The sequence below is a fragment of the Bacillus rossius genome, chromosome 1 (assembly GCF_032445375.1).
Source record: "Bacillus rossius redtenbacheri isolate Brsri chromosome 1, Brsri_v3, whole genome shotgun sequence".
Lineage (NCBI taxonomy): Eukaryota > Metazoa > Arthropoda > Insecta > Phasmatodea > Bacillidae > Bacillus > Bacillus rossius.
In genome coordinates this window covers 7,043,155-7,163,194 of record NC_086330.1, presented here as the reverse complement: position 1 = coordinate 7,163,194, position 120,040 = coordinate 7,043,155, and the positions used below count along the sequence as shown (strand labels likewise).

Sequence of the window (120,040 nt, the reverse complement as noted above, 5' to 3'; positions counted from 1 at the left end):
AAATTCTATCCATCTGACAGTCAAAAGCTTGGTAACTTTTTCACGTCCGCCATTTTTTTTTTTTGCCTGACTTTCTTAGTTTGAATACTTGAAGTGTTATTTAACCTTGGGCATGATTACTAATCCGCCTTCCTTAAAAAATTAAATCTAATCTTCAAGCTTATATTGTTTAGAACACCGGTTTAAACTTAATGTAAGGTTAAAAATGTTTATATAAAATTTAGTGGAATGCGAATTGTTGATCGACATGAAGTGCCAAAATTTACAACATTTATTATTCCGTATAATTGTGGAGTACTTTGGTTACCTTCGGAATTTTTCGGTGTGAAAGCTTCCTTCCCCGTTTAATATAATGCATTTATTTAATTTTAGTATAGGCAATCGACAACAAAGTCGTTCGTTAAATAAAAAACCTACTTCCGCTTTTTAGTACTCAAGTTTGCTCACTCTGCGTTGTGCGCTATCTGTGCGTTTGTTTTGGAAACTAGTGTAGCAGAAAGCTATGAGCTGATGTTCTAAAAATGAACGTTAGTGGGTTAGTTCTGTGTTTGTTGGTTGTAGACGTGTCTTGCACTATTTCCGCGAGTGACAAGAAACCCAGACAGAAGAACAAATCAAAGAAGCCAGCGTTGAGCTCGGTGGTGGACAGGAAGCTGGTGGTTGAAGCCGCAGCGGCGGCCGACATAGTGACGGAGAACGAGCGCTACTTCAAGAACACCCAGGTGAAGCACTTCCCGGGGCCGGTGCTGGGGTACGTGACGCCTTGGAACAGCCACGGGTACAGCGTGGCCAAGACGTTCTGCGCCAAGTTGTCGCACGTGTCGCCGGTGTGGCTGCAGGTGCGGCCGCAGGGGGACAGGTACGAGGTGACGGGTACTCACGACGTGGACCGCGACTGGCTGGACTCTGTGCGGCGGTGCGGCAATGCCTCCGTGGCCATTGTGCCGCGCGTGCTGTTCGACGGCTGGTCGCGGGGGGCTCTCGCGCGCCTGGGGGCGGAGCCCGGGGAGGTGAAGAGGCTGGCGCAGACGCTGCTCAAGGCGGCGCGGCAGTGGGGGTTCGACGGCGTGGTGCTGGAGGTGTGGACGCAGGCGCTAGGGGCTCTGGGCGCGAGGGGGCTGGCGGACGTGGTGGGGTCCCTGGCGCGCAGGCTGCGGTCCCACGGGCTGCTCGTGGTGCTGGTCGTGCCGCCCGCCAGGGGCCACTCTCCGGAGCTGTTCAACAGGGAGGACTTCCGGGCGCTGGCGGATGACGTGGACGCCTTCTCGCTCATGACGTACGACCACGCGTCACCCCAGCGACCGGGCGCCAACAGCCCGCTGCCCTGGGCCCGCGGCTGCGTGGAGAGACTGGCGGAGGCCGGGGACCCGCGCAGGGCCAAGATCCTGCTGGGGCTCAACTTCTACGGCTACGACTACACCAGCTCCGGGGGGGGCCCCATCGTGAACCACCAGTACGTGTCGCTGCTGAGGCGGCACGGGGGCCTGCTCAAGTGGGACGACTCGTCCCAGGAGCACTACTTCGAGGTGAAGGACGGCACGGGCCGGCACCTGGTCTTCTACCCCACCCTGTACTCCCTGCACAAGAGGCTGCAGCTGGCCGAGAGTTTGGGCGTGGGGCTGAGCATCTGGGAGCTGGGCCAGGGCCTCGACTACTTCTACGACTTGTTCTGAGGCACTCATAGCTGTCCTACTAACACTACCAGTGATACCGCTCCGCCAACACTTACTTGCTCAGCAAGTTGGCCAACTTGTTACGTTCTCTGTACCTAGCCGATTTCAACCTTTTTGTTGTATAATTGCTCACATCTTTCTTGGTTTCTTAAACAAGCAGTTCCAATAAAATTCTGTATCTCGTGTCCAAGATTATCCCTACATTCTGATGGCATGATCCTGTATACATTGATCCTGTGGTACATGATACTTGCGGTATTAATTTGGTATGATAAAAGGTCCTGGACATAACAGAAACTTGTGATTAGCAATGAGTTATGATTGCAAAGTATATATTTTATAAATATCCTTAAGACTTGGCATAATTGGTTTGTATTGTTTATTATGTCCTGGAGTTTTCGACCTAAATGAAAACAGCATCTTGTACAACTGGATCAAGGGACAAACTTGGATGCATGATGCAGAATAATCACTGCATTTCCATTTGGGGCATTCCATATCAAATCAACCAATAAAATGATTATTTTAAACCTTGAGGTTTTGAAAATGTATCATGTTTGGTGATTATGTTCTGCTCATCAGTATGACCAAAAATACAAAGTTTAAATTTTTTTTTGGCCTTTCATTTTTGATCTAAAAATTTTTGAAAAATTTAAAAAATGATAGTTTGTAGAAACATTTTGAAATATTTAAAACCATGTAACTCTAAAACCGTTTGTCCTAGAAAGCACAAAAATGTATCATTCTCTTTAGACTTAACTTGAATGTATCACTTCACTTTATATTTTTTTCCAAAGAACTCAAAAAAACTTTTTTTGTATAAAAAAACCAAAATTGGAATTTTAAATTTTAGTGAAAAAATAAATATTTTATACCAAACCTTTTTAGTAGGGCCTAAGTCATTTAAAATGTTTCATGATGGTATTCAAATGGTATCATATTGAAATAATTTTTTATGAAAATTGACACATGTGATAATTATGCTAATTCATGACTTGTTTGTTACATCATAAAAAAACTTATATACCTAACTTTTTTATTTATATTTGTCTTAATAATTGATTCTCCATTATACCTTAAAAATAAACGTAAGAAAAGTTAGGTATAAAAAGGGTGATAATAGTTTCTTTGGTAAGTATAACAACTGGACCTAACGGTAGTTTCTCAAGCAGTGACATGTTTCTTTCCTGTCTCAACTTGCAACCCTTAGCTTCCTCTTACTAGAGCTCTTGTCTTCTGTCATTGTGTTGTGAGTTGTCTCTGAGTGAACAAGTGCTTTGTGCATGTTCATAAGAGACAAATGGATAAACCGTGGGGTAAATATTGTTGCAATCCTTTAAATAAAGACAGGCATTGGGTAACTAAAAACCCTAAGGAATGTCACACCAAGAATGACAAAGCTAAATTATTGATGATGGAATGAGAATTTGCACTTCTTGCTGGTTAGAGTTAAATGAGAAACAATCATACTCAAGTTCTGAAAGTGTAACAAATATTCATAATGAACCATTGGCTGAAAATGTAAATACAAAACCGGGCTGCAGCAAAGATGATCCTGAGTGTATGGATATAGAATCAGGTATAGAGTCATTCCGTGTGAAATCACCAAGTTGAGGTTGCTCGACTATTTTTAAAAAAATTAATATTTTTACCACATATAACCTTATCAATGGGTAGTTCAAAACCATATTCATTTTATTTTTGTGTGCCACCATTTTCAGTAGAGGCTTGTATATCTTCCCAAGTGCGTGCTCTAACAGTGGTTTGCAGTGGTTTCAATAAAAGGTCATTGTTGACATTGTATTAAAGATAGAAGGTTCTGGTCTTCACTGAAGTAAAGTAAACATTGTATGGTTACCAAAAATGTCTAGAAATAAAGATATAATTTTGTTTAACCTTATGTGAAATGACCTTGAAATTTGTCAAAAATGTTATAAAAATTCCATTTTGAACATTTTTTTAAAGTGACTTGGAGTTGGAACCACAGGGCAAATATTTTTTTGCAATAAGTATGGATGGCAGACTTTCCAGAAAAAATGAGATAATGTGTGGGTTTAAACTCCTTCCTGGTTTTCTGTTGCATTAAACTTCTAAAATTTTCATTTTTTTGAGTTTTTCAAGGTCAAATATCTCAAAAGGGGGACCAGGTAAAATTTTTCTGTTTCCACTATTTAGTACACCTACTGGTACTTAACAAATTCTGCAAGTTTCATTTTGTGGTTCAAACAGGTGTAGAAGTTACAGGCTTTGAAACTTGGGTAAAAAGTTGCATTTTACGTAGAAAATAAAAATTAACAGTGGCTCATGTTCACATAGTCTTTTAGTGATTTTACCTTTAAGTTAAAACAATTTGTAGTGCTAATAATAAAAAACATAAAACTCACCCTATTACATTATCCAGATTTGCAAACCACAAAAAAAAATGTCAGCTGCAACAGATTTATTTTACAAGTTTGACCCGCAGTTTCTGAGAGAGTTCTATATTTTTCTCTTCAGTTATATTAAATGTTCTACCTGTTATAGTAGTGAACTCTGTAGGTTTCAAAATGTCTAGAACATTCTTCATCTCCACCCATAAAACATCATCTTTTGTTTTACTGAAGCTTGTAGATGGACCACCTGGTGTGTAGAAGACCACCTTGATATCACTGTTTTCTTGAGAAACCTCACAAACTCTACCAATATACCATCTGTTATCATAAACACACACAACAATGTCGTTTACTGAGATGTCACTAATGTTAAAAACACCAGTAGTGCCATCAATTGGATATTCTTTGTGTTTCGTATCAAACGATGCTGAAATGATGCTGTATTGTATTGTTGATGTGTTCTTCGGTTTAAAACAATGTTGATCTCTAGTGCTTAAAATTCTTTTAGCATTATCAAACCTGCTTTTTAAGTGAAGATCTGCCTCCTGAACTTCTCTTTCTCCCACAAACACAAAATTTATTCCTTTTATGTTTTCCACACAAAATTGAAACATACTCATTGGTGTTATGATATGGCCTTCTTTCGGTCGCTGTAAACTTGTCTTAGCCACCAGTCGCTTGACAGTTCCACCAATACCATCACAAGGCCCCTTTCCATGACTTGTTGCAAAGAAATGCCACTCTGCTTCTAATCCAAAATCTTCTTTATGCTTGCACAAGTTAGAAAAATTGAACCTGTTCTTGTATTGAGCAGCCGATCCATCAGAAAAATAGGCAACTCGATTCAAATTAGGAATAAGGGACTTAACAAAGTGTATCAACTTTGTTTGGAATGTGTACACAGCAACTGTGTTATGATTCATACAGTCACTTATAACACAAAGGCTCTTAGTACACAAATTCTTAGCATCATCTCTGTAGTACACACAGAAGGGATGAATTGTGGCCTGAGAATTCATCCAATGATAACTCTGGATCTCATCTTGGATGATAAATGTATAGTTTTCTGAGAAATCCAGAATTATTACACATTCATCACTTTGTAGATTCTCTTTCTTACTTTTCAGAAATTGTGATTGACTCTGCGAGATGAAATGGTGTTTCTTCAATGCCATTAGTTTACTAACAAATTTCTCTTTGAATTCAGCATGTGGTTCTACTATCGTTACAAGGTTGCAATGGTCTGCTACTATCCACTGACTGTATGTGATATCGTCATCATCACTGACACCCTGCAATAGTTCATCTACTTTCAGGTTTCCTACTTCAGGACAATTTGGGCACTCTCCAAACATACAATCTTCACTATTTAAATCACACACAATATTTTCAAGAAGGACCTTCCAGTCATCTGTTTTTACTGCCATAGTCATTAGTTTGAAATTTTGGTGAATTGAACATACACAAACAGAATGAGTGCCACTAGCTCCTGCAAGGATGCACCACTTGGGACGCAGAATACAGAATGTAGAAAACCCAACCTTTACAGATTGATGCTCTTCTCTAAACTTTTGGTATAGTTCTTTTAAATTACACAGAATTAAACGTTTTTGCTTTAGTTCTTTCTTCCCATCATCAAGACGAACCGATTTTGTATCCTTCATTCCAGGACAGATTCTACTAACTTCATCGTTTTCATAAAATTGAACAACGAGATCTCTAGTTTCTTGAGGCAATTCTTTCCCTTTTTTCTTAGATGTGAGCTGTGGAATAACACCACGTTCCTTAACAATTTCACGTGTTCTTCTAACCAGATATTCGCTTACATCTAACTCATGTGCAGTTCTTTTCATTGACCAGCTTTTTGGCACTACACTAATGACTTGTATTTTCTCATTGTTGGATGTACAGGTCTTAATTCTTTTCTTGAGATTTTCAATATGAATTTCCATGTCTTTTATTGCAGTATCAGCTATTTCTTCATCATCCTCATCTTGAGACTCACAGGTGATGGTAAAAGTGTCGCTTAATTTTTTCTTAATTGCACAAGAAAATTTGCTCACAGTTCGTCTAACTTCTAGATTTTTTTTGTATCACTAAGTTTAATAATTTTAGTTGGGGAAACTCCTAAAGCAGAGCCAGCTTGATTGATAGACTCTACAACAATTTCAGGTGCGGTGAATAGTTCTTCGTTATCACAGTTGCTAGTACTAGTACCTAAATTCCCCTCAACATTACTTGAAAGTTTTTTATGACAAGAGCAACAAACAGATTTGCCAGGAATCAGTGATGGCCATCTTTCAGACAACTCTACAGTTATTTCCCTTAACTGTTTTTTGATAACTTTTTTATGGTATGAAAATGGATCGCAACACGAATTTCCAAAAAGATGATTATACTTGTCCAGATATTTTTTTTCGTGGAAAGTACACACATTAACAATGTTATGTAACTTACTTCTTTTCTTAAGAAGGTCAATTTGCGATTTAGTGAAGTCTGATAATAATTTTAGGTAATACTTGCCATATGAATCATTTTCACAATCTTCATGTGTAAAAGTACCCAAAGAACACTCCATACTTCTGGTAGATAGTTCTACGTAGTCACTTTGAGACAGAAACTGCAGGTAACAACTAAGTAGCTCACTTCAATGCAGAATTGTAACACATACCAGCAATACTTGTGTGGAGCCAAATAAACAATATTAGAGTAGACAGCACATACAAAACCACAGAACACAAACACATCTTTACTCCTTGGCAGCAGACACAAGACTAAAGTGGTTGGCTGCAATGCACATATATTCAACTTGTCACAACTTGCTCTTTGGATGGTTACATCAGGTTTGCTTGTCACAACTTGTCCATTCATGCCTCCTTACAAAATGATTTATTTTTAACTTTCCATATGTTACAACTCAAAGCCTTATATTATATTTGCACTTCATAAGAAATAAAATAAACATTAATAACTGTTACACAATTTGATTACAGTCAAGTAATTAGAGCTAAAATATTACAACTTTTTACCTAAGTTTCAAAGCCTTTAACTTCTACACCTGTTTGAACCACAAAATGAAACTTGCAGAATTTGTTAAGTACCAGTAGGTGTACTAAATAGTGGAAACAGAAAAATTTTACCTGGTCCCCCTTTTGAGATATTTGACCTTGAAAAACTCAAAAAATGAAAATTTTAGAAGTTTAATGCAACAGAAAACCAGGAAGGAGTTTAAACCCACACATTATCTCATTTTTTCTGGAAAGTCTGCCATCCATACTTATTGCAAAAAAATATTTGCCCTGTGGTTCCAACTCCAAGTCACTTTAAAAAAATGTTCAAAATGAAATTTTTATAAAAATTTTGACAAATTTCAAGGTCATTTCACATAAGGTTAAAAAAAATTATATCTTTATTTCTAGACATTTTTGGTAACCATACAATGTTTACTTTACTTCAGTGAAGACCAGAACCTTCTATCTTTAATACAATGTCAACAATGACCTTTTATTGAAACCACTGCAAACCACTGTTAGAGCACGCACTTGGGAAGATAAACAAGCCTCTACTGAAAATGGTGGCACACAAAAATAAAATGAATATGGTTTTGAACTACCCATTGATAAGGTTATATGTGGTAAAAAAATTATTTTTTTAAAAAATAGTCGAGCAACTATTTAATTAAACATTTGGTGATTTCACACGGAATGACCCTATAGATTTTTTGAATGCCTCATTGATATCAATAGGAGAATCAACTGTTGTTAAAATAAAATGTAAATCAAATAAGAAATACTGTTATGAAAAACTTGACAAAATTAAATTAATATTTAATGAAACTTTTTTCCAAGCTGGCAGCATAGAAAAGGATAACAAGAATCCACCAGACAACTCGCAGACAGAAATTCTTAATCAGCTAAAAGAAAAATTTGCAACAGCAAGCAAGAGTGAAAAACTTCGGATTTTAGCAATTTTACCAACCAGTTAGTCTTGTGCAAGAATGGAATGTGAACTATACGGCGAGGAAAGCAAAAAAAAAACTCGTTGAAGAGAAGGGTGTGCTATTGACACCTGATCCAAAACATGTGCAAAAGACCTTGCGAAACAGGTGTCTTGGTAACATAATATTATAATGATGAAGTGAGAAGGCAAATGTCGGGGGAAAAAAGATTATGTCTCCATGGGTAAGGACACTGAAAATAAGCCAATCCATGTTCAAAAGAAGGTTGATTTTGGGAAATTTGTGTGAGATTTACAATATTTTCTAATCAAAATTCCCTTATTTAAAAATTGGCTCTTCATAGTTTGCAGAACTGAGGCCCAAGAACTGCATTATTGCTATGGCTATTCTGTCTATTTTTTCACTGCACACCAGAATATAGAACTCATGTTTTCAGGAGGTAGGTTAAATAAATTGACACTTCCTGGCTCTGAGAGTTCTCTATCGATTTACAAGGAATGTATGGCTAAAGTTATGTGCAATCCACCATCCACCATTACAGGCATGGATTACTGTTGACTGATGCAATTTTGAAACAGTTAACTACCAAACCATTTGATGAGTGTGTTCAAGAACTTGGCAATCAATTGAGAAATCTTAAAACACATGACTTTTGCTAAACAACAATCAAGGTTTTTCTCTGAAAAAAAGTTGGAAGTAAGTAAAGCTGTAGTCACATTTGTTTTTTGCCGAAAATCATTTGTTTGTTCTACAAGATGAAGCTCAATGTGCTGCCTTTTTGATGATGGTGCTTCCAAAATGTGCTGCCTTTTTGATGATGGTGCTTTCAAAATGTGCTGCCTTTTTGATGGTGGTGCTTCCAAAATGTGCTGCCTTTTTGATGATGGTGCTTCCAAAATGTGCTGCCTTTTGTTGATGGTGCTTCCAAAATGTGCTGCATTTTTGATGATGGTGTTTCCAAAATGTGCTGCCTTTTTGTTGATGGTACTTCCAAAATGTGCTACATTTTTGATTATGCTTCCATTGGGTTTCATTGGAACAATTCTATGGCTTCTGTGCACCCTTTTTTCATATATTTCAAGGAAGCAATCACGAAACAGGAAAACAAGAGCTAGCGCACCAGAGTTTTGTATTTATATCAGACTGCCTAACACTCAATACTGTCATTGTTTATGCTTTACAGAAAAAGTTAATCCTATTCCTGAGAAATTATATTATTATTATTATTATTATTATTATTATTTGAAAAAGCTGTACTATTTTTCAGATGGTTCTGCTGCACAGATCACAAATTGTAAGAATTTTCTGAACTTTTGCTATCACAAGAGGACTTTAATGGACTTGAGGCTGAGTGGCACTTCTATGCTACATCACATGGGAAGGGAGTTTGGGATGAAGTGGGGGGAGGGGGGGGGGGTTATGGTAAACGTCTTGCTGCCAAAGCCAGCCCTCAAAATCCATTAAAAAGCCATTTTCTAACACCTTTTCAGCTTTTTCAGCGGGATGTAAAAATTTTTTCATCCATTAAATTTTTTTATGTAACCAATGAAGAGTATAAAAGTGAAGAAAAGATTCTAAAACCAAGGTTTAAAAAAGCTGTGGCAGTCCCTAGGACCCAGAAATTCCATGCCTTCATCCCTCTAGATCTAAATAGGGTCAAATCCCAAATTTAAATAATATCCTGATGATTCAGAAACGCATAAGGTACAGATCAGCTCTGGTGATGAAGACATTCCACATGAAGAAATTTTGGGGGTTTTGACGCTTTTGCTTACGATAAGGAGTGGTGTTTGGCGCAAGTTGACTCAAAAGGTGATGTTGAAAAACAAGTTTGTGTTTCCTTTCTTCGCCCAAAAAGGACCCGTCACCATCATTCACATATCATAGGAGAGCAGATACCTTAGCACTGCCAATAAACTATATTTTTGTGGAAATTACATCCAACCACAGCAACAGGTAGAACCTGCCAAGAACTAGCAGATGAGATGGCCGAAGCAGCTCAAGTTTTGACAAAGAAGATAACTCAACCTTTACTAATTTTAAAAACTGTTCCTTGAGTGTAAAGTAAGTTGAATTTTTTGTTTAGAAATAAATGGGTAAAATGAAATTTAAATTTAAATAAAATTAAGGGTTGTTTAAAAGATTAATTTTTATTTAGGCTAACAAGTAATGAATTAACAGAATTTCCATATGCATTAATTTACATTAAAAAATCATTTCGATATGATACCATTGGAATACCATCATATGTACACAACTTAAGAGGTTTGGTATAAAAAATATTTTTTTTTCATCAAAATAATAATTCAAATTTTTGCTTTTTATAAAAAAGTTTTTTTGAGTTTTTTTGGAAAAAATATAAAGTGATGTGATGCACTCAAGTTGTGTATCAAATTAAAGTCCTTGGCATGCTAAAGAGAATGGCACAAATTTGAGCTTTCTAGAACAAACAGTTTTAGAGTTAGTTGATTTTAAATAAATCAAAACATTCCTACAAACGAGTTTTTTAATTTTTCAAAAATTTATATCTCAAAAACCAAATTTCAGTATTTTATTTATCTGTGAAGCTAATGTTTTGACCTTTGGTTGATTTGGTGTGGAATGACCCACCCATTCTTTAAAATAGTCAGTTGATTCCATTAGCTAATTTTTTATCATAATTTTGTATGCTTTTGGTTCCATGGACAAGCTACTTCTTTTGAATCAAAATACTTCGTGAGGTGATAAGCTACCATATTTAGTTGGAAAATAATATATATGGCATATTACAATGTTAAAACACAACAAAGTTTTCTGAGGAAGTGGATAGTAATATATAGAGACCGGAAAAATTCGCGAATTCATTTCGCGATAGGCTAAAATACAAATAGTTATACCTCAGTGCTGCCTCTGCTATTGGCTCACAATTCGCCTGGATGACTCTGAGCCAATGAGAAACACCCAACCAGAGCTGTATCGAATCACAGGCTGCTACGTTGGGACGTCTCACAAGACAGCAGCCAATGAGTGGGTGACTTTTGACCGAGTGTACGTAGAACTATGGAGTTCATCCCACAGGTCATTGAACCCGCGAATTTTTCCGGTCCCTAGTAATAGAAATAGTCAGTAAAACACACAGTCATTGTAGCAAGGCGTTGCGACAGCGGGTGTGGTTTGCAATGCTGGTTGCTTCTGACGTAGCGACTCGACGCGTGCCCGAGCCTGCTAGGTACTCCGTGCCGGCCCAACCAGACCTCGGGGAATCCTTGCCACGTGGTTGTGTTCAGGCGTGACTTGCGATTCGTCCAAGGCAGTCCACATGCCACTGCGTGTTGCTTAATGCTGGGTGATATGCACATTTTTTTGGGATCAAAGGTTGCAATGTTTAAAAGGCTGTGAAATCAGTGTTGAAAGTGAAGTCTTGGTGTTAATAGGAGGAATGAGACCAAATACTAAATAAAGAAAATCTGTCAAAATTAGGATTTGTTTCCCTCTTTTAACGATGTGTTATGTTCAGTTATTACTAGAGAATATATTTTATGGTTTTAAATTTAATCCTATTTAATTTTTAGAACAGTGTGTGTTATTGTTCGTGTTATTGTTTTTTATTTTTATAAATACTCTTTTGTAATACTTACTCCACTAAACTAGAGTATAATGCTGCATTTTTATGATAAAAGAATTTGTAATAAATTGGTCCAAAACAGACAACTACAGACATCGATTGGGAGAGCGTTTGTGGTTTGAAAGTGATAATGGGTGCACAATAAAAGAAATTAAATTAGTTTTTTTATGATCCATGAACATTTGTACATTTTTTTTTGTCCTGGAAATAATGACATTCCTTGAATTTCAAAAATTAAAAGTTTTTTTTTTTTTTTTTTTTTTTTTGTGATTTAAATTAAGTTTTGGTTACATGCTGCTTAATTCCATGATATAACTTGCTTTTTTGTGCTCTTGTGTATTAATTTGCATTTTGGTGTTGTGCTTTTCTGTGTTATTTTGGTTTTATCACAAATGGCCATATAATCTTGTTCCTAGTTATTGCATATATACAACAGGGGCGTAGGAACCGGGGGGGACAGGGGGGGACGTGTCCCCCTGAACTTTTTGGTTGGGGGGGACTGTCCCCGCCAACTTTCTAGACTGTGATATTTTTATTTTATAATATTATTTTGCCCAACTTTATTTGTAATTTCTTCACTCATCAAATTTTATCTTAAGGAAACAATAATAATTTTAACATCGATGATTCCAATGGTTAGATACAAAAACTGCTTAAAAAGCGCTATTTTGCACTTTTAAAATCAAAATTTTCCTGTGGAGGACCCCCGGCCCCTTCATCTTAGTAAGAAGGGAATGGGTTTACATGACATCAAAATCATTATTTGTCCCCCCCCCCCCCCCCCCCCCCAACTTTATGAACACAGCTACGCCAATGATATACAATACTTGTGAAAAGATGTTAGATATCACATAATTTATTTATTAATTTTTAAAAGTCTTATTTTAGCTTCATTTGGCACAGTTAGGCATGTTTTGTGTTCACTTATGACACATTAACAGCACAAAATAATAAGAATAAAATATAAAATTACACGATAACATAATATAACTTCTATTATTGATATATCATTAATGGCTACCTACCTAATAATATCCAAATTTCATACTATCATAAACTGTAAAAAATTTTTGACTATTTATAAACTGATATTAAAATATTAAAATTCTTATTTATATTGCCATTCACTCTTTCACTCACACTTGTCTTGGTTAGGAATCTGCAAATATAAGGTGGCAGTTTTTCAGTAAGTGAAGGAGGTTGACATATATTAAAATAAAATAATTTTGTTTCAGTTTCTAGAAGCAGTGTGCATAGTCCATTCCAGCTAGACTGAGCATTTTGATATCAGCTTCTGACAGTAATGTGTGTCAACTGACACACAAAATTCTACATAATCATAGTCTATCTTGGTTTACACTTGAAACAGAATAATTTGCTTTTGTTGTGCAAACCATTTTAAGTAGTGAAATTTGTAGTAGGTATTGATTTTACTGATTTCTAAAACAATTTTACATTGCACCTAGATTTATGTTAATTCCCCAATTAAAAAAAGTTTTCTTTTTTATTAAGATTGTTCATACAAACGTGAAAAATAATTAAAAATTTAGATTGATGGATATGCATTTACCCTATCAAAATATTGAAATACAAACATGATGACACTTATACTAGAATCCCAAATACCTGACGTCGTCCGGGCCTGCGGCCCCTTTGAGCCCGATATGACACCGCCCAACCACCGTCTCTATTCAAACCTCCCGCTCGTGCGTGCGTGTGTGCGTGTGTTTCCAGCCCAGCAAGAGGGCGCTTAGATGCAGTGCGCCGCACCCCTAAATGTGTAATTAATATTGTAACCCTTTTTCTTTCATTCTTTTGCCCCAGTGTTTTGTAATCATGTGTTTCTTCAATTTAAATATTATGTTAATGATAAAACTATAGACGTTGCCCGGGCGGACCCGAATAGGCACGGACTTGGACGAGGGTAGAAATGTTTTATAATAATTCTCAATAACTACGTAAACATTAATGTATTTTAAATTGCCAGTAATTTTTATATATTTATTAATGTAATCTATTATTTACTTAACTTTCGCCGGGGCACGGAATCGCAGGATGTTGTAACGGTAATTGTGTTCGGCGCGAAGGGCGCCATGTTGCCACCTGCAAACCATGATCTTATCCCAGTCGTTCTCTCCCGCCAGCCGAGGGCGGTCGTGTCGCTGCCTTGAGGCGACCACGTGCGTGCTCAGCCTCCTCTAAGCCGATTCGTGCCCCGGGCATTTTTATCAGTTGTACCAGTGAAGGAACGTGTACGGAAATAAATCGTGAGTACAATAAACTAATTAACTGTGTTACGTGTCTTTGTGTTCGGGGGACCACGTGGGACCCCAACCTGGTCGGCGGCGTGTGGGATGCCCTGAGAGCCCACTGCGTGTTAGAAGCGTGCCCGACGCTGAGAGCGGGCTTAGGTAGGGTCGAGAGTAGCGCATTTAATATCTAGAGGGCCAAGTATCTCGCCACACACGGGCCACGTAACGCCCTGGGTTAGAGTCGCCGGGTCCACGTGCCCACTCACGTGGTGGCGCCCACTATTGAGTACCGATAATTTCTCCATAACACCGTACGCCCTCATACCTCCCCTTACCAGCATTCGCATACAAAGGACGTTTGTTTGCATTCTGCTCCAGCCATCTTAATTTTTTATTTTCCATATTTTTTCCCCCAAAAAATCATACCAGGCAATTGCTTGGATGGTTTCTTGCAACAATCCAAGGTCAGTTTCCAGCCCCCAACTTATCTGCGTTGTGTTTGACGATTGTGTCAGCCTCTAATGGCCTCGCTGTAGACAAGATCGAAGGTTTCGCTTGTCCTGGCGAGAGGTAGGCACCAGGCGGTTATTGTCAGGTGTAAGCATCTGCTGGACATCAAGGCATTTTGCCATGAGGAGGCGTCTCTGTGCAACAATTTTCCAAAAAAAATTGCTGCATCAAAAAGTTGTACATGTCATTTCTCTGAATTTAATTTCCTTCCCCCCCCCCTCCCCGCCCCTTCAAGACGGTTTCTTTGCCACATTCAGGGTATATGCATTCTCATTCATTTAACTAAAAAAAAAAAAAAAAATAACAGTTAAACATGAAAAATTGATTTATCTATGATATGCAACGTGAAATTGTAAAACGGTCCTTAAAACATTTAGCTGCAGTGCGCACGAGTTGTTCCTCGTGACACAACATATCCCCCCTAGACATTGTGCGTGCAAACACAGCAGCGTAGAGCGATCTTGCAGAGCGCCTGCGCTGGCCGCTACGACACGGAGACGTTGTTCTCCACGCCCTCGTCCACCTCCATCAGCGCCTGCTTGTCGAAGCCCCGGCCGAACAGCAGCGTGGCGCCGTCTGTGGACAGGCATGACGCCTCGTGGGTTCACAAATCTCGCGATACGCAGTGGCTTGTAAAACAAGCAAGTGGCAATGGCAAGACTTCATAAACGACTGTAATACTGTGCTAAAAAATAATTATTTATTGGGGTATTGTGATTCTTTTCATAATTAATGTTAAACAATTTGATTTAAAACTGTGATTTGCTTTCACTGTGAAGTAGTTGAATTTAGTGGAAATGTGATAATTTGTGATAACAAGAACGTCACAGCCATCTACATTTATAGACAGTGAGTCTTAAATCTTAAAAGTATTTGACTTTAAAAAGGAGTGTAAACAGAATTTAATTTAGTGGATGTGTTAGGGAGAAGGAAGAGAACCACTTGCACATGCAGTATATAGTGTGAAAGAGAACTGGAGCAGCCCGCAGAGCAGCGCGGCAGTGCGGGCAGCCTACTCACACTCGGGCAGGGGCTAGCTGTGGGGCTACAGCGAGCAGCCCGCAGAGCAGCGCGGGAGTGCGGGCAGCCTACTCACACTCGGGCAGGGGCTAGCTGTGGGGCTAAAGCGAGCAGCCCGCAGAGCAGCGCGAGAGTGCGGGCGGCCTACTCACACTCGGGAAGGGGCAGCTGTGGGGCTACAGCGAGCAGCCCGCAGAGCAGCGCGGGATTGCGGGCGGCCTACTCACATTCGGGCAGGGGCTAGCTGTGGGGCTACAGCGAGCAGCCCGCAAAGCAGCGCGGGAGTGCGGGCGGCCTACTCACACTCGGGCAGGGGCTAGCTGTGGGGCTACAGCGAGCTTCCCGCAGAGCACCGTGGGAGTGCAGGCGGCCTACTCACACTAGGTCAGGTGCTAGCTGCGGGGCACGGCGAGCAGCCCGCAGAGCAGCGCGGGAGTGCGGGCGGCCTACTAACACTCGGGCAGGGGCTAGCTGTGGGGCTACAGCGAGCAGCCCGCAGAGCAGCGCGGCAGTGCGGGCGGCCTACTCACACTTGGGCAGGGGCTAGCTGTGGGGCACGGCGAGCAGCCCGCAGAGCAGCGCGGCAGTGCGGGCGCCCTACTCACACTCGGGCAGGGGCTAACTGTGGGGCACGGCGAGCAGCCCGAAGAGCAGCGCGGCAGTGCGGGCGGCCTACTCACACTCGGGCAGGGGCTAGCTGTGGGGCACAGCAAGCAGCCCGCAGAGCAGCGCGGCAGTGCGGGCGGCCTACTCACATTCGGGCAGGGGCTAGCTGCGGGGCACAGCGAGTAGCCCGCAGAGCGGCGCGGCAGTGCGGGCGGCCTACTCACACATGGGCATGGGCTAGCAGTAGGGCACAGCCAGCAGCCCGCAGAGCAGCGCGGCAGTGCGGGCGGCCTACTCACACTCGGGCAGGGGCTAGCTGTGGGAGATCATGGAGCAGCCCGCAGAGCAGCGCGGCAGTGCGGGCGGCATACTCACACTCGGGCAGGGGCTAGCTGCCAGGCACAGCAAGCAGCCCGCAGAGCAGTGCGGCAGTGCGGGTAGCCTACTCACACTCGGGCAGGGGCAGGCTGTGGGGCTACAGCAAGCAGCCCGCAATGCAGCGCGGCAGTGCGGGCAGCCTACTCACACTTGGGCAGAGGCTAGCTGTGGGGCTACGCGAGCAGCCCGCAGAGCAGCACGGCAGTGCGGGCGGCCTACTCACACTCGGGCAGGGGCTAGCTGCCAGGCACAGCGAGTAGCCCGCAGAGCAGCGCGGCAGTGCGGGCGGCCTACTCACACTCGGGCAGGGGCTAGCTGCAGCGCACAGCGAGCAGCCCGCAGAGCGGCGCGGCAGTGCGGGCGGCCTACTCACACTCGGGCAGGGGCTAGCAGTAAGGCTCAGCCAGCAGCCTGCAGAGCAGCGTGGCAGTGCGGGCGGCCTACTCACACTCGGGCAGGGGCTAGCTGTGAAAGATCATGTAGCAGCCCGCAGAGCAGCGCGGCAGTGAGGGCAGCCTACTCACACTCGGGCGGGGCTAGCTGTGGGGCACGGCGAGCAGCCCGCAGAGTAGCGCGGCAGTGCGGGCAGCCTACTTACACTCAGGTAGGGCCTAGCTGTGGGGCACGGCGAGCAGCCCGCAGAGCAGCGCGGCAGTGCGGGCGGCCTACTCTCAATTCGGGCAGGGGCTAGCTGTGGGGCACGGCGAGCAGCCCGCAGAGCAGCGCGGCAGTGCGGGCGGCCTACTCACACTCGGGCAGGGGCTAGCTGTGGGGCTACAGCGAGCTTCCCGCAGAGCACCGTGGGAGTGCAGGCGGCCTACTCACACTAGGTCAGGTGCTAGCTGCGGGGCACGGCGAGCAGCCCGCAGAGCAGCGCGGGAGTGCGGGCGGCCTACTAACACTCGGGCAGGGGCTAGCTGTGGGGCTACAGCGAGCAGCCCGCAGAGCAGCGCGGCAGTGCGGGCGGCCTACTCACACTTGGGCAGGGGCTAGCTGTGGGGCACGGCGAGCAGCCCGCAGAGCAGCGCGGCAGTGCGGGCGCCCTACTCACACTCGGGCAGGGGCTAGCTGTGGGGCACGGCGAGCAGCCCGAAGAGCAGCGCGGCAGTGCGGGCGGCCTACTCACACTCGGGCAGGGGCTAGCTGTGGGGCACAGCAAGCAGCCCGCAGAGCAGCGCGGCAGTGCGGGCGGCCTACTCACAATCGGGCAGGGTCTAGCTGCAGCGCACAGCGAGCAGCCCGCAGAGCGGCGCGGCAGTGCGGGCGGCCTACTCACACTTGGGCAGGGGCTAGCAGTAAGGCACAGCCAGCAGCCTGCAGAGCAGCGTGGAAGTGCGGGCGGCCTACTCACACTCGGGCAGGGGCTAGCTGTGGGAGATCATGTAGCAGCCCGCAGAGCAGCGCGGCAGTGCGGGCAGCCTACTCACACTCGGGCGGGGCTAGCTGTGGGGCACGGCGAGCAGCCCGCAGAGCAGCGCGGCAGTGCGGGCAGCCTACTTACACTCAGGTAGGGCCTAGATGTGGGGCACGGCGAGCAGCCCGCAGAGCAGCGCGGCAGTGCGGGCGGCCTACTCACACTCGGGCAGGGGCTAGCTGTGGGGCACGGCGAGCAGCCCGCAGAGCAGCGCGGCAGTGTGGGCGGCCTACTCACACTCGGCCAGGGTCTAGCTGTGGGGCACGGCGAGCAGCCCGCAGAGCAGCGCGGCAGTGCGGGCGGCCTACTCACACTCGGACAGGGGCTAGCTGTGGGGCACGGTGAGCAGCCCGCAGAGCGGCGCGGCAGTGCGGGCGGCCTACTCACACTCGGGCAGGGGCTAGCTGCGGGGCACAGCGAGCAGCCAGCAGAGCGGCGTGGCAGTGCGGGCGGCTTACTCACACTCGGGAATGGGCTAGCTGTGGGGCACGGCGAGCAGCCCGCGGAGCAGCGCGGCAGTGCGGACGGCCTACTCACACTCGGGCAGGGGCTAGCTGTGGGGCGCGAAGAGCAGCCCGCAGAGCAGCGCGGCAGTGCGGGCGGCCTACTCACACTCGGGCAGGGGCTAGCTGCGGGGCACGGCGAGCAGCCCGCAGAGCAACGCGGCAGTGCTGGCGGCCTACTCACACTCGGGCAGGCGTAAGCTGTGGGAGATCATGGAGCAGCCCGCAGAGCAGCGCGGCAGTGCGGGCGGCTTACTCACACTCGGGCAGGGGCTAGCTGTGTGAATTCATGGAGCAGCCCGCAGAGCAGCGCGGCAGTGCGGACAGCCTACTCACACTCGGGCAGGGGCTAGCTGTGGGGCACAGCCAGCAGCGCGGCAGTGCGGGCGGCCTACTCACACTCGGGCAGGGGTTAGATGCGGGGCACGGTGAGCAGCCCGCAGAGCAGCGCGGCAGTGCGGGCGGCCTACTCACACTCGGGCAGGGGCTAGCTGTGGGGCACAGAGAGCCGCCCGCAGAGGAGCGCGGCAGTGCGGGCGGAATACTCACACTCGGGCAGGGGCTAGAGGTGGGGCTACAGCCAGCAGCCCGCAGAGCAGCACCTGCAGTGCGGGCGGCCTACTCACACTCGGGCAGGGGCTACTGTGAGGCTACAGCGAGCAGCCCGCAGAGCAGCGCGGCAGTGCGGGCGGACTACTCACATTCGGGCAAAGGGTTAGCTGTGGGGCTACAGCGAGCAGCCCGCAGAGCAGCGCGGCAGTGCGGGCGGCCTACTTACACTCGGGCAGGGGCTAGCTGTGGGGCACGGCGAGCAGCCCTTAGAGCAGCGCGGCAGTGCGGGCGGCCTACTCACACTCGGGCAGGGGCTAGCTGTGGGGCACGGCGAGCAGCCCGCAGAGCAGCGCTGTAGTGCGGGCGGCCTACTCACACTCGGGCAGGGGCTAGCTGCGGGGCACAGCGAGCAGCCAGCAGAGCAGCGCGGCAGTGCGGGCGGCCTACTCACACTCGGGCAGGGGCTAGCTGTGGGGCACGGCGAGCAGCCCGCGGAGCAGCGCGGCAGGGCGGGCGGCCTACTCACACTCGGGCAGGGGCTAGCTGTGGGGCACGAAGAGCAGCCCGCAGAGCAGCGCGGCATTGCGGGCGGCCTACTCACACTCGGGCAGGGGCTAGCTGCGGGGCACGGCGAGCAGCCCGCAGAGCAACGCGGCAGTGCGAACGGCCTACTCACACTCGGGCAGGGGTAAGCTGTGGGAGATCATGGAGCAGCCCGCAGAACAGCGCGGCAGTGCGGGCGGCCTACTCACACTCGGGCAGGGGCTAGCTGTGGGAATTCAAAGAGCAGCCCGCAGAGCAGCGCGGCAGTGCGGACAGCCTACTCACACTCGGGCAGGGGCTAGCTGTGGGGCACAGCCAGCAGCGCGGCAGTGCGGGCGGCCTACTCACACTCGGGCAGGGGCTAGCTGCGGGGCACGCGGAGCAGCCCGCAGAGCAGCGCGGCAGTGCGGGCGGCCTACTCACACTCGGGCAGGGGCTAGCTGTGGGGCTACAGCGAGCAGCCCGCAGAGCAGCGCGAGAGTGCGGGCGGCCTAGTCACACTCGGGCAGGGGCTAGCTGTGGGGCACGGCGAGCAGCCCGCAGAGCAGCGCTGTAGTGCGAACGGCCTACTCACACTCGGGCAGGGGCTAGCTGTGGGGCTACAGCGAGCAGCCCGCAGAGCAGCGCGAGAGTGCGGGCGGCCTACTCACACTCGGGCAGGGGCTAGCTGTGGGGCACGGCGAGCAGCCCGCGGAGCAGCGCGGCAGTGCGGGCGGCCTACTCACACTCGGGCAGGGGTAAGCTGTGGGAGATCATGGAGCAGCCCGCAGAGCAGCGCGGCAGTGCGGGCGGCCTACTTACACTCGGGCAGGGGCTAGCTGTGGGAATTCATGGAGCAGCCCGCAGAGCAGCGCGGCAGTGCGGACAGCCTACTCACACTCGGGCAGGGGCTAGCTGTGGGGCACAGCGAGCAGCGCGGCATTGCGGGCGGCCTACTCACACTCGGTCAGGGGCTACTGTGAGGCTACAGCGAGCAGCCCGCAGAGCAGCGCGGCAGTGCGGGCGGCCTACTCACACACAGGCAGGGGCTAGCTGTGGGGCTACAGCGAGCAGCCCGCAGAGCAGCGCGAGAGTGCGGGCGGCCTACTCACACTCGGGCAGGGGCTAGCTGTGGGGCACGGCAAGCAGCCCGCAGAGCAGCGCGGCAGTGCGGGTGGCCTACTCACACTAGGGCAGGGGCTAGCTGTGGGTCTACAGCCAGAAGCCCACAGAGCAGCGCGGCAGTGCGGGCGGCCTACTCACACTCGGGCAGGGGTAAGCTGTGGGAGATCATGGAGCAGCCCGCAAGGCAGCGCGGCTGTGCGGGCGGCCTACTCACACTCGGGCAGGGGCTAGCTGTGGGGCTACAGCGAGCAGCCTGCAGAGCAGCGCGGCAGTGCGGGCGGCCTACTCACACTCGGGCAGGGGCTAGCTGTGGGGCTACAGCGAGCAGCCCGCAGAGCAGCGCGAGAGTGCGGGCGGCCTACTCACACTCGGGCAGGGGCTAGCTGTGGGGCACGGCGAGCAGCCCGCAGAGCAGCGCTGTAGTGCGAACGGCCTACTCACACTCGGGCAGGGGCTAGCTGTGGGGCTACAGCGAGCAGCCCGCAGAGCAGCGCGAGAGTGCGGGCGGCCTACTCACACTCGGGCAGGGGCTAGCTGTGGGGCACGGCGAGCAGCCAGCGGAGCAGCGTGGCAGTGCGGGCGGCCTACTCACACTCGGGCAGGGGTAAGCTGTGGGAGATCATGGAGCAGCCCGCAGAGCAGCGCGGCAGTGCGGACAGCCTACTCACACTCGGACAGGGGCTAGCTGTGGGGCACAGCGAGCAGCGCGGCAGTGCGGGCGGCCTACTTACACTCGGTCAGGGGCTACTGTGAGGCTACAGCGAGCAGCCCGCAGAGCAGCGCGGCAGTGCGGGCGGCCTACTCACACTCGGGCAGGGGCTAGCTGTGGGGCTACAGCGAGCAGCCCGCAGAGCAGCGCGAGAGTGCGGGCGGCCTACTCACACTCGGGCAGGGGCTAGCTGTGGGGCACGGCGAGCATCCCGCAGAGCAGCGCGGCAGTGCGGGTGGCCTACTCACACTAGGGCAGGGGCTAGCTGTGGGTCTACAGCCAGCAGCCCACAGAGCAGCGCGGCAGTGCGGGCGGCCTACTCACACTCGGGCAGGGGTAAGATGTGGGAGATCATAGAGCAGCCCGCAGAGCAGCGCGGCTGTGCGGGCGGCCTACTCACACTCGGGCAGGGGCTAGCTGTGGGGCTACAGCGAGCAGCCCGCAGAGCAGCGCGGCAGTGCGGGCGGCCTACTCACACTCGGGCAGGGGTTAGCTGAGGGCACGGCGAGCAGCCCGCAGAGCAGCGCGGGAGTGCAGGCGGCCTACTCACACCCGGGCAGGGGCTAGCTGCCAGGCACATTGAGCAGCCCGCAGAGCAGCGCGGCTGTGCGGGCGGCCTACAAACACTTGAGCAGGGGCTTGCTGTGGGGCTACAGCGAGCAGCCCGCAGAGCAGCGCGGCAGTGCGGGTGGCCTACTCACACTCGGGCAGGGGTTAGCTGCCAGGCAAAGCGAGCAGCCCGCAGAGCAGCGCGGCTGTGCGGGTGGCCTACTCACACTCGGGCAGGGGCTAGCTGTGGGGCTACAGCGAGCAGCCCGCAGAGCAACGCGGCTGTGCGGGTGGCCTACTCACACTCAGGCAGGGGCTAGCTGTGGGGCTACAGCGAGCAGCCCGCAGAGCAGCGCGGCTGTGCGGGCGGCCTACTCACACTCGGGCAGGGGCTAGCTGCCAGGCAAAGCGAGCAGCCCGCAGAGCAGCGCGGCTGTGCGGGTGGCCTACTCACATTCGGGCAGGGGCTAGCTGTCGGACTACAGCGAGCAGCTCGCATTGCAGCGTGGCAGTGCGGGCGGCCTACTCACACTCGGGCAGGGGCTAGCTGTGGGGCTACAGCGAGCAGCCCGCAGAGCAGCGCGGCTGTGCGGGTGGTCTACTCACACTCGGGCAGGGGCTAGCTGTAGGGCTACAGCGAGCAGCCCGCAGAGCAGCGCGGCTGTGCGGGCGGCCTACTCACACTCGGGCAGGGGCTAGCTGTGGGGCACGGCGAGCAGCCCGCAGAGCAGCGCGGGAGTGCAGGCGGCCTACTCACACTCGGGCATAGGCTTGCTGTGGTGCTACAGCGAGCAACCCGCAGAGCAGCGTGGCAGTGCGGGCGGCCTACTCACACCCGGGCAGGGACTAGCTGCCAGGCACAGCGAGCAGCCCGCAGAGCAGCGCGGCTGTGCGGGCGGCCTACAAACACTCGAGCAGGGGCTTGCTGTGGGGCTACAGCGAGCAGCCCGCAGAGCAGCGCGGCAGTGCGGGTGGCCTACTCACACTCGGGCAGGGGCTAGCTGCCAGGCAAAGCGAGCAGACCGCAGAGCAGCGCGGCTGTGCGGGTGGCCTACTCACACTTGGGCAGGGGCTAGCTGTGGGGCAACAGCGAGCAGCCCGCAGAGCAGCGCGGCTGTGCGGGCGGCCTACTCACACTCGGGCAGGGGCTAACTGCCAGGCAAAGCGAGCAGCCCGCAGAGCAGCGCGGCTGTGCGGGTGGCCTACTCACATTCGGGCAGGGGCTAGCTGTCGGGCTACAGCGAGCAGCTCGCATTGCAGCGTGGCAGTGCGGGCGGCCTACTCACACTCGGGCAGGGGCTAGCTGCGGTGCACGGCGAGCAGCCCGCAGAGCAGCGCGGCAGTGCGGGCGGCCTACTCACACTCGGGAAGGGGCTAGCTGTGAGGCTACAGCGAGCAGCCCGCAGAGCAGCGCGGGAGAGCGGGCGGCCTACTCACTCTCGGGCAGGGGCTAGCTGTGGGGTTACAGCGAGCAGCCCGCAGAGCAGCGCGGCAGTGCGGGAGGCCTACTCACACTCGGGCAGGGGCTAGCTGCCAGGCACAGCGAGCAGGTAGAGCAGCGCGGCTGTGCGGGCGGCCTACTCACACTCGAACAGGGGCTAGCTGTCGGGCTACAGCGAGCAGCCCGCAGAGCAGCGTGGCAGTGCGGGCGGCCTACTCACACATTTGGGCAGGGGCTGGCTGTGGGAGTACAGCGAGCAGCCCGCAGAGCAGTGCGGCAGTGCGGGCGGCCTACTCACACTCGGGCAGGGGCTTGCTGTGGGAGTACAGCGAGCAGCCCGCAGAGCAGCGCGGCAGTGCGGGCGGCCTACTCACACTCGGGCAGGGGCTAGCTGTGGGCACAGCGAGCAGCCCGCGGATAAGCGCGGCTGTGCGGGCGGCCTACTCACACTCGGGCAGGGGCTAGCTGTGGGGCACAGAGAGCAACCCGCAGAGCAGCGTGGCAGTGCGGGCGGCCTACTCACACCCGGGCAGGGACTAGCTGCCAGGCACAGCGAGCAGCCCGCAGAGCAGCGCGGCAGTGCGGGCGGCCTACTCACACTACGGGCAGGGGATAGCTGTCGGGCTACAGCGAGCAGCCCGCAGAGCAGCGCGGCAGTGCGGGCGTCCTACTCACACTCGGGCAGGGGCTAGCTGTGGGGCACAGAGAGCAACCCGCAGAGCAGCGCGGCAGTGCGGGTGTCCTACTCACACTCGGGCTGGGGCTTGTTGTGGGGCACGGCGAGCAGCCCGCAGAGCAGCGCGGCAGTGTGGGCGGCCTACTCACACTCGGGCAGGGGCTAGCTGCCAGGCAAAGCGAGCAGCCCGCAGAGCAGCGCGGCAGTGCGGGCGGCCTACTCACACTACGGGCAGGGGATAGCTGTCGGGCTACAGCGAGCAGCCCGCAGAGCAGCGCGGCAGTGCGGGCGGCCTACTCACACTCGGGCTGGGGCTATCTGTGGGGCTACAACGAGCAGCCCGCAGAGCAGCGCGGCAGTGCGGGCGGCCTACTCACACTCGGGCTGGGGCTAGCTGTGGGTCTACAACGAGCAGCCCGCAGAGCAGCGCGGCAGTGCGGGCGGCCTACTCACACTCGGGCAGGGGCTAGCTGCGGGGACAGATTATCTTGTAGCTTTATAGAAAATAATCATATTATAGATTATGTATGTTTACTTAAAGACTACTCTGGATATAATCCTTTTTATAAGGTTTGCAAGAGTAGTTTATTTATATTTATTGCACACATGATTATATTTTTAACACACACATATATATATATATATATATTATATAATATAATACAGTTTATGTTATATAATAATTTATATCCTTTTAGCTTGCTTATACAGGTTTCCAGGGCGTTATTCTGTCATAATTTTTATTCTTATTTTCAAAGAGAGATCTGGTGTATATTTTTAATTCTCTTATTCTTAATTAATTCTTTTTAGTTCATTTATCTAATTTGATATAATATTCCGGCTGTTCGATTACACTATACACAAGAAGAACAGCCAAAGAAACTTGTGTGGGAGATTCAAAGAGTTATTTTATTTTTCTGTAATAAGTTATTCCGTATCGGAAAGCAGATCTTCCATCAGAGATTGTTCGTGCATCCAACTATCGAAACGCTCCAGTCTCTTGGATACTTCAAAGGTGAAATTTCGCCATATGTCATAAGTCTTCTTATCTCTCACAATTTGATTAATATCCTTAATATCAACATCCTCCATAGCCATCTTCCTTGTGTACTTGTTTCGTATGTCTTCTATTTTAACGCAATCATTTAGAACATTCTCTACTGTGTCTTCTTCCATGCACACAGGGCACATAGGGCTTTCCACTAAGTTAAAAGAGTTTAATTTGTGTTTAAAATTCCCGTGACCTGTTAGGAATTGTGAAGTGTAGTGGTCAGTACTTATCCATGAAAATTTCATCCATTCTTCTATTGAAGGGAATATATTGTGTGTATGCCTTCCCTTGTCAGAGTTTCGCCACCTTTCTTGCCAGATTTCAATATTTTCTATGTGAATTCTGCGATATTTTGAAGCAGTGTATTCCTTGTTCATCTTTAATATCACAACTTTTGCTCTTTCTTGTATTAGTAGGTCTATAGGTAAGGCTCCAGCGATAACCTGCAGTGCTTCTAAAGACGTAGTTCTGTAGCTTTTTGTTACAGCAATTAGAGCTGTTCGTTGGGATGAGTTTAACCTTCTTCTTACATGTGAATTGCGTAGTAGTTCATACCAGACTGAGCAAGCATAGGTAAGTATGCCCAGGTATACTCCATTGTACAGTGTTGTCATAGTATTAGTGCTCAATCCTACATTTGTAGGTTTATGACTCCTTATTTTTTGCATTAACAGTAGGGCCTTTTGTGATGCTTCTTGTATGTGTTCTTGGTATCCTGTTCCCGTTGTGATTTGTACCCCTAGATACTTAACTTTTTGTTTTATCTTCACTATTCGTTCTTGAAATCTTATTAAAGGTGGTCTGTCTTTATGTAATTTTCCCTTTAGTAATACGCCTTCAGTTTTTTCAGATGATATAAGAAGTCGGACACTGCTTGCCCAGGTGTTGATAGAGCGTAGAATAATTTCTGCTGTCTGCTCTAATTCGTAGCGTGAAGTAGCGGGTATAATGAGCAAGCCATCATCTGCATAGCCATATATAATGTTATTTACTGGTAACTCAATTTTCAGAAGCTCATCAAATATTATATTCCATAGCAGCGGACCAAGGACTGAACCCTGAGGACAGCCCATGGAGAGCTTCTTTTCCACAACTATGTGGCCCAATCGACATTCACACTTTCTATCTTGCAGAAAGCCCCTTATGGCGGCATACAGGTTCTTAGGTGTGTTAAGATTCTTTAAGCGCCATAATACTTGAGGCCACCAAGCGTGGTCGAATGCTCCTGCTATATCTATCGTCACTCCAAGCACATATTTTTCTTGTAGGTTTTTAATATATTGATTTACATCGTATAGCGCTTTTTCTGTACTATACCCTCTTCTGAAGCCATACTGCTGTTTATCTATTCCCTGTATTACTTCCAAATAAGCTGTTAGTCTTGCATTAATGAGCCGCTCATAAATTTTTCCCATGTTAGGCAGCATAGTTAAAGGCCGGTATGACTTAGTTAATTTCGGGTCCTTAGCATTTCCCTTGTATATGATTTTGAGAACTCCTTCCTTCCATATTTTTGGAAATGTTCCTGAAGATAAGCATAAATTATACAGATGTAACAGTACTTCCTTGATTCGAGGGTAAGCTCGTCAAATTAACTCAGTTGTTATATTATCTTTACCTGGTGCTTTTCGTGGTTTTTAACTCTTTAATGATCTTGTCAAGCTCTTGGATGGTGAAAGAAACTGTGTCTTCTGTATCAGGCAGTTCTTTCATCGCTTCTCTCTTCATCTTTTGAATATTCGTATCTTCATCTGGGTTGTCATTAGGTAGTAAATCATGTAGAATAGTTTCCAAATTTTCTGTAATGTCAGTAATTTGTCTATTTGCCATCATCATCCCAGGGATTTCAAAAGAACTTCGTACTTTGCCAGCCATCACCTTGTACACATATCCCCAAGGGTCCATATTCCCCTTGTTAAGGACAAGTTTTTCCCAGTATACCTTCTTCTTCAATAAAATATCTTTCTTATATTTCTTTCTCCTTATTCTGTACTGTTGTAAAATTAAAAGTTTTTAAAATCCATTTGCCGCTCTCTTCATGATTCTTCTTAGTCTTTCCAGATCTCTTCTAGTTTCTTCTAATTCAACATCCCACCAGGGATTTCCAGGAATAATTTTCGTTTGTTTCCTAAAGCATTTCTCACAGATATTCTGTAATATAATTGTTAATCTCATGGCGAGTGCTTCTGCGGAGTTATATACATCTTCTTCATGTGATAATTCATTTATTTTGCTTGTTATTAATTCATCAAACTTCTTCCAATCCGCGTTCTTATGTATGTACCGTGGACTTATTATTATGGGAGGCATCTCAGTTCTTTGCAATTGGATTTCATAAGTCATCAATCTGTGGTCACTTGAACTGTCCAGATGAATCTTCCATTCATTGACTCTTTCTTTCATGTTGTTATCAGTCAATGTCACATCAATGAAAGTCTCAGTATTAGTTGCTGGTGATAGATATGTTCCTGTTAATGGATCATCATTAATAACATATAGATCTCTTTCCATGATAAAATCGTTCATGATCTCACCTTTTTCGTCATTCACTGGTGAATTCCAAAAAGAAGATTTTGCATTTGTGTCTGCACCAATTATTATATTTTCATGTCCAATTGTATCCAATATTGAATTAAGCTTATCAATATGTACTTCAATAGGATCTGAGAATTGAAAATAGGATGAGATAACGTATATTTTCATCATCCTCATCTGCATGATCATGCAAACATGATGTTCATTAGAAATGCCGGAGAGTAACATCGTAGTTAGAGTTTCATTTCTAATCCAAATTGCCGATTTCGGATTATCTCCTATTGCATATATTAAACCATGGATTCCTGCAACTTGTCCACGTAATACATAGGGTTCTTGTAATAAGATCACATCAAGCTTCATTTTTTCTGCAATCTTATTTAATTCAGCACTGACAACAGCTGAACGTTGTGCGTTTAGTTGCCCTATTTTTATGTTATTTTCATATTTCACCATAATTAGTTCTTTCTATTTCTCTTTCGTAAGCTCTCTTATAGGCAGGGCAATCAGTGCTATCTACCCTATGCTCGTGTGGTTTATTCTCTCGTCTGCAATTTGCACACTTATTTCCTTCATTTTTATTACTACATTCTGTATACTTATGCCCATCAAGTCCACATATAGAGCAGATAGTTTTGCTTTTACATTTATGTGCGGGGTGTCCGTAATTCTGACAGTTGAAATATCTAGTTATTGACACAAAATCCCTAATTTTACATGCAGAAAAACCAATATACATATGTGTTCTGCTTAACAAGATATTCCTTATTTTAGGTGTGCATTCAATGACAAGGTGCACTGTTTCTTTATTATCCTTTCTGCCGCGTCTTGTTCGCACCATAAAACCAGCTCTGAACTCCTCCAGTGAGACTTCATCTGCGCTCAGATTCTGAGCAAATATTGTGCCAGCTATATCAGGGTTATCGAACTCCCTAGGAACGTCGTACATAATAACTTTCGGGCCCTGCTTTGTAGGGCGCTCAGTACGTAGTCCTAGTTTAGATATTATCTCGTCTTTTTGCAGTTTTTCAATCGTGCTGGAGTCTTGTGCTTCGATTATAATTCCTCCTTTCGAAATTTTCCTTATTCCTTTGAATTTCAGCCCATTCTTTATTGGATCAATGTTCTTTAAGATCTCTCTTTTGGTGGTGTCACTTGTTTGAGTTTCGTCACTTGGCAGGACAATCAGCAACTCCTTCTTCTGTTTAGGTATGATCTGTTGACGAGTAGTCCCTCCAATTTCAGCTGCACTTGTTACTTCCGCATACGTCTTCCTTATCACAGGGCCTTTACTTAATTCTATCCCCTTTATCACTCCGTTAAGCCGGGAATTGTCTATCAGAACCTTATCTAATAGGCCTTTTAGCTGTGTTACTCTGGGCAGAATATAGTTTGTAGATGCTTTGTTAACCTTAGATATCTCTGTGTTCGTGTAGGTGGTTAGCTCAATTATTAATTTTTCAGCACATGAAAGCACCTCCTGTTCATCCCATTTAGGGTTTATCACAAACTCCTCAGTCGATTCTTCCTTCTCAGCCGTAGTTTTGTCTTTCCTGAAGATTTCCCTTATCATCATTTTAACTATAGTAGGGTCTTGTTCACATATTATGGGACCAACAGATAGCAGCCATTTTCTTTCAGTTAAATTTGGTACTGGTTCCTTAGCCCAGTTTACTTTCTTATCCAGCAATTTGTCAACCAGTATGGTCACTCTCTTCAAGTCCAATCCTCTGTCCTTAGTGTAATCCGTCAAAAGGGTTTTCCTTTCGGACCAGTCTCCTTCTATTGGATGTTTAACTGCCTCTTGCAAATCTTCATGCCACTGCTTTCGATCCATCGTTGAACCAGCGGGTTCACACTGTCTAATCAGTACTATTGACTGTCTGGCATGCGTTAAAGCGGGGGGCTATCACCCCAAGCCAGCTGCCCTCTTAGCCGCTGTTGGTCTTATAGCAGCACACAGAAAAAACCCGGCTGACTGATAGCCAACAGTCGTTGCCACCCACGGACCAACTTTGAGGTGGGGCAATGCCCGATACCCTTTAACCTCTCTCCAAGAAAATTAAAATTCCAATTCCAATTCAATGCTCCCATTCACACCAAATCAGCAAAACAGAACGCAGTTGATTATGCAAACCTTTGCGTAAACAACTACGAACGCCCACTCATGACAAGGTGCAAAATGGGGGGTTTAGCTCGAGGTATAAAGTATGAGCCCAGTGGGAGATACCCCGAGAAAACCAGCGAGCAGCCCGCTGAGCAGCGCGGCAGTGCGGGCGGCCTACTCACACTTGGGCAGGGGTTAGCTGTGGGGCACGGCGAGCAGCCCGCAGAGCAGCGCGGCAGTGCGGGCGGCCTACCCTCACTCGGGCAGGGGCTAGCTGCGGGGCACAGCGAGCAGCCCGCTGAGCAGCGCGGCAGTGCGGGCGGCCTACTCACACTCGGGCAGGGGTTAGCTGTGGGGCACGGCGAGCAGCCCGCAGAGCAGCGCGGCAGTGTGAGCGGCCTACTCACACTCGGGCAGGGGCTAGCTGCGGGGCACAGCGAGCAGCCCGCTGAGCAGCGCGGCAGTGCGGGTGGCCTACTCACACTTGGGCAGGGGTTAGCTGAAGGGCACGGCGAGCAGCCCGCAGAGCAGCGCGGCAGTGCGGGCGGCCTACTCACACTCGGGCAGGGGCTAGCTGTGGGGATACAGAGAGCAGCCCGCAGAGCAGCGCGGAAGTGCGGGCGGCCTACTCACACTCGGGCAGGGGATAGCTGTGGGGATACAGCGAGCAGCCCGCAGAGCAGATCGGCAGTGCGGGCGGCCTACTCACACTCGGGCAGGGGCTAGCTGTGGGGATACTGCGAGCAGCCCGCGGAGCAGCGCGGCAGTGCGGGCGGCCTACTCACACTCGGGCAGGGGCTAGTTGTGGGGCTACAGCGAGCAGCCCGCAGGGCAGCGCGGCTGTGCGGGTGGCCTACTCACACTCGGGCAGGGGCTAGCTGTGGGGCACAGCGAGCAGCCCGCAGAGCAGCGCGTCAGTGCGGGCGGCCTACTCACTCTCGGGCAGGGGCTAGCTGTGGGGCACGGCGAGCAGCCCGCAGAGCAGCGCGGCAGTGCGGGCGGCCTACTCACACTCGGGCAGGGGCTAGCTGTGGGGATACAGAGAGCAGCCCGCAGAGCAGCGCGGCAGTGCGGGCGTCCTACTCACACTCGGGCAGGGGCTAGCTGTGGGGCACGGCGAAAAGCCCGCAGAGCAGCGCGGCAGTGCGGGCGGCCTACTCACACTCGGGCAGGGGCTAGCTGTGGGGATACAGAGAGCAGCCCGCAGAGCAGCGCGGCAGTGCGGGCGGCCTACTCACACTCGGGCAGGTGCTAGATGTGGGGCTACAGAGAGCAGCCCGCAGAGCAGCGCGGCAGTGCGGGCGGCCTACTCACACTCGGGCAGGAGTTAGTTGTGGGGCTACAGCGAGCAGCCCGCAGAGCAGAGCGGCAGTGCGGGCGGCCTACTCACACTCGGGCAGGGGCTAGCTGTGAGGCACGGCGAGCAGCCCGCAGAGCAGCGCGGCAGTGCGAGCGGCCTACTCACACTCGGGCAGGGGCTAGCTGTGGGGCTACAGCGAGCAGGTAGAGCAGCGCGGCTGTGCGGGCGGCCTACTCACACTCAGGCAGGGGCTAGATGTGGGGCTACAGCGAGCAGCCCGCAGAGTAGCGCGGCAGTGCGGGCGGCCTACTTACACTCGGGCAGGGGCTAGCTGTGGGGCACGGCGAGCAGCCCGCAGAGCAGCGCGGCAGTGCGGGCGGCCTACTCACACTCGAGCAGGGGCTAGCTGTGGGGCTACAGCGAGCAGCCCGCAGAGCAGCGCGGCAGTGCGGGCGGCCTACTCACACTCGGGCAGGAGCTAGTTGTCGGGCTACAGCGAGCAGCCCGCAGAGCAGAGCGGCAGTGCGGGCGGCCTACTCACACTCGGGCAGGGGCTAGCTGTGGGGATACAGAGAGCAGCCCGCAGAGCAGCGCGGCAGTGCGGGCGGCCTACTCACACTCGGGCAGGGGCTAGCTGTGGGGTATACAGCGAGCAGCCCGCAGAGCAGCGCGGCAGTGCGGGCGGCCTACTCACACTCGGACAGGGGCTAGTTGTGGGGCTACAGCGAGCAGCCCGCAGAGCAGCGCGGCAGTGCGGGCGGCCTACTCACACTCGGGCAGGGGCTAGCTTTTGGGATACAGAGAGCAGCCCGCAGAGCAGCGCGGCAGTGCGGGCGGCCTACTCACACTCGGGCAGGGGCTAGCTGTGGGGATACAGAGAGCAGCCCGCAGAGCAGCGCGGCAGTGCGGGCGGCCTACTCACACTCGGACAGGGGCTAGCTGTGGGGCTACAGCGAGCAGCCCGCAGAGCAGCGCGGCAGTGCGGGCGGCCTACTCACACTCGGGCAGGGGCAATTGTGGGAATACAGAGAGCACCCCGCAGAGCAGTGCGGCAGTGCGGGCGGCCTACTCACACTCGGGCAGGGGCTAGCTGTGGGGATACAGAGAGCAGCCCGCAGAGCAGCGCGGCAGTGCGGGCGGCCTACTCACACTCGGGCAGGGGCTAGCTGTGGGGCTACAGCAAGCAGCCCGCAGAGCAGCGCGGCAGTGCGGGCGTCCTACTCACACTCGGGCAGGGGCTAGCTGTGGGGATACAGAGAGCAGCCCGCAGAGCAGCGCGGCAGTGTGGGCGGCCTACTCACACTCGGGCAGGGGCTAGCTGTGGGGCTACAGCGAGCAGCCCGCAGAGCAGCGCGGCAGTGCGGGCGGCCTACTCACACTCGGGCAGGGGCTAGCTGTGGGGCTACAGCGAGCAGCCCGCAGAACAGCGCGGCAGTGCGGGCGGCCTACTCACACTCGGGCAGGGGCTAGCTGTGGGGATACAGCGAGCAGCCCGCAGAGCAGCGCGGCAGTGCGGGCGGCCTACTCACACTCTGGCAGGGGCTAGTTGTGGGGCTACAGCGAGCAGCCCGCAGAGCAGCGCGGCAGTGCGGGCGGCCTACGCACACTCGGGCAGGGGCTAGCTGTTTGGCTACAGCGAGCAGCCCGCAGAGCAGCGCGGCAGTGCGGGCGGCCTACTCACACTCGGGCAGGGGCTAGCTGTGGGGCACGGCGAGCAGCCCGCAGAGCAGCGCGGCAGTGCGGGCGGCCTACTCACACTCGGGCAGGGGCTAGCTGTGGGGATACAGAGAGCAGCCCGCAGAGCAGCGCGGCAGTGCGGGCGGCCTACTCACACTCGGGCAGGAGTTAGTTGTGGGGCTACAGCGAGCAGCCCGCAGAGCAGAGCGGCAGTGCGGGCGGCCTACTCACACTCGGGCAGGGGCTAGCTGTGAGGCACGGCGAGCAGCCCGCAGAGCAGCGCGGCAGTGCGAGCGGCCTACTCACACTCGGGCAGGGGCTAGCTGTGGGGCTACAGCGAGCAGGTAGAGCAGCGCGGCTGTGCGGGCGGCCTACTCACACTCAGGCAGGGGCTAGATGTGGGGCTACAGCGAGCAGCCCGCAGAGTAGCGCGGCAGTGCGGGCGGCCTACTTACACTCGGGCAGGGGCTAGCTGTGGGGCACGGCGAGCAGCCCGCAGAGCAACGCGGCAGTGCGGGCGGCCTACTCACACTCGGGCAGGGGCTAGCTGTGGGGCTACAGCGAGCAGCCCGCAGAGCAGCGCGGCAGTGCGGGCGGCCTACTCACACTCGGGCAGGAGCTAGTTGTGGGGCTACAGCGAGCAGCCCGCAGAGCAGAGCGGCAGTGCGGGCGGCCTACTCACACTCGGGCAGGGGCTAGCTGTGGGGATACAGAGAGCAGCCCGCAGAGCAGCGCGGCAGTGCGGGCGGCCTACTCACACTCGGGCAGGGGCTAGCTGTGGGGTATACAGCGAGCAGCCCGCAGAGCAGCGCGGCAGTGCGGGCGGCCTACTCACACTCGGACAGGGGCTAGTTGTGGGGCTACAGCGAGCAGCCCGCAGAGCAGCGCGGCAGTGCGGGCGGCCTACTCACACTCGGGCAGGGGCTAGCTTTTGGGATACAGAGAGCAGCCCGCAGAGCAGCGCGGCAGTGCGGGCGGCCTACTCACACTCGGGCAGGGGCTAGCTGTGGGGATACAGAGAGCAGCCCGCAGAGCAGCGCGGCAGTGCGGGCGGCCTACTCACACTCGGACAGGGGCTAGCTGTGGGGCTACAGCGAGCAGCCCGCAGAGCAGCGCGGCAGTGCGGGCGGCCTACTCACACTCGGGCAGGGGCAATTGTGGGAATACAGAGAGCACCCCGCAGAGCAGTGCGGCAGTGCGGGCGGCCTACTCACACTCGGGCAGGGGCTAGCTGTGGGGATACAGAGAGCAGCCCGCAGAGCAGCGCGGCAGTGCGGGCGGCCTACTCACACTCGGGCAGGGGCTAGCTGTGGGGCTACAGCAAGCAGCCCGCAGAGCAGCGCGGCAGTGCGGGCGTCCTACTCACACTCGGGCAGGGGCTAGCTGTGGGGATACAGAGAGCAGCCCGCAGAGCAGCGCGGCAGTGTGGGCGGCCTACTCACACTCGGGCAGGGGCTAGCTGTGGGGCTACAGCGAGCAGCCCGCAGAGCAGCGCGGCAGTGCGGGCGGCCTACTCACACTCGGGCAGGGGCTAGCTGTGGGGCTACAGCGAGCAGCCCGCAGAACAGCGCGGCAGTGCGGGCGGCCTACTCACACTCGGGCAGGGGCTAGCTGTGGGGATACAGCGAGCAGCCCGCAGAGCAGCGCGGCAGTGCGGGCGGCCTACTCACACTCTGGCAGGGGCTAGTTGTGGGGCTACAGCGAGCAGCCCGCAGAGCAGCGCGGCAGTGCGGGCGGCCTACTCACACTCGGGCAGGGGCTAGATGTGGGGCACGGCGAGCAGCCCGCAGAGCAGCGCGGCAGTGCGGGCGGCCTACTCACACTCGGGCAGGGGCTAGCTGAGGGATACAGCGAGCAGCCCGCAGAGCAGCGCGGCAGTGCGGGCGGCCTACTCACACTCGGGCAGGTGCTAGATGTGGGGCTACATAGAGCAGCCCGCAGAGCAGCGCGGCAGTGCGGGCGGCCTACTCACACTCGGGCAGGGGCTAGCTGTGGGGATACAGCGAGCAGCCCGCAGAGCAGCGCGGCAGTGCGGGCGGCCTACTCACACTCGGGCAGGGGCTAGCTGTGGGGCTACAGCGAGCAGCCCGCAGAGCAGCGCGGCAGTGCGGGCGGCCTACTCACACTCGGGCATGGGCTAGCTGTGGGGATACAACGAGCAGCCCGCAGAGCAGCGCGGCAGTGCGGGCGGCCTACTCACACTCGGGCAGGGGCTAGCTGTCGGGCACGGCGAGCAACCCGCAGAGCAGCGCGGCTGTGCGGGCGGCCTACTCACACTCGGGCAGGGGCTAGCTGTGGTGCACAGAGAGCAGCCCGCAGAGCAGCGCGGCAGTGCGGGCGGCCTACTCACACTCGGGCAGGGGCTAGTTGTGGGGCTACAGCTAGCAGCCCGCAGAGCAGCGCGGCAGTGCGGGCGGCCTACTCACACTCGGGCAGGGGCTAGCTGTGGGGCACGGCGTGCAGCCCGCAGTGCAGCGCGGCAGTGCGGGTGGTCTACTCACACTCGGGCAGGGGCTAGCTGTGGGGATACAGCGAGCAGCCCGCAGAGCAGCGCGGCAGTGCGGGCGGCCTACTCACACTCGGGCAGGGGCTAGCTGTGGGGCACGGCGAGCAGCCCGCAGAGCAGCGCGGCAGTGCGGGCGGCCTACTCACACTCGGGCAGGGGCTAGCTGTGGGGATACAGCGAGCAGCCCGCAGAGCAGCGCGGCAGTGCGGGCGGCCTACTCACACTCGGGCAGGGGCTAGCTGTGGGGCTACAGCGAGCAGCCCGCAGAGCAGCGCGGCAGTGCGGGCGGCCTACTCACACTCGGGCAGGGGCTAGCTGTGGGGCTACAGCGAGCAGCCCGCAGAGCAGCGCGGCAGTGCGGGCGGCCTACTCACACTCGGGCAGGGGCTAGCTGTGGGGATACAGCGAGCAGCCCGCAGAGCAGCGCGGTTGTGCGGGCGGCCTACTCACACTCGGGCAGGGGCTAGCTGTGGTGCACAGAGAGCAGCCCGCAGAGCAGCGCGGCAGTGCGGGCGGCCTACTCACACTCGGGCAGGGGCTAGCTGTGGGGCTACAGCGAGCAGCCCGCAGAGCAGCGCGGCAGTGCGGGCGGCCTACTCACACTCGGGCAGGGGCTAGCTGTGGGGATACAGCGAGCAGCCCGCAGAGCAGCGCGGCAGTGCGGGCGGCCTACTCACACTCGGGCAGGGGCTAGCTGTGGTGCACAGAGAGCAGCCCGCAGAGCAGCGTGGCAGTGCGGGCGGCCTACTCACACTCGGGCAGGGGCTAGCTGTGGGGCTACAGCGAGCAGCCCGCAGAGCAGCGCGGCAGTGCGGGCGGCCTACTCACACTCGGGCAGGGGCTAGCTGTGGGGCTACAGCGAGCAGCCCGCAGAGCAGCGCGGCAGTGCGGGCGGCCTACTCACACTCGGGCAGGGGCTAGCTGTGGGGCTACAGCGAGCAGCCCGCAGAGCAGCGCGGCAGTGCGGGCGGCCTACTCACACTCGGGCAGGGGCTAGCTTTGGGGATACAGCGAGCAGCCCGCAGAGCAGCGCGGCAGTGCGGGCGGCCTACTCACACTCGGGCAGGGGCTAGCTGTGGGGCACGGCGAGCAGCCCGCAGAGCAGCGCGGCAGTGCGGGCGGCCTACTCACACTCGGGCAGGGGCTAGCTGTGGGGATACAGCGAGCAGCCGCAGAGCAGCGCGGCAGTGCGGGCGGCCTACTCACACTCGGGCAGGGGCTAGCTGTGGGGCACGGCGAGCAGCCCGCAGAGCAGCGCGGCAGTGCGGGCGGCCTACTCACACTCGGGCAGGGGCTAGCTGTGGGGATACAGCGAGCAGCCCGCAGAGCAGCGCGGCAGTGCGGGCGGCCTACTCACACTCGGGCAGGGGCTTGCTGTCGGGCACCGGCACGTGGGGTCGCGCCGCAGGAGACACGCCCCCGGCCAGCGGGGCTCGCAGGTGCATGCTGTCCGGCTCGAACTCGCGCACGCCGCTGGCGGCTGTGATGGGCAGCTGCTGGTGCGGCAGGTTGTCCAGCCACGACTGCTCGCTGAGGTTCGCCCGCGAGTCCGCGGTGCTGTCTTGCCGCCTGCCAACACGTCGGCCCTCAGGTGTATAGTGCGGGCCGAGCGTCTGGCGGGAGGGCGCGGCCAAGGAGGTTCAAACATACCCTTGTGTCTTGATGTTAGCTTTTGCACATACGCCAAGTACATGTATGTCTAGAAGAAAACTACAAAAAACCTAAAATAAATAAACACATATGAAGCAAAAAAAAATTGCTGTTGTCATCAGGATATAAACACCACACAATATTCCATAACAGGAATATTGTCAACAAACAAAGAAAAACAAAGAAAAATGTTCTAAGAGAACGAAAAAAAAAAAAACACCACAAATTATGACAGCACAAAAATATTGAACCCAACACAAAAATTCAGCACAACATTTGAAACGAGACAAAAACACGAAAAAACGTAAAGACGAAACAGACACAATAGTTTTCCAAAACAGAAACAAGCTACTTTTCGGGCACTGCTATCTGCTCCCGTCTTCAGGCAGAGACGCACATGGTACGAAAACACAGGTGCGGCATTGTTCTCTAAGAGTGCCCCTATATAAATATATATATATACACACACCAGCGTCATACAATTATTAATTATTTTAGAACAGTAGTGTAACCGGGCCTCTTCGATACGGCAGTGTTTGGTTCCGTAGGGCTGCGCCCGTTCCAAACAACGCGGTTCCGGTTCTCAAGACTTCAGATCTGCACTATACACTACACAGTTAGTGGTCCTTAAAACCCGAGCACCTATATTCTACCCTTAACTCTTTTGATATTTATTACATTTCGAATCAAATTCAAATATTTCTCAACTTTTATAAATAATAATAAAGAGAATATTGATATGTGAATATATAATCAATATGGCAAATTAACGTTATAAAAATGTATAGAATGAATTAAGATAACATTGCATATTACAATAAGAACTGCTATACATAAGGTGTAGTTTGAAGGGAAATGACTCTCTCATATAATCTAAATTTAATCTTCTTTTTTCCAATTATTTGGCCAATATATTTTTTAATTGCTACTTATTTCCAAATATGGGTGAAATGTTAGGAACTCATTATTTTACAAACTTAAAAGTAAAATTATAACAATAATAAAAAATTATTACACTAATTTCACATAAATGATAACGAAATATGAACTCTTCTTTAAATTACACACATAAAAATAATACAGCAAACTAATGATATGAATTAATTTAGCAGCAGACAGGGCGGGGCAAACACCATTGCCAAAGCCTAATGTTGATTCCTTATGAGAGCTATTTTTTTATTGCCAACTGTTGCACAGTGCGTGTGGAAAGCTGGCAAGCTTGTTAGTGAAGAGACATGGCAGAGAGAAGGCGACGGGAAGCCTATGATGTACATTCTATATCGCACAGACCCGAATACTCACGTTGGCAAGCCTTCTTTTCACAGGCGAGAGAGCCGAGAGCCAAACCCGAAGTTCATGCTCGCTTTTTTCCCCCCCGTTCTATCTCATTGTATAAACCGGTGTGGCATTAAATTTTGCGGTCGACTAGGATAGGTTAGCTACATTATAAATACTTCAAAACATTGTGGAAGGTTGGTTATATTAGGCAAGTATAGCTACATTAAAAATACTGTAAAATCATTTTATGGTTGCTTAGCAAATAACTTTTTAATATGTAGCTATCCAGGGCTAGGAAACCGTTTACATGATTTCACAGTATCTTTAATGTAGCTATCCTAACCAAATCAACCGTCCACAATGTTTTAAAGTATGTATAATGTAGCCAGTGGCGTAGCCAGGATTTGTGTATGGGGGGTGTTAAGAAGCATGCCCCCCCCCCTGCTTTAATCCGGGGGGGAGGGGGGGGCTTCTTCCCCGGGAAAATTTGGATTTTAAGGTGTAAAATAGTGCTATTTTAGCAGTTTTCGGTTCTTAAATTTAAATATTGTAATGGTAAAAATTTTATTAATTATAATATGAAATTTGTTTGAGTGATGAATAAGAAATTAATTAAATATTTCGTGCTAAGAGGGGGGGGGGGCTGAACCCCTAACCCCCCCCCCCTGGCTTCGCCCCTGAATGTAGCTAACCTAACATTATTGACCATTAGTTATCATGAGTTGTATATTTATTTACAATGAACAAAAAAAACTCGAAGATGCACGATCGAGCGTTTGGCTCTCTCGTGTGTGAAAAGAAAGGCTTGCCAACGTGAGTATTCGGGTCTGTGCGATATAGAATGTACATCCTAGGCTTCCCGAAGGCGACACGTACGAGCGAGACCTGCTGTTGAGGAGCCTCCAGGCGACCAGCAGGGAGGCGGTGAAGACCAGAGTGACGCCCAGGGCAACGCCCAGCCACACCAGCATGGACACCTGGGCGTCAGGGGCGTCGTACACCTGCAGGCCCAGCTGCGCCAGGCGGGCGCTGCCCCGCGCCTGCTCCTCCCACATGGCGCAGATGCTGCTCGCGGTCAGCTGGTAGCCCGAGGGCGTGTCCACCGGCACCGCCAGCTGCAGCCTGGTGCACAGCTGGCTGTCGGGCCAGCTGAGGGCGCATCTCTCCACCAGCCGGAACACCACGTTCTGCTCCCTGCGACACGTCAGCACTCCTCACACGTCCGGCGGCGAGCCTTTCCCAGCCTTCCCTCTACCTTCCTCCAACCTTTACCCCTCCTTCCCCCAGCCTTCACCCAGCCTTCCCCCATCCTTCCCCCAGCCTTCCTCCATCATTCCCCCAGCTATCCCCTTGCCAGTGGCGTGCCCAGGATTTTGCTCTGGGGGGGGGGGGGGGTCAGGCAGAAAGCTAGGGCCTTTCCGGGGGGCCTCGGGGGTATGGAATACCCCCCAGCTAGACGGGTGGTCCGGGGGTCCTCCCCCGGGAAAATTTTGAAAAATACGTGTTCAATATTGCTGATTTAGGCTATCTAAAAATACTGGCCGTAACTTCATAAAAGTCATTTCGGGTGAGTCCATTATTTATGAGCTTGTCGGGAGGAATGCTTCGTATATATCCGTTTACAGTAGTTTAGTTACGCTAAAAATGAAAAGTGAACTAAGTTTAATTAAACATTTATGCTTGTGTCTGAATTTTTTTTAATATCATACAAAATATTTTTTTTTTCATTTTATGATTTTAATATTAAAATATTTTTAGCCCTGGGGGGGGGGGGGGTCCGGTCCCGCTCGTCGTCCCCCCTAGGCGCGCCCCTGCCCCCTGCCATCCCCCCGTCTTTCCCCTCCGAGCGTCTGTTCACGAGAAGTATTCCACACCACGTTGAGTTCGGGACTGTGGTTCTGTTTCCGTGCTTGATCTTTAAACTTTTTCAAGTTTTACTTCTCTAGGGGGTTATGAAAAAAATTACGAGAGTGAATTTTCACAAGGACCGCGCACGATACAACAAAATTTTCACAGGATAAAAAAAAGGCTACATACAAAAAAAATGATATATGTGCTTTTAAATCTTATACTTTTTTGATTGATATTGAATACTAGTCTATATAATTAAAAAAATATTTATTGTGAATATTAGTGATATAAATTGTGTTTATAAACTTTTTAAAGTTATTTTGTTATGAGTGAGGTTATGTTCCCGTATGTTTAATTTATTTGCATTATAATTCATTACATTAATATTATTTTAATAAATAATAAAAATTACTAAATTATAATAAACATTCAGCATATTTATTGCTTTTCTTTTTTAATTATAATTTGTCTGGATTACAATACTAAATTAAATGATAAATATTATTCACGAGTTTAAATTAATATTGAATACTTAATTTTAATTTATTTTATTTTATTGAATTCATACTTTACCAACTGTATTTATAATATCACTCCAGTCCTTTTATCATATTAATTATATTAATTATTTGCATACATGATTAAAATTAGGTTTTTTTTATTACACCAAGTAAGTAGGATATAACTTTTAACGCACGTACATAGGCATACACGCACTTTTTTTTTAGTGAGAGTGAAAATTGCTAAATGCAGATGCATTTATAATAAATGTTTCCAACGATTCTTCCTGTAGAGAATTTTAAAAGTGCAATAGGTACATTATAATCATTTGAATATTAAGGTCACCATTTAAATTCTCGTTGTTGCCCTCTGCATTAAGATATGATTGAACGACAATGTATTTATTTTATTTATTTATTTAGCAACGTGCCTACATTTCGGCCAAGCGCAGGTTTTTTAAAGAGAGCATGTTTATTTCGTACACGTGTATTTTAAAGTTTCAATCGCAATAATTAATATTTTAAATTATAATTAAAAATAGAAATGTTTTAACTAACTGAAGCTACATAACCATAGTTATCCAACGTACTCTCAAAGGCTATTTTGTTTGGACTCAAGTTTTTGATGTGAAACATCTTAGCTCTGTAAACTGCATTTGGTAGGGGTAATTTCGTCAATGCGACAGAAGTTAAAATGTGCTGTCATTATTGGCAAATGGCGCGAACCAAAGTTCACAAAGACAAAGGGATACTTTATATTATCAACCGTTTAGTGATTTTTAACAAGATGAGCAGTTTTTTAAATAAAATGCCTTGGAGAAAATCAGATTTAAAACCAGGGTTTATATTTCGCTTTTATCGGAGTCGTTTCATTATAATAGTTTAAAAATTTCGCTCCGCAAATCGGATGATTCTATAGTCGACTTATCTGCTCCGGCAACGAATTCTGGCGGTGGGTGAAGAAACTATACGTTTGATTCGCGTCCAGAAACGTAGTTTAAAACACTTTTTTTTTGTGTATATTAATCAGGCTCGGCATCATTTTGAAGAATGCTGACGCTAATGTTTATGTTCGAGTTTCATATTACTAGAGACCGGAAAATTTCGCGAGTTCATTTCGCGATAGGCTAAAATACAAATAGTTATACCTCAGTGCTGCCTCTGCCATTGGCTCACGACTCACCTGGATGACTCTGGGCCAATGAGAAACACCCAACCTAAGGCTTTATCGAATCACAGGCTGCCACGTTGGGACGTCTCACAAGACAGCAGCCAATGAGTGGGTGGCATTTGACCAAGAGTACGCAGAATTATGGAGTTCGTCCTGCAGGTTTTTCCGGTCCCTGGTTATTACAGGTGTATTGGCGACACGAGAGAACACTGGAAGACGGCCTCGGACGCAGGAGGTCGCGACCTTGAGGACACTCACGTGATGTCCTGCAGGACGCTGATGTTGTGCTCCCGGCAGTACGCCTGCGCCATCTCCTTCACCGAGGTGCGCAGCTCCGCGCTGTACTGCAGGAACTGCGCAGACAACCCTCTCCAGCGTACCTCTCCCCCGAGAGATCGTCTTTTTTTTTTTTTTTTTGACGTGATAACGTCTTATGAATCGACGAACGCCGGTCTGCACGCACGGAAAAAATTGTAACGTTCCCGCCTTGAGCCGAGCGTGCAAGAACCGGCCAACCACCGTGCGAGAAAATCTTCCATAGTTTCAAACAGGTTAAGGCGGGCCTTTTTAACTAATTGTTCGTGATTATATTTGAACAAATTATTTAAATTAAATTTGCAAAAAAAAATACTGTAAATAATATTTGAATATTAAAAAGTATGCAATTTTTCATCAATGTTTTCTTTTGACGTTATCACGTAAAATTATCGTCCGTAAAACGTCTTTACAGGTAACCCCCCCCCCCCATTTTTTTTATTAGGCACGGTTACTCGTGTTACTTACTGCTTAACGGCTTTAGGCAAACAAGTGTATTATGAAACTAAATAAATTGAAACCTAATGTATAGCAAAACAAAATTAATTGTAACAATAGAAATAAAGTAAAGGTAGGTACCTAAATGTACCTAAAGGTAGGTACCTGTTAAGGCACGTCGACATTCTTCACTCGTCAGGCACAAACAGACGGGGAAACAGATGTCAGTTCCCGAAACGTCACAACTGTTTTTATCTTTGCTGTCGTCGCGGTTTTGTCCACGTTGTCTGTTTGTTTCTGTGGTACACAAGGCCTTTTATTTGTTTGGTCTTTAATTAATGTTCTTGTTGAAACTGTATCGTCTGTGTCCATCTGCGCTGTGATATTTTTCTGAATAATTTCTTCCACGGAATTTTCTTTGCTGTCTAAGTGTTTATAACTTTTACATCGGCTGATTTTGGCTTTTGTGTGTGTTTGCATATTATTTTTTGTACATTATTGAGTTTTTGACGTGACAACGTCTAATAAATCGATGAACGCCGGCTGCACGCACGAAAAAGGATGACTCATCGTCCCGTTACGCTCATTGTACGCTTGCGCCGTATCTATCTCTCTTCCACTCGATTGGAAAAACCATCGATTTGACTTTTTCGAGGCACATTAAACTTGAAACACTCCCATTCGTTTACTAATTTTCCTATCATCGTCCTATCCTTAACAGAATAACACAGATAGGAAGAAGTTCAATAGCAAACATGTATAAAATTTATAGTTAATATAATCCCTTCGTTAAAGTAATAAACATATTTTAATTAATGAGTGCAAATAAAAGTAAATTTATCGATTAAATTGTAGATTTCATTTCACTCCTTCTTTGTATCCATACAAAATAGTGATAATTCAATAAACATGATTCAATTTTATTCATAAAAGTATGCAATCATTTCATCAATGTTTTGTTATGACGTTGTCACGTTAAACTATCGTCCGTAAACCGACTTTACAGACAACCAATTTTTTTTGTACATTATTTTTTTTGTAGATATTCAGTGTAACCAGCAATGACGTACCTATGCCGTAAATTAACTCAAACCGGGCAAAAAGTTTAGGAAGGACGCTATGGCTTCATATCATTAATGTATCTTCACAAATTGAGAGAAATCTTCGCAAAGTTATGGGAACTGAGTTAATTTACTTTTTACACGAACTCGCAAGAATTATTCTGTAGTATTTATAAAATATTAAAAAAAATACTTTTTTTAAGTCTGCAGCAAAAACACCGTTCTTCGTTACACGCCTAAATTCAAAAATATCGCAAAGAAACAATTTATTGAGGAAGATATCAGCAACATAATCACCTATACCAGTGCGTGCCTTTTAATAAATAAACAATTTCTCGAGAGTTGATTACATTGAATAATTTATTAAGTATATGTACAGTACAAAATGAATGAATAATAGATAGGTTATTTAGAAGTATTGTTTTACAAAATTATAGCATCTTCGAAGAGACCAACTCCTTCACCGTTGTGTGGCTACTGAAGCAAAACGAATGCATTTTCTACAATTGAAATAATCCGTAAATTTGCTCCTTTCGTGAAGTCCTTGTGTTCTTGCGCAGATCGCTAGAGCGTGCTAGCTAGGAAAGCTCTTCCGCCGAGCCAACATAATGCCCCTGCGTTGCCAACGGTAGCACACGCGATGTGGGTACACTAACCTCAACATTCGAATACTTTTGAGTACCTACGAGAAGTTCTCAGTTGGGGTGTCATTCATGCACACACACATACAAAGTATGAACACGAAAATATTGCTGCCTTCTTTAAAACAAATATCCTATACACTGTTCTGTCAAATCTCATAATAGCGTGACATAAAATTTTATAGTATAAATGCAATATTGAAATGGAATTTTCAGGTTAAAGGTTCGTGTAAAATCACTGTAAATATTACTTTAATATAAATATGGCTACTTAAATTAGTGTTGTGCTTTAATAATGTAGCCGAAACTTTTTTTTTTTTTCACGAGGGAAAGTCTGACTGTATGTCCCCACGCTACTATTAAGCTGCAACTTGTTCCTGTGGTTCTCCAGAGATCCTTAGTAATGTAGCGTATAAATGCGGGGATGTTTAATGTAAATGTGTTACAGCCAGGGAAAAGACTGTTTTCCACCCAAGAGAACGTTGTTCAATGTTTATATGTTACGTATGCTCTAGCACTACGTACATGATGACTTCTTCGTGGCGCCTAACCGCGCAGCCGATGCTACCCGGCCAACATGGATTCTCGCACGCCGCACACCAATTTTGGTAGCAGAGCGTGGTTTCGATCCACGGACCTCGGGGTTATGGGCCCTGGTGTAGTGCGAGAGCATACGTAACATATTCCCTGAATGCGGGCACATCTGGCAACACTGCGCGCACATCTGGCAACACTGCGCGCACATCTGGCAACGCTGCGGGCACTCACGTCTGCGGGGCTCCTGCCGCGCAGGAAGACGGTGCAGGTGTCGGCCACGGAGGGCGGCGCGCTGGGCAGGGTGGAGGGGGGCGGCGTGGGCGGCTGCGTGGTCGTCAGCGGGCCTGCGCATGCGGGGAACACCACATAACTTAGAAAGTCACAACTTAGAACTGTCATAACTTAGAAACACGTAACTTAGAAACACGCAACGCAGAACCACACAACTTAAAAACGTCATAATGTAGAAAGTCACAACTTAGAACTATCACAACTTAGAAACACACTACTTAGAACTGCCATAACTTAGAAACACGCAACGCAGAACCACACAACTTAGAAACGTCATAACGTAGAAAGTCACAACTTTGAACTATCACATCTTAGAAACACACTACTTAGAACTGGCATAACTTAGAAACGCGTAACTTAGAAACACGCAACGCAGAACCACACAACTTAGAAACTTCATAAAGTAGAAAGTCATAACTTAGAACTGTCATAACTTAGAAAATTCTAAGTTGTGTGTTTCTAAGTTGTGTGTTTCTAAGTTATGACATGTTTTCCGGAACATGTCCGGCTTTCCGCACCTCCTCCCTCCCTGTACCTGCACCTCAAAGGTAGAATCAGGGAACAGCTGATAGACGTGTTAGAATAGGCCTATCAAAGCTTCGACACAAACTTGTTGCCTATCTCAAGGATCCGTGTTGCTTGAAAGCACGCCCCTCCACCTGCCCAGCTGACGCCAGACAGGTTTCTCAGGTACACATGGACAATCTAGGTTGCCCATGACAGATTATCTTGTAGCTTTATAGAAAATAATCATATTATAGATTATGTATGTTTACTTAAAGACTACTCTGGATATAATCCTTTTTATAAGGTTTGCAAGAGTAGTTTATTTATATTTATTGCACACATGATTATATTTTTAACACACATATATATATATATTATATAATATAATACAGTTTATATTATATAATAATTCATATCCTTTTAGCTTGCTTATACAGGTTTCCAGGGCGTTATTCTGTCATAATTCTTATTCTTATTTTCAAAGAGAGATCTGGTGTATATTTTTAATTCTCTTATTCTTAATTAATTCTTTTCAGTTCATTTATCTAATTTGATATAATATTCCGGCTGTTCGATTACACTATACACAAGAAGAACAGCCAAAGAAACTTGTGTAGGAGATTCAAAGAGTTATTTTATTTTTCTGTAGTAAGTTATTCCGTATCGGAAAGCAGATCTTCCATCAGAGATTGTTCGTGCATCCAACTATCGAAACGCTCCAGTCTCTTGGATACTTCAAAGGTGTAATTTCTCCATATGTCATAAGTCTTCTTATCTCTCACAATTTGATTAATATCCTTAATATCAACATCCTCCATAGCCATCTTCCTTGTGTACTTGTTTCGTATGTCTTCTATTTTAACGCAATCATTTAGAACATGCTCTACTGTGTCTTCTTCCATGCACACAGGGCACATAGGGCTTTCCACTAAGTTAAAAGAGTTTAATTTGTGTTTAAAATTCCCGTGACCTGTTAGGAATTGTGAAGTGTAGTGGTCAGTACTTATCCATGAAAATTTCATCCGTTCTTCTATTGAAGGGAATATATTGTATGTATGCCTTCCCTTGTCAGAGTTTCGCCACCTTTCTTGCCAGATTTCAATATTTTCTATGTGAATTCTGCGATATTTTGAAGCAGTGTATTCCTTGTTCATCTTTAATATCACAACTTTTGCTCTTTCTTGTATTAGTAGGTCTATAGGTAAGGCTCCAGCGATAACCTGCAGTGCTTCTAAAGACGTAGTTCTGTAGCTTTTTGTTACAGCAATTAGAGCTGTTCGTTGGGATGAGTTTAACCTTCTTCTTACATGTGAATTGCGTAGTAGTTCATACCAGACTGAGCAAGCATAGGTAAGTATGCCCAGGTATACTCCATTGTACAGTGTTGTCATAGTATTAGTGCTCAATCCTACATTTGTAGGTTTATGACTCCTTATTTTTTGCATTAACAGTAGGGCCTTTTGTGATGCTTCTTGTATGTGTTCTTGGTATCCTGTTCCCGTTGTGATTTGTACCCCTAGATACTTAACTTTTGGTTTTATCTTCACTATTCGTTCTTGAAATCTTATTAAAGGTGGTCTGTCTTTATGTAATTTTCCCTTTAGTAATACGCCTTCAGTTTTTTCAGATGATATAAGAAGTCGGACACTGCTTGCCCAGGTGTTGATAGAGCGTAGAATAATTTCTGCTGTCTGCTCTAATTCGTAGCGTGAAGTAGCGGGTATAATGAGCAAGCCATCATCTGCATAGCCATATATAATGTTATTTACTGGTAACTCAATTTTCAGAAGCTCATCAAATATTATATTCCATAGTAGCGGACCAAGGACTGAACCCTGAGGACAGCCCATGGAGAGCTTCTTTTCCACAACTATGTGGCCCAATCGACATTCACACTTTCTATCTTGCAGAAAGCCCCTTATGGCGGCATACAGGTTCTTAGGTGTGTTAAGATTCTTTAAGCGCCATAATACTTGAGGCCACCAAGCGTGGTCGAATGCTCCTGCTATATCTATCGTCACTCCAAGCACATATTTTTCTTGTAGGTTTTTAATATATTGATTTACATCGTATAGCGCTTTTTCTGTACTATACCCTCTTCTGAAGCCATACTGCTGTTTATCTATTCCCTGTATTACTTCCAAATAAGCTGTTAGTCTTGCATTAATGAGCCGCTCATAAATTTTTCCCATGTTAGGCAGCATAGTTAAAGGCCGGTATGACTTAGTTAATTTCGGGTCCTTAGCATTTCCCTTGTATATGATTTTGAGAACTCCTTCCTTCCATATTTTTGGAAATGTTCCTGAAGATAAGCATAAATTATACAGATGTAACAGTACTTCCTTGATTCGAGGGTAAGCTCGCCAAATTAACTCAGTTGTTATATTATCTTTACCTGGTGCTTTTCGTGGTTTTAACTCTTTAATGATCTTGTCAAGCTCTTGGATGGTGAAAGAAACTGTGTCTTCTGTATCAGGCAGTTCTTTCATCGCTTCTCTCTTCATCTTTTGAATATTCGTATCTTCATCTGGGTTGTCATTAGGTAGTAAATCATGTAGAATAGTTTCCAAATTTTCTGTAATGTCAGTAATTTGTCTATTTGCCATCATCATCCCAGGGATTTCAAAAGAACTTCGTACTTTGCCAGCCATCACCTTGTACACATATCCCCAAGGGTCCATATTCCCCTTGTTAAGGACAAGTTTTTCCCAGTATACCTTCTTCTTTAATAAAATATCTTTCTTATATTTCTTTCTCCTTATTCTGTACTGTTGTAAAATTAAAAGTTTATAAAATCCATTTGCCGCTCTCTTCATGATTCTTCTTAGTCTTTCCAGATCTCTTCTAGTTTCTTCTAATTCAACATCCCACCAGGGATTTCCAGGAATAATTTTCGTTTGTTTCCTAAAGCATTTCTCACAGATATTCTGTAATATAATTGTTAATCTCATGGCGAGTGCTTCTGCGGAGTTATATACATCTTCTTCATGTGATAATTCATTTATTTTGCTTGTTATTAATTCATCAAACTTCTTCCAATCCGCGTTCTTATGTATGTACCGTGGACTTATTATTATGGGAGGCATCTCAGTTCTTTGCAATTGGATTTCATAAGTCATCAATCTGTGGTCACTTGAACTGTCCAGATGAATCTTCCATTCATTGACTCTTTCTTTCATGTTGTTATCAGTCAATGTCACATCAATGAAAGTCTCAGTATTAGTTGCTGGTGATAGATATGTTCCTGTTAATGGATCATCATTAATAACATATAGATCTCTTTCCATGATAAAATCGTTCATGATCTCACCTTTTTCGTCATTCACTGGTGAATTCCAAAAAGAAGATTTTGCATTTGTGTCTGCACCAATTATTATATTTTCATGTCCAATTGTATCCAATATTGAATTAAGCTTATCAATATGTACTTCAATAGGATCTGAGAAATGAAAATAGGATGAGATAACGTATATTTTCATCATCCTCATCTGCATGATCATGCAAACATGATGTTCATTAGAAATGCCGGAGAGTAACATCGTAGTTAGAGTTTCATTTCTAATCCAAATTGCCGATTTCGGATTATCTCCTATTGCATATATTAAACCATGGATTCCTGTAACTTGCCCACGTAATACATAGGGTTCTTGTAATAAGATCACATCAAGCTTCATTTTTTCTGCAATCTTATTTAATTCAGCACTGACAACAGCTGAACGTTGTGCGTTTAGTTGCCCTATTTTTATGTTATTTTCATATTTCACCATAATTAGTTCTTTCTATTTCTCTTTCGTAAGCTCTCTTATAGGCAGGGCAATCAGTGCTATCTACCCTATGCTCGTGTGGTTTATTCTCTCGTCTGCAATTTGCACACTTATTTCCTTCATTTTTATTACTACATTCTGTATACTTATGCCCATCAAGTCCACATATAGAGCAGATAGTTTTGCTTTTACATTTATGTGCGGGGTGTCCGTAATTCTGACAGTTGAAACATCTAGTTATTGACACAAAATCCCTAATTTTACATGCAGAAAAACCAATATACATATGTGTTCTGCTTAGCAAGATATTCCTTATTTTAGGTGTGCATTCAATGACAAGGTGCACTGTTTCTTTATTATCCTTTCTGCCGCGTCTTGTTCGCACCATGAAACCAGCTCTGAACTCCTCCAGTGAGACTTCATCTGCGCTCAGATTCTGAGCAAATATTGTGCCAGCTATATCAGGGTTATCGAACTCCCTAGGCACGTCGTACATAATAACTTTCGGGCCCTGCTTTGTAGGGCGCTCAGTACGTAGTCCTAGTTTAGATATTTTCTCATCTTTTTGCAGTTTTTCAATCGTGCTGGAGTCTTGTGCTTCGATTATAATTCCTCCTTTCGAAATTTTCCTTATTCCTTTGAATTTCAGCCCATTCTTTATTGGATCAATGTTCTTTAAGATCTCTCTTTTGGTGGTGTCACTTGTTTGAGTTTCGTCACTTGGCAGGACAATCAGCAACTCCTTCTTCTGTTTAGGTATGATCTGTTGACGAGTAGTCCCTCCAATTTCAGCTGCACTTGTTACTTCCGCATACGTCTTCCTTATCACAGGGCCTTTACTTAATTCTATCCCCTTTATCACTCCGTTAAGCCGGGAATTGTCTATCAGAACCTTATCTAATAGGCCTTTTAGCTGTGTTACTCTGGGCAGAATATAGTTTGTAGATGCTTTGTTAACCTTAGATATCTCTGTGGTCGTGTAGGTGGTTAGCTCAATTATTAATTTTTCAGCACATGAAAGCACCTCCTGTTCATCCCATTTAGGGTTTATCACAAACTCTTCAGTCGATTCTTCCTTCTCAGCCGTAGTTTTGTCTTTCCTGAAGATTTCCCTTATCATCATTTTAACTATAGTAGGGTCTTGTTCACATATTATGGGACCAACAGATAGCAGCCATTTTCTTTCAGTTAAATTTGGTACTGGTTCCTTAGCCCAGTTTACTTTCTTATCCAGCAATTTGTCAACCAGTATGGTCACTCTCTTCAAGTCCAATCCTCTGTCCTTAGTGTAATCCGTCAAAAGGGTTTTCCTTTCGGACCAGTCTCCTTCTATTGGATGTTTAACTGCCTCTTGCAAATCTTCATGCCAATGCTTTCGATCCATCGTAGAACCAGCGGGCTCACACTGTCTAATCAGTACTATTGACTGTCTGGCATGCGTTAAAGCAGGAGGCTATCACCCCAAGCCAGCTGCCCTCTTAGCCGCTGTTGGTCTTATAGCAGCACACAGAAAAAAACCCGGCTGACTGATAGCCAACAGTCGTTGCCACCCACGGACCAACTTTGAGGTGGGGCAGTGCCCGATACCCTTTAACCTCTCTCCAAGAAAATTTCAATTCCAATTCCAATTCAATGCTCCCATTCACACCAAATCAGCAAAACAGAACGCAGTTGATTATGCAAACCTTTGCGTAAACAACCACGAACGCCCACTCAAGACAAGGTGCAAAATGGGGGGTTTAGCTCGAGGTATAGAGTATGAGCCCATGACAGCACCACCACGCAGCAGACACCCACTGTCCGTGCCGAAGGCGAGCGAGAAGCCCTCCAGCTGCGCCAGCAGGCCTGCCTCGCCCGCCGCGTGGAAGTGCAGGTGCAGCTGCGGCGAGCCTAGTGCGCGCAGTCGCCGCGGGGAGCGCAGTCGGCCCACCAGCACGGCCGCCGCCGCCGTAGCCAGCGGCCTGCCGCCTGCACACACCGCACACTGCCACGTACACCGCGTGCCTCCCATCCACATAGTGCGAAACAATCGAAACAAATTGGTTGTCTGTGAAGTCGGTTTACGGACGATAGTTTAACGTGACAACCTCATTACAAAACATTGATGAAATGATTGCATATTTTTATGAATAAAATTGAATCATTTTTATTGAATTATCACTATTTTGTATGGATACAATGAAGGAGTGAAATGATATCTACAATTTAATTGATAAATTTACTTTTATTCGCACTCGTTAATTCAAATATGTTTATTACTTTAACGAACATTATTTTAACTATAAATTTTATACATGTTTGCTATTTAACTTCTTCCGATCTGTGTTATTCTGTTAAGGATAGGACGATGATAGGAAAATTAGGAAACGAATGGGAGTGTTTCAAGTTTAATGTGCCTCGAAAAAGTCAAATCGATGGTTGTTCCAATCGAGTGGAAGAGAGATAGATGCGGCGCAAGCGTACAATGAGCATAACCGGACACAGCGTAAATGTACAATGTGCGTAACGGGACACTTTTTCGTGCCTGCAGCCGGCGTTCATCGATTTATTAGACGTTGTCACGTCAAAAACATCATCCTTTCATTTTTTTAGATCTAAAATATTTTTCTTGCCAAAGTCGGTATTAAATGTTTTTGCGCGGGGGACACCCCAAGACCCGAACAGTTCCGAAGTTTACCGAAGAAAAAGTTTAGGTTAGGTTCAGTCAGTGTTATAAATAATAGTTCTTTATTTTTTTTTCCCCGTTAGGGCAGTTTAGATCATCATTTCTAAAAGGAATGGTTGATTAAAAACAATGTTATCATTATTTAAAATACTATATGACTGTAAAATTTAAAAAAAAAATACGAGTGATCGGCAAATTTCGGAGAACTTCGGAACTGTTCAGGTGTAGCTCTCATCCCAGCGCGCGGTTCGATGCCCGGGTCGGCCATGTTGCTTCCTACAGACTTCTCCAGGCGAATATCGGGCTGTATGTTGGCTGTACATCATGGCCAGGGCTGTCGAGAGAAACCAGTGACCGGGGGAAAATTATTTAGTAACCCCTCCCCCCCCCATACCCTTGGTCACACACACACCATGTTGATATTTATTCTTATTTTCGTTATTGCTTTTTATTTAAGGGCTATTTCTAAAAAAACATTTAACTCGATACCTCCCTTGCATCTGTTGTTCTGCCACAAATATTTACAAGAGATAATTAATTAGTGTAATATCATGGGTGTAAAAAGTCGCGGAAAATCGGTGGAAAATATTGTGGGGGAGGTATCGAGTTAAAGTTTTAAAAGTGGCCCTTTAAAGTAATAAATAAAAGCGAAAATAAATATGACGGTTACTAAAATCCGTAAACGTTAGTGCGGCCATAACTGCAAATGTGACTTACGTGTATTGTATAACTTGTCTAATAGCAACAGACTAGTAATTTCGTACTTCTATCAGGGAAACTCATGCATTAAAATAATGCTCTGGTCATGACCGATTCCTTAAGCCCGTTCTACAATGGCACGTAAACGGAGACATATCACGTAAACGGAGACGGATCGCATGGAACATTTCACTATCGCGTCCGCTGCTTCCGCTGTGCATGGAAACGTAACAAATGGCAACCAAAGAGACTTCATATTAATTTAATTAAAAATAATATATTATTCATCGAGATAATAACAAGAACATAATTTACATATATAATATAAATAAACTACAAAGTAATAATAGAACACTAGATATTCTTGCTTGCACTTGAAACATTTTTAACTTATTTATAACGTAAACAAACATGGCTACGATCGCACCCAAATAGTCGGCTCCTATTGGTCGCACGGAGCAACAACGTAAACGTAAGAGCTCGGTATTGCCGAGCTAATGCGTACGGGTCCGTCTCCGTCTGCGTGCTATTGTGGAAACTCTGTTCCGTGAGATCCGTTCTTCGTTTACGTGACACGGTAGAACCAAGGAGCATGTATTACTGTATATTAGCTCCATGGGTAGAACGGGCCTTAGTATGGATGAGTAGAGAGAGACACGAAAAATACGCGGAGTCAACAACCTCTAGCATAGCCTCCAAAACCATATGCTTTTATAAAAAAAACACATGTTCATTGTCTCCTGATAGATAGAGACCGGAAAAATTCGCGAATTCATTTCGCGATAGGCTAAAATACAAATAGTTATACCTCAGTGCTGTCTCTGCTATTGGCTCACAACTCACCTGGATGTCTCTGAGCCAATGAGAAACACCCAACCTAAGGCTTTATCGAATCACAGGCTGCTACGTTCGGACGTCTCACAAGACAGCAGCCAATGAGTGGGTGACATTTGACCGAGTGTACGTAGAACTATGGAGTTCATCCTACAGGTCATTAAACCCGCGAATTTTTCCGGTCCCTATATATATATATATATATATATATATATATATATATATATATATATAACATTTTCCTGTCTCTATGGGTGAGCTCAGGTACTCCATACCATAACAAATTGCAAAGAGTCTCTGGGCGGCACTCAATAGAGTGCTGGCTCGGGGCCTCAAGCAGACCAAAAAAAAGTGTGTGAGTTGTGACCGTCAGTGGCGGGCCAATTGTCGACGAGGCCGCACCCACCTGGGCTGACGACGAGGTAGTCGCCCGGCGCGACGAGCAGCGAGCGCACGGTGAGCTCGGCCTGGTAGCCGTCGGCCACCGTCACGGCGCGGGTCCAGTCGCCGCAGGCCAGCAGCGCCGAGTAGTTGGCTTCCAGCCGAGCGCCTGACGTCACCAGCTCCTCGCCGCTGCACGCCGTCGCGTCCAGCACTGCACACGTGTGGCTTCACCATTGGCAATGGGACACCTAGGATGCACATCAAGTCCTGCCATTCCCGATCACACCCGAACAATTCACCTTCGGCCAACCTCGGGATTTGTTTTATTTGTGCTGACCGGCGGCGGAGTGAGTGGTCAGTGCAACCACTCACCACCAGGGGCGCTTGCGTCCCTGGTCAATAAATCCAGTACTGGACAAAAAGCAAAGCGGACCACGAGTCCAAGTGCCCAACCCCCCGCATGGTAGACTCTTTTCTACTCTGTCCAACACTTCATCCAGACCATCCTCTTGTCTCCTGTAAATTCCTACACGTAATGCATGCCAATTTGCATCCCGCATGAATGTGCCCAGGGTTTTCCCTGTGTCTATGCAGGTTTTACCTGGGCCCAACCTATCTCTAGTTATAGTCTAGATTTAAGAGTGAGGGGAGTTAGTCATGGCGCCAATCGCTGCCATGGCTGGCCAATCCCCTCCTAGCACATGATGCATGCGACCCTCTCCTTGCATGGCTAATCCCAGCATGACTAGGCGTATAGGCTTCGGCCTGAGACGCACCTAGGTCCCTCCCTAACCCGGACCCCTCCAAAATACACTTAGTTTTAGTTAGGTTAGAAAAAAAATCGCGGAAGCCATGGCTGGCCAGTAAACCCCAATAGCACACAATGCACGCGCCCTTGTCCTGCATGGTTAACAACCCGCATGGTAGAGTGTATAGGCTTCGGCCTGAGACACACTTAGGTCCTCCCATAACCTGGACCCACCCCTTACACACTTAGAATAATTTAGGCTAGGAAAAAAACCGCGCAGGAAAATTGAATTCAAATATTAAAAGTGGTCGGTTAGGTTAGCTACATTAAAACACTTCAAAATACTATGGACGGTTAGTTAGGTTAGTATAGCTACATTAAAATAAACAGAGAAATATAAATATATATATATATAAATAAACCCGAGGTTGGCCGAAGGTGAATATTCGGGCGTGTTCGGGCAGGGACAGAACTTGATGGACATCTGGAGTTCGCTTCGAGCCTTGGCCGAGGACGGACGCGTCAAGCGGAGCTGCGAGATTCCAGGAACAGCCTGTTTACTCGCACACAGGCCAGGTGGTATTCCCAGGTTTTTCTAAGAAGTGTAAGCGTGCAAAACAACCCGGGTTGTAGCTAACCCTACAGCCTAGCCACAACCCGGCTTAATCCCGGGTGTGTGGTCAGTGGGTGTTAGTGCGTTGTAGGGTGTAACTAGCGACATGACTGACCAGTTAAGTGACGAGCAGGTGATGCAGGAGTGCATCGATGTGCCCCTGCCGAGCAACGACAAAACTGAAATGTCTAGCGACGACGGCTTCACTACAGTCGTCTCAAAAAAACAAAAAACGGGAGGAAAGGACGAAGACTGCGCCCCCCACTGACGAACCCCGCGATCGCCAGGCAGCAGGCCGAGCGACTTCGCAAGCAGCCCGTCAGAAGGGCAAACAACTCGGCCAGTCAAACGGCCGCCAACACGTCCGCAGGTTCGAGCCCTGCCCCGCCAAACCCTGCCCCTCAGGCAAAGAAAATGCAGGTGAAACCCCTGTACGTATTCGTGGATTCTGGCCACAGCTACCCGGCCATTAAAACAGTGCTGGATGCAGCACTGCAGGAGCGCTGGTCGTGCGTCAGTCGCGGCCATGACCAGCTCATGATTCACACTGCCACTGTGGAGGAGTACCACAGGGCAGTGCGTGCACTGGAGCAGGCCGGAGTGCAACACTCTGTGCTGCTGCAACGGGACGAGATCCCGAACAAGTTTGTGTTTTGTCGAGTGCATAGCAGCACCGACAAACAATTTATTCAGGCTGAGTTCACCGCAATGGGGCTTCCAGTGCAGAACTTCTGGTTTCTGTACAACAGGCAGACAAGGCAACCTATAAATAAGTTAGTTGTAGAGCTCCCGAAGGCCGTAAATCCAGAAGGGATTTACGACCTGAAGTCGTTCGGAGGCCTCAGCATTCGTGTTGAGGACTATCGACACCCCAAAGGCCCCCTCCAATGTGGCAACTGTCAGAGGTTTGGCCACCCCGCAAAAGGCTGCAGAGCCTCCCCTGTGTGCCGATGGTGCAGCCAAGGGCACAAAACCGAGGTTTGCCCCCAGGGAGGTGACAGGACGAAGGCAAAGTGCGCGCGATGTGAAGGCCCGCATTGCGCCAATTACAGAGGCTGCATGGCCTACAAGAGGGATAACTGGCGTCACCTCCCGCAACAGGAGCGGAAAGACAGAGAGCTGCAGTCCAAACGCGCATTGCGCGAAAACAAGCGAGCAGCAGCCGCGGCTCAAGTCCGCCCGCCCCCACAACAAGCCGGCCCCTCAGGCTACTGCCCCCAGCCCCCAAGGCAGCCGTGGCGAGCCCCGAGCTACCCCCCCCCCCCTCCCAAATGGCAGAGCCCTAACCAATATTCACTGTTGAGCGATAGGCATGAACTGGAATACCCTGTCTTGGCAAACCCACCCAGACCTAGAGGCCAGCCCCTGCCCCAGAGGCCCCCGAAGAAACACCATTCGGGGCACAAAAACGGTAAAGGCCGGGCGCAAGGTCAAGTGACGGATCAGCCAGGTACTAAGGCGCCACCCAACTCCACCACTCCCCCCAGTGATTCCAAGAAAGTCGCGCCTGGGCAACAACAAGCCAGCCCGTTGCAGACTGACTCACCAACAGTAATGCCAACTGCTTCACCGCAGCTAAATCCCGCGGAGAAGCCAGCGATGGACGCGAGCGACTTTCTGAAGCTCGTGGGCCAATCGGATGTCATTACACAGGACCCTAACCTGGCACACGTCCTGGAACCAATGTGCATTCTAATGCCTATTTGGTGTAATCCGTCCAAGTCAGTAGAGGACAAAATAAAAGCCACCACGGGCTTCGTGACAGCATTAGCGGCCAGCTTTAATGCCGCACACCCTTAATTTAGGTTCTGCCATTAATCTTACTCCCGTAGACAGTAGATTAAATACCATCCTTTACTGGAATGCACGAGGAATTAGAAATAAAATTATCGAATTTACCGATCATTTAATTCAACATAATATTAGAATCGCGGCGATAAACGAAACACACTTAATTCCAACAGATCGTCTAACTATCTTAATTTACACTATTTATAGGCACGACCGCGATACCAGAAGTGGAGGGGTTGCCCTACTAATCCACAGAAGTATACAACATAGTGAATTTCATTTACCTGAATTTAATAAATTAGAAGCTGTTGCAATTACTTTTAAAGTCAATAAACAACAAATAGTGCTTATTTCGATGTATGCATCATCGGGCAGGTCACTAACTGAAAACGAGCTGGACATCTTATATGGCTCAGCTCCCACATTCCTAGCAGTCGGCGATATTAATGCCAAGCATAAAGACTGGAACTGTTGGAGCAATACAGCCAATGGCCTACTGCTGCAAAGACACGAGTCTCATAAAAATTATCAAGTACATGCTCCCTCAGAGCCCACGTACGATAGTGGAGTACTAAGGCACAACCCCGATAATTTAGATATTGCATTAAATAAGAGAGTTCAAACGGGATACGAACTCAGAGTCCTTCACGAAATGTCGTCTGACCACTTTCCAGTACATCTACTATTCGATGACGTGGACACTGACATCAGTCCTCCGAGAAAAATTAAAGACTACAAGAAAGCCGACTGGAGAGGCTTTCAGACGTATTTAGTCGATAATTTGCCTGCAGCCCATTATGCCAACTTCGAAACGAAAGATAACATCGAATCAGCAGTCACTGAACTTACAGTTAAAATTCAAACTGCATTTAATTCGTGCATCCCAGAAAAGGTGGTTAGATTTAAGCAAGATGAACTGCCGGTGTATATTAGGGATTTCATTTCTCAGAAAAATAGATTAAGGCGCGAATATACTCGTCGTAGGCAGCGCGACATTAAAGCGCGAATTAATGAATACAGATAATTTTTTCCGATGAAATAACTCTATGGAGGAGCAGCCAATGGGAGACGAAAGTCTCTCAGCTACAGGTGCAAGATGGTAGCACCTGGAGTATGACAAAGCGGTTCCTCCATAAGATAATACCTCCGCTACAAACTCGCACTGGGTTCGCTTTTACACCGACAGACAAGGCACAAGCCTTCGCGAATACCCTTGAATTAGCCTTTCAACCTAATATCGAACCCTGTGATCCGCAATTTAATGCCGGAATATACAGAGACCTTACAATTAAACTTAATCAGCCTTTAACTTCAAAACCTTACTTAACTCAATCTCAGGAAGTTAAACAGGCTATCAGGCGTATGAAACCACGTAAGGCACCGGGAAACGATGGCATTCAGGCAGTAGTCCTTAAGAAACTGCCCGACGAAATTTTGGAATACCTAGCTCAATTAATTAATGGAATACTTAAACTACAGTATTTTCCATCGCAGTGGAAAGAAGCGAATGTAATAGTTTTTCATAAATCCGGAAAAGACAAGACACTGCCCCAAAATTATAGGCCCATTAATCTGCTGAGTACATTGTCAAAAGTAGCCGAATGCATAATTCTGCTGCGACTAAATGCTCACATTAAAGAAAATAACGTACTGCCGGACGAACAATTTGGTTTTCGCAGCGCGCATTCAACAACGCATCAACTGGTCCGTATGACAGAACAAATAATAACTGCGTTCAATCAGAATAGCTATAATCTCGCAGCGTTTTTGGACATAGAAAAAGCCTTTGATAGAGTACTTCATAAAGGCTTAATTTATAAATTATATAAAACTGGCTTCCCCGATTGTTATATTAAATTACTGGCCTCGTATTTGGAAAATCGGTCGTTTAGAGTCACGACAGAAGGAGCACAGTCCGATTTAAAAATAATTAAAGCAGGAGTCCCACAAGGCAGCATTTTGGGGCCGGTTTTATTCAATATTTGTATCCATGATATGCCTAAGCCCGCACACCGATCAGTTCAGTTTGGCTGCTACGCGGACGATACGGTATTGTTTAGCAGATCTTGTATTCTAGAACTCGCAGCAGACAGATTGCAAACTGCGTTAAATTCAATAGAACAGTGGTGCACAAAATGGCGAATTAAGGTAAACCCTACTAAATCAGAAGCTATAGTTTTTACGCGTAAACATCTCCTGCCACTCGAAGATAGGCCACGACTAACACTTTTCAATGAGCAAATTCCTCACAAAAATGTGGTTAAATACTTAGGCGTGCACATGGATAGGAAACTGCTATGGCGCGATCACATAGAGGCGAAAAGAAAAACAGCTTTCACTAGGCTCATGGCCCTCTACCCCGTCATGAGCAGACGATTAGTAGCTCTGTTAAAAACGGAATAATAATTTATAACGCGCTAATAAAACCAATAATCACGTACGCAGCGCCGGTGTGGGCAACAGCAGCGGAATCTCACTTAATCAAGCTACAGAGAATTCAGAATAAGAGTATTCGTATTGCGACAGATGCGCCTGTGTATTGCCCCGTCAGGGCCATGCACAGAGAGCTCAAACTCGAACTTTTAAAACATTATTATTTCCGAACTGCGCAAAAATTCTATGATAAATGTGCCATAAGCAGAAACCCATATATTTCATCACTGGGCGAACAAGATCCAGAGTTGCATGGAAAATATAAAATGCCAAATTCAATCCTGGTTCACAGACCTCCGTAGTGTGCTATAGCTGGCTGAGCGATCGGCCAATCAGCGCGACGCGTATTTTTTTTTTTTTTAATTATTCTTCCACGAGTTGAACTTTAAAATCATAGACAACATTAAAATGAAATAATTTGCTAATTCAAAATGGTCCGAAGCACGCAGGTGTAGGTTCGGCTCCCGGGAGTTCACTGCCTGTTGTGATAGGGCTGACTCCCTATGTCCGATGGGCATGGCCCGCCTGGCAGGCTTCACCTCCAGTGCCGGTTGTGTTTCTGAAAAACATGGGATTTTGAATTGCAAGCTTGCAACAAATACCAAAATGCGAATGGGTCTTTACTTAATTCACCTGTAACTTTATACACCGACAGTTCCTCTGTATTTAACTAGTAGTATAGTAGTAGATATTAGAGATTTGTAAATTAGTAAGAAGTCCTAGCTACTAAGTAATAGTCATCAAAAATATATATTTCTAAAATAATCATAAAAAAATTTAAAAAAAACAATAAAAAATATTTATAGTTATTATTTTAGTTTTATCTTAAGCACTGCACGTCCATCCCTGAGTTTGGTGTTTGCATATTTCGTAACGAAATGCCAAGTTTGTAAGTTATTTATCTTTTTCTGTATTAGTTTCTTAGTTTTTTAGGTGCTGACTGGCGGCGGAGTGAGTGGTCAGTGCAACCACTCACCACCAGGGGCGCTTGCGTCGCTGGTCACTAAATCCAGTCCTGGATAAAAAGCAAAGCGGACCACGAGTCTAAGTGCCCAACCCCCGCATGATAGATTCTTTTCTACTCTGACCAACACTTCATCCAGACCATCTTCTGTCTCCTGTAAATTCCTACACGTAATGCATGCCAATTTGCATCCCGCATGAATGTGCCCAGGGTTTTCCCTGTGTCTATGCAGGTTTTACCTGGGCCCAACCTATCTCTAGTTATAGTCTAGATTTAAGAGTGAGGGGAGTTAGTCATGGCGCCAATCGCTGCCATGGCTGGCCAATCCCCTCCTAGCACATGATGCATGCGACCCTCTCCCTGCATGGCTAATCCCAGCATGACCAGGTATAGGCTTCGGCCTGAGACGCACCTAGGTCCCTCCCTAACCCGGACCCTTCCAAAATACACTTAGTTTTAGTTAGGTTAGGAAAAAAAATGGACATCTCATGCTTCCCATTGAAAATTAACAGTTAACAATTGAGACTTAGAAGTGTACTTAACAAATGACGGTGTATTCTATTGGAATGGTCTATAATATTGTCGTATAGGAATTTTGACGTGTCATGTGCGAATCGTATGTTGACTTATGAGTTTATGACTTAACAGAGATGGTTATATTTTATATTTTTCCTTATGAATTATGGGAATTGCCAATCCAAGCACAGTAGAATGTGTTGGCGCGAAATGTTGCGTTTGTAAAGCAAGTCATTATGTAGTACGATACGAGTAGGAAATACGGAATTGCTAGCATCATGTTAATAAATTATAAAATTCTTAATTGCACAAAAATAAAAATAAAACTGATTGGATTAATAATTGTATTTTAAGATTTTGTAAATAGATTATTCTGATGTGTTTCTTGTTAAATTTTTCTATTATAAGTTGCCGTCACCCGCGGTCTCGTGATCGAGACCCGGGGCGGTCCTAGTGGTTTTCAGTGGCTCTATAGGAAATCTCCGGCGGGCGCCAGGTTAATTCGAGGATTAACCGAGGTGGTCGTGGGTTTTTGCCCCTGCGTGTTCCACTAGGATCGGCGGCTGTTGATGGTGGGAGGGAGTCCCTGCTTTTAATACGCACTGGCCCTAAACAGTGTAGAGGACTGTTTCCTAATTGTTCAGGAGGCGCTTGCGAAATAAAGAAACGGTATTTAGGTGCTGGTTTTTTAATTTCGCATCTCACATAGTGTGGATGGAGGCACAAGTTACACAGTTACACTGGACAAAAAAAACACGTTGGCAGTACATACACTCGCACTGATAATTAATTACGTATTACATGGATGTTACGTTGCGGCCCTTGCAAACAAGGTCTCTACATTGATTTGTGGGTCGACGAAGAGTTTGATTGGGTTAACGGCCACTCCCGTGATAAACTGGAACTAGCTTCGTGCCCGGGCTCACCTGTGTGAGTCGCGGGCCCACGAAGGTAATATTAAGAGACAAGTCTTTAAGTTTGTAGTCGGCAGGCGTGTGCTCGACAAATTATATTAATTTCTGTTCGCGGGAGTCGGCCCAGACCGTAAAGTGGCTGCGTCGCGAACCGTTGTTGCGTGACGAGCAAAAATGAAAGCGGCCGGGTTAAGCCCTGCACCGGAAAAGGGCACGGGGCCACGCGGGGAGAGGAAAGAGGTTTTAGTGAATTATAATAGTTACCAGAATGACGAATCAGAAGCACAACAGTTGAAGTCTCCCCGCGGGATCACACGTCCGCCCCGGCCCGTGAGTAAAACTCTACTGCTGCTTTGCGCCGAACTTTCTAATGTGCCGTTATTCCAATTTTATAATCATAATTAGTCATTATTATTTATAGAACATTCGTATCTTAATGACATCTGTCTGAATTAGTTGGCGGAAGGCCTATAATAATAATACATAATAAAATTGAGATTAATAATATTTAAAAATAGAAAGTCAAGCTGGAAACTGTCTGTCACTTGTTGACTACTCCAGTGGCTATTTGCAAGTAAAAACAGGGAGGTGAATTAGGTTGATTAACACTGTGGTTAATTATTGGCGGAAGGCCGCAAGGGAAGTTCCGGACGTTTATTACTTGCGGTTTCCCACGGGGGAAACCGCTGCACCCATACGACGCACTTTAACTATTAAGTGTTGTTCTGCTAATTAAAAATCACTTAATTAATCACAGTAATTTATGATGCGTGAGAACTGTTTAGTGGTGTTGGCATATGGACGTAATCTGTGAAGGCACTCACCGGCGTCGACGGTTCGCTTGACTCAAGTGACATGGGCTAGGGGTGCGCTCCGTTAGCGGGGTTTAATACTGGCCGGTGGAGGCCGGGCTTTATGGCCTTCGGAGGGACGACGACAATATAGGTGTGTGTGTGTGTGTGTGTGTATATATATATATATATATATATATATATACATATACATACACACAACTCGGAAATCAAAATACGGAGTAGCTCCTAAAACGAATCAGTTATTTGAGGTACCTAAATTGTTCGTTTAAAGTTCGTAAATTTACTTAACTGTAATTTCTAACAGTGTAGTTGAAGAATGAACGGCGGATGGCGAATGCACCTGACTGATCCCTGACAGTGCAAGGTGGTGGCTACTTTACTCACTATGCTATCTGATGTCTCTAAACTACGTAATTGAGGCGAAGTTTCTCCGAGCAGCTAGTAAGGGGCGACGGTTGTCCTCAGTTTCCAGGGGGCCCCTAAGGGGGGTACCTCACAGTCACATCTGCGACAACCCGCCCACGTGGCATTCAACAGCCATGAAGAGATTACTGCTTGATAACGGCGAGGCAGAGCATTTCTATCTCAGCTTGCATCTCGCAATCCTTTCCGATTGGCTTTTTTTTGTTGAACCGAGAGCTTATCTCCGGAAACGCTGCAATGACAGCAATCTTGTCTGATACGACTGAGCCGTGCGCCCCGCCTCAACTGTTATTGGTACGAGTGCAACCCACGGACTTGGACTCTATCTTTGAACGAACTGTAATATCTTTTTTTTGCTACTGTTGTAAATCATTTTGTATTCAGACGTGTAAGATCAGGCGTGTAAAACCGCTGCTTTTTATGAAGTCAAGCTTTTTGTTTGAAAATAAATGTATCGCAGTCGGAATCCAAGAACATGTCATTGTAAGTTGTCTGTACACCCTGCAGGGCCTAACGCTGCGCGAATTATTCTCATAATATTCTCCGCTAATGTTTGTTATACTCTGCTTGTTTGCGTGGGTGTAGACAGCGCGATTAATTGGTCGATTTTTTTTTTGTGAGATTAAAGCTGGTCTACACCCAATATTTAAGTTGAGGCCCAACCTGTGGAGTGATTTGAAGCCTCACGACTTCCAGACGGAATAAGCAAGGTGCACAACAGATAGGGATATGCCCTTATCCGTCGCACGTAACTAGGTCGAGAGCATGATGTCAGGCAGCCTCCAGATCCATGGGAGCTTGCCAATTTTTTTTAACATAACATGTTTTTTTTTGGCCCAGATTTGTCAATTGAATCGCTTTGGCTGTATCTAAAACGTGTTACGAAGTTTATACTATTTATTGAAAGAAGGTCGGTACTCAAAAAAACTAACTTGGCTATTTAAAACTAGCAAATCCATATAGGCAACAAACATACCTTTCCACATGAATACCAGCTCAAAAGGGTTTTTTCCACCCAAACAAAGTAGAGGATGCGGTGGAAGATGCGATTCGAAACTGCGAGAGTTATAACATTTTAGAAGTAGTTCGCCTGTAATTGAAATGTCTATATTCAACGAAAGAAAAAAAAATTGGCGGCGTGCGGCTCAGGTTGAACCCCGCCATGCTGCAGGGATAGGCGGGTAGCGGCGGTAGGGACCCGCCTGCGCCTGACGCCACCCTGACTTGCTGGCATCTAGTAAGGGAGTATTTGGGCAAAATTTAAATACTTGAAAAAGAAATGAAAGCCAAAAAACCCAGCGCTGTGTTGTAATTTTTGGAAAATTGTCTTCTTCCTCTCGATTCTCGCTCTCTCTCTCTCTCTCTCGCTCTGTGTCTGTGTGTGTGTGTTTGTGTGTGTGCTGTTTTACCCCTTACGATACACGACGAGTCGAGGTCAGTGGCGGATCCAAGGGGGGGGGGGGGGCTCCAGGGGCAAGCAGTGGCGTAGCGTGCCATCTCGGCGCCTGGGGCGGGAGACCCATTTTGCCGCCCCCATTCCATAGGTGCATAATTAAAATTAAATTTCACATGCAATGAGGTACCTTTTATTGAAGTTAAAATAGGATGAGCGGTTTTACAAGCGGATTCTACGGGCCTTATGAGCAGCGAAGTCAGAAATAACTTTGTCAAAATCAATATTAGCAGCCAATTCTTGTTCAATCGACAATATAGCCAAGTTTGATAGTCTAGCGGAGCTCATAGTAGATCTGATGTAATTTTTTATTAGCTTCAACTTCGAAAAACTTCTCTCACAACTTGCAACACTAATCGCCAAAGTCAAATACTTATATACGAATCAAGATGACTATATTTGGAACCGAAATTCCGAGATTCAGTTTTTGAATGAACTGGAGGAGCTCCAGTGGTCCAAACCACTTATATCTTCCTCTGATTCAGAACAGGCAACAACAACAAACTGCTGAAGACGCTTCCGCTCCATCTGAAACTCGTCCTTGTCGATGTCTTCTAAAACATGGGAAAGATCACACTCGAACTTGCTGTCCAAAAGTTTCGCTGGCATCAAAAATCCGAACTTGTCCGATATTTCTTGAATTTGCTGGAATCGAGTCGTCATTTCTTGAATGATCTTGTCGAATGATGAGATAATCTCTCGACGGATTTCCTGTTCGTGAGACAAAGCTGCATCTTCAGAAGATTCATCGCCATGCATGCGTTTTTTCCTGCGAATTCTTCTCGTTTTGAGTTCGATTCCGAGTTTATCGCAGAGAGTCTTAGCAAAGTCAATTGCTTCTTGCACGAAACTGTCTCTACTTTCCACTAAGAGGGTTTTCAAAGCACAGAGTTTCTGAGCACACTTATCCACACTTGGTCCTCGTTGCTGCAGGTAAATCTGTGCGTCATCTACTTCAGGTAGCACTGCAGCCCAAAAGCCAAGAAAAGTTAGGAAGTTAAATGACTGCATGACTGTCAGAAGAAGACTGGCTCCCGATCTTGTTTCGGAAGTTTGAGATGAATCTGTTAATTGTTCCAGTACCTCAAGAACTGCCTCAAACTTATTTTTAAGCATCTTGACAGCTACATGTCTAGCGCTCCAGCGCGTTTCAGTGTCTCGTTTTACTGCTTGACCTATGACGGCAACCAAAGCGTTCCATCGAACAGTTGATGCGGAAAAGAAGGCAAACAGCTTCTCCAGAGTTCCAAAAAACGTCACGGAATCCACTGATTCAGAACAGCGTGTACCCCAGCCAAGTTTAGTGAGTGGTTTGTGCATGCAACGAATATAGCTTTCGGATTCAGTGCTTTAATCCGGGCTTGAACTCCATTGTGTATCTCTGACATTGTGGCAGCATTGTCATAAGCCTGTCCTCTCAGATTCTGTATGTCCAGTCCGTCTGATGTTATCTTCGCGATTATATCGTTGCTGAGATCTTCTGCATTTTTTCCTTTTGGTTCGAAGAAGTCAATGAAAGATTCTACCACGGCGACTTTTTCTCCTTCGATATGTACGTATCGCAGAACTTGGCTCATTTGGTCATTGTGGGAGATGTCTGGTGTACTGTCGAAGATTACGCAATAATATTTAGCTTATTGAATACGACGGATGATGGTGGATCGAACTTGCTGTCCCAGTAAGTTTATAAATTCATTCTGGGTTTCTGGAGATAGATACGAAACTGAGACTCTTGCTCCCAGCTTTATCTTTGTCAGGTGTTCCATTAGAAGAGGGTCGTATTTAGCTAGGAGGTGCACTAACTCCAGAAAGTTCCCGCGATTGCCACTATCATCTCCTCGAATGTCTTCTCGATGTCCTCTGAAGGCCAGATTCTGTTTGGCTAAGAACTGGATAATATTCAGCAACCTGTACAGTACATCCCTCCACTTCTTCTCCTCACTTTCGAAAACTTCTTGTTGTTTCTGATCGATGGTTGCTTTACAGTTCAGGCAAACTTCCAACTCCTTCCATTTCAAGAAGCTCTGTTCATGGCCCAGGCTATTTTCATGGTCTCCTATTCTTGGATTTAGCTTCCACCATTTGTTGAATCCTTCTTCAGATGCGAAGTTAGAGCCGGAATCGCCAAACAGCTTGCAAGAAAAACAATACAAGGATTGCTTCAAAGGCGAGTACACCATCCATGTTCGGAGAACCTTTTCGCCGTTAGATAATGGTTTGTAGAACCACTCTTTGGTTAGTTTTCGGGTACCGCCTTTCGTTGAAGTCCCTGAGCGAACAACATCGGCAAATTTGGAATCGATGTGCTGTACTGAGTCAGATCCGCGACGTACTAGAAGCGTTCTTACTTCGTCGGTCATAGGAGAAGGCCAGCAACCTACATCGTCGAGATTCACATCTTTGATTTTGGCAGGAGCAGAAGGCACGATTTCAATTATGTCTTCAATGGCAACATTCACTTTTTCTGCAGGCTTATGACTAGATGCTTGAGGTACTTTTGATGAGTCGACTTCGTCTTGACCCTGCTCTGTGGTGGGACCAGAACTACTTCCAACTGCGACGGCAGGTACGTCTTCTTCTTGTACCTGTAAAATAAGTTATGTATTCCCATGAATATTGGCCGGAGGATACGTTCGAATTTCAAATAAGTATTTTATATATCACAAAACAAAAGTGGTTTTGGTGACGGCGCGGTTTGCCGGGCTTATAGGAAAATTTACAAACAAAATTAATTTTGTATGGCAGCTACCTTTTTTAGAGTTTCCCGGTAAAAACTGACTAAGCCATGTTATAGATGTTATTAAAAGATAAAATGACGATAAATTTGAGAAAAATCGTTGGCGCCATTTTTGAGCTAAATGAAAAATTATGTTTTCTTTGTATAACAGGTACCATAAATAATCAAGTTATCCAAAAACAAAAAAAAAATATTCCTAGACTACTACTAGATTTACAAAACATCCCCTATTGAAGTTTTATATTCAAGTAGCAGGACAAAATTCAGTCGTAAACTTAAAAAGATGTACCTTAACTCAATGTAATTTATGTTAAGTAAGTAAGTGCCAACAGTGCCACTGCCCCGTTGACCCCTTTGACCCCTGGTGCGAAACTATAATTTGTGGATTTTTGGGATTTAAATTAACGGACTAATAAATCTGAAACTGGGATTTTACGTTCAGCGTGTTTCACCCAATCCTTGCCAGACCTAGAAGAAAAAAGGCGTCGACCGTTAGAAAATGACTTAACTGAGAAGGGCTTGTAAACCCATAATTTGTAATTTGCTAAATTTTTGGTATATTTATTTGCATGTTAAGGTGTGTCAATTTTTTGCTATATTTCGCCTATGTTAATTGGTATTTACAGCGGTGATACGCCCGGTGCGTATCTATATTTGTATTTGTATTTGTATTAATATGTTCTTATATATTTTTAATGCCTTTTTGGTAATTATATTTAATTTTCGGAGCTCCGAAGTATATGATCAAATTATTATTTTTGGGGGGAATTGTTGAAGTATTTTTTTAGTATTATTATATAGCTATTTTTTTATAAGTAGTAATAGGGTATGTATTTTATGATGGATGCGCCGATTTGTGATGAAACGATTTTATGATATATATATATATATATATATATATATATATATATATATATTTATTTATTTATTTATTTAATAAATTTTGTCATATAAATTTTGCGTCTTTTTAACTTGCTGCCTCCTCTCACTGTTCGCAACCTTATTAGTATTTTTTAAGCCTGCTATTAGTTTGGGTTTTAATATTTTTTTGGGTTTACCTGCGCTCGCGGTACGGGGCAATATAGGAGTTTTACTGTGTCCCGGTTCGCGGAAGTTGTTTGGTTTGCCCTGGGTTAAGGTCAAACTTTACAGTACAATGCGTAGTACTAAATTCAATGAGTGCGAAAGAGAGGCATCTACACGGGCCGACGCGTGAAACAAAAGATTTTGTATGAGTAATTAACATAATAAGGAGTGCCGCTCAACTCGGCTCGCGCGCGCCGGGCGGCGCGGCGTGATGCGATGTTGCCGTTCGTATGTAAACAAACGTTATAAAGAGCTCTGTCGGTGATTTCGCAGTTTTTCTTTTAAATAAATATTAAAAAATAGTTGGTGCGCAAAATGTTAGATAAAAATGGAACATTATAGTGTGTCTGACACATGTAATGAATGAATCATAGATAAGATCTCAACCCGCTTCACCGGCGACCCGCCCCCGCGGGCTGCCGCCCGGGGCGGGCCGCCCCCTCCGCCCCACCCACGCTACGCCACTGGGGGCAAGTGCCCCGGCCCCGAAAAACCAGTTGCCTGCTACATTAATATTGCCGACAAAAATGATTGTTTCTGAAACCAATAAAATATTTTAATATAATTAATGAATTTCTTGTAAAATCATAAAATCTGGTGGTTGGATGTTATATGTAGTGTGAGTAGATTAAATTAAAATTTAGTAATTGTAAGACATTTTTTCTCTGTCTATTCTGAAATCCTAGAGTGCCCCCTCCGAGGTGAACCTCTGGATCCGCCACTGGTCGAGGTGTTTGAATTGCCAAAGATATTTCACTTCCATCGCGTGTACCGAGTTACATGCGCTCTTTTTATTTCTCAAACAGCAACACTTGTCTATTGAGATTTGGAAACTACGTATACGAATGCCGGAGCACGTAAATAAATACGTGTTGTAAACATGTCACCGAGAGGTGCGGTCTGGTGGCGCCACTATGAACTATGAGCCACTATGAGCCACTATGAGCCACTATGAGCCACTATGGGCCACCAGCCGTGGTTCCAGGGCAGGGCAAGCCGCACCTAGCTGGGCCCCGCGTCGACATTTTTAATTTCCATTTTCCTTATTAGTCAAGTTTTCTGTGAAAAACAGTGGAAATCAATAAGAAATGTAACAGTTAAATTGTAACTAGCATGTAATTTAAAGTGATGATCATTATACCTTTTCGATTTTAATAGGGGTTTTCGTGATTGTGTATTAAAAAAAACTTGCAAATTTTTTATTACTTCATTTGATGATCTGATTTCAACAGAGTAGGTATGATCGGAGAATTTTTAGAAAACTAACCGGAGTATGATTTATCAGGAAAGAATATTTAAATTTACAAACCAATAATCGTAATATAAGTTTAAAAAATATTGTTTTTAAGAGTATAACTTTCAGATTTTCCAGGGTACTTTTGTCTGAGAGATATCCTCTTCCCCCCCCCCCCCCCCACCCGGCAACCCATTTTTTCACACTAGGAAAGGCCGTAGCCAGGATTTTGTGGCAAGGGGTGGGGATGACCAGTATAACCATTATATAATTTTTTTTATGAAACAAATGTCTTTATCAATGCATTATAAAAGAAATTTTTTACATCAACATCTCAGTAAAATGTAGCCTTTTAGAACTCCGACATTTACACACAGAAGATTAAGTAATGTTTTTTTTTTCTTGAGAATGGTAAACTGAACATTTCATATGTAGGATTTTTAAAAATTTGTTCATTAATCGATTGTTTGATTCATTTTGCAACACCAGCCATAAATACATATTTAATAATGTTATTAAATACATGAGACACAAACGTCAAGTATGTATGAACGACGCTATAAATATAGACTACTTGGAAACATAATTCCTGCCGCTTCACTGTATGAGGCATGTCTGGTTGTCAGGGGGAGGAACTACATGATTGTAGCGCAACGCACTAAGGATTACAATAATCCCTTTTTAAACAATTTAATTTTCTCTTTTTGGTTTCGCTTGTTTATATTCTTTTGAATCCTGGAAGGGAGGGGTCCGGACCACCGGTAGGCCCTCTCTCGGTAAGATATTAGGGCCGCCACCACGAGTCACCACGAGTCACCACGAGCCACCACGAGCCACCACAAGCAACCACGGGCCATCTTGAGCCACCACGGGTCACCACGGGCCATCTTGAGCCACCACGAGTCACCACGGGCCACCACAAGCCACCATGGGCCTCCACGAGCCACCACGAGTCACCACGAGCCACCACGAGCAACCACGGGCCATCTTGAGCCACCACGAGCCATCTTGAGCCACCACGGGCCTCCACGGGCCACCACGAGCCACCACGAGTCACCACGAGCAACCACGGGCCATCTTGAGCCACCACGGGCCACCACGAGCCACCACGAGTCACCACGAGCAACCACGGGCCATCTTGAGCCACCACGGGCCACCACGGGCCTCCATGAGTCACCACAAGCCACCACGGGCCACCACAAGCCACCATGGGCCTCCACGAGCCACCACGAGTCACCACGAGCCACCACGAGCAACCACGGGCCATCTTGAGCCACCACGAGCCATCTTGAGCCACCACGGGCCACCACGGGCCTCCACGAGTCACCACAAGCCACCACGAGCCACCACGGGCCACCACGGGCCACCACAAGCCACCATGGGCCTCCACGAGCCACCACGAGTCACCACGAGCCACCACGAGCAACCACGGGCCATCTTGAGCCACCACGAGCCATCTTGAGCCACCACGGGCCTCCACGGGCCACCACGAGCCACCACGAGTCACCACGAGCAACCACGGGCCATCTTGAGCCACCACGAGCCACCACAAGCCACCACGAGCCACCACGAGTCACCACGGGCCACCACAAGCCACCATGGGCCTCCACGAGCCACCACGAGTCACCACGGGCCACCACGGGCCATCTTGAGCCACCATGGGCCTCCACGAGCCACCACGAGCAACCACGGGCCATCTTGAGCCACCACGGGCCTCCACGGGCCACCACGGGCCTCCATGAGCCACCACGAGCCACCACGAGCCACCACGAGCCTCCATGAGTCACCACAAGCCACCACGGGCCTCCACGGGCCACCACAAGCCACCACGAGCCACCACGAGTCACCACGGGCCACCACGGGCTACCACAAGCCACCACGAGCCACCACGAGTCACCACGAGCCACCACGGGCCACCACAAGCCACCATGGGCCTCCACGAGCCACCACGAGTCACCACGAGCCACCACGAGCAACCACGGGCCATCTTGAGCCACCACGGGCCTCCACGGGCCTCCACGGGCCTCCACGGGCCTCCACGGGCCTCCACGGGCCACCACGGGCCTCCACGGGCCACCACGGGCCTCCACGGGCCACCACGAGCCACCACGGGCCTCCATGAGCCACCACGAGCCACCACGAGCCACCACGGGCCTCTTTGAGTCACCACAAGCCACCACGGGCCTCCACGGGCCACCACAAGCCACCACGGGCCTCCACGGGCCACCACGGGCCACCACGGGCCTCCACGGGCCACCACGGGCCACCACGAGCCACCACGGGCCACCACAAGCCACCACAAGCCACCACGAGCCACCACGGGCCACCACAAGCCACCACAAGCCACCACGGGCCTCCACGGGCCACCACGGGCCACCACGGGCCACCACGAGCCACCACGAGCCACCACAAGCCACCACGGGCCACCACGGGCCACCACGGGCCTCCACGGGCCACCACAAGCCACCACAAGCCACCACAAGCCACCACGGGCCTCCACGGGCCACCACGAGCCAGGAGCCCGGGAGCCGAGGCTGCCGTACTCACCGCGGACGCCGACGGACATTCGCAGCCCCAGCAAGAGTACAGTCGCTCGCAGGACGCCAGCCATCGCGAGTGGGGCGGTCCGCCGCGCGGATAAGGTATCGCGCGATGAGGAGATAAGACGATAAGCGCGAGCTGTCCGCCTCGTCACTGCAGTGGCTGCACCTGGCTGGGGGGGGGGGGAGACTTAAAAATAGTTTGCCTGTGGAATATAAATGTGTGCTTAGCATTAAATTAATGTTTCTTCAGTATGACATATGTACTAATACTGTAATCAACACTAATTTGTGGCCTTTGAAATCGAGGTCTATTAAAATTAAAAACATATGAAAATTTATTACATATTGTGAAAGATGGTATACAAACTATGATTCTGACTGTCAACTAGCTGGGTAGCATCAATCTGGCTAACGGTGGTCGCCTTTTGCTCTGTACTGCAATCTAAGCGCGAGGACGTGGAAGTATAATAAGCCAGCTCTGGTGCACGAAGTCAGCGTGTGGGTTTTGTCCTGCTTAGGGCATGCGTGTTTTCAGGGCCATTTAGTGCACATGGGGGAAAGGGGGGGCCCATGATTATAAAAATAAATCACAGCAGAACTACACCGGACCACAGCTGCCTTTAGTTGGATCGGGCGAGAAGACATGGGTTAACACTACCTACGTCGAGTAGCTCGTACTCCCCCTGGCTTTCCTCACTTTATTTCCTGTCCAGTTCATTATTTGTAACTATCTGAATAATTATATTAGTTCAAATGAATCTTGTATTCTCTATTAAATTATCCTCAAGCAGTTCCAAAATCTGAGACCTTTCCTTTCTGTATTATTTGTAATGTAAAAGTTGAAGAAGGCCAAAGTGTAATAGCGTACTACACACACAGACGCAGACACACAGACACACATTGCTACAAAATGCACTTTGTTTAAAATTTAAAAAATTGATAACTAGATAAACATTTTTTGAAGTGAAACTTTTTTGCCAAGAGGGCTGCAATTTTCAAGCTTTATGAAAATTCTGATCGCATGAGGGGAATAGGTAGGTACGTGGTGGGAGAACAAAGAGGAGGTGAGAGCATCAGCGGCGACGCCACTCCAACACAGGTCGACTGGGAAGACATCCAGTAGGGGGGGGGGGGGGAGAGGATAGGTAGGTAGCGGCTTACTCTATGTCACAGACGAGAGAGCAACACCCGAAGTTCATGCTCGCTTTTTTTTCCCCGTTCTATCTCATTGTATAAACCGGTGTGGCATTCAATTTTGCGGTCGATTAAGATAGGTTAGCTATACATTATAAATACTTTAAAACATTGTGGATGGTTGGTTATATTAGGTAAATATAGCTACATTAAAAATACTGTAAAATCATTTTATGGTTGCTTAGCAAATAACTTTTTAATATGTAGCTATCCAGGGCTAGGAAACAGTTTACATGACTTCACAGTATCTTTAATGTACCTATCCTAATCAAATAAACCGTCCACAATGCTTTAAAGTATTTGTAATGTAGCTAACCTCTAACCTAATTGACCATTAGTTATCATGAGTTGTCCAAAATAAAAATAAAAACGGAAGATGCACGATCGGACTTTTGGCTCTCTCGTCTGTGAAAAGAAGGCTTCCCGTAGCGGAGCACGCTATATGCTAGTTGTGACGGCCGGATGTGGAGACGGCAGGGGAGAGGTATAAATGACGCAGCAGTGACCCTACGGATTTCTCGTAACGCAGCTTGTGTTTGTATACTCCTGTTTTTTTTTTTTAAACAGCATACGATTGACGCTACCATATTTATTTATTTTATTTAAAGTATCTACAATTTATTTATTCGTGTGGGAAAGAGATGTTGATTTGTGCAATTAACTGTATAGGTATCATTAATTTTTATGTGAATAGTGTGATTGAAAATATAAAAAAGACGTATAGTTTTAAGAGATTAGCTTTATAAGTGTAATTTATTTTTTTGGTATGTGAACACTGAAATTGGAAATGTCAAAATGACTTAAAACGTTGTTAGATAAGACTATTTTTTTTATTCTTCTTTCATTTTCTTCATCTGGAGATCGTGATTTAACATATTGCCTAAAAATAATTTTAAAAAAGGCAGATAAGAGCAACGTGGGAATAAACCACCAAAAAAGGTGCGCCAAAAAATCCCAGTTAACAGATGTGAGAGTACAGGAAGTGAAAAAAGGGGCTCTTTTTTCATTTGATATCTTGCTCAAATCCTTACTATTCATAATTATTATCTCTTGTTTGATAAAAAATACTGACAATTTATCTCTATCCGTACCTAATAAGCAAGAAGTTTCAACTTCTGTCGCGCGTGGACTCCACGCAAAACTTTTTTTTTATTGGTACTAAAACTTTGTGATTTAATATATATTCAAAAGGGGCTGTGCAACAGGCCGGCCAACTGTGTGATACTTCATCTGTGAGTAAAAGATTGGATTAAGATAATTTCCGATTCCAAAATATAATCCATAAGATGTAAAATGTTACCCTAAAGTAGAACATTTTGAGTTACGTTTTAGGCCAAAATGAAAACAAACATTTTTCAACCATTTGAGAAACACTCTAAAAATAAGAAATATGAATTAATTTTGGTTCCTATTCAACAGGAACATAGCATCGTTTTTGATAAGAATCTTTTAGCTTTGTCCCCAATCACCACCTCTGAACTTGTGTGTTATTATTTGTACATGAATACTCTGCACCCTGTTGCAACTGCACGATTATACAGATTCATGATTTGATATAAAAGAAGCTGTGTTTATGGAGCTGAGACAGCACTCTTATGTCTGTAGTATCCATAAATGACCGAGAATGTTTGCACAAGCAATCTGGGACCTGATTTAGACTCAACTGACGTGATGTCTAAATCATGGAAACACATTACTGTAAAAAAGCAACTAATTTCATTATTATTGCTGCAATTTTATTCTATCTGAATCTAGCTAACCTGCTATCAGACACTCAATTGACAACTAGTCATCAAATTTGGCAAGCACATCGATGCATCTAACAGTCATAAGCAAGCCAAATATTTGATGATTCTGTTTTCAACGTGTCTCCATATCATGAAAGTTGCGAAATGGTTCTTAAAAAAAATACATGCATTATTATTTTTAAAATCACTTTTTATTTAATATAAAAACAATATTTTTTTTTACACTTTTATACTTTCTCCTTTATTTATGTACAAATGGTTTTTTTCTCTCTCTTTGTTTATGAAAGAGGTCCGTTAAACCCTGAAACCACGTTCCGGGTCAACAACAGGTAACACTAATCTACACACGGAGAAGCGGCACTATTCACACAGCAATGCAGCAATGCAGCAATGCAGAGTACCGCACTATACAGCAAGTATTTCCTCGAACATGTCTTTGTTACACTGAATAACAAGAAACTGCAACATCACTATAAAACTGCCATCATTGATGCAAAGAATAAGCAGAAAACTAGACAAAAGCTACAACTTAACAGGAATAGTGCACAGAGTATGTTAGTCGTCAACTAACAAAAAATTTGCTTGTGAATGAAGATCAAATATTCATAGATGTGTTTAAAAAAGTTTGAAAGGTACAAATGTTCCTGTATCATGCAAGTTAAAAAATACTGCTAATCACATCAAAATTTATTCAATCCATTAGCAAAAACATTTTCCAGAATTTCCAATTCGGTTTGGCACATATAAGTTTAAAAAAAAAATTTTTTTTGGGGAGGGGGGGGGGGGGGCAGCAAACATAATTTCTTTATTCTGTACTTTTATAAAGATATCATAAAATAAAATTAAAAATTATTTTACAACAATAAAATCTGAAGTCATCCTGGAAATGTGGTAAACCGTTAGAAAACTAGCACAATATAAACGTTTACAAACTTTTAAGTATTTACTCTCTCCATAACTTTACTGGTCAACAAATCTTATCAATGCCTTTCATTTGCAGTAGTATGGACCAGTTAGCTATTAGCTACAACCTTGCAGGCTAATACTAAAGTCCTTGGTTCAAGGTTAAGATTAAAAAAAAAAAAAACCTATTTTTACAAGCAACCTCTAACATATTTAGTATAGACCACGAATGAGTGCACTTTTCCCAACAGGTAGTAGAATGTTGAATATTTTTACATCACTTCTGAAAATACTGATAAATTACTGGCTAGCCTAGTTCTTTGGATAATAAAATTACTTTATTTAATTTATAGACATAATTTGAGTGAAATCACCACTTCATGTCTAACATGAACATGTCAAAAAAGTGCAGTCATTCATCCAATAAGCTATACATATGCATGCATAACAAATTATTTAATTATATGCCTGTCACAATACGCACAATGTTTTTCACAATGAAATTGTAAGAACATATTGAAACAAAAATTAAGTTGCAAAAAATTTACTTATTTAACACCCATATTTGCTTCTACCTACAATGCTTGGCATTAATAAAAAACAAACTAACTTTGCAATTTGTAGATTTTTTAATTTTTTTTTAATTTATGGAACTGCACATTTAACATGAAAAACCAGCAAGCTTAAGAGGTGGAACCAATGATTTGTACAGTAATTAATTTCACACATTTTCTTTTACACTAAATTAGTGATTAAAGCAAATATTAACGTATAAAAAAACTAAGTATAAAGATAGCACATTATTCAGTAAATAAAACCCATAATATATTTTAAAATACCGGTTTCATTAATTTAAAAAAGAATTAATTTAAATGTGATATTTAATAAAGAATATTTTGATTTGCATATCTACTCAAAACAATAAAAGTAAATCAGCGAGAACTGTGTGTTTGAAAAACATGAGTCTACAAGTACCACTACAGGTACATTAACTGCTGGACTCACCACAGTCCCAACCCAGACACAAAACATTCCCACACGCCTGCATTAAGCCTCTTTCACATATTTATATCCTGAGTTATTATGCAAGGTTTACAACCTGTCACTGTCAATTTATCAGACTTTACAAATTATGCAAGAAAATCAAGAGCAAAAGACACAACATGCAGTACAGGCAAAAACGACGGTAATTTATTAAATACATACACAAATTGAAAGACGTCACGAACTGTAAAAATTAAAAAATGTAAAACTGCAGAAAAAAATTTATCTTCAACTGGCTTTTTATTTCATAATTATGTTTATTTCACTATTTAATAATGAAATAAGTTGAAACATGATGTGAGTGATACAAAGAAAATCCCAACTTTCTATACACAGCATCTACAGCTTTAAACTTTTTGGGAACAATAACTTCAAATACAGATAGCTGAAATGTAAAATAAAATGCAACGTTGAACGTTCGCCAATGTGTAATTGTTGAACTGGTATTTTAAAACCTAACTATTTAACTTTATGCATTTTAAGCTTCTTGCAATCTGGTGAAGTTTTTAAACCCGGCCTTACTGCAACTGTACCAACTTAACACATGATTATTGCGTCCATATTTTCTCAACAGCTTAAACAAACAACTGCTTAGATGGTAAAGTATATCTGTGATAAAAAATAAGAACAAAATACTGTACAAATTATCTTCCATCACGTCTGTACATTCATCATTCTCAAGTAAATGAATTAACAGTTCTGTGAATAATTTCTCACAAATATCAGGTTACATATTCCTGTCAACCAACTGATAATTTCTGATAGGCTCTCGTACATAAGGACCATGGTCTCATCTATAAAACTATACACTTCCACCTTATTGCACACATATTTTAACAGCACCTTCCATTACGCAATGATGACCATACTTAAAACAACCAACCCCAACATGAAACCACAGTATGAAACATGACAACTTAAACTGAATGTAAGTTTAAGAATGACATTTAGTAGAAATTTGTTGTGCAAAGATTGGTATGGGAAAAAAAAATCAGTCTATGAATTATTAGACACAAAAAACAAAAACTAACATAAGGCAATGCTTGGTTACACCCTCTTAGCCATTGAAGCTTTCAGACAAAATACTAAAAAATGTAGTTATTTCACCAACGTAGTATACCATAATAACATAGTATACTGTATACAGTAATACCCTGAACTTACAGAACAGGTGGGACCAATTTATAACCGTGTAAGTCAAATTCCATTTAAGTCGGGGCAGAATTCTGCATTTAAATACAATCTATGTTTACTTGAGACCAGAAACTAGAGTAATCAATTAAAAAAAGTGTATTAAAATCTTAGATAATACAACAAATTATATATTATTATGACTTGCAAAAACGTCAACCGAAGTTGTTTTGGCGTAGAAGGCTTCATAAAATCTAACAAAGTCGTCTGACGGATTCAAGACTTTTTCCTTCTCACGCAAAATTTCCTCATAGCACGCTAACAATATTGTGGACGGAGTAGACAATTTAGTGTCCCAAAACGTTAAGACAAAAGAGAAACAAATCGTGAGAAGATTTAAAAAATTGCACTATTGAATTCGCGTAAGACGGGGTAGCATAAATATATATGTGTGTGTGTATGTATATATGTGTGTATATGTGTATATATATGTGTGTATGTATATATATTATATATAGTGTAGATACCATTTGCGATATGTAACACGAATTTTTAAAAACCTGCATTATTAATGGAAAACAAGAAGTTCTGTTAAAAAAAAATGCTCCAAGGTTTAATTGCCACACTTTCTCCTTCACCAGAAAAATAGGGTTTCGTATTTGCTATTTGCGGCCGGCACTTCCGAAGCTCCTGTGCTGCGAAGTCTGGATGTAGTACAATACTTGACTGTACGTAAATTTTGGACTAAGAGTGAAATACCGAAGCCCGAATGACGGGTTGATTGGACAATGGGCAAGGGATGACAGTATAGTTTCCAAAATTTTACAAATGCAAATTATTTATACTGAAAAGTAACCAGAAAGTAATATTTAAAACTAAAGAAGATAAGTAAATTTCCAAAAAAATATATATATATATATATATATATATATATATATATATATATATATATATATATATATATAAAATTACATGATTAAAAAAAAATATTTCTACTGCACATTAAATACACTGTTCGTAACACTGTATCTTGGAGCCAAAAGGGTGTAACCAAGTTGGACCGTAGTTCCAACAGTTGATACACATCTTTCATTCTCCATGGTGCCACACAGTTCAATGATTGGCCCACAACATATGGCGGAAGGGGATCCGTGCTCTCAACGCGAAGATAACCAAATACTATTTTGTTATGTATAACATTAAATTTCAATAAAGCTAGCACTGAGAAAAATGCTTTTTGTGACTAGATCATTCAGAAATGAATTTTAGCTTTAAACTTTTCTCAACGAAGAAAAATAACTTGCACATAAAACATCACTGTAGTCAAAGATAAGAACATCATAAATATAAATATATATATTTATATTTGTATCATAAAGAATTACAGGATTTTAATTGTGTAATTTAAGCAAGGAAAATCATAAGCTTTAATAATTAGGTTTTTGTTGTCACGTAAATTGAATTTTGCTGAACATATCACACATTAAAGCTGGCCTTACGTATTTTATGGCTAGTAAATTTTGTAGTAGACCAAATACACCATAATTTTGAAGTTGAGTTGCCAACACCTTTTTAAATTCACTATGACAATAATTGGCTCATTACTCAAAAATCAAGCTTATAATTTTCCACACTTGGTACAAAAACTTTATAAATATCAACAAGATAAGAAGTTGACTACACAATCGTAGATATATATATATAACTACACAACCATTTTAATCTATTTCACACAGTCACAAATTTGTACGAAAAAACACGTATTTTTGTAAAACAATACAATTACACTTTGTACAGGAGACAGAATACCTAATATAATATTAGTACATTACTGACCTAATACAATGATATCTAGAACACTTCAACTCTAAGCTACTCTCTAGCACAGTCGCACGCAAAGTTCCGCGCACATCTTGGATTGCCCAAGTTCGAGCGGCACGTCAGAACTGAGGCACGCTCACTGCACTCCCTCTGCGCACTTCTATTTACACTTCCAAGGGCTGCGCAAGCTCCAGAACACAGGACGTCAGCACGGCGACACATCTCGCGGCGCGGCGGAGGGTCCGGTAAGTACCCAGGGCGAGCCAGAACCAATGATAGCTCGCAAACCACTTTGTCGAAACTGCTCAGTAAGATGGCATGTTCCTCGGAGCCTGTGAATCCGTCCTGCTACAAGCAACCCGCGGTCACGCGTATCAATGTCCGTAGCAGTCATGATCAAGACTCTTGCCTCATGTGAATGACCAGCAATTACAATAAACAGCGGTTTTTAAGTGTTTGAGAAGGAACATGAGAATCCAGATAGAAAATGCAATATGCTCAGCACACAGCATGTTCAAAACTAGAATTATTATTTCCCCCCGGAAATTTATAGAACTGACTATTTCCATGCCAATATGAGAACCTCTGTTCTTAGAGTAAACCACGTTCATATTCATAACTGTTGAATGAAGAATCAATGCTGATAAAAACAAAAGACGTGAAACTGAGACCAGTGGGGAAAAAAAACCTGTGATTTTATAATCGTCTGACAGAAGCTCTTTCTTACATGTGTCTGCCCGGAAACTTGAGATTCATAAAAATTTATTTTCTGGGACGTTAATGCAAAATGTTTTAACACTAACATTGTTAATCATTATAAAAAAAATTGCTGATGCTGTTTCAAAAAAAGTTACCAGCCATGTTTGTAATGTCTTTTATGTATTAAAGCTAACTCAAATTCTCCTTCACATTCTAGCAATCCTACAAGTGATTTAACTGTACATACGGTACCAGCAAGTGCTCGTTACATGCGATCAAAAAATAACCCCTAACCAGCCACAACACGAAGTGGTTGCGAGGGTCCTCTGGACGAGGGAGAAGTGACGCACCTCGCCGGGAATGCTGGGGGATCGAGATCGCTGCTGTCTGGTGTTCACGTGGCATGCCCCGCGCTGGGCCCCGCACCTCCGTCGCGGGACTCCCGCGGAGGTTGGCGCGACCTGAGGTAGGCCCGCCACCGGTCAAGGGCCCGCGTTCGCAGGAAGATCCGGTGCCGTCAGCGACGAGAGAAGCGTTTTCTTCTCTCCTTCACGCGCCACGGACCCTTCCGCTGTTGCCGGTGGTTCCGCCTGCGGCCCTGAGGGTAGCCGCGCTCTTCGGCGCCCGTGTCCGGGTACGCAGCGAGGGGCGGGTACATGGAGGGGGCGGGATAGCTCGGGGGCGGCACCACGAACTGCATGGGCGGGCCAGGGGACAGCGTGGCGGCCGGCGTCACGGTGTGGTACATGAACGCAGGCGGCCTGGCCTCTGGGTACCCCGTCGGGACCATCACCGGCGGAGCCGGGGCGAAGGTCGGGCCGTAGCCCGGGAACTCCTGGGACTCCACGCCCGGAGGGAGCGGCTGTTCCATGGCCGCTGCCGGGATGGGGTTCTTCCCCAGGGCCTCGCGCGGGGGGGAGTCGCTCCCCGGGGGCAAAGGCTGCTCCGACACGCTCAGGTCCCCTCGCCTGTACGCCTCTTTCAGCGACAGAGCCTCGGGGTCGTCGTTGAGGAAAGTCAGGCTCGCAGCATTGGGGGGGGAGTAGCAGTGGTCCGAGGGTGAGTACCGGTGGTCTGCCGGGGAGAAAGCCTCGTCCGACGGTGAGTAGTGCTCCTCCGACGGCGAGTAGCGGTCGTCGCCTGGCCTGTGCGGAGGCGTCTCTTCGCCCGAGTCGTTGCTCTTGTCCCCGTAACTCTGAACGATGGAGTCATCGGCCAGCTTGGGCTTCTTCTGTGGTGAAGGGGACGAACCCTGCTTGGGAATGTTTCTGAGAATGTTCAAAATGGTCGGTGGCAGGGAACTGTTGGACGCGACCGGTTCCCTGGGCGGTGGAGAATACGAGGGACTGTAAGCCTCGTCTTCATCCGCCACGGTCGTTGTGTCTGCTGCGCTTGACATCAACTGAAACACAAACCAACTATGTTCACTGATTCTCAACCAAATCACACCACCACACAGCTGAAAGTGATAATACATATTTAATACTGTTATTACCACCATCCATAATCGTGCCCAACTTCCAGTTCTAATAATTCTTATTCCTAAGTTATTTCCTGATCATGCGAGGTTCCTCATGTAGGATGATAGATGGCTAACATGCATGGCAACTGGCTGTCCTATGGGACATACTAACATCTCTGACCTGAACCAAAAGTGAATGATAACCTTGAGGCATTATCGAAAGACTAACCACTACTGCTAAGAAGCAATCATAATCATATTTGTTGTTGCTATTATTTGAACATAATTTAAAATTTACTTGCTTAGACAGCTACTTGAAAGAGTTAACAGTAGTGTTCACCATAAAACATGTGGCTAAAGATTCCTAATCTAAACAACGCACATGAAGGGGGGGAAATGTAAAAACAGAAAAAATATGCCAACTTTACTAGCCCACGTAGCTGACTTCAGCAATATTACAGATATGTGAAAACATCATCTGCAAATATTGATTCAGAAAGATTATCAAAGTCACTAAAAGGTAGAACTAAATCACTGAATATTTAAAAAAAAAAAAATTTTCTTAACATAATTTTTTAATATTTATCTTAACTTTTTACAATCACGAGAGGAGAAAATCTGTTACACGCTGGCCGAATGGCAACAAGTTTAAATTAATGGAGAATGGACAAAAGTACCATACAGGTGAATGTTTAGAAATTTTTAATAAATCATTAAATATAAATAGTAACCATCATGTATTACCTGCAGTTCCGGAACACTGGCGGCGCCGGTCAGACCAATGGCCGTGCTGATGTTCTTGATCTCCTCCCTCCGCTTGTCGATGATCTTGTCCAGCTCGTCCACCGTGTGCTGCAGGTCCTTCGCGGTCTTGGTCTCCGAGGTCAGCTCCACAGTCTGGTCGATGTCCTCGCCGGGGCTGTACGGCGCGTCCTCCCCGTCCACCCCCGGGTCACCCTCGGACAGCTCCGCGAAGCTGTCGTTGCTCGACGCGCTGGGGTAGATCTGCTTCCAGGTGCGCTTGGAGCCGTCCACCGGCTTGGGGACGTAGGCCTCCACCTTGGACGTCCGCTTGGAGGAGGCGTCGCTGTTCGCGCCCTCGCTGTCGTCGCTGAACTGCGCCTGCGCCTCCTGCAGCGACGGGTACGGCGGCGTGGACGGGTCAGGGGACGGCGTCACGCGACTCTTGGCCTGCTGCGAGGTCTCCGGGAAGACCAGGGGCTGCCGCGCGATCGTCCGGATGATCAAGCAAACCAGTACGTGGGGTCTGGGGCCGTCGAGGATCTGCCCGTCCAACAGGGTCAGCTGCTCGGGCACCGGGCTGTGGCTCGCCAGGGGCATCACGTAGAAGTCCTTTATCCTCGTGGACTCCGGGAGGTTCCCGATGACGCCGAACCTGTTCTTCGAATGCAAGTGCTTGTACAGGGTGCAGTAGGACACCTTGGCGTCCCCCCCGGAGCTGGTCAAACGAAGCACCAAGATCTCCTTAGTGCCGGACCGCTTTATTTTGGAAATGTAATCCCACACCGTGTCCGGGTCTATCCTGCCGACCACTTCCAGCTGTGTCGGGAGCACGTCCGAAAGGTCCTTGCCGTTGCCGTACACGAGTTTCGCTGCGGTGCTGACGTTCGACACGCCGGCCATGCTGATGTAACCGCTCCACACGATACGCGTGGACGATTGCGCGTCCGGCTTGGTCTTGCCGGTCGAAAGACTGGAGTTGGAGTCTCTGTCGAACAGCCCGGATTCTTCGTTCATCTCCACCTCCGACGGTGCGGAGGGCTGCGAGGCCACGGACAAGAAGCTCCTCTGAACGTCACTGGAGGAAGGGATGTTTTCAAGGATGTCCGAAGAGTTCTCATTCTCAAACTTCATTTCTGCTCGTATCGACTCCTCCAGTTTAAGTTCAAAGTTTTCCAATGACTCATCAACATTGGTTTCATTCATGAAAAACTGATAATCTTTAACTTCCTTTTCCCCAGAAATTTTTATGAAACCATTAGAGCCCACTTCTTGGTCTGGAATACTATCCTTCACATCCACATGTTCATCAAAAGTTTCCTTGTCTGATTCTCTGTTACTGATCTGTTCTTCTTCACTTTTTATCTTCTTCTTTTCATGTTCTATTTCACCGTGCTTCTGCTTTTCGTCTTTGTCTTTTGATCTTTTCTTCTCATGATCACTCTCTTTATGCCTATGCTCATCTTTGTCTTTTGACTTCTTCTTCTCATTGTCTACCTTATCCTTGGACCTGTGTCTGTCATCTTCATCTCTAGACTTCTTCCTCTCATATTCACCATCTCTGTGTCTGTGCTGTTCATCCCTGTGCCTGTGCTGCTCCCCCTTCTCCTTGTGTTCTCTGTCCCTATGCTTTGACTCCTTCTTGTGTTTCTTCTTGTCTTTGTGCTTGTGTTTATCTTTTTTCTCATGCTTCACCTCTTCCTTCACACTGACCACCTCCTCCTCCATGAAGCCCAGTCCACCCTCCGACGAGACGACATCCACGGACACCGGGGCCTCTGCAATGGCGACAGGAGCTGCAAACTCGGTAGGCTCCTTTTCAATTTCCTGTTCCCCTTTGTGAGTCTTCACAACGTATGTTTTCGGGTTATTCAACAAATCCAACTCTGTTTTCTTGATCATGTCCAACTGGTGTTTGACTTCTCTTTCCCGCCACTGCGCCAACTCCTGCGATGCCAGTTCCTCGGGCGTCAAACGTACCAGCTGGTACGGCGTCACCAAACTCTCCACAATCTTTCGATACAGCGTGACGTTCTTGGGATCCTTGATGTTGAACACCAGACTCCTGTACTTGGCCTTGTACTTGAGGCCCGTGTCGCGGAACAAGGTGTACATCTCCTCTTCGATGCTGGAGGCGATCTTCTGGATGTCGTCCTCCTTCGCGTCCAGGTCGGAGCACTCCTTGGCCCGGGTCAGCAGGAGCTCCTGCAGGGAGCGGCACACGTTCTGCCGTATGGGCTCCGGGCCGCTCGGCACACCCTTCCCCTTGTCCTTCTCATCGTCCTTGTCCTGCTCCGAGGACGTGCTCCTCTTCGAGTCCACCTTCTTGGGGGTGCCCGACTTGGGCGCGGGCCCCGTCTGAGGCTGGTCCTTCTTCCCAGACCCCGGGGCCGGCTTCGCCCCGCCTTCCTTCTCCGCTTCCGACGCGTGCTTCTTGTTGTTCTGCACGGAGCTCGACCTCCTCTGACGCTTCGCCACCGGCTTGGCCTGCTGCTTCTCCTGCGCGGACTCCCGCCGCTGCTTCGCCGGGGGCTCGTCCCCTTCCCGGGGCGGCTTGGGCAGGATGAGCCTGTGCGCAGAGGGGGTCTTCTCCCGGGGCGACGTCGGGACTTCCTGCTGCTCCTTCTTGGCGGGCGGCGGCTTCAGGCTGCGCTGCGCTACTTCATAGGTCGGGTGTTCCTCCAGCCAGTTCTTCAGCTCCGACAGCTTCGGAGCATTCGCCCCTGAAACAACACACACCTCACCATTTGACTTTAAACTGCTGAGATCATCACCATCAACGTGCAGAAACAAGTAGTTACAAATACCAGCTTTCATTTAACACATGGAAGATGGGGATAATGATGAAGTATGAGGATTTTAGCAGAAACAATGAATGCTTCTCCAACAGCCACGAGGAGAGATGGCCCGCCAGCAGTGATGTAGTTGAAAAATATTTAATCATGGAATCTGAAGGACTTGAGTTCCAGACAGATAGTCGGTTGTGATTGCTGACCAATCCGAAGACTGGGAGTAACGCCTGGGTGAAGTAGTCATGCGAGTAGGTGTAGGCTTAATGAAGATAATGGAATAAACAAAAGCTTGTACAAAATTACCACACAACAGGCAATCATTATATTTCATGTAATGCTTTTGCTTAACATGGTAACAAAATTAAAATTTAAAAATATTAAAAATGAAAATTTCAACAAATATTTTAGGTATGACACATTTGTTTCATTAACTATGTACCCCCTCAAGCAGCAGAATCACATATAGAAGTGAGTTACAGTGTCAAGAAAATAAAGGAATAAAGTAAAAAAAAAAACTAATGTGCAAATTGGAGTACCGGGTGAAAACTCATATTTAAAACTACACATGAATTTTAAAATTCTTAGCAAAAATTTCCTAAATCTTTCATACATAAAATTATAGCAGTCGCCCTGGAGTCATTCTTAAAGAAGTAGGGGTGTACAGCAGCACAATGACAATGGAGATGCTTTGAAGGTGACCACACATGACATTGTGTGTCACCAGTCGTAACATTAGACTGGAAATTAAGCAGTTCTGGTCCAATTTATTTTTGTGCTTGGTACTCCTAAAAAAAAAAATACAATGCACAAAATTTTGGTATGTTGCCAATCAAACAATTTCCAAGTCTCAACAAAAAACAAAAACAAATTGAGACAGAAGTCACTTTGCAGAAAAAGACTAGTTCCAGGTTGGCTTAAAAACATTTTTTAAAGAGTTTTTTTAAAAAAATTTTTGTAGGAGCCCCCCCCCCCCCCCGCAACTTTATCTAGGAACTATTCCACACCCACCAGATTCCCCAGTATGGCCCATCTCCAAACTATTAGGGCCCCGCAAAGTCTAAAGCCGCTAGAAATAGGTTCCATAAATTTCCATTATAGTGTCATTAATGCATTAAACGTGATTTGAACGGCAAAATTTGGCCCGACAGAACATTCAACAACAGATAATTAAGTTTCTGTACAATTGCGCAAACTCCTGCCACATCCTCTCTCACCAGATCAATACACTACTGACTTTCCAGAAACTCAACGATCTAGTGATTAATTTAAAAAATTAAAAAATACTAAACTAAGTGAAAATGATAAAAAATAAATAAATGCATAAAATTATTTTTATACACATTGCCAACCTAGCAAAAAAACCAAAAATCTACACTTCATTATAAATTTAAGATGTTTTAGAAATTAAAAGTGAATATATAGCCTTAAATGACAGATTACTGCAACATTGCACACACCTCAGTCTATGTACTGGGAAGCTCATGGTAGAGAGATGAATACGAACGAGTCAGGGTCACTATTCGGTTTTATTGGTGCCGTCACGTACATTGACATCTCGCGGTGTCCCGGTCAGCATTTCAGCTGGAATTCTTGCCGTTAGCAATATTCACTATTTTATATGTAACAACTCCTCATTGTGTGATACAGTGAAATTTTAAGTACAAACAACTAGTGTTTCACGAGACTTTGAATTTCACACATTTGTTCGACTTTCAGGGACAGGCCAGACATATTTATTAAAAGTTCAGAATAAATTTAAATGCACTTGTTTGAGATTAGATATAAGTTTTTCTGCTGCAGTGACGAGAGAAATTGTGAGTACAGCTGATCTGATTGTAGATGGTGTTGGTCTGGATAAACTAGAATTTTTGCTAAGTGACTTTGTGGTGGGCCAGAATCTCAATCTCCGTTACCATTTTGCGTGCACCTCAGTGGGTGAATATAAACTTGATTTAGAAGATATATATATCAACAATATATCAATACCAACAATCAAAACAGTTTCTAACAGATGAAGAGCTACTGAAGGAGTGAATTTCTATACTTCTCCTCTATGTTCTATGTTTATGACATCTGCTAGTTCTGCTACTGCACTACTTGTAAGCATTCGATCTCCCACAATAATGCTTAAAATGCTCCACATTTTTTGTAACAATTTAATTTGATTGTTTACTATATATTATAAATAAAAATTAGTAACTTTTCCTTGAATTATTTGTTAAATTTTGTGTCAGAATAAAATGATTTTAACATAGAAACAGTTTGATACTTATTCATCCTGTACCATAATAACTGGATTACAACACCACACGTTGGAGGTCAAGTTATTGACAAGTTTCAATCCCAAAAAGCACATTTTCTTGACTTAATTAATATAATATTGAAAAGTCTTAACTTTTTAGGAACTTTCCTGAAATTATCTAAGATTAATAATTTTTAGGGACTTTAGTGTCCTTCATCACCCAGCATACACACTTCTAGAAAATTGTTGTTAAGATATATTTTATTTTTCTCATCAAGCAGGTTATCTAGCATTTTATTTTTAGGTATCACAGTAATTTTCATCCATCCACGACTGAGCCTTTTCTGATTTTCTACAGTCTCTGAGTCCTCTTCCACCTGGTCCTAAAACTCTTGTATGGTCATCCCACGTGTCTACTTTTTATTCCCTTTCACATTACTCTCTCAAGTGATCTTTACTAATCCTGTTCTTCTACGTTAACGGCAGAAATGCCCAAAAACCAAGCAGGGTTCACCGAAGAAACCCAACTGTGGCCCACGCTACACAACAGCATTTGCTTGGTCATTACGGCACAGCAGGCTGTCAAAGCTGGCGCATTGCTGATCTGTCACGCATGCTCCCCAACCCTTGCGGGACGGCAAATACATACTCCCTGGATAGGGCGTATCCGACGAGAAATGGCGTAGCCCCGTGCGGCGAGGGAAACGGATACGCCGTTTCACCGCTGTCCGGAGGCAACGGAGAAGAGCTATGTCGATAGGCCGAGGCCACCTGTCCCGGCATCGGCCCAACACCTGGTTCGTTCCACAACCAATAGCCATGCCCCTCCAGAAGGCAGTAGATCGCCCAGAGAGCCCGTGATCCGGCCGAGAACCAATCAGGCCTCTGCCAGCCACCCAGGCTAGTGCCGGAGCAGGGTGACGCTACTCACATCGGAGTGGGGACTACTGGGGCTTGCTCGTAATACTAAGAGCGACCACACAAGTACGAGACAAACCCCACACGGTCTGAGATCTTTCAGGAAAAATTAATTTTTAATAAAAGTAATTTATTTATCATGACATATTACCACAATTTAATAGAAAAATTTAAGAATTTTTTTTTTAAATCTTGCAACTGTAATCAGTTACTCATTTTTTTTAATTCAGACCTCAGAACATTTTTTAAAAACACATATATACTTAAAAGATTTATTTTATTTCTTCCGAAAAGTTAAGACATGGTTATTACAAATCATTATATTGAAAAAATTCACATCATATATTGGTCAAAATAACACTGTTTTGGAGAAATTAGTATCATAGAACATTTAAGTATCATATCTGTTCAGCAATATGCTATTTCTTTTAATAAACAGATTTCATAAAAAAATATACAACCCCAAAATCTTCTATTTTAAAAAAGAAATTGACCTGAAAATAAAACCTTGTAATCTTGTCTTTATTAATCATAAGCCATCCATATGAAGCTGGGCAACGTAGTGGTAACACTGGACTCTCATTCAGCCCTATCTTTGTTCGAACCTATGCCGCCTTCCTGATTTTAGTTTTCCGTGGTTTTCCTGACATAACTCCCAAAAAAGGCCAAATTTAATTTTAAAAAAAATGACACTACAAATTTTTGTAACCAGTCCAAAATATTTTTTTTTTTTTTACAAATGAATAAAATAAAAATAATTTTCAATATATTTAAGCATGGCAAGCTATTACCAGTAATCACGCAAGCCCAGGATACATGATTTTAAGACTCACCCATATATTATATTTTTAATTTCGCATGAAAATGTTTACACATTACTATGAATCTACAATTCCTCAGTGAAAAGTGAACGTCAACACCACTGAACCAGTTTGCTAGCCTCGACTCTCCGCCTACAGCACGCTGGATGGTTAGAGCCCCCCGGCTAACAACGCGCTAAACATCAGATCCACCTCCCACTCGTTCAGAACATCAGAGCTGTCCCAGTGCGTGCTCGCGCCGCGTCAAAACAATGCACATACTCGAGAGGATAAAATGTTCTTTACATGCGTACAGGTTGCACTGTTTGTTGTACGTACAGTGTGCGGTATGCGACGGTTGTCAATGTCACGTGAATGGCAGTTTACGTGCACAGACACTACTGACTGAACTTGAAGGTTTGTTTATATTTCGCTCACCCTACTGACTTGCCTCATGCGAATATTTGTCATTTTGTAGTTAATAGCTGCTTTCAAAGCCTGAGTTTACATTGTTCTTGTGCCAACAACTTTAATGGGGCTGAAAAATTGAGCAAGGTCATGCAATATTTACTTATGTTCAATATGTTAGATAAATTATTTAAGGTGCAAAAATAAAACACAGGTCTTTTACAAGAGCACATAATAGACCTAATTACAAAATTTAGAGCCATGATTTACACATGTTTATATCAACATGACCGTCACGAATAAGAATATCACATTATTCGCAAATACGAATATATAGAATTTGAATAGTAAGAATAAGAATTTGAACCTCAATAAAAAAATTTTTTTCTCATCATGTTGTCGGACCATGGGGGGGGGGGGGGGGTGTTTCGAGTCGTTGTGAATAGAGATCTTGGGCGCCAATATGTGGATAGGCACATGGACCCGGCTTCAACTCTATCCCTGGGCCATGACGTGCACCATGGGAAGCTACGCTCTAATTCCCCTGCGCGGATACACTGGAACTTACCGGCCCCCTCTCAGCGGCGGGCACACTATGTTATCGACGAATATGACTACCAGTGGGGTCTTGAGGCGCCCCACACACCTCAGTCCCTGTACTGGGAAGCTCGTGGTCGAGAGATGAATACGAACGAGTCAGGGTGACTGTTCAGTTTTATTGGTGCCGTCACGTGCATTGACAAGACTCTGAGTAATCACACAATGAGGAGTTGTTACATATAAAATAGTGAATATTTCCAACAGCAAGTAGTCCAACTTAAATGCTGACCTGGACACCGCGTGGCCAGGCCCCGAGAGTACAAAGATTGTCATGCTATTTAAAACGATCCGGGGAGCTTTAAACAATTAGGTAAAACAGTCTACCGCCGGGATAGGCCTCGAAGATGAATAGAAAAAGTTTAAAGATACTTAACAACGGCGCATATTAACAGATCAGTAACGAGCAACAGGTTGAAGTCGACGAGGTGCGGAGTAGCTTACTACATCAGACGGCAAACGGTAGAGACAGGCATTGGCCAGGGTGTCATGGCCGCAGGAAGTGGTGAATTTACCGTTGGTCGATTAATATAGCAAATAAAATATACATTACATGTTTAAAACCTTCAATAATTACTTGTTAATTTAGGATTAATGACTACGTAATGCAATTATTTATTTATCAAGTACATTATTATTAAAGGGCAAGTCTTCACCGCTCAACTGAGGGTGTGCGACGAAAGGGGTCGCGTATGGCTCTGCTTCGACCACGTAATTAGCTGAAAACAATCACCCAGAGAAAGAAAAAAATAGAAATACTAAAATAAAACTAAATTATAAATTAAAAAAGGTACGAGGCCATAACACAAGCTCTAACACAGCGCCTCTTGCCGGGCGGCCACGCACGCACGCTAACGTCAGACCTGTCAGACCTGCGTGCCCCAAACGCTTGGCAACAACGCATATTTACAACTGGACAACATTTCAGCCAGAGAACAGAAGAACACATAAACCAAATTTTAAAAAAAAATAAATACAATATACGAATATGTTAAGTTTGAGCAGCCGAAATGACTGTCGCGAGCGGATTCCAGAACGCTCCGGCTCGCGAAGGCAGACCCTCACCTGTCAGCACCTTGCCCGTGACCTTGTCGTACACGCGTACGGACACCTCGCTGGATGAGGCGACCTTGAATATGAGCTCCCTGCGAGGCGCCGCGGCCCCCTTGCCCGTCGCCGGAGCCGTGGACGCCCCTGGGTCCGCCACGCTGCAAACACACGCACTCACTGTCAGCAGTCGCGTCCCCCCCTCCTGCACCGAGGTTCCCGACCACGTTAGTTCCTCGAGCAAAGGGTCTTCCAACCATAAAAACCCTGTTAATACACAACTCTCATTAATACAAGTTGTTTTCACAAATTACACAGGAGTTTTAGTGCCGCGTAATCTGTTTAGTACAAAAGTATGGCTACTATGTAATACAAAGTTCTTTTCGTTCAAAAGGTAAACAGTTACACGTAGTAAAGAACGGTTAATACAATTAGTATTCCAAAGTAATGTACAGAAACAATGTAAAGCTTCGACTGAAATAATACTGACGCCTTTGCTTTGGTTCATTGTAGGTTGGGTATAAAAAAAGCTCAGAAATAATATTTTTCTAAAATGATAGTAATACTCAAGTCTTTTTGTAGGTTATTTCTATACCTTCACTTTATTCTTCCATCTTAAATCCTTTTAAGCGTGTTAAAGAGTAGAAAATATTTTTTTTGAGCCACAGGTTTAGACATCCTAAAATTTTATTTTACAATCTTTACAAAAAAACTACATTTGGGGCAGTATAAAATTGTGTGCATCTTTTAAACTTTTATTTGATTTAGACATTATGTAGATAATGTGATTAAATTTTGTGATAGTTTAGTTAATACAAACCTTGTTAATCCAAAGTGAAAATACTATAGTCCCTTCAGGTTTGTATTATTGAGATTTGCTTTACATAGACAAAATAATGTAGATCCTATGAATATTTTATTTAATATGCCTTACTTGTGCGAATTTTATATATTTAAGTTCAAAAGACAAAAGAACCATTTCAGTTAAAAGCTGGTTAGTATAACTTACAGTGCATTACTTATCTTTATATTTATTTATTTCACGAAGTGCCGCAGTCAAATTTCTCCACGTAAAGCCTAGTGACATTTAGCTAACACAGGTTTTCTTAGGTAGGAACAAACACCAGCTCTACATATTGTTATGTAATACAAATAAAACCTTGGTGAAATAATACTTTGCTCCAACACTGTGGTTTTAGAATGGGTCTTTCATTACCAACAACTGCAATACCATAAAAAAAAATTTTAATCCATATTTAAGCATATAGTAAAACATGCTGTACAACCCCAAAGTAAAATTAAAACTAACATTTCTATAAAAAAAAAGAAGACAATGAATGGAAATGTGAATAAATAAAAAACTTTGTTTTGTAGCAAGCGCACAATATTTGGAAAACAATGAAAAAAAAAAAAATTCTGCAAAATGGTACTTTAGATGACTCCAGAAACCACCCTACCCACAATGTTGTAAAAGCTATATCCACCAACACATACTTTGTTTAAACAATAGCTGTGCCTAACTAACGAATCTAAAAGCAGGACCACCCTTAAATACTGACCAACCTGAACAAATTAGCGGTGGGTGACACCGCAGGCGACTTCTTAGGCTGTGCATCATCGTGACTCTCTGTCTTCTCCTTCGCAGGAGTTACCTTGAGAGGTTTGGCGCTCTTGGCTTGGGATTTCTGTGCAAGCATGGCCTCCTGTCGTCGAGCCATCATCTGTTCCCGCTTGCTGACCATGATCCCTGTCGGCACAGAACCTGCGGCAGGCTTTGCCGACGCAGGTGTCTGGGCAGCCTTAGCTACGGCAGGAGCTTGAGCTGCCTTAGCTAGAACGGGAGCTTGAGCGGCCTTGGCTTGAACAGGTGCCTGGGCGGCCTTGGCTTGAACAGGAGCTTGAGTGGCCTTAGCTTGAACGGGAGCCTGGGCGGCCTTGGCTTGAACGGGAGCTTGAGCGGCCTTAGCTACGGCAGGAGCTTGAGCTGCCTTAGCTAGAACGGGAGCTTGAGTGGCCTTAGCTTGAACGGGAGCCTGGGCAGCCTTGGCTTGAACAGGAGCTTGAGCGGCCTTAGCTTGAACAGGAGCCTGGGCGGCCTTGGCTTGAACAGGAGCTTGAGCAGACTTTGCTTGAACGAGAGCTTTTGCGGCCTTGGCTTGAACGGGAGCTTGAGTGGTCTTAGCTTGGATGGGAGCTTGGGCATTCTTAGCTTGAACTGAAGCTTGAGCAGCCTTAGCTTGAATGGGAGCTTGAGCAGCCTTAGCATGAACGGGCGTCTGGGAGGTCTTAGCCAGAGCAGCGGCTTGGGGTATCTTGGCTGGCACAGGGACATGGGCAGCCTTTTCCAGTGCAGGAGCTTGGTCTGCCTTTGCTAGGGCCGGGGCTTGAGTCGTCTTCACCGAGGCAGGAGCCTGCACTACCTTCACCAGTGTAGGGGTTTGGGAAACCTTTGCCCCGGCAGGAGACAAGGAGGCCTTCGCCAGTACAGATGCTTGCGCTGCCTTCCCGGGTATCTGGGCCTGGGCGGCCCCTTTCGCCTGGGCAGGAGCCTGGGCGACTTTCGCTTGTGCGACAGCTGCCTTTGCCGCCACAGGTGCTGAGGCAGCCTTGGCCAGCGCAGGAACCACCGGATCAGAAGCCTGACTTCCCATCACCGAGCACTTAGGACATGACCAGTAAATGCCTCTGTTCTCCATCCGGTGACCTGTAACCACACACATCCGATGAAAAACACAACTGCAGTGAAACTGACAAGACCACTCTCTCATACAAACACAACTAAAACGTTTCAACGAAAACATAAGCATAAAATGTTTTTATAACATAAAAATTAGTTTGCAGCACATAGGTTTTTACTATTAAAAAAGATTGGTTTTCCCGAGATACTATTTTGAGGAGAAAAATTATTTCCCCAAGTACTGGAATGGTCTTTTTGCCGACTTTTAACTCGAGTTTCGGGATCCCACCCACCGCTCACTAAAACTTAAAAAACACCAATTTGCAGCTGCCTACTGTCATGCCAAACTGTAAAACGCTAGCCGGAGGGACGCACTGACCCTCGGCCTCGGTGACTCCGACGCAGGTGCCGTGGAACCAGTCCTCGCAGCCGTCGCAGCGGATCATGAAGCGGTTGTTGTGCGGCTTGCGGCACAGGCACCACAGCCGGTCGGGGTCGTCCTCCGACTCGCTGCCGTCCCCGCCCTCGTGCTCATTGACCCCCTCCTCGTCGTCGCTCGGCTCCTGCACCTGCCGCCTGCGAGGACGCAACCCACACGTCACACGCTGGCTCCTCTCCGCAGTCCGGTCCAGCACGCTCCTGCTCGCTGTTTCCTCTCGGCCGGCAAGGCATTCAAACCGATCATGTTGCCAGTTGGAGAACGGCGCCACGCCCGAATCCCAGTCCCCCGGAGGAACTATTATACACTACTCTTGGCAGAAATGTCAGGAGCATGCAAAGATAAAATAATTGAATGTGTGCATTTATGTGCCTGCATAAGGTGTTATACTTACTTGGCGTGGTAAAAATCTAACCTTAAATTTGTATGCAAATAATTAATATAAATAAAATAAAGAACTGGAGTGTTATTATAAGTACGTTTGGTAAAGTATAAAATCAATAAAATTATAAAATTTATAAAATACTTAAAATAGTATATATTGAGGGCCCCGAACTTGAGTCTGTCAAATTCCCTGAATTTTCCCTTCTTAACCCTGGCCAACCTGAACCTTTTCCCTTGTCTCACTGGCCTATCAATACACACTGTTATCACAACACATTTCAACAAGCATGCATAACAAGCATATAAAATATGCTCCTGCAAAACGCCATGAAGTGTTTTAACTTCATCATTCCCAGCAACGTTATGCAAAGAAAATAACCAAAGTCGAATAGAATTGCGAATATTGTTCTCCGCGAAGCTGTATTACACATATTTTATAAAATATAAGATTGAATCATTGTTTAACGTTTGTAATGTTTTAACTGATTAAATAATTAACCAATGGGGAACATCATTCAATAAAAATTATAAAATAAAAATGCATTGTATTAATATTAAGCATTCATAAATGCATTTGATTCTGATTTTTTTTTAAGTAACCTATTTTATTAAAGCAGAACATTCAAAACACAAAAACAGATTATTATTTTCCTGAGCGAATCTTAAGCAACCAATTTTCTTAAGCTCTGCACCAAATGTGAAGCTTTGCATCACAACCGAAGCCAATTTGTTTGTGAAATCAAATCAAATACGTATTAAAAATAGATTTGATAGATTCGCTTAGTCAAAGCTATGCACAGGCCTAGATGTGAGTGACTTGATTACTAAAAAACTTCGACCCCATTGCACTGCTATGCACACAGGCTGAAGGTAAAAGAAATTCTAGAATAATTTTTTTTCAGGGGGTTGGTAGAGTCTCCAAAGAAAGATCGTCAAAGATGGTAACAGGCAATAACACACACCTGGGAAATTTGGGAAGGAGTCGACCACGGTCTATAGAGAGGAACCATCTTAAACCATTTATCTTTTGCCCGGAGCTGTGGAAAACTATAATTAGGTCGATCGAGCTGGATGAGACCTGAATCGATGCCAGAGACCAAATCCCGATGCGCGCACTACACACCTGTTTCTGGACTTGCCCTGCTTCTTCTTGTCCTCTGACTTCTTGCGCTTCTTGCCGGCGACGCCGGAGGGAGAGGCAGACTTGGCCCCTCGCTTGCCGCCTCGCGTCGGCTCCAGTGCCTGCAACACGCCCGCACACAGGTCACCTCGCGACACATCTCTGCTCTCCACGACTGCCCTGGCATGAGCCTCGCTCACCAGCGAGCTGAGACGCGGACAGATGCCAATCAAACCCTGGTGCTAAGATTTTCTAAAAATTCCAACCTTTGAAGCTTTGCCTCACAGTTCATGTTGGTTCTTTCATTTCCTTATCATAACATTTATTCAAGGGTTGAAGTAGCTTGGCTTCTGCTCCCTGATGATGGCGACTGCGATGTCGACCGAAACGTCGGTGAATTATTTGCCAAGGACGCGGCTACAACCCGGAAGTCAAGCAAGCTACTTCAGACAACGGCCGCGAAAGCCTGCGAACTTTATTCAAGGGTTCTTCAAATAAATTTATCACTATAGCACTCTTGCAAATTACGTTTCGTAACAAATTTTCTCAACAGATATTTACTACAAAACATAATAGCAGAAAAAAGTAATGCCAGTGTCCATAATTATGATCACAAGCTTGAACTTCACAGCACGAGAACAATGTTTAGTAGCTACGTATCTGGTAAAGAAATTTATTTATTTTTATTTTATTTATTTTCAATTCGTCATATTCCCACCGAAAGCCGAGGGCTTGGGCGGTGGGCATGACACAAACAGGACATGCACATTATGGTCACTGCAGTTACATGGACACTCCCCCTGTAATTGTTACTAATAAATATGTAGATTTGAACATTAGTTGCTTTAAAAAAATTACAAAACACTGAAAATTTATTTGGATGTAAGTATGAAAATTATTTTTGCATAACCAAAATAAGAACTAATAAGTTTCATTAGACTAAAAAAAATTATTATGTATAGTCTTCCAGAAATGTTTAAGAAAAACAGGAGAACCTCATTGTTACGTACCCGGAACTTATGTATTCCTGTGATTATAACGTACTTCATTATTTGCACCATAATTTTCCCTATAGTATTAATGCATTACTTTCCTGCTTTATGCAAAACCATTTCCCGCAATTCACATTGCTGCATTTAATAGCAAACCATCAGAAAAATTTAGATGCAACCATAAAAGTTGAATGTAAAAAATGTGGTTTATTTATTATACATTATTGCATGTGGTTAACACAGCTTCGTTTGCCACTGCAAACAACCTACTTTTTTGTGCCACAGTAAACTATACATTCATGAACCAAAACTTTGGTGGTGTGAGGGAAAAAATTAAATTGTTGTAAATGCAGTTTTTACAAAAATTAAGTGGATTACTGGTCCCATAATAAATATGTTTTAAAGCAACATAACCTAATTCCTGAAAATATGGCTTCTTCATGCATGTTCGACGATGCTCGTTTTACCACATTAGAAATATTTTAGAAATATTGCTGGTAATAGGGAAACCAAAAAAATCACTGTGTTTAACAAAATAAAGTCATTACCATGCAAGTATGTAAACAAGTCTGCGTGGATGACAGGCAGCATTTTTGAAGACTATGTGAGAGCATTGGATGCAAAGACGGGGTGCTTATCCCAAGTAAATATCCAACCATAGGAACATCCAGATTGAATTATTCCCAACAAATTCAACATCCAGACTATAACCCATGGACCAAGCAATTACAAAAATTCTGAAACAGCATTTTCGTAAGCGCCTTGTGTTACGACTTATAACAAGAATGAAAAGTACCAAAACGAGTGGTTACAAAGTCAACATCATGGACACACCATGCATTTTCTTGCTGCTTCATGGGAAATGCTTAACTCAAAACATCATTTGTAAATGCTTCAAAAAAAGCAGGCTTTGGTGCTCAAAAAGTTAACGATATTTTCACTGAAGAAGCATGTGAGGACAGTGAACCAATTGCATGTGCTTCTACATGCAGTGCAAATTGGAAAACTCTTCAAGAGCAACTAAATTTTTCATGTACTTGTGAAGAATTGTGTCTCAGTTGATGTTGCGGTTCTACTATATGAGTCTTAAACCATCGAAGATTTGTGTGCACAACACAAGGGCTTAGCGGAGGATGAGACAGGCGATGGTGACAGCGACGAAGGTGATTCCACTCCCATGACAACTTGCTCCGAAGCCCTTGACCACCTGGACAAGCAGAGGTTATTTGTTCATGGAACACCAAATGTTCCAGTTAGTGTGAGGAAGAGTTAATGGGAACTGGACAATGGAAAGTATGTAAATGTGTTAAAACAAACAACTCTGATGCAGTATTTTTCAAAACAATAAATGTTAAGTTTTTTTTTTGCTAGTATTTTGATAAATTTTTTATTGTGCTTATTAAATTTAATTCATTTTAAATTATTCAATTTACTGATATAATTGTAGATTTTTTCCAGCATTCAGACAATAATTGTTGTAAGTGTAATTTTGAGTTAATACAGTATGTCATTTGAGCAAAATTTATTTTTATGAAGGAAATTTATTTCCCTTCTAAGAATTTTTCCCTGTTAAGAATATTTTAGCATCCAGTCCCTTGAAAAACATCTTAACAGGGTTTTACAGTATGTAAAAACAAGGTTCTACTGTAATATTTAACATGTTCCGTCAAAACAGTCCATTTAAGGTTGCCTTTCTTTTGTGGTAGTCATATATTCAAAGAAGACATGTATTTGTCAACTTACATTTAAAGTTTTTGCTCTAGGTTTAAGTAGGAATTACATGTAAAATATAAGAATTAAAAATAGTAGTTTTAAATTCTGATTTTTTGAGTACTATTCTTAAAGTATATTTATTATAATAATTTCACATGAAATAAATGAATTTTAGTTTTGCAATCAATTATAATGTTGGATGTCTGAAAGCAACCGAACACTGAAACAGAATGCGGTACGTACCGGCTGAGGCTCCGGGACGTCGGGCCGGGACCGGCCGGGATTGGCCGGGTCCGGGCGGGGGTTGCTTGTGGGCGAGGCCAGGAGGGGCGAGGGAGGGGGTGGCTGCAACTCCTCCCCTCCCCCCGCGGCGCCCGGGCCAGACTCGATCGTCGCAGGGGGCTCGACGGAGGCGTCCGCCGGGACGTCAGTCGGAACTGCGCACACGCACGCACGAGTCAAGACACAGGTCTCGCGTCACAAAGCCTCCCCGAGTACGCCTGTGCGAAGCTTCAACCACGCGAACCAATCCAAGCTCTTTTCAATATTTGATTTGACTTGGCCAGGAAATTTACTATTCAATTTATTTGAAGCTCCGGTTGTAATGAAAAAGGCTTCGCATCTGGTGTGAAAAATTCGCACATGTTGCAAAGCTTTGAAACATTGAAAGCCAAACATTTAATCCTCAAAAAAATTTAGTCTTTTTTTATGTTGTCTATGTTTTTCTTGAATAAAGTTACGTTACTTAAAAATAACAACTAAAGAAGCCACTCTGTTTGCTTTAAGGAATGCTCAATAATAATATTATGAATGGTTATTTATAATTTTTATATAATGATGTTATATATTGCACCCAATTGGTTAATCACATGAACGGTTCAAACATTAAATAATTAATTAATTTTTTTTTAAATTCAATCCTGTATTTTGTAAAATAAGTGTAATGCAGCTTCGCCAAGAACAATATTCTCAATTGAATTCGACTTTGTGAATATTTTAAACATTCGTTTTGATGTTTGCTTTGCATCAGAAAACTAGTATTTGCACAGGCATACTCCCAAGCACAAACTCTGAAATAACAACTAACTGTGCACACACTACACACAGCACGTCTGGGAACGGCTCATGAAACCAAGGCAACGTGGATGTACTTTCAGAACTAGTAATCATTATTTAAATGCTCCATATTTTTTACCTCGTACGGAAAATGTAAAGCCAGCAGTGGTAGACGCTGGTCTTGTCCGATGACAGATCTAACAACTGCCAATCCTTACAATATCCTGTCCTGTATGTACCACTTTGTATAAAACCAACTGTGCCAGTTCACATTTTAAAAATATCAAAGGCATCGTAATATTCACACACGGTCTTAAAGTTCAAGCTCGGCATGATTTCATTGTTTGCATATCAAATGAAAAATTAAACATAATGCAAAATAAATCTACAATTTACGGGGACATACCGTTTTTAAGTAAAGTTAGAAAGCTAAAACCTTTTTAGTGATAGATTTGCATATGTTAAAGTGGAGAAGACTAAATATTCACTACAAACACAAGTAAGGCATCAAAACAGAAATTCTGCTGGACATTAGAGTTTCGACATTGAGCACTATTGCTGTTCGTGACCAGTGCAATTGCGTTACTTCCCGTGACTTCAAAGACCTGCAGACACCCTGAACTCACTCGTCTCCTGACCTGCGGCGGCCGGGCCCGGCTCCCCGGGCCTGTCTTCCGGCGTGAGCGCCTGCTCCCTCGTGTTCTCCGAGTGCACGCTTCGGATGATGTCCGGGGTGGAGAACAGCACAGAGTCAAACTCCTTCTCCAGGTATGCGGGTGCCTTGCGGTTTTCCCGCTTGGGGTAGCGCTTGGGACCGCCCTCGTGGCCCTGGGCCGGCTTGCCGGGGGCCGTCGCCGCGGCGGGGGCGGCGGGCGGCCTCGGCGACAGCGGTGGCGGCGCGGGGGCCTTGTTGTTGACCTGCTGCTTCGCCTCCCTCGCGGGCTGAGCCTCCGGGGACGGCAGCCTGCCCGGCACGCTCCTCTTCTTGTAGGTGCGCCGCACGTCCATTTTCTCCGGCGCCGCCTCCCGGGGCTCCGGCGGGGACGGCGGCTCCAACTGCAGCGGGAACGGGCGGTCCAGGTCCGCCGTCACGAACGCCAGGGCGTCCTCCAGCTCCGAGTCGTAGTCCCGCAGCTTCAGGGGCCCGGAGCCCCGCCCCCCGCCACCCCGCCGCCGCCTCATCACGCTCTGCATCACGTGGGTGAAGCTGTCCCCGGCCACCGCGGGCGCCACCCCCGCCTCCTCGGGAGCGAGGGCCGCGTCGCCGCTCTCGGGGGCCTCCGACGGGGACTTCACCTCCGGGCTGACGAGCCCCGCGCTCCGGTCGGGCGACTCCACCGGCTCGGCAGCACTCACTATGTCCAGGACACCCAGTTCTTCGTCAGCTGGAAAAAACAAGCCCCAAGACAAAACACGATCACACTTGGCACAAGGTTTCACTGCACGCACAATCAGGACAGCAACACCAGCTGACGTACCATTTTCTGTAAGCTGATTGGTCGAATTGAACACCGGTTCCGGTGACACGGGGATGAAATGCTGGGGTTTGACCGGCTGAGCTTCGGCCGTCTTTGCCTCGGCCGTCTTCCCTTCTTCGGAGCGGGGCTCGTCGGACTTGGGGACCAGCGCCATGAGGCGAGCCTTGCCGTCGGTCACAGGGATTATGGCCTGCAACAGGAGGTTCACACTCAGTCAGATGGCGAAACTAGTACACGGCATCAAACTTTCTGGTAAGGAATAACATTTAAAGGCTATTTCATCTTTCAAGCACTTTATGAAAACACAATTTTAACAACTAAGTTTCTTTCAGTGGCTACTTTCCAACTGAAGTCTAATTGTATGTTTCCATTTGCCTCACACAATACTAGAACTATACTATTAACTAAACTGTCTATTGAATTATTCAAAGCTATATACCCAGACAGTCATAACAGACTGCCAAGACACATGAAGTACATTTTATTTAAAAATTAACTTTTGAGCTAGTAACAGTTCTGTTAGATAATTTTGGCACTTATAGTTCTAAATCCTTGCATAAGAGCCTGTTATATCAAAATTATAAGTTTTCTTGCTTACCTTAGACTTTGCAGTGATTTAAACTAGCACTAAGAATTTTTTGACGAAATTAAATAGATTAAATTACACTGAAAATTCATTAAAAGGATAATACAACACTGAATCTGTAAGCATGCTTTCCTAGAAGCAAAGCTTTTCTTTTCCGTTTATCCTTGCGTCCGTAGCGCTAGCTGTGGGCACACCTGTCGGTAGGTCATGTTGCGACGCAGCTCGCTCTCGTCGGCCGCGATCACGAGCGGGGTGAGGAGCGGCACCAGGCTGGGCCGCAGGTGGTTCCCCAGCAGCAGGGGGCGGGGCTGGGGGAGGTGGTGGTGGGCCGGGCCCGTGGGCTGCTGGCCCCGCCCCCTCCCCCGCCCGCGCCTGCCCTCCCCGCGCCCGCGCCCCCTCGGCGTGGCCGTGCCTTCCTTGCGCGGCACGGCCGGCACAGAGACGCCGCCGTCCTTGCGCGGCCTGCCTCGGCCCTGCAACCACACCCGCTCCTGAGCAACGCTTCGCCGCTCACCACCCTCCCACGGTGCTTCTCTAGACTGTCCTCGAGCACACGAAAAACTGATAACGTCTAAACTGCTGCTTCTGATTTTTGTATGATAAAATTAAGCTTATGAAAATTTTATCGCAATATTTATAATTACTACTTACAAAACAAAAAATCTTTGTTGTAACGGTATTTAATTAGTTGTATTAATGTAAATTAGTACTATCTCTCAACTTTGTTCAAGCATTTATATTAATAAAAACAAATAAAAGAAACTATAGGAAATTTCGGTCATTACTATAATGTGTATCACCTAGCTAGATAATTTAGTTTAATTTTTTATTTATTTAAACGGAATGAATTGTGATTAAAACTTCAATGAAGCTGAGTCACCCAACATCCTCGGCGACGCCCGGCACTCACCCGGCCTCGGCCGCGGGTGGGCGTCAGCGCCGGGGACAGCAGCACCGGGGAGACGGCAGGTGTAACCGCGGGCCGGGCCTCCTCGGCTGGGGACAAGGGGGAGGGCTGCTCACTGCCCGCCTCGAGCATGGGGCCCAGGAAGGACGGTGCGGGCGGCAGGGGCTCCCCCGTGTACCAGTGGTCCAACGCCACCGTCCAGCTGAGGAAGGAGGCGCGCTCGTCCGGGGACAGGATGTCTGCACAGACGCACCTCGCGGTCACCCCCGCTGCCCCCCCGGCCGTCCTGGGGGCCGACTCTAACACGGCTGTCTAGCGGTGCATGAGCACAAGATGTGCGTTGGAACGCACACACAGCACATCTGCAGCAGAGCAGCTGGCTGGCTTCCCAGATGCCCTCGGCGTTCAGGGGTGTCCCAGAGGGTGGTCGCCACTCCCAGGTGGCAGAACCTCCGGGACTCGGGGCTCCACCGGTTTCTGCCGCCCCACAAAAGGTCAACGAGGACTAGAGCTCGACAGCGGAGAGGTCACACAACGCATAGGCACAGAAAAACCGCATCGTGCAGATAATGCTTAGAACAAATGCAAAGTCGGACGGTCGTGTTTTTCCTGCCACAAAACTTGTCGCAAGTACACACGCTAATATGTTTTTCTTCCCGTTTTACGCTATCCGTCATTGTTAATACCCAAAATGTTTTAACAAAAACACGTTGCCAGTAATGTATGAAATACTAAATGTGTTCTTAAAACACCTAAGAATATATAGAAACTCCATACATCCTTTAAATTACTGTTGAAAGTAATGAACGGAACATTACTGAATTAATGAGAAACAAAAATATTTTGCTTAGAGGACGGTGTTCCAAGTTTGGCTCTCAGCTACCACAAGCTACGGGATTTCAGGCAGGAATTTCAAGTGGGTACAGGAATGGGCACAAGTATGTTTCTCAGGGTAGTATTGTTTTCTACCCCCCTTCTCCTCAATACTAAGATGGTCACACGTATGTCTGTTGGCCTCAGCAAACGCACTGCCTCTCGTACATTAAAAGTTGATCCTGCGTCAAGCGAAGACAACGTGCATGTGATGTTCATACATTATTATTATTTGGGCAGTTTCATCAGGGGCGAGACACAAAGTGGACTGTCACTTCGTGGTCTGTTCACATCTGTCGGAATACATTTCTTTTACACATTCAAACTGTCATCATGCCAAACACACAGCAAGCCACAATGCAGACCCAAACTACTAACACAAGGATGTGAAATAAATTACATACATACTTTTGATTGAATTTAAATTAAAACCACAAACTCTGCATGAAATGTTCTTTCTGAATTAAATCTGGAGTGTGATTTCCCAGATTTTCATCACTTACGTTTAATGGGTTGCGAACAGAACCAGTTGTGCTATCGCCCAGAAGCGTTTCGAAGATCATCAACGTAAAACGTAACTCAAATATTTAATGGTGCAGCATACAGAAAAGCTCAAGGCGATGTAACCTCCAAGATGATTCAGTCAAATATTTCTTATTTCAGCACTAATGTAAAAGCAAATTTTAAAGCATTTTGAAATCAAGTTCAAAAACAACACTGTTATATTGAATTATTTTACTCTTTTAAAAATACTACTACAAAAAAGTTATGCACCCCTGCTTATTAAACATGTGCATGTGTCAGGGAAAACAGATGCAAGTGCATTTCAGCTAATCTGAACACTTAACAATCAACTTCTGAAGTCATTTCTGTCAAGCAGCAGCTCACAGCTGACTAAACACATCATTCTTGTACCTTTGTCAATACACAACACAACAGAAGAATTGGTTTCACATCTTCAACACTTCAGCTGAAAGGAAACAATAACAAAGAGTTTGAAAGTGTTCAGATCACCAGGCCCACTTCACAAATGTACAAGTTTGTAACCAACAAATAAGATTTTACAAGCTTGTGAAGATATCCATTTACAAGTGTTTCACAAAAGCACCCTTGCAAACTTGTAATGACTAATGAATTTTTATAAATTTATACATAACTTACTAGTAGGCTACCAAAAACCGGGATATTAACCATTTTAGCTACCAGTTTGAAGGTGACATTTTTTAACATTAATTTTCTACGTAACTTCAAAAGATAGGAAGGTAGATTAAATAATACATTTTTTAGTAACTCTCCTAGAAAGATTTTGTGATCCAAGCTAAAATAAAAACAAACAAATAAAGCAAAATCATTAAAATTGTATGCAACTAAACAATAATAACTAAAATATTATGCAACAAAACAATAATAAATGTAACTGGTATATTAATAAATGAGGTTTTTGACGTGACAACGTCTAATAAATCGATGAACGCCGGCTGCACGCACGAAAAATTGTCCCACTACGGATGTCCCACTACGGATGTGTTCTGTTTGCTCATTGTACGCATGCGTGGCATCTCTCTTCATGCTCATTGTACGCATGCGTGGCATCTCTCTTCTACTCGATTGGAACAACCATCGATTTGACTTTTCAATCATATTTTCGTCGTTTGAATTATTAATATTATGTAATTTAACGATCGTCCACCGATTTTCAGCACAATCGGTACGATTATTTAAAAGTAATGTTGAAAATTCAAATACGTTTTGAACCAACAATGGTGTTTTACAGTTACAAATAATAATTAAAATTACACCCGGGATCTTTTGCACAATGTTTTAAAAAATATTGCAACACATTATAAATAAGTTTGGTGTATTTGGGATGCGTATTTGTTATAAAATCGTGTTAATATTATACCCCTACCGTGAACAAAGTTTATATATATATATATATATATATAAAACATTTGAAACTACATTACCTTAGTATGGCCTCGTGGGCGTGTGGTTAGCGTACCTAAATCTTAAACTAAAGGTTGTCGGTTCGAAACCCAGCAGCTGCGAAATTTTTTTTTGTACTTGTAAAAATAAATATGGCACACGCAACATTTCAAAAGTAATAAATATATTTGAATTAATGAATGCAAATAAAAGTAAATTTATTAATTTCATTTCACTCCTTTGTATCCATACAAAATAGTGATAATTCAATAAAAATGATTCAATTTTATTCATAAAAGTATGCAGAGGTAGATTTTATCATGCAAAAGATTGAAAAATTAAAAAAAAAATTCTTCCTCAAAGAATATAATATTTTTAATGCCTAAATGGTTTGGTTGCAAAAAACCTATTACGGCTCAGTCTCAGGCCGAATATGATATTTCCTTTTCTTTTGGATCAATCATTTCATCAATGTTTTGTTATGACGTCACGTTAAACTATCGTCCGTAAACCGACTTTACAGACAACCAATTTTTTTGCTAAGTTTAGTTATGATGCCTAATTTCATTAGTAGCAAGTGTACCAACTAAAAATGTCACAAACCACTGAAACTTGTACTTGTTGATAAAAATTTAATAAATCTACGTAAAAAGACTTGTCCACACAACTTGTGATTACAACTGTTAACAACGAGACTTGTACCTCTGTGAGCATGAACCCTCACGTGCACTACAGTGACACTATCAGAGAGCGTCGCTGACCTTGGAGACTCTGGACGGCCACCCCCTCCTGGCCGGGGTCGCCCCCCGGCTCCACGAGGCGCGCCATGATGTCGGGGCACACCTCCTTCACGGTGATGCTGATGCTGCCCACGCCGTCCGCCAGCCCCTGCTCCACGGGCGCAGCTGACAGGCGCAGCACGCTCACCGGCCGCGCCTCCGTCTCTGCAACCCGCCCATGCGCTCCACTCGGCCCTTCCTCTGCGCCTTCTCTCCGTCCGACCACCGCTCCTTCCCCTTCTGTCCGAACACTGCTCCTACCCTCCTGCTGAACACTCACTGCTTCTCCCCTCCGACCACTCACTTCTCCTCCCCACCATCCAGCCAATGCTCCACCCCTCCGTCCAACCACTGGTCCTCCCTCCTTTGTACAACCACTGCTCCTCCCCTCCAACCACTGCTCCTCCCATCCACCCAACAACTGCTCCTCCCCTCCGTCTGACCACTCACTGCTCCTTCCCTCCAACCACTGCTCATCCCCTCCACCCACTGCTCCTCCCCTCCAACCACTGCTCCTCCCCTCCACCCAACCACTGATCCTCCCCTCCAACCAACCACTGATCCTCCCCTCGAACCAACCACTGCTTCTTCCCCCTCCGTCCGACCACCGCTCCTCCCATCCATACACCGCTCCTCCCCTCCAACCACTGCTCCTCCCCTCCGTCCGACCACTACCTGCTCCTCTCCTCCAACCACTGCTCCTCCCCTCCGTCCGACCAATACCTGCTCCTCCCCTCCAACAACTGCTCCTCCCCTCCGTCCGACCACTACCTGCTCCTCCCCTCACCACTGCTCCTCCCCTCCGTCCGACCAATACCTGCTCCTCCCCTCACCACTGCTCCTCCCCTCCGTCCGACCACTACCTGCTCCTCCCCTCACCACTGCTCCTCCCCTCCGTCCGACCAATACCTGCTCCTCCCCTCACCACTGCTCCTCCCCTCCGTCCGACTACTACCTGCTCCTCCCCTCCAACCACTGCTCCTCCCCTCCGTCCGACCACTACCTGCTCCTCCCCTCCGTCCGACCACTACCTGCTCCTCCCCTCCGTCCGACCACTACCTGCTCCTCCCCTCCGTCCGACCACTACCTGCTCCTCTCCTCCAACCACTGCTCCTCCCCTCCGTCCAACCACTACCTGCTCCTCCCCTCCGTCCGACCACCGCTCCTCCCCTCCATACACCGCTCCTCCCCTCCAACCACTGCTCCTCCCCTCTGTCCTATCACTCACTGCTCCTCCCCTCCAACCACTGCTCCTCCCCTCTGTCCTATCACTCACTGCTCCTCCCCTCCAACCACTGCTCCTCCCCTCCAACCACTGCTCCTCCCCTCCGTCCAACCACTACCTGCTCCTCCCCTCCGTCCGACCACCGCTCCTCCCCTCCATACACCGCTCCTCCCCTCCAACCACTGCTCCTCCCCTCTGTCCTATCACTCACCGCTCCTCCCCTCCAACCACTGCTCCTCCCCTCTGTCCTATCACTCACTGCTCCTCCCCTCCAACCACCGCTCCTCCCCTCCGTCCTATCACTCACTGCTCCTCCCCTCCAAACACTGCTCCTCCCCTCCGTCCGACCACTCACTGCTCCTCCCCTCCAAACACTGCTCCTCCCCTCATACCAACCACTGCTCCTCCCCACCAATCACTGCTCCTCTCTTCCAACCACTGCTCTTCCCCTCCAACCAACGACTGCTCCTCCACACCGACTGCTCCTCCCCTCCACCCAACCACTGTTGCTCCTCTCCGACCACTCACTGCTGCTCTACCGTGTCAAAAACAGCTCCTCCTCCACTCTGATGCAAAAAGTCTGAAGATTCCTGGCTAAAGGTAGGCACTTATAAAGTCTATTAAAAAAAGGAACAAGCCACTCTCACAGCTTCCGAAAATTAACACTGAGATGTCTCACAAAACTTCAACTACGTGTTGACAGATGTAACTTTTATGCAGTACATCTACAATCTTAAGTAAAAAAAGTCCTTTGTGTTTTTCTGTTTCCATAGTCAATACTCTATGTTATGTATCTCGAGACATACACATACTGCATTCCAGATTCAGGAAGAAAAAAAAAAAAGCTGTGAACATTTCCTGAATGGAAACAAAATGACCCTTATCTTGTTCTGTGACTCATAACATTCAACTCACACTAACAATAAAAATACAGAAGATCCTTAACATACGAGGAATTAGGCAGAGAAATTGTACGATAAGCAATCTCATAGCATCTCACGTCTTACTTCTACCACACAAAACCAAGATTGAGCAATCTAACACTTTTACAACTCATAACACTAATTACTATGGCTAAGATTATCACTGATATGATTGCAATAAAACCAAAATAACACCGAAAACCATTCAAGGAACTTCATTATTTTCGAACAGTGTTTGTATTATAGAACAGAGATCAGAAAAATTAATTTAGTTTTTTAATAGAGCAGCTTCTATTGAATAACTTTTTAAGCACTAATGCTCACTAATTTATTGTTCTGAATGTATCTGTTATGGACAAACTTATTACAAGTTATTTTATCGCAAAAAAGCAGCATGTCGGTATTACTGTATTTTGGTGGAATAAATATCACAAAACAAAATCTATAAAAACAACAAAACTGAAATCTTTTGTTTTAAAAAAATGAAAATTGGACTAAAAATAAAACCATAAAATATTGTCCGCAAAGCTTCCAAGAAAATATTTTACAACACCGTTACACTACCTTTCCTTGCTGCGTCACCTCCAGGAAAAGAAGTTAACATCAACTCCACATCAGGACTGCGCTCACTACACAAACACGACACACACACAACCATCCGTGCAAAACGCAGCAGTCTCCCCGGGCTGTGGTGCGCGCACGGCAGTTGATAGGCACGGTGTGAAGTCGAGCGTGACACCCTCCTGTTTGTTCCCCTCACGCGTGCCCTGGTAGCAGGTGGAACCCCCTCCCCCTCCCCAACCCTTCACACCTCGCCGGTAGTCACGCACAAACGACCCCCCCCCCCCCCGTGAAGACTCCTGCTGCACACGTGTAGTTGCGAAGGTGCACAAACTGTCATACGTCTGTCTGCTCTGAGGGTCTATGAAAGTCTCCGAGACATCAATGCACGTCATTTCTTGCGTTAGCTGTACAACAGAAGAGCAAGTTTTTCTGTACAGGTCCGGTTAGTTACTTTCACTGCCGTGTCATGAAATCGACGTCCTGCATTTTTTAAAATGTTGGCTTCGTCTGCGCATAGCATACAAAAACAACATGGAAAAGTCATTTTTTAACCGATAAATTATGTGTTTATTTTTTTTTTAAATTAGTGAATCAATCTCTTTAGGCCTCTGCAAAATATCTGAAAGAAGAAAACCACTAGAAAATTAAATTTTTTTAAGTACCTATGTATACACATACTCTCTGTACGCTGTCCCACTATCCAAGAATATTTGTTTCTCTGGCTGTAACAGTCTCAAAAAAATTATGCAGTCTTAAACACTTCAATGTGACATCTTCTTTTCGCATAAGAGCACCACCACCATCACATTTGTAGAAAGAAAGATGGTAGATATTGAGAAATATTTTAAAAACTTCATAGTGAGCATTGAATGTTACGTCACAGAACAGTATCAAAAGTGATTTTAAATTTGGTTAGTTACTCATATATGATTCACCATATTATAAATAATAGAGAATATTTTTACAAGCATTTATATGAACAAACCAAGTAAGCACTTTCAAAAAATGTACAGATTATCATCATAACAACACTCAAATAAAAAATTTTCCCTGAAACTTTACAAAATGTGCTAAGAGTAAAGAGATTATTATTAGTAATTTTTCATAAATTACGCATACTCTATTATTTCTTTATTTAACTTATATATTGAAGCAATCACTCTGTGATTTATTTAAGAGGTTAAATTTTGTATAGTTTTTGAGACATCTTAAAAGAATTTTATTAATGGAAATACAGAGAAAGTTCTTTGATCCGTTTGGGAACACAGCCATGCCTCTTAGAAAATTTTGCCGGATTATCAAACGGCAGTATACTTTCAACATAAATACAAAAGAAAAAATTAATATACAGTACAATATTATTTAAAACAAGATGTAATAAGTTTCTCTATGGAAAGAAAAATGCACATGAGCATTGGTATACCCAAAAAAACACATAAGGAAATGTTAATACCTGCGAAATGTAACCCAGTAGATAACCGGAAACACTATACTGCGATGAAATATGACAGAAACAAAGAACTCTGAGCGAACTCAAAACGTCAACAGTGCAGTAATGCAACTTGGCAGCTGAGTTCAACAGGCGGAATCCACCAAAGAAAATCCATCCCCGAGCGGATTGATTGGTGCCCTACTACAGAATGTGCTGAACTTCTAAAATGCCGGATTAAATAACTTTCACTTCAGTAGGGTCTAGTGAAGCTGCTAAAACCCAAAAAGACCACCTAACTCAAAAAAAAGGCAGTAAAAGACTGTGAGCAATATTCAACCATATGAGCATGTGGTATTATCTGTTGTGTTCCTGCAGGTCCTGATGACAGCAATTTTTGTTTAATGGAGTTTCTTTCACAAGCCATATCCTAGACCACCTTAAACCATTTTAAATAAATATCACCATAATTAGCTGTTTTATACGTTTGAATGGAAATCCTCCCAGTGACATGTCAAAAACACATTTTTTTTTGACGTGATAACGTCTTACAAATCGATCAACGCCGGCTGCACGCACAAAAAATTGTCACGTTCCGCCCGAGCCGAGCGTGCAAGAACCGGCCAACCACCGTGCGAGAAAATCTTCTATAATATCAAACAGGTTAAGGCGGGCTTTTTAACTCTAATCGTTCGTGATTATATTTAAACAAATATATTTAAATTAAATTTGAAAAAAAAAAACTGTAAATAATATTTGAAAATTAAAAAATGTATGCAATTTTTCATCAACGTTTTCTTATGACGTTATCACGTACAATTATCGTCCATAAACCGGCTTTTCATTTTTAAGTGCTCTCAAGTACACGCAACGTATCTCGGCTTCACGTTAACTTTGTCACGGCAGAGCGTGGTCCGTCGCTCGGGGGGAGGGGGGGGAGTGTCTTACCGGACAGCTTCTCGAGCGTCTCCTCGTCGATGGAGATGTTGCCCTCGTTCTCCCACAGGATGAGCAGCGTCTTGTCGTCGCGCTCGCCGGGCTCCGTCACCACCGTGCACGACATGCCGCCCCCTGCAAGCACGCAGCGCTCGCGACACGCCAGCACGCAGCTCCCCCTGCCCCCACGTCCCGGCTACCCGATACCTTGGAGGTCACATCACGTTGAGCCTTTCCGTCCGCTACAACCCCACATCAAACTCTGGCCGGCTTCAACAACCGTGGCATGGCAAGTTTTCTCAAAAACTAACTACTTTCAGGTCCGTGAAACGCAACCACCGTATTATTTCTCCACAAATCAGGATCTCTCTCTCACACAACAGTCAACATGATCATTCATCTTCTACGCAACGAAGATCCCCAGGGCTATGTCACGCATCCAGGAGGCGTCCTTGGTGCTTGTACATCACGCCCGTGTGGCAACGATCGCAAAGCCACCGCCTCCAGCCCGAACCCCGCGTGGTTCGGAGACCATCACAGCCTCGGAAGTCCCACCGTTGTGGCGAGGACTCGGCATACGAGTCGAGCCACAACCACAGGGTGCGTTTAGTTGCTTCAGTTGTAGCTGGGGGGGCAGCTTAACTTCGCTGGCAACTTCGCAAGCATCTTTACGTTTAAGAAAATGATTTTTAAACAAAAAAAAAATACATACAGAAACAAAGAAAAATCCATGGTAGGTATATTTGGAACCTCACATAAAGGACTTTCTCAAGTGCATGAAAACACACATGCTAAGCACAACAATCACATTCAAAAAGTATTTGTTTACTTCAGTTTACTAACGTACTTATATAATTATTTTTTGCAACCAAGTACATACTATCTACAAAAAACTACGACAATCAATACGAAGGAATACTGACAACAGAGCACATATAACATACACGTAACAGCTACCAAATGCAGTACACTAAATAGCCTTAGTAGTATTAATGTCAAAAAGGATATCACTTTTTTTGGTTCATATCAAAAGTTAGAGTCATTTGAAAAAAAAAAACAGAAATATTAAGTAGGTACGTAAAGTGAACTGGTATTTATACTTATTTCATTTAATTTTGTGAAAGGAGTAGCCAACCATTGTGTTCAGAACTCTCATGCATGTTCAGCTTTGCTGATGGCTGTTCAGTGGACTCTTATTTTTTTTCAACTCCTCAGGCATCACACAGTTGGCTGTCCTGCTCATGGAGATGTGTGGTTTATGGGAATCAGAGTTGCCAGCCTGATAGGATAGTACCAATGAACGGCCAGACTGGGAGGTCCCTCATTTTTAAAAAAAAAAAAATTCATTTTTTTTATAAACAGGTTTTTGATTATCTTTATTGTTATTATATAATTATGAAACTTGTTCTTGTTTATCTGTTAGTTGCCTGCTGTGTTGTCTTGTGTATGTGTTATTATAGTATTGCCCTCAATGTTATTCATTTTGTATCATGTGTTTGTTTTGTCTATGTAATTTTTTTTATGTTTATCGTGCCTACCACCCAGGGCCTTATGCCGTCGGTAGGCATGTAACAAATTGATAAATAAATAAAGAAATAAATAAATAAATAACAAGTGTACCGGAGCTAACACATTTTTAGAGTTTCTAAAATAATTTTTAGAGTTTCAAAAGCATTATGGTATAAATCCTGCATACTTTCCTACACATCCCATGGACATAATTTTATCTTAGAAAATTTAACTTAAAAAAAAATTATTAAAACTTCAATAGTTCACAAATCCATCAAGTTTATTCCTTAAATTTTTACGATTGGTAATTTAATATTTATTATAATTTTTCAAAGGCAAATGGGGTTTAAGGATTCAGTTGGTTTTATATTTTGCTAGCTTATCAGCTCACGTGATTGGCAGACTGATCGGAAATCCCAAAATCATAAATTGCTGTTAGCTGGGTGTCACATGTTAGTCAAAAAATCCATCAGGTCTCATTGAAATCAGAACCAAGTGTAGTATGACTATCAGCAAAACAGTTCGACATGAGAATTTCACATATCACATCACACTCCAACATATTTGTGAGGTTGTGTTGGTGAGTTTATTGCTGTTAAATCTCTTGCTATAACTCATAATTTTCTATAATTTCAGTAGTTTCGCAACTATGGCAGTGTAGCTTATACAGAAATATGTACACTGTGTTTTTTTTAAACGCTGGTGAAACAACAGTACATCAAACGTAGAAGTTATAACTTGTTTATTGGTCAAAAAATTCATAAAGGGTTGTTGCAAGACTCCTATTGAGTGTCGATGTATGAGCAGACCAACATACATTTATTTGACCATAAAAACATGTGCATACATAACGCAAATATATATACAAACAAGTGCACACACATTTTTAACTAGCTGACTGCAACAACATAATAAGACATTCTGAAGAACTTTAAGTGCTAAAAGTTTTGAAGTACACTTTTGTGATATTATGTAAACTCAGAAAATGTTGGAAGGAAATTTGCTAACTGAAATGGATGCAAAAACTGGATATCTGCTAAAGCCACTGATGTCAATAGTATTGCTGGAGCCCTTATAATGTCATTGGTGCATATATGGATAAAAAACATAGTAACTACAGCCTGCATATCTTATGGAACGTCAAAGTGTGACAGTAGGCCGTGTTAACCTAAGACTAATCTTATCTATTTTTCAGTGTGTAGATAAGGGTGAATTACTAGTTGCACAATCATTATTAACAGATGGATATTAATGCAACCAGTTTCCACCTTGAATTTTTAGCAACTGCAAGTAGCTGCAGGCAACAAACTTTAGGTAAAAATAAACCAAAATGGAAAAACGCAATGATACTTATGTAAATGTACACAAGAAGTTATAAAAACAATTTATTTCCTTGTGGAATATGGGAAGAAGGAAATAATTACATAATCTTAAAATTTTTTTGTAATATTTTACATATTAAAACTCCATATATCTATACCTATGCAATGTTTTAACAGGAATTTTGAAAGAGTAATTGAAAATATTAGTGAAGATTCGTTATAGAAATGTGTGTTAAGGTGGATTTACAAGTGATAAAATAACAGTAAAATAAAACATAAGACGTGAGCAAACAATCTGACAATGAGTTCAAACCCAAATGATTCACAAGTAGCATAGCACAGTCGTGCGCATGAGAGGGAAATTAATTAATTATCTCTTAACAGAAACATGTGAGTACAGTAGGGTGGGATTATGGCAGGAGTTGGGAATTGTTTATATTCATCTTGTGGTCGGTGGCAAGAAATTGTCGGTAATTCCTGCATTAAAAATAAATCATTGCAATCATTGTGAAATACTTTCATAAAGAAGCACTAAAAATGTTTTCAGTTCTCTAAATTTTGTTCACTAAAAATTATTTTGCATAAACTATCATAAACTAATAAAACTTATTAGTAGAAAAATAGTGTTTTCAGGTTGCTGATCAGCTGTAATGAGTAGGGACAGAGATTATAAAACCAAAATAACACCGAAAAGAATCTAACACATAACATCGAAATGCAAGTTAATACACCATTTAGCACCAAAATTTAACTAAAAACATTTAATCAATCAGCAAATTGACAACAATTAACTAAATTACAAAAATGTAATCTTTTAACACGGTAAATTCATTGAATGTAATTTATTTAGCATGAATGTATGACCTAAATGGATTGGGAAAAAAATTTATATTATATTGTTTAATCTTGCACCACTTACATTAGTATCGCTATAGATTAATGATAGCACAAAAACCATAAAATCTTGTCCCTAGTAATGAGAGAACCATACTCAAAATACAAATTTACTAACGCTACAAAAAGATGTTAGATTCGGAGTTGATTGGCTTCTGATTTGTAACTGCGTCGAAGGCGAAGATATCACCGATGTTTCGGTGGGTAACTGCTCCCTGATGATGGCGACTGCAACGTCGACCAAAACTTCTGGGATATCTTCGCCTTGGACACTGATACAACCCAGAAGCCAAGCAACTAGGCCTTAGACAATGGCCGCGAAAGCCTGCAATCTTTATTAGATGTTAGATTCATTGTGAGTGACGTTGGTTTTAACAAATGCATAGTAGATCAATAGTGAACCAATTTCGCACGCGTGGTGAGCACAATCGAGTGCCCGACCTGCTATGGCTTGCTCGTGTTTTCTAATTGCGAACCTGGCTTTGGACATTTCCACATTGTTGGCTTCAGTTAAGTCATCAATGAGGGTCGTTACCGCAACGCCGAAATACCACAACGCCAAACGTACAATAACGCCGAAAATCATAACGCCGAATTCCAAATTGACCGCAACGCCAACAGCTCGAACACTGCTGTGTACCACAACGCAGAAATACAGTAACGCCGAAAAATGTACCACAACCTAACCTAACCTAGGCTAGCCTAACCTAACCTAACCTAATCTAACCTTTGTGGCAGTCCTGCAATGACATTTTTCGGCGTTAATGTATTTATGCGTTGTGGTAATTCGGCGTTGTGGTACACAGCAGTTTTCTAGCTGTCTGCGTTGTGGTCAATTTGGCATTCGGCGTAATGGTTTTCAGCATTATTGTACGTTCGGCGTTGTGGTGCGCCCCCATCAACGAGGTTACTGATGTGCGTTCCAGGGACCCCGAGAGCTGTTGTACGACCATCATCATCCCCAAGGGGTTTTATTTAACCGTGTTTATTGTCTAGCCAACAGCCAGGTCGTTAGAGGTGGATAAACTCAACAGAAAAAGTCAAGGGAACTGGGGAAGGAATGGGCCGTGACGTGTAAGCAAATAACCATTCTAGCTGAAGCTGTTGGATTTTTATTCATTTGTCCATTCGACCATACAAATGTGTTTTACACTTTGTGTATAGATGTCATCAAGATTGTACAAGATATATGCTAATTACTTAATCTTGAAATATGAAAAAGTATGGAAAAAGGAACAAAAAGAAAAAAATGTGGTTTTTATTTTTTAAAAAAAGGGGGTTTTTAAGGTGAGAAGTTACATTGTCCTATTTAGATATTCTGCAGTGGAGTAATAACATATTTTCAGCAGTTAGTTAAAAACACCTTGATTAAAAAATTGTTATTTAAGATTCTACGGTAGGATACTGAATAGTTTTCCTCCTTTAACATGTACTGTGTTAGACGTGGCGGCAAGGTTTATCAGTTGCATGTGTACACTTTGTTTATGCCTTGAATTGTGTGTGTAGATCTGTGAACTAGTTTGGTATGAAATGTGTATATTATTGAAGTTATACTTCTTGAAGTGCATTATGAAAAAAATATGTGTGAATAATTACGATAAAAAAAAATGGCTACAGACAAATAAATATTATATAGCCTATGTGCTTTTAAATCTTATACTTTAGTGATTCATCTTGAATACTAGACGATATAAAAAAAATTATTTATTAAGAATATTAGTGATAGAAATTGTGTTACAAAATTTTTCAAGTGCATTTCTGTAAGTGAGGTTATGTTCGCGTGTGTTATTTGCACTATAAATTATTACATTATTTTATAAATAACTGATAAACTATACTGAACATTTAGCATATTTATTGAATTTCATTATTGATTAAAATTTACCACCATTATTTTATTAAAAATACCTTATCAATTTTATACAAATGTTTATATTTATATTCAATACTGAGTATTTATTTTAATTTTTCATTTGCTAGAATTTATACTTTACCAGCCATATTTATAATATCACTCCAGTCCTTTTACTTTTTATTTCTATTAATTATTTTCATGCAAAATTAAAGTTAGTTTTTAACTACGCCAAGTAAGTATAACTTCTTATGCGCACATAAGTACACACACCCATTTTTTTATACACATATAAGTTAGCACCGAATTGTACATATACATGCTAAGTTTTATAAAAAGTGGCTTACAATGTTCCTGTGAATGTTTATGTTCTTTGTTTCAACAAATTTCTTCCGGAGGACCATAAATATAATAAGAGTCTGATTTAGTGAATACAACTATGACAACAAAACGATAGCCATGTACAAATCAAACGAACAGTATGCACGCGGCCCGCCATCTTTCCGAACTGTTTATATGACACGCAAAAAGGGCACAAGTAACACTTCACACAACAAGGACATAAGTCACAGAACAGTTTACTTAGTATTTTTCTGATTGCTCTATTTTTGTAATACAAGAACGGTTTGTGGTTCTTAGCTGTTGTACCCTAGAATATTATAACATGAGTAATGAATGAATGGAAATGCTGGAGAAAACACGGGAAACTGAAATCAGGATGTTTGGACTCAGGACTCAAACCCGGGCCCCTTGAAATGAGCGTTAAATGTCTCTACCACTGCGCGAGCTAACTCCAGCCCAGGGCTGTTGACCAACCACGAGAATCTGACTTTATTGACGACACTTAATGAAGCATTTGTATTGATGGAACAAACTTTAAAATAAATTGGTCATGTTATTTCATGGAAGTAAACACATCTCGGATCTTGGAATAATTCATTTCAACATTTTGAAGAAGTAAAACTTTAAAATATTCACATAAGTAGACTGATATTTTTTACTAGCTCATGGTTATGTTTATCTGTCAGAACTAAGGCAGTGAATAATGGTAAGTTATGATTAGTTTTTAGTTTTTTATAAATTAAAAAATTATATCCTATATATATTGTGTGAAATATTTAAAATGCATTTTAACCCTTTCCTGCCTAGAAATGTAAAAAAATTGAATTTTGTAATTTTTATTTTATTTTTATATTTAAGTAGGCATAAAAGGAGGCCATAATTTTTTCCAAATTTTTTTATTTATATTTAATATATTTTTTAATGATGGGACTTTTAAGTCCTGACAGGCATTTATCATATGTCCAGGTCAACAAACAAAAAAAAAGGGCGCTCCAGACTGGTGCAGTGCTGCCGTTTTAATGCTGCAACCTCTTGGCTGTCAATCGAACTTCTTCGAAAACTGGCAGAGCGGAGCTATACAGGGACCCAGAGGTCCCGACAGGCAGCATGTGGTTTCAAACATGCACACACTATTTCTATGGGGCTTCAAACATTGTGGGACTCACAAGTACCGCCAGGCAGGAAAGGGTTAAAATTGCTCAAAACCATCTCAGAAATTTGACTATGAAATCTTTTAATAAAAGTACATCTGCTAAGTAACTCTCTCATTAATAAGTCAAGTAAACCCAACAGGATTAGTTTTGTAAAGCATTTTAAGGATAGGTTATGGTAACATTAGTCCCCTGAATATCACAAATAAAGAGGTTAGTTAGGTTAGGTAAGGTTAGTGTGAATCCTTAAAATCCAACAATCCTAGGTCATGGTCAAAAAAATTTGTTTTATAAGAAGTGAGGTTCTATAACTAAAATTGAAATACAACTTTGTGAAGCATGACAATTAGTGTCTGAAGGTTGATTAAGTGCATAATATAAAGAAATAAGATTTCACAGTAACCTACAGAAACACATTTAATGAGTATTTCTGTTTGTTCTTTTTAAGTATCTTCGACGTACAGTACCCCTCACCACAATTACATTTCAAGCCAAGAGGAAACACTAAACACCACATGAACTTGTAAAATAAAATAAAAAATGTTTTAACTCTTTTTTAATAATTATTTTCAGCACAATTTTCAAAAGGCTGACCAAAATATGGGACTAAAACATATCACAGACATGTTAAAAATATTGCTCCAAAGCAGTGTGACAAGCTGGAAAAAAAAAACTATGCAAACTTTTGGCGTAGTTACAAGCATGTACAAGTCAACAAAACAATAATTACCATGGCAATTCTCACTCAGTTGGTCTAATAACATTTATTCTTATGATTAACACAACTTATCCATCGACATCTCTGCAATAATAGCAATTCAGCTACAACTACTATACAAGCTGCACTTACCTGTGATGTCCGGAGACTTCAATTATTGCGTAGAAGTTGTGAAGAACGCTATTTTTCTTGAAAGTTGATGGGATAACTTCATTTTCCATTTGCTAGTTTGAAATAAACATACTTGCTTTAGAAGCGAAGGTTTGAATGTAAATGTATTTCTGTGTACTTTTAAGTGTGTACGTATTATCTAAAATCATTTAAGTATCACTATTTAACAATGTATGCTTTTAAGGCATATTAAGGGGCTATACATAATATTTTTCTAAGATTTTACATCAGGATACAAAATAGATTTGCATCCCGTAATGGCAGCGTTTCGTCAACACAACATTCTTCTTTTTTGTTTTTGGATAGCCTTCGGACTACTTAAAGGAATGCAAATGAGATTAATAAAATATTTATTTAGATGTCTTTGAAACTTTTAATAAACAGTATTTGAATTATGTTTTAATTTTTTATTTCAAATTAAATCATTCTAGAAAATAAAGATTATGCACATTCTAATTTCTTAGAGTTCTTCTTAATAATTTTGAGAAAATGGTGTGTGAGTTTATACCAATTGGAACTGCTCAGGAGAATCTTATGACTACATGAGAAGCAGGCTTCCCACAAAGTTGCACGAGTAAGCAGCGAACTACAATGAACTTCGGAATAGCTCGGTAAAGTCTTTGCTTCGAAT

At 44.8% G+C, this 120,040-nt stretch overlaps 4 protein-coding genes across 4 annotated transcripts; 1 reads left to right on the top strand and 3 right to left on the bottom strand.

Annotated features, from left to right (window-relative positions):
- The first annotated feature begins 472 nt into the window (after nucleotides 1-472).
- LOC134531632 (chitinase domain-containing protein 1) lies at nucleotides 473-13,901 on the top strand. Its single transcript, XM_063367393.1, has one exon. It carries the CDS (start codon nucleotides 522-524, stop codon nucleotides 1,671-1,673), a length of 1,152 nt encoding a protein of 383 aa, XP_063223463.1. The 5' UTR covers nucleotides 473-521; the 3' UTR covers nucleotides 1,674-13,901.
- Nucleotides 13,902-14,676: 775 nt separating this feature from the next.
- LOC134539521 (uncharacterized) lies at nucleotides 14,677-71,980 on the bottom strand. Its single transcript, XM_063381653.1, has 8 exons — nucleotides 71,901-71,980; nucleotides 53,649-53,837; nucleotides 50,842-51,012; nucleotides 44,714-44,826; nucleotides 41,749-41,843; nucleotides 38,845-39,162; nucleotides 36,398-36,609; nucleotides 14,677-14,945 (listed from the first exon to the last, which is right to left on the bottom strand). Exons 1-8 carry the CDS (start codon nucleotides 71,962-71,964, stop codon nucleotides 14,854-14,856), a joined length of 1,254 nt encoding a protein of 417 aa, XP_063237723.1. The 5' UTR covers nucleotides 71,965-71,980; the 3' UTR covers nucleotides 14,677-14,853.
- A 6,913-nt stretch (nucleotides 71,981-78,893) lies between these two features.
- On the bottom strand, nucleotides 78,894-102,622 carry LOC134528622 (death-inducer obliterator 1). The gene is made up of 11 exons (XM_063362373.1): nucleotides 102,610-102,622; nucleotides 102,083-102,432; nucleotides 101,303-101,492; nucleotides 100,451-101,209; nucleotides 99,012-99,205; nucleotides 96,067-96,185; nucleotides 94,500-94,696; nucleotides 93,007-94,147; nucleotides 91,462-91,604; nucleotides 82,643-85,362; nucleotides 78,894-81,838 (listed from the first exon to the last, which is right to left on the bottom strand). Exons 1-11 carry the CDS (start codon nucleotides 102,620-102,622, stop codon nucleotides 80,954-80,956), a joined length of 6,711 nt encoding a protein of 2,236 aa, XP_063218443.1. The 3' UTR covers nucleotides 78,894-80,953.
- Nucleotides 102,623-102,735: 113 nt separating this feature from the next.
- On the bottom strand, nucleotides 102,736-119,671 carry LOC134531622 (uncharacterized). The gene is made up of 4 exons (XM_063367383.1): nucleotides 119,371-119,671; nucleotides 111,463-111,585; nucleotides 106,356-106,538; nucleotides 102,736-103,034 (listed from the first exon to the last, which is right to left on the bottom strand). The coding sequence occupies exons 2-4, from the start codon at nucleotides 111,575-111,577 to the stop codon at nucleotides 102,751-102,753; spliced, it is 582 nt and encodes a 193-aa protein (XP_063223453.1). The 5' UTR covers nucleotides 111,578-111,585; nucleotides 119,371-119,671; the 3' UTR covers nucleotides 102,736-102,750.
- Nucleotides 119,672-120,040: the final 369 nt, after the last annotated feature.

Coding starts and splice junctions, on each gene's coding strand:
- LOC134531632 (XM_063367393.1), top strand. CDS start 522: ATGAACGTTAGTGGGTTAGTTCTGTGTTTGTTGGTTGTAGACGTGTCT.
- LOC134539521 (XM_063381653.1), bottom strand. CDS start 71,964: ATGGCTGGCGTCCTGCGAGCGACTGTACTCTTGCTGGGGCTGCGAATG. Junction 36,610..38,844: donor CTCAACAGCAGGTCTCGCTC/GTACGTGTCGCC, acceptor ACGTGTTGGCAG/GCGGCAAGACAGCACCGCGG. Junction 14,946..36,397: donor CAGCAAGCCCCTGCCCGAGT/GTGAGTAGGCCG, acceptor GCCTGTCCACAG/ACGGCGCCACGCTGCTGTTC.
- LOC134528622 (XM_063362373.1), bottom strand. Junction 96,186..99,011: donor ACGTCCCGGAGCCTCAGCCG/GTACGTACCGCA, acceptor GGCGTGTTGCAG/GCACTGGAGCCGACGCGAGG. Junction 94,148..94,499: donor CGGAGTCACCGAGGCCGAGG/GTCAGTGCGTCC, acceptor GTGTGGTTACAG/GTCACCGGATGGAGAACAGA.
- LOC134531622 (XM_063367383.1), bottom strand. CDS start 111,577: ATGTCGTGCACGGTGGTGACGGAGCCCGGCGAGCGCGACGACAAGACG. Junction 106,539..111,462: donor GACGCTCGAGAAGCTGTCCG/GTAAGACACTCC, acceptor GGCGGGTTGCAG/AGACGGAGGCGCGGCCGGTG. Junction 103,035..106,355: donor GGCCGTCCAGAGTCTCCAAG/GTCAGCGACGCT, acceptor GCGTCTGTGCAG/ACATCCTGTCCCCGGACGAG.